The sequence below is a fragment of the Sminthopsis crassicaudata genome, chromosome 1 (assembly GCF_048593235.1).
Source record: "Sminthopsis crassicaudata isolate SCR6 chromosome 1, ASM4859323v1, whole genome shotgun sequence".
NCBI classification, from domain to species: Eukaryota; Metazoa; Chordata; class Mammalia; order Dasyuromorphia; family Dasyuridae; genus Sminthopsis; species Sminthopsis crassicaudata.
In genome coordinates this window covers 176,274,055-176,418,233 of record NC_133617.1, presented here as the reverse complement: position 1 = coordinate 176,418,233, position 144,179 = coordinate 176,274,055, and the positions used below count along the sequence as shown (strand labels likewise).

The 144,179-nt window shown below is 35.0% G+C and overlaps 1 protein-coding gene across 3 annotated transcripts; it reads right to left on the bottom strand.

Moving 5' to 3' along the window:
- Window positions 1–58,564: 58,564 nt before the first annotated feature.
- On the bottom strand, window positions 58,565–137,355 carry RNF182 (ring finger protein 182). 3 transcript variants are annotated; one of them, XM_074272084.1, is made up of 5 exons: window positions 137,236–137,355; window positions 136,750–136,878; window positions 97,463–97,540; window positions 67,816–67,948; window positions 58,565–61,834 (listed from the first exon to the last, which is right to left on the bottom strand). In XM_074272084.1, the coding sequence occupies exon 5, from the start codon at window positions 61,662–61,664 to the stop codon at window positions 60,918–60,920; it is 747 nt and encodes a 248-aa protein (XP_074128185.1). In that variant the 5' UTR covers window positions 61,665–61,834; window positions 67,816–67,948; window positions 97,463–97,540; window positions 136,750–136,878; window positions 137,236–137,355; the 3' UTR covers window positions 58,565–60,917. The 3 variants fall into 3 exon arrangements, with proteins under 3 accessions (XP_074128185.1, XP_074128193.1, XP_074128202.1); XM_074272092.1 differs by lacking the exon at window positions 137,236–137,355 and having other exon boundaries at window positions 136,750–137,038; XM_074272101.1 differs by lacking the exons at window positions 136,750–136,878; window positions 137,236–137,355 and adding an exon at window positions 136,235–136,598.
- Between the last annotated feature and the right edge of the window lie 6,824 nt (window positions 137,356–144,179).

The window sequence follows — 144,179 nt, the reverse complement described above, 5'->3', positions numbered from 1 at the left end:
TCTTATAGAATTATTGTGAATGGACCTCCTGTTGAAGCATCTTGCTGCTGGAAGAACCTGCTTCATGAAATTAAAAGGGAAGTGGGTACCTCTTAAAAGAGGCCTGCTTATTAAGAACCACTTGACAATATCAGCCCACTTCAACAGCATCCCTTAGCAAGCAACAGGTGAGTCAACTGGCCAGCCTAAAGCTTTTAATATACACAAGACTTGGCTTTTGAGGCTGAGATCACAGTGATTCAAGAAACTCTTACAGGTCATTTGGGAAAAAGTCGAGCAATAAGATGAGGGAACATTGATCAGCTAAACTGCCCCTTATAAAACACTCATGTTATTTTTGTTCTGCACTTTGAGTTTCTTTATGATCTCTAATATCTCATCTCCAGTAATAAGCCTTTATTATGAAAGCAGCTTTTCTTTGCTTGCTTTTATAGGAATAAAGACAGAAATCCTTTTTTCTCTTCCTCATCCTCAAGTCAGAAGACATGAACTATTTTTTATTTTAAATTTTTTATTAATAGTATTTCTATCCAACACAATCAATTAGAATTACTTAATTATTTCTTACATTTAAATAAATGAAATTCATCCCATTAAAACGTAAGCAGATTTTCATTCATTTCTTCTAAACCGCTATCAGATTTCTTTGCTTGTCCACTCATACCCATTTATTCTACCTCTCTTTTGGCTATAATTAGTTTGTTCTTCTGTTCTTTTGATTTTTCTCTGCATTATTTCATTAAAATATTTTTTGTATTTCCTTATATTCCTTATTCAATTAAATATTAATTGTGTCATAGTATTCTACTACATTATGTATTATAATAGATTTGATGATTCTTCTATTGATCATTTAATTTTTGTTTCAATTATGTAAGTAATGCTACTATGAACATCTTACAAAGACTTTATCAAGCCTTTCTTTTTTTAAAGATATGGTTATTTTTGTAATTTTTATTTCAATCAGCAAAAATATTCTTCAAAAAAAATTCTGTCAGTTCCTATTTCTTCCAAGTACTGACAGCCTTACATTTCAAGTTTTTAATGATTTTCATCAATTCCATGGGCAAAATGATACATTAGAGTTGTTTTAATTTATATCATTTTGTTGATAAGGTTGAGAAATTTAAAAATTATTAACAATTTGATTTTTTTTCCTTTGAAAATGCTCTATTCCACCAGCCCTGAATTCAGGAGAACCCGAGTTCAAATCTAGTCTCAGACACTTAACACTTCCTAGCTATGTGACCCTGGGCAAGTCACTTAACCCCAGCCTCAGGAAAAAAAAAAAAAAAAAAAACGCCCTATTCATTTTTGTTGTTTGGTCATGTAAAATTCTGGATGACTCCAGGGACCATAACACAACAGTGTTGTCTATGGGTTTGTTAGGGGTTTTTTTTGGCAAAGATCTGCTTCTATTTTTCTCTCTGTGTGTCTCTGATTCTATCTCTCTCTTTGTCTCTGTCTTTGAATCTATCTCTCTCTGTCTCTTTCTCTTTGTCTCTCTGTATGTGTGTGTCTCTCTATCTCTATTCTGTCTCTCTCTCTCTTTGTCTCTGTTTCTGTCTTTCTTTCCCCCCATCTCTTGGACAGATACCACCAAAGAATAATGACCTAAGCCCAGACTTTAATAGGAAGAAGAGGGTGGTATGAGCTGAATGGTGTGGGAAATTGTGAAGAGCTTTTGATGATCCTGTTTCTCCCTCAAAAAAAAGGGGGGGCTATCTTGCTTACATAAGGATTCTTCTATTGATGCTATATAGCTGTGAATATAGAAATACCACAATCTCCAAAGCTGTTGGAGTGACCTGCCATTTCCTTCATCAGCCGATTAAGGGAAACAGGTTAAGTGATCACACTTGTTGCCTGGGTTCACACAGTTAGTAAGTGTCCATTCTTCCTGACCCCATCCCCACTTACCCATATAGTTGCTTTATATCCTTTGTCAACTTATCCATTGTGGATCAGAAGAAAAATCATTGTCTTTTTGAGATTTCCTCTTGTTCCTCTTGTTTTAAGGTTTCTTTTACAAAAGACAGAAAGAAAAGGGAGAGAATTATTAATTGATATTGATGACATTTATTAAGATAGTTATTTTTCTCTTAGAGAAAGGCCAATGTTTACTCATACTTGTCCCAGGGTATACCACTAACCTCATTAGCCCATATACTGCTCATACCAAAGAAAAAACATTATAGCCTGGTACTAATTACTGATTAAGTTGCTCCTTTGTGTAATTTCAGCCAATCAAAATGAAAAATGTTGTCTGCTATGTGGAATGCACCATCCTCCATAACACTATGAAGGACACATGCATAGCTCACAGATGAAGAAATTAGATTAGCACACATGAAGTGAGTAAAGAGCATGGCATAGAGTATATAATAATAACCAAACTATTTGAATTTATGTGAGTGATGTAAGGAGTTATAAAGGTCTAACTCTTATATTATATAGCTACTTTGAAATGTGAATAGAGTTCAGAGAAGTCATTGTGAACTGGTATAATTGGATAGTATAAAAGCATGTTTTTTGCAGAATACTCCAATGATCACTGGGGAGATAGCCTCATGGAGGTTATAGAGTTTTAGTAAGAGAGGAGGACATACTATAGATGACTTATAACTTAATAGACTTATGATGTTGCCAATTTGGATATTCTCTTTAATAGCAGATCACAACTTATGTGTACTTACAAATCTTCTACAGGGGATTCTATTCAATGTGCTTTCTTCTGGATCACTTGAGTTTACATGGGTATTGGTAAAATATCAGGGCTTATCTCACTCTGGCTACATATGCTAGCTCTTTTGTCAAGGAAGAGAAAAGAATAAGCATTTATTAAGTACCACCATGTGTCAAGCACTTAGTTCTAAGTGTTTTACAAATATTAACTTATTTGACCTTCACTAAGTGTTATTATTATCTCCATTTTAAAGTTGAGGAGATTGAGGTGAACTGAAGTTAACTGCCTTGCTCAGAATCATAAAACTAATAAATGAGGCTAGATTTGAATTCATATCTTCCTGACTCTAGAACAAGCCTTCTGTCCATTGTGCCATCCAGCTGCCTTCCAGTCACATATCTTTTTGGTGAGATTTTTTACTGCTTCTTTCAAAAACATTCATTGTTAGAAATATCCTGGATCTGTCCATTCCTACCATGCATCTCTTTATCATACTTTGGGAGATTTATAATTTTGATTCCATGGTGTCATAAGAGCAGCATTAATACCATTCAAATTAGGTGCCTTTTTTTCCCCTTAAAAGGAATTGAAACTTGTAATATTCTTCTCTAAAATGTAATATTCTCTGGGAGCAGGTTTCTTGGGGGGCTTCTGGGGGCAGCCTTCCTTTCAGTTCAATAATCACCAGTGCAGCCAGGGATTAAAGTCCAAATCCTTTATTGTCTCCTTCAGCATCTTGTCTCTTTTCCTGGGCCTGGTTAGCTTTCTTAGAGACCTATCTCTCTCCTTGGTTCTGAGAGCTCCTGCCACTGGCTGTCTCTGCAAGCTTCTGCCTCTAGTTCCCTCCAAATGTCTCCGAATCCAAAGGTTTGTGCTTCAGCCCCCAGCCAGCACACAGGTAGAAGATGGAATGAATCTGCCTCAGCCTCCGAAAGCTTCTAGTGTGCTTGTCCTTTCTGGCCCTGAGAACTCCTCCTTATATGCCCCATACTGAGTATACACCAATTATTATATCATTAGGAAACCATTATTTGTTGTGGGATTAAATCAATGCTAAACTAGATTTAACCATTGTCTCCTCAATTCCACTTAGTACCTTGTTTCAAGTTGTGGCCCATAACAGAAACTCATCTCAAGACTTAATTGGTTCAATCAAGTTGTCTACTACTCCAGGTCTGCCTCCAGGTCCCGTAAATGTAAAATCCAGGATTCAAGGACTCAAAGAATCTGCCATTAGATTTGATACATGCTTTATCCCCCCAGCCACCCTGGAAAATGACAGGTCAGAAAAACTGATTCCAAATGACCAAATGCTTCATCCTTGCTAAATCTATTCTTCCTGTGAGGAATAAACTGACTGACTTTTAGATGGTTTATAAATGTCTCAATTCATTCCAGTACCAAACCTGAACAATTGAATAGTCCGAGTCAATTTTCTTGGTTTAACGCTTTAGAGATTATGGTATTTCTTTATTCATAGCTATATAGCATCAATAGAAGAGTCCTTATGTTAACAAGATAGCCTTTTTTTTTCCAGGGCGAAAAGGATCATCAAAAGCCCTTAATAATTTCCCAAAAGAAATATAGCCCACACCACCCTCTTCTTCCTATTAAAGTCTGGGTCTAGATCATTATTCTTTAGTGGTATCTGTCCAAGAGATAGGGGGAAAGAGAGAGAGATAGAGACAGAGACAGAGAGAGACAAAGACAAAGAGAGAGACAGAATAGAGACAGAGAGACACACACATACAGAGAGACAGACAAAGAGATAGATTCAGAGACACACAGAGAGAAATAAGACAAAGAGATAGAAGGAGACAGAGACAGAGAGACACAAAGAAAGGAACAGAGACAGACAAAGAGACAGAGAGAGATACTACAAAGGTCAGCATTTATGTATATGTATTGTGTATATATAATGTATATATTGTATACACCTACATATAAAGATAGATAGGCAGATTGTCATGGGAGCCACCTACTAGTGGCTGCTGGGATCTAATTCTAACCAGAGAATAGATTGTGTCATGTGAGTGGATGATAATGATACAAGGAGACTGAGAGGCAATTGTATTCTTTTACTTCTTTCCTTTTACCTCTACCTCTGATTTATTTCATTTCTACATAGAATACATATTTTCTAAGCATAGCAAGATTATTATTTTAAAGAAAAGTATACATTTTTTCGCAAGAAACATCTGTGTCCATGAAAATGACCGCCAAACAGATATTTCTGACTCTTTGGGTTATGTTTGTCTTTCCTTGAGCCTGTTAGCTCTACTCTGTAGAGTAAAATAAAGATAGTAATAACAAAACATTGCTTTAGTCTCTCCAGTGTGCTGTGATTCTCAGCTATGGCAGGGCTGGACAACTGACCCGCCCCAAAAAGGCTCTCTTATTTTTTTACAGGGTCTCTGGATTTCCATATTTAGCATCATCCTCGACAGAGATGGCTTTATGGGTTGTTCATCCAACTGCATGCCATAGCTTGGATGGTAGTCTTCATCTCCTTTCTCTTTTCTGTGTGAATAGTTAGACCAAACCCTTTTGAGTAACTTTGAATCTCATTTAAGAAGCTCCATAATTAAAGTTGATACAATAAATACAATGTCATCTAGAAATCCATGAATAAAATACACATTTACCTGGAAACTAAAGGAAGGTAAGGATAAATAACTAGCGTTTTCAATAACCAACAAACATTTATTAAGCAGTTACTGTGTACAAGACATTGGAAAAAAAATTAAAACATAGCAATCTCTACCCTCAAAGAGTTTTAATTCTACTGGGGAAAAAATGATGAAATAAAATACTAAATATCCATAGAAACTTTTACACAAAGTATCCTAGGAAAACTTGACTAGGTGGAAATACTTTCAGCACCTTCACTATGAATAAGTTTACTAATTGTAGCCTTTGAAAGCAGGATCTAATAGAGCCATGTTTTAATGGAAGGGGATGTTTAATGGAAGAGATGTTTTAATGGAATGGATGTTCAAATGAGTCATCCTTATCTATAAATGAGGGGGTTGAATTAAATGATGACTAAGGTTCCTTGCAGCTATAAATCCTATGATCCTATGAAATACTGCTTAGATAAGGTGGATTCTATTTTTGTACTATAGAGAAGGGCCTCAAACAGCCAGGAAACAACACGAAGGAGTATTTCATGCTAATGATGATATTGCTGACCCCTCATTTTTAGATATTAATTCTTAGAATCTTTAAGAAGTGAACAATAGAATATTAGACTAGCTAAACCCCACTGGATAAAGACAATTTTGTTTGAAGAGATAGAAATAGTTAATATCAATTTTTAAGTATATAAACTTTGGAGAAATTTGCCAATTCAGTACAAATGTGATTCTTTCAGGGGGAAAAAAAACTTCTTATAAATTCTTGACCACAATTCTAAAACAATACATATGAGAGCATTCTTGCAAAGAGCATGGAATGAAAGTCTTTGAGGCGGCTGTACATGCCTTCTGACAGCGAGGGGGAGAGGAAGAGGAATACAGAGAGAGAAACAGAGACAGACACAGTCATAGAAACAGAAATAGAAACAGAGACAGACAAAGACAGACATGTACAAGAAAGAAGCAAAATTGAGTCAACAAGGACTGAGCAAAAGGCCTGTGTACCCTAATCTAGTGAACTTCCTAATACACTAGAAGTATACACATCCAGCCTATTTAGTTCACATGTAATTAATTTCCTTTTTCAATTTCCAATTGAAAATTGAAAATCTCTACAGTTTGGTCCTCAACCAGGTGGCAGAGTGGATAGAGGACTAGGCTGAAGTTATGAAGACCTAAGTTCAAATTTGGCCTCAGACCGTTTAAAAGTATAACTTTGGGTAAATCACTTAATTTCTGTCTGCCTGTTTCTTCAACTGTGAAACAGGAATGATAATAATAATAGCAGCTATCCTAGGGTTATTGTGAGAATCATAAAAGATTATTTGTAAAGTGTTTATCCCAGGTCTTTGCATAGTAGGCATTTAATAAATGCTTTTTTCCTCCTTTCCCTTCTTTATTATCTCTTGAGGATCAGAGGAAAAATCATACATTTAACTTAGATTAAAAAGTCACCTTAGCATTTTTGTCCTTTTTAAAGCAATGTTTTTAAGCAAGCAGGTCCAACTTATTAACAATAGAAATATCTCCTTAATTCAGCCATACAACTCATTACTACCCTGCTTTGTTTTGGCTGGCAGTCAATGAGGAAAAGGCATATTATTATATCCCCCTATTCCAATTAACTGAAAAGTAATTAGACAACAATAGAAAATTATGATGTTGCCATGGGTAGCTAAACAGACAAAAGTGTTCACATGGGGAAAGGGAAGGGCAAAGAGTCAGAGATAATATCAAAAGAGTAAGTGAAGATGCTGATATATCTCCTTCATAATTTGAAAGCCACAGCTCTTTTCCCTAAGATTGACTTTGACCAGAGACTCCAGTAAATTGTAAATTATTTTTTCATTTAACTCAATTAAAGTAACAGATTTGTTGAGAATTTCTCCTTTTTTGAATGCATCAAATGAATTTCTATTCATGCAACTGATTATAGAAATGAATTGGGGCTAATTTTTCTTTATCCACTGTCCTGTGTATGAGTTAGAGGACTTCATTCTCTGGGACTGCCATCCAAAAGGCCACATAAAACTCATGCTTTATTATCACGAGTACACTGCTTTTCCTTTTCCTTTTCTTTTTAAAGGTGAGCTAAGAAAATCCCCTAAAGGCTAATTAAATGGTTTACTTTCTGCCCTCTAATGTATTGTGCTAAATATATTTGCTACTTTGGATGTCAACAGCAACAGATACTTCTGAAAAGCTTATGCAACATTAAAGATAAAGGAAAGATTAAGGAGAAACAATAAATACTTCAGCTGAAAAATGTGGGTTTAAACTCTTAGGAAAAATTCTAGTATTGTGTGATAAATATTATACTTCATTTTCCAAGGAAAATATAAAAAATTGCTATTTAATAAAAACTAGTTTAAATTAATTTTCATAGCTAGTTTTATAATTTTGTTTATGTAAAAATAAACTTTAATCTCAATATGATAAAAATGCAGTTCTAGTTGACTACACACTTGATATGAGTCAGCAGAGCAATGTGGGAGTCAAAAGAGCTAAGTTAATCTTGGGCTCCATTAACAGAAACTGAGCACCCAGAGAAAATGAACTCCTCTGCCATAGTCAAACTACATCTGGATGACTGTGTTTAGTTCTCACATTTCATTAGGGCCATTGGCAAATTGGAATTATGTGCAGCTTGATGAAGGATCATAGATTCAGAACTGAAAGGGACCTTCTCCTTCAGAGGATGGACCTTTAGAGACTAACTTCTGGAGTCCAACCCTCTCTTTGGCAGATGAAGAAATAGACCCAGGCATGTGAAGTGATTTGCCCAAAGTCCCACAGGTGGTAACTAACCAGAAAAGATATTTTTTTCTTTATTTCATTTTTCTTAGGTTTTTGGTCTATTTTCTTTCACAGAAAGACTTAGATGGAAATGTGTTTTGCATGACTACACATGTATAACCCTATGTCAAATTGCTTACCTTCTCATAGTGGGGGTGGGAAGAGAATTTGGAATTCAAAATTTGAAAAAATGTTAAAATTGTTTGAAATTGTTTTTACATATAATTGGGAAAAATAAAATAGGGGAAGGAAGGAAGGAAGGAAGGAAGGAAGGAAGGAAGGAAGGAAGGAAGGAAGGAAGGAAGGAAGGAAGGAAGGAAGGAAGGAAGGAAGGAAGGAAGGAAGGAAGGAAGGAAGGAAAGAAGGAAGGAAAGAAGGAAGGAAGGAAGGAAGGAAGGAAGGAAGGAAGGAAGGAAGGAAGGAAGGAAGGAAGGAAGGAAGGAAGGAAGGAAGGAAGGAAGGAGGGAGGGAGGGAGGGAAGAGAGGGAAGAGAGGGAGGGAGGAAAGGAGGGAGGAAGAAGAGAAAGAGGAAAGGAGGGGGGAAGAAAGGAAAGAAGGGAGGGATCAAGGGAGGGAAAGTGGAAGGAAGGAAAGAACAGAAGGAGGGAGGGAAGGAGGAAGAAAGGGAGGGAGAAAGGAAGGAAGGAAGGAAGAAGAGAAAGATGAAGGGAGGGATGGAGGAAGGAAAGAAGGGAAGGAGGAAGGAAGAGAGGGAGAGTGCAAGGAAGGAAAGAACAGAAGGAGGGAGGGAGGGAAGAAAAGAGAGAAGGAAGAAGAGATGGAGAGAGAAAGAAGGGAAGAAAAGAGAGGAAAGGAAAAGGAGGGAGAGAGGGAGGAAGTTTTCAGAAGTCAGATGACCTGAGCTTATCTCCTGCTTTGGATAATTACACTTTTGTGATCTTTGTCAAACTTACACCTAGTTTTCTCAGCTATAAAATGAGGGGCTTTCCTCGATGGCCTCAGAGGTTCTCCTAGTTCTATATCTATGAACCTATGACTATCTCAGGTATTGTCATGTGGAAGAGGGTTTGCCTGTTTCATTTGGTCCCAGTAGTTGAGAACTAGTACCAGTGGGTAGAAATTGACTCAACATTAGGAAAAAAAAACCTAATTAGTATAGCTATACCAAAATGTAATAGGCTGTTTTAAGAGATAATGTAATCTTTATTATTACAAGTATTTAAGTGGAGGTTAAATGGTCACTTGTCAGGGATGTTACAGATGAGCTTCATGATGGGAAGAAGTATTGACCTAATATGAGAACTGCTAAAACTACCTAAGGAACAGGGTGATTTCCCAAAATCTCAAAGGAAATGTGTTTTTCCAGGTAGCCTGACCAAGCTGATTCAGAGAAGGAAAATATTACTTCCCATTCAACTCATTCTGTTAAAGAGCATGTTAAAGAGTATTGTATGTGTTAGTAAGAGAACTTACTTAAATCACTTGCTAGAATACTGACACTCAAGTTCAAGACACATTCATTGTCAACTGTTTTGACAATGATGATAATAATTTTTTTATTCAATAGTTTCAGACTCTTTGTGACCCCATTTTCTTGGAAAAGATAGTGGTTTTTAAAAGTGGCTTGCCATTTCATTCTCCAGCTCATCTTACAGAAGAAGAAACTGAAATACCCCATGCACCTCCATCGCAGTAGAAGCCAAAGCCCAAGTTCCATCAGAGGTATCATGGAGGGAGGTCCATGTTTCAGCCCAGAGTGCTGAAATTTAAAAGGCATTAACTAGTCTTGTGTTCCTTTTGCAGGTAGAGATAATTAACCTTAAATATTTTACAATAGAAAGCCCCACCTATATAAAACTATTTATAGTAGTACATTTTATAGTAGCAAAAAACTGGAAATAAAACAGATGCCCATCAGTAGGAAATGACTAAACAAATTCTGGTTGAGTATTACTGTGCTGTTAAAAATGTATATAAAGACTAAGGAAATTTTGAGAAAGAATATTTATATTTACTGAACAGCATGAAATCAGCAGAAGGAAAATTATATAAACAATTATAATAATGCAAATGGGTAAACAATAAAAAATTTAAACTGAGCATTCTGTATTATATCATACTGACCCTGCTTGACTCCCAAGAAGAGCTATTCAAATGCCCTTCCTTTCCTTCTTAGAAATAGGACACTACTGTTATGGAATACAACATATATTGCTGGATTCAATTGTTGCTTTCCTTACATTGCTGAGTTGTGTTTTTTGTTGTTGGTTTTTGGGGGATTTTTTTTTTTGCCTATTCTTTTTTTTATATAAAATAGTTCTCTGGATAGATGGGGGAGAGATGTCTTTGTGTATGTGTGCTGTATGTATACATACATATATATACATATTATGCATACACACATACATATTTATGCATATACATATCTAAATGAAGATAACATAAAAATAAAATTTATCAACAAAATTATTTGTAAAACTTTAAATATTTTGGATTGAATTTTGTTTATACATACATGCTTTTTTCCTTGGGAACCTTGAAGAATAATGTCATTCAAGTCCATGTATGGGTGCATATATATGAAGATCTCATATGTTTCTGTTGTATAACTATTATGGCTAAAAATGTTTGACTCCAATCCTCTTGGCATTTCACACCCCATAGCCTGAGTCCTAAATACACACATACACTAATCCCTCATATTGATTTCATTAATTTTTGCAACACTGCTGCAGAAGATGCAATTAATAGAATGGGGATTTGGAAATGTCTTCCACCATCTTGAGTTTAACAAGACCTGGAATTCATATTGTACCTCTTATAACCCCAGACCAAATCTCCTTCACTGAGTTTAGGTCCTCTTATTATGTGATATATTTATTCACCAGGCAACTGTATAGTGCAGCAGATAGGATACTGGGCTTAGAGTAATGAAGACCTGAGTTCAAATCCAACCTCCAATATAGTTTGCTTTGATTTCCTCAGTAGTAAAATGTGAAAACAGAACTTGTCCTTACAAGATATCGTGAAGATCAACTGGTACAACACCTGTCACGCATTAGGTACAATTTAATATTTATTCTCTTTTCCTTCTCTTCCCCTCTCTACTCCACCAAAGAGCACACTACTAATGTTTCCTGATCCTGTTTATTAATAAAGCTATCAATACCAAGTTAATTTAGTGGATGAAGTTTTCAAAGTCCACCCAACACAAGAGATAGGTATTTGGGGTTATCACCAAGTTCTTTCTATCCATCTGTTCCCCATAGCTGGGCTTCTTTTGTGAGCAGCAAAATTTGTCTCCTAAGTCTGGCTGTTTAATGTAGTTTTGTTCAGTCAAATTCTTGACATAGTTCCTCCCAACTTAGTAAATTCTGCCCCTCATTCCATCCTCTAGGGTATTTCAAGGAATTCACAAAGGCATGTATATATAGTTCTTTCACCATTCATTCCTTTATTATAAAAGAGTAAAATGAAAACATTAAAGTTTCCAGGCTTATTATACATTATCCCTTCACAGACACACACACACACACACACACACACACACACACACACACACACACACACACACACACACATCAAACTAGCCTGCTTACTGTTCTTCAAATGCTTGTTTACCTAACTCCTACTTCCTGCCTTTGCCCTGCCTTATTCTCCAAAACAGAATGGATTCCCTCATTCCCTTTCTTTTTTAGAACCTCTAATTTCCTTCAAAACTCAGCTCAAGGGCCACCTTATCTATGAATCCTTTCCTAGTTCTATCCCTGCCCACTCTCCAGCTGCTCTGTCCTTCTCCTTCCCTTCCTTCAATGAAATTATGTTTATTTTGTACACACATTTATAAACTCATGCTCTTTCCCCTAGTAGAATGTAAGCTCTTTGAGATCAGAAATAATTTCACTTTTCTTTTTTATCCCCAGAACTTAGGAGAGTACCTGGCACATAGTAGGTGCTTAATAAACATTTGCTGATTTCTTGCTTGATTGAAAGTAAGCAGCTATGGGGGCAGCTAGGTGGTGCAGGTCTGAAGTCAGGAGGACCTGAGTTCAAATTTTATCTCAGACACTTAATACATTCTAGCTGTGTGATCCTGGACAAGTCATTTAACCCCAATTGCCTTAGCGAAAGAAAGAAAGAAAGAAAGAAAGAAAGAAAGAAAGAAAGAAAGAAAGAAAGAAAGAAAGAAAGAAAGAAAGAAAGAAAGAAAGAAAGAAAGAAAGAAAGAAAGAAAGAAAGAAAGAAAGAAAGAAAGAAAGAAAGAAAGAAAGAAAGAAAGAAAGAAAGAAAGAAAGAAAGAAAGAAAGAAAGAAAGAAAGAAAGAAAGAAGAAAGAAAGAAAGAAAGAAAGAAAGAAAGAAAGAAAGAAAGAAAGAAAGAAAGAAAGAAAGAAAGAAAGAAAGAAAGAAAGAAAGAAAGAAAGAAAGAAAGAAAGAAAGAAAGAAAGAAAGAAAGAAAGAAAGAAAGAAAGAAGGAAGGAAGAAGAAAGAAAGAAAGAAGAAGGAAGGAAGGAAGGAAGAAAGGAAGGAAGGAAGGAAGGAAGAAAGAAAGAAAGAAAGAAAGAAAGAAAGAAAGAAAGAAAGAAAGAAAGAAAGAAAGAAAGAAAGAAAGAAAGAAAGAAAGAAAGAAAGAAAGAAAGAAAGAAAGAAAGAAAGAAAGAAAGAAAGAAAGAAAGAAAGAAAGAAAGAAAGAAAGAAAGAAAGAAAGAAAGAAAGAAAGAAAGAAAGAAAGAAAGAAAGAAAGAAAGAAAGAAAGAAAGAAAGAAAGGAAGAAAGGAAGGAAGGAAGGAAGGAAGGAAGGAAGAAAAGGAAGAAAAGGAAGGAAGAAAAGGAAGAAAAGGAAGGAAGAAAGAAAGGAAGAAAAGGAAGAAAAGGAAGAAAGGAAAAGAAAAGAAAGAAGATAAGCAGCTGTGAGGAATCTTCCCAAAGAAAGCAGCATCAAACTCCCTTCGTGTTCAGAGAAGCCAAAATCTTAAGCCCCTAAGGAGCATGTTACAGGTTCTCAGATTTACATCTTTTCCCTCCCTACACTATTTTAGTGATTAAAAAGAAACTGATAGCATTTTGTGCAATCCACAGGGAGACCCTCATTGGATGTTGGTCCTGCTCTATCTCTTTGACCTCTGATCAGACATATTTTGCCCATGGCCCTGGCTGCGTGCTCTCCTCAGAGATATGGGTATTCCTCAGTCGGGCCCTGGATCTGGCTTATATCCAAGTAGCAAACAACCTCACTATAAAATCATCTCTCACCAAAGTGGCTGGAGGGTAGGACTCAGATTGACTCTGTGCCAATTTCCATTTTTTATCCCATCTCCTCTTGCCTTCATCTGACTCGTGGCTGATAACCTCATGCCTGTATCTAATCCACTCCTCAACCCCCCAAAAAGTCCTCCCTTACCTCCTTGACCAGAAAACCATCCTATTCATCTTTCACTCCCAGACTCCTGCTTGCACAGTCAAGGGCATGGCTCTGCCCTGTTTTAGGCATGGCCAGTAAGGAGTGTAAGAGGCAGCTGATGACATTGTAGGTAGAGCACTGGGCCTGGAGTCAGGAAAATTTAAGTTCCTCTGCCTCAGACACTACTAGCACTGCTGAGAAAGTCACTTAATTATTGATTGCCTCCATTACCACAACTAAAATGGGAATAACAGTAGCAACTATCTCACAGGATATTTGTGAAGGTCAAATGAGATACTATGTGTAAACAATGTCCAGCCCAGTACCTAGCACTTAGTAGATATTTAATAAAATGTATTTTTCCCTTTCTTTTTCTTTCTCCTCCTTTTCCCTTGTTATAACAGCCCTGGAACAGTCTTCATTAAGTCAAAATGAAAATCCATGTATATTCTTAAAGCAAGGTTGAATATATGTCTGATTTCTAATTTTTAAATGGCTGGCTTTTTTCCTAACCTTGCTTTCATTAGCATACAAAAAATGGTAGAATAGGGGAGGGGGCAGGGCAGAAGTACAGTAATCATGCTGGGCAGGGTTGATAGCCACTGCAGAGATATAAATGATGAGCGTATTTATAAGACTGATTAAAAAAAAAAAAAAGAAAAAGAAAAAAAAAAAAAAAAACCTCAATATCCATTTGTAGAGTTCTACTGCATTATTAAATATACCGGAATTTACAATATAGGCCAGCAGGAAAAAAAATCCCTTTTATCTAATAATCTCAGAGTAGTTTATAAGCATTCCTATTAATTCTCAGAACAGTTATCTGGGATGGAGAAGTAGATACTGTCATCACCATTTTGTGGATGGTGAAACTGAACACCACATGAGACTTTCCCAAAGTTCCATAGCTCATCGAGGGTAAAAACCAGATGGTACTCTGTCCTGTGTCCTATGCAGATGAATTGTTAATGCATCTGTTAATAATGAAAACACAAATTGTCGGCTTCCAGGTCAGGACCCCGTCTGACTCCCTGCACGGACCCTTTTTTTAATCTAACTTCTACTCAATTGTAACCACAGGGAAGAAAGAGTTATCAATGGATGAAAAATGGGCGTAAGTCAGGGAAAATGGCTATTGCCCAATCACTATTTTCCTAGAATCATAAAATAGTAAAAGACCTCAAATATCACAAAATCCAACTCTCCTGTTGTATAGAAAAGGAAACCAGTTCAGAGCCTTTAAATCATCTGTCCATGATTTAATGTTTAATTTTATTTAACTTAGTGTTTAATGTCCAATGTTTAATGCTGCAACTAGAAGTAAAAGTCCAAGCTTCTAAACAGCAGTCCTGTGGTTTTTTCCCACTAGGACATAAGGCCTCTCTATTTTGAAAGTGACAAGATTCATTTTACTTCCCAACATGCTAAGTGCTTTGGGGAAAAACATTCTTTCTTGACAGGAAACAGACAATTCAGACTAGTCTCTTTTGCTACAGTCTGTAGTAATTGAACAGACTCTGCAAGGAGATAGTCTCTTGCCATTGTGATTTTTCAAATGTCAAAACATGCAGAGATCACCAAGTTAAAATTAAATTTCAGGTAGTCTAGATAAAACTGTCAAGTTAACAACAACAACAACAAATCTTGTTTGCATAGAAACAAAGCATGTAGTTAGTAGGTGTTTAATTTCATTTTCAGTGATTCTTAATACTCTATATTCATTGGCTGAGCCCTAACCTTCCTCCTACCCCCTACCCAGGGCTGTTCACCAAGACTCTTTTCTGGGCTCTCTGCTCTGATGTCTGTCTCTATTCTCTTTCTCTTGCTGATTTTCCTCACTGGCTCAGTTCCCTTAGACTCAATAACCATCTCCAGACAGATGATTCTATAAATCTAGCCTTAATCTCTCTCCTGAAGTACAGACCTGCATCATCAACTGTCTGCTCCATCTAGAGGTCTCATCTGCATTTCAAACACAATGCATCCAAAATGGAACTCATTATCTTTTCCCCCTAAACATGCAACTCCTCCAAACTGCTCTTTTTTAATTCTAAGGGCACCACTATCCTTCCAATATTTCAGGTTTGCAGCTTCAAAGAAATCTTTCTTCTTCATTACCTTCTTGACTACTTTGCTTCTTTCCTAGTGTACTATTTCTGCTTCCCTTGTTAAAAGAATAATGGTGTGTTTGTGGGGAGGGGGGGAGAGCACGCACACGCACGTGAGCTAAGTCCTTTTCAAGGATGCTTTCCACCTTTGCTGTCCACCTGGCACTCAGTTCCTCTCAGTGTCTCCAAGAAGCTATGTGCAGCAGCCACACTCCAGTAAAATTATCTCAGCAGATGGGCTAAACTAGGTTGAGGATAACTGACAGATCTCCAACCTACAAGGGATTTAGGGGATGTCTACCCCAAGTATGTGAACACTTCCTCTGCTAGAATGGGCTGATATTGTTCCAGTGACTATGACCACAGCTGAACAGGTGCTGAGGTATGCTTAGAATTTGGTCGTACAATGGAGATGCCATCATCATCCACTGGATGTCATCACATCCTTTTCACTTTTTGTCGTACCACTGGACATTCTAAAACTCTGGAAGAAAGAGGGAGGCTAACTACTCTGTACAAGTCTGTCTCCCCCAAATCCAATTTATGCACTACTCAAGTCATCATCCCATGATATGATTGGTCCTTTTCAAAAAGAAAGGACAAACAACAATAACGACTTGTGTGTTTGTTCATCTGTTATGTATTGCCGATTCTAATCCAGCCCATCTGTATCATTCATCTTTTTTTCTCCACTCACAATGCAACTGTGAGTATAACTCTTTATTGCATCTCCCTCAGACTATTGCTATATCTTCCTAGCTATTCTCCTTGCTTCTAGTTTTTCTTCTCTTCAATCTATCTACTACACAAGACAAAAGCAAGTTTTCTTTTTTAAAAAAACATATATTACTCCCTTGTCAATCAATAAACATTTGTTAAGCACCTATTATGTGTCAAGTACTGTGTGCTAAACATTGAGGATAAAAAAAAAAAAAAAAAGGAAAAGTCAGTTCCTACCCCAAGGTACTCCCAATTTAATCAAAAAGACAACATATTTAAAGGTGGATACATATACAGTATACATATATACACATATATTTAAACATATACAACAACATATATACACATACACATGCATATCTAAACAAAGATTGTATAAAAACAAAATATATTAATTATATTAATATTAATTAAAATTATTTGCAAAACTTTAAACACATTAGATTGTGTTTTGTTTAATGTGCACATATGTTATTTCTTGGAAACCCTGAAGAACAGTGTCATCAATGCCCATGCATGAGTGCATATGCACACAGCTCTCATGCATTTCTCTTGCATAATGTTTACTAGAAATTTTTTACTCCAATCCTCCAGTCCAATCCTTACTCTGAATCTATGAACACTGATGCAGGGACACTCTGCCCACTTCCCTACTGGCTGTATTATACTCAGCTCCACAGGTATTCATTAGTCAGGACCTGATTCATATCCAAGGAACATATAACCTACATCACAAAAGTGGTTGAGAAGTAAGAGTCAGGTTGATTCCATGCCAATTTTCTTTTCTTTTCTTTTCTTTCTTTTTTTTTTGTCTCTGTGTGCTCCTGTTTTTACTGGTGCTTGTCCAATAATCTCACAACCATGTCTGATCCACCCCTTCCAAAAGAATTACAAGCTTGCCCTCTTTCAGCACATTAATGATGAGGATCTCCAGGTCTTCATGAAATTTTTCTTTGACCTCGGCAGGGTACATCACAGTGGGAGTATAGGTACTGGTGATTGTGGTGTGGCAATTCATTGTGATAAGCCTGTCACTTGCTGATCAGATTAGTTTTGATTGCAATATCTGTGCCAGCTTCACAGCACTCCTCATCACAATGGCCATTCCAGAAAAATGTGTATTCAGTTCTAGCTTCAATAACTGGTCTTCATTTGCCAGTCTTGTTTCCCTCAAGACTACTATATAGACGTGATACCTGCTTAGTACTCTTGCAACAAGAGCAATTCAGGTCTGCTGGATTTCAGATTATCCACAAGCATGCACATATTCCATCTACCCATGGTAAATGGAATCACCTTCACAAAGTGTGTGTCCTTTTTTTGTGTTTCAGCCAGGATCATTGGATTCCCTAACAGAGACTGAATGTGGATGAAAACATAGTATTTTCATCATGTGCAGGGTGTGTTTTTTTCTCGTGCTTTTTTTTCCTTTGGAACTGATTTTTTTGCATAACAAAAATATGGAAATATATTTAATAGAATTGTACATGTTTAACCTATAACAGATTGCTTACTATCTTGGGGAGGAGGGAGATAAGAGATGGAAGGGGAAAAATTTGGAATACAGAAATGAATGTTGAAAACTATCTTTACACATATTTATAAAAATAAAATATTATTGGGAAAAAAGTTGCTCAAAGGATAGTCTACCTGTCAGATTTGTGGTAAAATGAGGAATTTATGGCCAAGGAAGAACCAGAGCATTATGAAATGCAAAGTAGATAACTGATTACATTAAATTTAAAAGGTTTTGCACAAACAAAACCAATGCAGCCAAGATTAAAAGAGAAACAGAAAACTGGGGAACAATTTTACAGTTTCTCATAAAGACCTCATTTATAAAATATGTAGAGAACTGAGAACAGACAGTTTCCAGATGAAGAAATTAAAGCTATCCATAATCACATGAAAAAATGCTCTAAATCACTATTGATTAGAAAAATGAAAATTAAGACAATTTTAAGGTACCACTTTCCAACTGTCAGCTTGGCTAAGATTACAGGAAAAGATAATGATAAATGTTGGAGTTGTTGTGGAAAAACTGGAATTCTAATTCATTGTTGGTGGAATTGTGAAGTGATCCAGCCATTCTGGAACTGTGCAAAAAGGACTATAAAACTGTGCATACTCTTTGATCCAGCAGTATTACTACTGGGTCTGTATCCCGAAGAGATCATAAAAGAGGGAAAAGAACCCACATGTGCATAAGTGTTTGTAGCAGTCCTTTTTTGTAGTGGTAAGGAATTGGAAATTGAATGGATGCCCATAAGTTGGAGAATGGCTGAATAAATTATGGTATATGAATGTAATGGAATATTATTGTACTATAAGAAATTATAAGCAGGCTGATTTCAGAAAAGCTTGGAGAGACTTTCATTAACTGATGCTAAATGAAGCAAGCAAAACTAGAAGAACATTGTGCACAGTAACAGCAAGATTATATGATGATTGATTGTGATGGACTTGACTCTTCTCAGAAATGCAGTGATCATAGACAATTCCAATAGACATGATGGAAAATGCTATTCCTATCAAGAGAGAGAACTCTGGAGACTGAAGGTGAATCAAAACATAGTATATTCACTTTGTTGTTTGGTTTCTTTTTCTTTCTCATGCTTTTCATCTTTGTTCTGATTTCACTTTTGTAACATGACAAATATGGAAATAATATTTCAAATGATTGTATATGTATAACCTATATCAGATTACTTACTATCTTAGGGAGGGGGAAACTTTGGAGACTGAAGGTGGATCAAAACATGGTATATTCACTTTGTTGTTTGTTTGCTTTTTCTTGCTCATGTTTTTTCCCTTTCGTTCTGAATTTTCTTTCACAACATGACAACTATGGAAATATATTTAAAATGATTGTATATGCATAACCTATATCAGATTGCTTACTATTTTAGGAAAGGGGAAGATAAGGAGAGAAAGGAGAAAAATTTAGAATATAAAATCTTACAAAAATGAATACTGAAAACTACCTTTACATGTATTGGGGAAAATAGAATGCTACTGAGGAGAAAAAAAACACTGCTCAGACACCTAAGGGGCTATTGAATCCCACTGTTGGCTTCAGTCTAGTAAGGAGACCAACCTATGGCCTGAGCCACCTGTGTTCAGGATTATGACTTCAGCTCCCAGTGTATCCATAACTGGTGATTTGTCACTTGTAAAAATGATAAAATGGTATGGGTGATGTATTTTGATTCACACATAAATTGATTTAAGTGAGACAGAGTTGCTTAAAGTCATGTACCTCATTCTATTTTCCATAATCATCAAAGTCCAGTGACAAGGAAAAAAGTCAAGAAAAATGTCAATGGTCCAAGATGCGGTTGATGATCTTGGTGTCTTTGATATCTAGCTCCCTCTAAGCACTAAGCACTCCACAGCACCTAACCAGCTCTAAGTGTTTCACAAGCACCTGTTGTATCCATTTTCATGGTCATTGGGATACATTGTTCTCATCCACTCATTCTACCTAAGGAGGTCTTCACATGCTTGGGGTATACACCACTCTAATTCACTAACATATCTGAGATCTATCCATTATCCTCAATCTGGTTTAGCCTGGCTGCCAAAATGATTTACTGGGCTGTGACCTTTGTGCTTAATACAGCTTTTGGAGCCATAGATGAGAGTTGGGTCAATTGAGTGGATACCAAAAGTGGAAAGCAGCACTCACATCGGAAGTACTGAATTGAAGATATCTTCCCTAAACACTTCTCCCTCCAAAAAGAGAAATTTTATAGTCCCAAAAAAGTACTTTGGGGAAACATGTAAAATGCAAGTGAGGAAAGGTTCTAGAGACACTAATTTTAAAAAACAAAACAAGAAAAAAGAAACATTGTTTTTAGAAGCTACTGGAAGAGGGAGAATACTTCCAATGAAAGTAATGGTACTAAGAAAATTTTAATGAATGAGTTTCCTAATTTCCCATCCCCATCAAAAAAAAAAAAAGTCCATGGATTCTAATGAATTTTTAGTCTTTAAAAAAAAAATCTTTCTACACCTAGTAAAAATTATAGGGAAATGCCTTTAATGATATAACTGACTTTAGGCAGGGGAAAGCTATGGCATTAATTATTAGGAACATATCAGTACTCATCCTTTGATTTAAGGAAAAAACAGTTCTGATTTATGTAGCAGTGTACAAAGCTCTTCCCTCCTTTTCCTTATCTTATGAGATAACATAAAAGTATCTTTAATGTTTTAAATATATTAGATGTTTTTAATTGAATTATTTCCATTTTACAGATTAGGAAAATAAGCTTCCAAAGAAGTTAAATTGATTCATCTATAATTACATATCTGGAGAGACATGAATATTTGTAATGACCAGAATATTAAACTATAACTAGCAATTTTGTGACTGGCAGATATATAAAAAAGGAAGGAATGTACAACAAAGGCAAAGGTAAAACCCAGATGACTTCTTCCAATTTTTTGGTTCATGCTTTTAAATGTATTTGCAGGTCAGTCGAGGATTATAGAAGCTGATAAAAGTCTCATTACTCCAACCCTCACACACTTCCTGTAGGATTTTGTTTTTGAAGATATAGATGAATAATCACATTATAAGTAATTTTCTAGCCCCAAACATCATAGTTGACTGGAATCAGGAAATTTAATTTGGCACCCAAAAAAAGTGAATAATAAAAATAATCTGAATCTTTTCTATTAGCTGTCTGCTTAAGTGTTTGTGGCTTTTAGCCTTTCTAGATTTGCACTAAAACAAATTTTTGCCCTCTGTTGCCAAAGAAAGACTTCCTAACTATTATCACAGAAGATGGTTATAAAAACTAAATATCAGGAGAACAGAGTATGATAGTAGACAGCAACTTAGCGACCAGACCATCAATAAAGAAACTCAAAAGACATGACATGACAGAGAACAGAGATGACATAACTCCTGGCAGAGGACAGAAAGAAGCACAGGGACATCCCCAGAATGTTATCAGTAACTCTACAATATAAGTTGTCCCAGACACATATTTTCTTAATATATGTATGGTTCTCATACCTATCACCTGCCTACATGTATTGGATATTATATACCCTAGTATATATGATGTGATTCATGTATTTCACTATCATTCATGTTCTCTGCATATATACCATCCCCCACTGGTGGTATAGTAACCTATGGAAAAATGTGCTTCAATTTTACATGAGGAAGATTTTTTCATATCAATTTATTGCTGTTTGACCAAAAGCTTTACCTGTGAGGTAATGTGTCCTCTGGTCTTATAAAAGTGGACATATTGTTGGGAGGTCATAAGTTATAGTTCTGATTACAAGTTAACTCAGAAAGTAGCTTGAATCCAAAGTAATCTTTTGTGGTCCTATTTATGATGAGGTCCAAGTGCTACACAAATATTGGCACCAACATAGGTGCTCAGGTCCTGACATTGAGTTCAGTGTTCTTTCCTCTAGACCTCACTAAGAAATGTATCATCAATATCATTTTGATAAATTGGTAATGACATGTGAGCCTAAGCTTTTCATTTTTCACTTTGTATCAATTACATCATGTTTTTGAGAAAATCAGAGCATTACCTTGAATATCAGAAATTCTGAGTAAAAGTTGCCATTATGGCTAGTCAAATGAGTGAACAGAATAGACATTTGTTCTGAACATACCAAATGTTGAGTAGGAAGAGGAAGGAGTAAAAAAGAGGCACCAAGGACAAATTTTTCCTCTTAATGAATGTGACCGGAATTATTACTAATTAATCATTCATCATCAACTTACCTGAGAAACATACCAAAACATAGAAAAAAAAAGTCCAATGAAGAAAAATTTCCATTTAGGTGGAAAATATGTAGATTCAAGTAAAATAAAATCTTCAAATACAGCTTAAGGGATAAAGGGATAAAGACTGTTGGTCAGAAGTTTCAAATCATTGTCTCTGCCTTAGGCTATTTAATCAGTTCAAGATGTACTAACTGCAATCTGATGGATTTTTAATGTGAAGAAAAACACAATATCTTGTGACAGTCTATGTTAAAGGGATATTGAGAGACTGGCTGTTCCCATGGAGTTTTGTCTCCACAAGAGAAGCTTCATCCTATCTAAGCAAGAAAAGTAGCCCATTTTGTTTGTAATATGCCTTTCCCAATAGTCTTTCAACAATCATTCATGAAATGTTTATTGTGTGTAAAACTCTGGATTTTACCAGAAGAGATACAAATAAGATTTCACCTACTATGTAAGGTATTAGAAGCCTTTTGTCCTTCTAGAAAGGAAAGTTGAGATATTAAGCTCAGTATGGGGGCAGCTAGATGATGCAGTGGATAGAGTGCTGGCCCTGAAGTCAGGAGGACCCGAGTTCAAATCTGGCCTCAGACACTTAACACTTCCTAGCTCTGTGATCCTGAGCAAGTCACTTAACCCCAATTGCCTCAACAACAACAACAACAACAACAAAAAAAAAAAACCTCAGTGTGAGCAGAAAGCCCAGGCTTCCATTAACAGGAACATATGAGCAAGACCCTAAGCATTGCTCCAGAATTTGATTAAGGGATTGTTATAAGATATCCAACCATGGTAATTTCTGAAGCATCTTGGCAAGTCAATATGTAGCTAGTAAGACACTTAATAAGAAGAGCTCCCATTTTATGAGTACTTGGAACAAACATTTTATTTTGATTGTTTTTCTTTAGCATCGCAAAGACCAGGAGCTTTTTTGTGTAAGAAAGGTTATATCTTCCAGTTAACAGCTTTCTGAAAGCATTCAGTATCATCATCATCATTCACTGCCCAGGAGGCTCCCCTCTCTCAGGACAAATATTCTTGTTGCTATGGAGATTCACAATCAGTTGAACAAGAGTTACCATTGACTCACAGTTCAGCCCTGGAATTTGAAACAAGGAAACCCATCATGACCTGGTCCTCATTTACCTGCCATTTAGAAGTGTGTGTGTCTGGAAAGGATAAGACATTGTTTAGGAAAGATATCCAGTTTGAAGTTTGACTAGCCTCCCCCTTCTCTTCAAGTCTCTAAGATCGTCATCCAGATGTTATGGGATTGAATGGTCACAGAACTAAAGTCATTGGCTGTCTGACACCACCTCAGGAAATTTTGAAACAAAGCAATGACTGCCTTAATTGATCCCTATTAGAATCCTAAAGCCTTGGGATTCTCAAAGCAATTCAGACAGATGTAGTGGTTACAGATGTTCAGATGATTATTGCAATCTCCTCTTTTACCAGTTTTAGAGACAACAGCATCATGGTAAAGTGGAAACAGAAATGGATTTGCAAAGTCCTAGCTTCCAATCTTGGCTTTTCTGCTTATCGACTGTATGACCTAGAGAGGGTTACTTAGCCTGTCTGGAACTCTGTCTCCTTATTAGTAAACCTAAAAAGAGTGAACTCTATTGTCCCTTTTGGCTCTAAATCCCTCCTGGCACATAATTAGCATGATATAAATGTTAGCTATTATTATTGTTGTTTATTACTAATACCACCATCATTATCATCGCTATTATCATCTTTGGCCATAACCTTAAGTTCCTTTTGCAGTAGTAACTGAGAACCGGGGTATACCTAAATCTGCCATATGATGGTCATGGGTTCAGAAAGATGACATTTTTAGACTATCATATAGTAACTGTGATATGCAGAGCTCTGCTTTTGGGGGGGGGTAGGGAATAAAGCACAAATCTGTTCCTTCTTTGGAGAAAAATCATAAGTTGATATCTTTTTTTACCTATTATTTTGATCCTATCAAATTGTGGTAAAATCACCTTTTATATCTGTTTAAAAGCCTTGTAAAAAATCAGTATCAGTGTATCTTGAAAAGACATATTCTGGTATAGATGAAATTTTTATAACTCCAGATTCAATCAGATGCAAATTTGTACAAAATCGTGTGTATAACAGTTACTAAAGGGCCCTTCAAAACAAATTAAGGAACAATACAAACACTATCTTCAAAGGTCAAAGAATTAAAACTGAGAGGAAGAAATTACAGCATTCTGATTGAAAAAAAAATTATTATTTCATGCTGTCGTTATAGAAATATACTAAATAGACTGGGTATTTTTACTTTTATTTTTGCTTCTTTCTATAAGTCAAGTCAACACACATTTATTAACCTATTAATAAACAGTTATCAAGTACCTACTATGTGCCAGGTACTGTGCTAAACACTGGAATTACAAAAAAGAGGCAAAAGCAGCCTTTACCCTCGATGAACTCACAATCTAATAAGGAGAAACAACATGCAAATAAATATAATCAAAGCAAGCTATATAGGAATAAATACAGGAGATAATTAACAGCAGGAAGGCACTAGAATTAAGATAGGTGGGGAAGGCTTCCTGTAGAAGGTGAGATTTTAACTAGAACTTAAAAGAACTCAGAGAAGTTATTAGTCAGAGCAGATGAGAGGGAGTATTCCAGACATGAGGGACAGTCAGAGAAAATGCCCAGACCTAAAAGATAAATATAATGTCACATTTGTGGAACAGCCAGAAGGCCAGTATAACTGGTTTGAAAAAATATCTGTTAGGTGGGAATGTTATAAGAAGATTAGAAAGGCAGTAAGGGGCTAGGTTATGAAGGGCTTTGAATGCCAGAGTACCTTGTATTTGATGCTGAAGGGAATCGAAATTGTTCAGAAAACATTTAAGATTTCAAAATTGTCTTGCTTATCTGTGTTTCCTTCTATTCCCTTTAGTGCACTTTTAAAATGTTTCAATACCTCTTTTTTCTTTTGTCTTTTTTTTTTGCAACATTAACTCTCCCTTTTCCCTCCTTTTTCTGCCTCTCCTCCAAACATAACAAGAAAAAATTCTTGTTCAAAATATTCAGTCGAGCAAAGCAAATTCAAAATTTTCTATAGATGTCATTCTTCACTCTGAATCCTTCACCTCTCTGTCAGGTAACACCTTCAACAGCAGTCCTCTGGAAACACAACTGGTCATTGCATTCATTAGAGTTTTTCAATCTTTAAAAGCAATTTCCTCATTTTTACAAATATAGAAACTGAGGCCTAAAGATTAAAAAAAAAATTATGCCCAAGGTGAAACATAGTAAGTGGCAGAAGTAGTTTTAGAAGCCAAATCAGATTCCAAGTTCTATTTCATCACATTAGCCTCCTCTCAGACACTGCTGAGATAATTCTTGCCCTTATTTATAATTGCCTCTTGCCTCTGGCTTTTTTGGCTCCAGAAAGATTCATCTGAGTTGGTTTTGATCTTTCTTTGAACTACAATCTCGACCTCCTGCCCACACACTAAAGACTAATATATCTCATCCTCTGTATAGGCAACCCCAAACACCTTGTCCCCTGTTCATCAAATATAAGAGTACCATGGATAGTACTCTGGCAACCTCTCAGGGGGCCCAACTTTTTGCAGTAATGGGGCCGAGCAGAACAATAGAGATGCATTCGTCATTTCAGAGATCCATAGCACTTGTCATGAAATCAGAGTTCTGCCCCAAGGATGGATTGCTATACCATAGTTGGGTAATATCCATATTGTAATATGATTACAATCTTCCACTGATAACATAGATTAAATAGCATAGGAGATTTATAAAGAATTCAGTATGACTTATGGGAAGGAAATTTGGCAATAAAACAAGTCATATAGTTCCTAAGGACAGCTAATTGGCTGCATAAATAGTACACCAGACTTGGAGTTGGCAAGATCTGAGTTCAAAAATGACCTCAGACACTTACTAACTGTGTGGCCCTGGACAAGCCATGTAACCCTGTTTGCCTTAATTTACTTATCTGTAAAATGAGCTAGAGAAGTAAATGGCAAACTATTCCAAAATCTGCCCTTGAAGAGCCTACAAAAGGAGGAAGAGGAGGAAAAGGAGAAGGGTTGGAGAATATAACACACACACACACACACACACACACACACACACACACACACACACAATAACTGGAATAATGAGAACACTATAACTTAAGGGCATCAAGAATGGGATTCCACAGATTGTATTTAAGCAAAGTTTTGAAAGAAACTAGGGATTCTAAGAAATAATTGAGGAGAATTCCTCATTCCAGGTATGGGACAAAATTGGTTCAAAGGCATAAAGATAAGACTGATTTCCTTAAACTACTCTTAATCTCTGTCTTGCCTAGACATGACTACATATATATATATATATACATATATATATATGTATATATATATGTATATATATATACACACATACATATATATATATACACACATACACATATATATATATATAATATATACATATATTAGAGAGAGAGAGAGAGAAAGAGAGAGAGACCATAAGACCGTAAAGACATGTACAGATTGCTTTGCATGCATTATTCTGCCTTCCCAAACTAGGGTGTAGGCAGTATTTAAGCCTCTTTTTTCCCCCCACAGCGACAGGTACACTCTAATAAAAGAGTGTCAAAGCTGGAATAACCTTTGAGATCATCTAGAACCACACCCTCATTTGAAATTTAATAATAGTCATACATTTATAGGGTGCTTTGAAGTTGACCAAGCACTTTCTCAACAATTAATACCCCAAAAAAGAAGATCAAAGATGATGTCAATAGTGGTTGTGCCATATGCATACTTTCTCATCTTCATAAAATCTTTATGAGCATGATCTATGCATATACTATACTAAGGATGGTCTAAATGAAAATATGAGACAATGATAATCAGATTTCCCAATTACAGCAGGTTACCTCTTGACAATCACCTGAATGACTGAGATATCATAGTATCACAGATTTTGAGTGATAGTTGTTGAGTTATTGTTCAATCATTTGGTTATATCTTACCCTTTGTGACCTCCCAGACCACTGCACACCAGGTCCTTCTATGCCCCACTATCTCTCAAAGGCTGTCTAAGTTCATGTTTGTTCTTTCCATGATACTATCTATTGATTTCATCCTCTATTAGTTCCCTCTCCTTTCACCTTCAATATTTCCCAATAGAGGGTCTTTCCAATGAATTCTCACTTATTATATGGGCAAAGTACTTAAGATTTAGCTTCAATATTGTCTTTCCAATGAATAGTGAATTGATTTCTTTGAGTATTGATGGATTTGATCACCTTGCTATCCATGGGACTCTAACAGTCTTCTTCAGCACCACAGTTCTGAAGTGTTGATTCCACCATGCTCAGCTTTCCCTATAGTCCAACTCTCAGCCAAAAATTGCTACAGGAAAAAGCATAGCTCTTCTGTCCAGACCTTTGTCAGTAAGGTAACATCTCTAGTTTTTCATATGTTGTCTAGATTTACCATAGCTTTCCTTCCAAGGAACTTTTAATTTCGTGGCTGTGGTTGCCATCTGCAGTGATCTTTGAGCACAAAAATATAAAATCTGATCCTGCTTCCATTTCTTCTTCCTCTATTTCCCAGTAAGTATGATGATTCTAGTTGCCATTGAGAAGCCATCTAATTCATCTCTCCTTTTACAGATGAGGAAAGTGAGATCCAGAAACAGTAAGTGATTTGCACACAGATAGCGAAATAGTATTTATACCCAAGTCTTCTGCCTCCACATCTAATGTTCTTCCCACCATTGAAAAGTATATTCTCACTGGTATATTTAAAAGAATTGATTCCATATGGTGAAATGCAGTCCAATTGGCTCTCTTCTAATAAAGGGTTTCTCGTGTATATTTTAACTTCATATAAGACTCCATAAAAAATGCAACCACAGACATAATTGCTTAGCAGCACTATGATTATTAATGTTAAACAAGACACAATTCTAGGAGACATATTCTCACTCAGATGGACCATGTGGACCATGTTAAATGTCCCATGTAAAGTCCAAATGTCAGAAGGATTCCTTGCACATCAGGAGGATCTGAATATTCTCCTATTTGGGGATGATATGTAACGATGGCATCAAGCCCCAAAACATTACAAACTTATTCAACAAGTGTAAAGGGCCAGAAACTCTGGAGAGGCGTTAACAAGGTATGGAATTGATGAGATGATGGTTCTCTAGTTCATATATATATATATATACTTAATGCTTAGCATGGTGATGTAATGGTTCTCTAGTTCACATATATTCAGTATTCTGTAATGATGTAATTGTACTAAGGTATTTAAGGGCTGAGAGGACTGGAAATGAGACATTCCATCTCCTGCACTCCTCTGCTAAGATCAAGATTGGGTCAGACTGTGACTGACACAGATTGTAAAGGAGACAGACTGTGAAGGAGACAATAAAGACTCTAGACTCTATTCCTGACTATCCTCAAAATGACTATCCTGCTGAGACCAAGGCCCATCCGAAGGACCTCCAGAAAGCTAGCCCAGACATTACAAAGAAGATCTATGATTACTTCAAAAGAATTTATCTTACCCATACATACAGTGAAAACCTTCTCTTGTCTAGAATATGCCAAGGAGTTGGATGGCCAATTCACTGAATCAGAACATCAGAATATATATTTTGGAAAGACACTTCATTGTGTAATGAGTAGAGCCCAGAAATGAATAGGGGGAAGAGATCTAATATTTGATAGCACTTGGGAAATTAAATGAAGCATTTAATTATCCCACACTGCTCTCAGACACAAAAATCCATCTTTTTAATACAAATGTTCTCCTGGTGATTTTGTATGGTTGGAAGACTTGAAGTGTCAGTTTTGGGGACAGAAATCATGTTTGTAAGTAACCAGAAGGGCAATGAAGTGATTAATAAGCTCAAACACCACCTGCTACAGCCTTTCCTGAGTTCCCCAACAGCTGATGTCTTCCTCTCACAAGTTATCATTCATTTACTTTGTAGATATCTTGTTTAGCACTATATATGTGCATGTTGTTTCCTCCATTAAAAATAATTAGCTCAGAGTCTTATGTATGATACATATTAAATGCTTGTTAATTGACTGACTGATGATAGTCAGAAGACAAAGGAAATGTCATATCATAAGCATATTATTATCCCCAAATAGTAGCCTATCCAGGTCCTTCTGATATGCAGATAATTCTTTTGACATTTTGATCTTACATGGGATATATTTCTATTAAGAAGATATGTATAAGTGGAGTAAGAAATATAACCAATGAAATGTTCGGCCAACAATGGCAGTAGGCTAGTCACTTAGCAAAAGCAAGGGAACCTGAATGTTAAACTTGTACCCACCAAATATGAAAATATTAAAACATCTACAGGAAAGTTCATTGGACAGTTCCTCTAAGAAGATTGTGGTGGAGAACTAGAAGAGCAAGGAAGAGGATGATACAACATGAGAAAGTGTGGATGAGTTACAATTTCTACTGACAAAAGAAATACCCATGGAAATAAGCTCACAGAACACATCCAGCCATTCTGGAGAATGATTTGGAACTATGTTCAAAAAGTTATCCAACTGTGCATACCATTTGATCCAGCAGTGTTACTACTGGACTTTTGTCCCAAAGAGATTTTAAAGAAGGGAAAGGGACCTGTATGTGCAAGAATGTTTGTGGCAGCCTTTTTGTAGTGGCCAGAAATTGGAAACTGAGTGGATGCCCCTTAATTGGAGAATGGCTGAATAAATTGTGGTATATAAATGTTATGGAATATTATTGCTCTGTAAGAAATGACCAACAGGATGATTTCAGAGAGGCCTGGAGAGACTTACATGAACTGATGCTGAGTGAAATGAGCAGGACCAGGAGAGCATTTTATACTTCAACAATAGTATATGATGATCAATTCTGATGGACATGGCCCTCTTCAACAATGAGATGAACCAAATCAGTTCCAATAGAGCAGTAAAGAACTGAACCCATTACACCCAATGAAAGAACTCTGAGAAATGAGTATGAACCACTACATAGAATTCCCAATTCCTCAATTTTTGTCTGCCTGCATTTTGGATTTCCTTCACAGGCTAATTGTACATTATTTCAAAATCTTATTCTTTTTGTACAGCAAAACAACTGTTTGGACATGTATACACATATTGTGTTTAATTTATACTTTAACATATTTAACATGCATTGGTCAACCTGCCATCTGGAGGAAGGGGTGGGGGGAAGGAGAGGAAAAATTGGAACAAAAGGTTTTGCAATTGTCAATGTTGAAAAATTACCCATGCATATGTCTGGTAAATAAAAAGCTATAATAATAATTATATAAAAAAAGAAATGAGTTCACAGATATATGCTTCATAGCCATCTAATAAAATATTACTGTCAGTATCAAGTCATTCACCAGACACCTGGGTGTACATGATGTAAGAATCTCTCCTTCTGTAATATAGATGCTTTTCTTGTCCCCACTAGGAACAGAAAGCTCAGCACAAAAGAGATCAAACTCACAGTCCTTCAACTCCCTTGACCCTGAAACGGGCAGGAAATTTCTCTTGACCAGATTACCAGAGACTATATCCTCATCTCCAGTCAATTTGGTTAGTTTGTGAGCTCTGTCCTGGGGCTAGACTGTCCAGGTTAGTAGATAAGTAAGTGAACCTAACTTCTTTATCAAGCCAAACTTAGGCCATGCTTCCCCTTCTATTCAACCATCACCACAATACAGGGCTAGCCCACCCAGGGCACTTTGCCATTAGCCCTGTAACTCACAAATATTTGATCTTGGTCTTGCTCAATGAACAAATTATTCAATATTTTCATTGTTTCTGGAAGGGATTGAAAATATATTGCCTTATGGTTCTGTTTACGCTCCCTGGGACGGGCTTAATTAAAACTCATTCAGTTGATCATCACCCAGCATGTTTGTTGCACTATTATGTCTTGAAGTTCACTTTTTTTATTTATGTCCCCATTTCTTAACACCATAGCTAGCATGTTTTGTGGCTGTTGTTAAGGCATTTTTCTTTTATATTCTTTTTAATATTTATTTTTATATTCTATTATATTCATATTATATATTCTTATATTTATTATAATCATATTTTATATAATATATTTCTATATTATGTATGTTTATAATAATAATATTTATAAATATATATTTCTGTTACAGGAGCAATCTGCTAGCAGCTGCTGGGGAATCAAGTCAGACCAGCAGAATAGATCTCTTCATGTGAGAGGATGATAACATACAGGGAGACTGAGAGGCTGTTGCATTCTCTGACCTCTTTCCTCTTCCCTCTTGCTCCAATTTATTTCATCTCCAATCCACATGGAACATCTGTATCAGTAAAGGCTGATTTGCAATTCCTTCAGAGTTGTTATGATTCACAGATTTGAGGGCTTTTGGAGAACCGACCTGCCCCTTCATTGTGGTCTTTAACATATTTATCTTTTATATATAATAAATATTTATATACTATTATATTCTTTGTTACCCACTTGGAGTTTTCTTAGACAAAGATTCTGGAGTGGATTGCCATTTCCTTTTCTACCTCATTTTACAGATAAGGAAACTGAGGCAAACAGGGTCAAGTGATTTGCTCAGCATCACACAGCTAGTAAGTATCTGAAGTCAGATTTGAAGAAGAGAAAACTTCCTAATTCTAGGTCTGGCACTCTATCCACTGAGTCACCTAGCTGCCCCAGTTGGCACATAGGTGCTTTCTGATTGATTGATTCCACAGAGATGAAGTGACAATAACTGTCACGAGGTCTTCTGATATTCTTTCCACTCTGTCCCCTGTGAGTCACCAAGAATTTGCAGTTAAATATTATTGGCTAAGTCATTTTTGGTTTATGTTCAACTTTTTGTGACCCCATTTAGGGTTTTCTTAGCAAAGATACTAAAAGTGGTTTGCCATTTCCTTCTCCAGCTCATTTTATAGTTAAGGAATCTGAGGCAAACAAGATCATAAAACTAGTAAGTGTCTGAGGTCAGATTTTAACTCAGTGCACCACTTAGCTGGCCATCACAGTTAAATAGAATTTGACAGATTATTCTGCTTTTTTCATAGCAACAACCTAAGAAGTTAGGGAGGGCATGTATTATTCTCCCCATGAAACCTTCCCCTTCTCGTTGGATTTCCAATAAAAAGTTACCTAGACTTCTTTGCATTTGTCTCACTTGCCTTCATATCAGCTACTAAACTTGTCCTTCCTCTTGTTAAATTAATTATAAAATGTTTTAGGGAGAGTCTATGTCATAGTTCTGTCTTCCAAGATTAACTTGGAGCCTAGTACTTGGCACATGATAGGCCTTTAATGTTTATTGAATTTCAAAGAACTGAAGTTTTACAAATGAAGAAACTGAGGCTCTAAGACAGTAAGTGATTGCCTAAAGTCATAGAACTAGTCAATGCTAGTCAGGACTCCTATGTTGGAATGCAGGGAAGGCATTGCACAGCAGAAATCACTTTAAATTAATTAATTAGCATTAATTAATTAAGAATTAAATATAGCTTAGGGCCAGTCACAGCCTCCCTGACCTCAATTTCCTTAAATTAATTAGGAGGGGTGGATGATCACTTTCTACATTTCTGATTCTACATCAACTGTGATGGACTTGGCTCTTTTCAACAAGGAGGTGATTCAAAGCAATTCCAATAGACTTTGGATGGAAAGAGCCCTGCATCCAGAAAGAGAACTATGGAGACTATGGATCAAACCTTAGTATTTTCACTTTTGTTGTTGTTGTTTGTTTGCTTGGGGGTTTTTTCTTTCTCGTTTTTCCCCCTTTTGATATGATTTTTCTTGCACAGTATGACAACTATGTTTAGAAGAATTGCACATGTTTATCCTATATTGTATTGCCTGCTGTCTTAGGGAGTTGTGCAGAGGGAAAAAGTAGAAAAAAATTGGAACACAAGATTTTGCAAAGGTGAATGTTGAAAACTATCTTTGCATATATTTGGAAAAAATAAAATACTATTTTAAAAAAAGAAACAAATGACTAATATCATGAATGAAACTATAGAATGTCGGCCTGAATCAAGGCATTCCAATGATTCCAGCGTTCCAGCCATAGTAAATAAACAAACACCTGTATTCACCTTGCAATCTATTTTAAATCAGTCTTTCAATGATGATTACTTAGTATATAATTTAAAGCATAAAGGAAAGAGGAAAACTAGAAAAATGTAAAAGTTCAAGTCTGAGTTTGGCTATTTACTAGCTTTATGGCCCTGGACCATGGACAAATCAATTAATCTCTTTGAAATATCAACTCCTCATCAGCAAAATAGCAAAGATATTTGCATTCATAGAATTATTTTTGACAAAAGCACTTTGTAAATCTTGTAAAAATACTCTATCAAAGGGAAATATCATTTGGTGGAGTTGGACATTTCAACCTGTGATATAACTGGAGAAGGGAATTTCTTTGGGGGCAACCCCCTGCACTTGGGTAGATCAACAACTCATCTGTAATTTGCAGTCTTTTTTTCCCCTTTTTTTGCAAGGCAGTTGGGGTTAAGTTACTTGACCAGGGCTACACAGCTAAGAAGTGTTAAATGTCTGAGTTCAAATTTGAACTCAAGTCCTCCTGATTCCAGAGCCGGCACTCTATCCATTGCACCACGTAACTGACTTGCCCATAGTCATTAAGCCAATATGTGTCAGAAGCAAGATTTGAACTCACCTTCTTTACACCAAAGCTGGCTCTCTATTCACTATATTTAGATGTCTCTGTATGTAATTTGTGATTATAATCAGAACAATAAATGATAAGTGCTACTGGAATGTGGGTTATTTCTACTCAGTACTTGGGGAAAAAATCGTTCCTAATTCATTGCAAAAAGTACAAATTTTAATTTCATTTTCATATTCATTCATTCAGTTGACAAGCACTTATTAAGTACTTATATTCCTGGCACTATGCAAGGCCCCAGAATTAAAAATGAAAAACTTAGGATCAATAAAAATCTGGCTTATAACAGGCCTCCAAATTAGCTACTCCTTCTTTGACCTCCCAGATTCATCAAGCAGATTTCTTTGTTCACCAGAATGCATCATGACATCTGAGTGTTTCACATTTCTTCTCCATGGTCACAGTAGCTCTTCTGTGAAAAGGATGATAAACCAACTTGCCCTCTCAGTCTCAGAGGCTGCTGGCCCATTAGAATGAAGCCAAAACCAGGGAGAAAGAAAGCCACAATTGCCTGTTTGCTAACCTATTATCCAAAGCACAACCCCTTCTTTCAACTGTCAGCCTACTGAATCGTTGGCAATTTTCTTTAACTGGTGTCATTATCTAAAAGTATCAAACAGCACCATCAAAAAGAAAAAGAAAAAAAAAATAGAAGGTACTTTTTTTGGTTGCTTTGTTTTTACCCAAGAAAAATGGCCAACAAATAATCTAATTTTTAGAGGCAGAAAGGTCAAACTTGAGTTTGGACTTGAGTTCCAAAAGCTCTACCCTTGCCTCATTTTGTGTATTTGTTATATAATGTTATATATGTATTTATCATATAATAGAAAGTTCTTCCACTACAGTCCAAATCCATTGAGTCACCTGGCTTAGAGGTATTTCTAGGTTTTCCAAGGATTTGCAAATCAGGGGTCTGATTTCAAATCCTGACTTTAATTATATAACATATTAACTGTGTGACCTTGAAGCAGCTATTTAACTTCTCTAAAAAGTCTCTACCTTAGCTTTATAGCATCATTTTTAAAAAAGCAATTGATTTCCCCCTTCATTAATAGTTTCCTATATTCAAATCCCAGATATATAGGTAGAAATGAGGTCTTTTATCCTCCAGATTCTATAATTAATTCAAAAAGCCTTTGCTAAGGACTTATTAAAATATAATAGCTCACATTTAGCTGGCAGTTTAAGGTTTGCAATGTTCTTTATACATATATATATATATATATATCAAATCTCCTGTGATCTTCCAACCTGCCTTATGAGAAGAGTACTATTATTATTCTTGTTTTATATAGGAGGAGACTGAGGTTGAGTGAAATTAACTGATCTAATCAGTGTTATCTAGCTAGTAAGGATCTAAAGCAGTATTTAAATTGCACAATGCAAAGTGTCAGGGCAAAGAAGAACAAGAAAAAAAAAGAAGGCATAAAAGGAGAAAGAGAAGGAGGAGGAGAAGAAGGAAAAGGAAGAGAAGAAGGAAGAAGAGGAAGAAGAAGAAAGAGGAGGAGGATAAGGTCTAATTGCAAAAAGAGAGTATTATCATTATAAGGATATTAAAGGAAGAACCCTAAAAGCTCCCGAGCTTTTAGGAAATAACATTTAAGTTTAAAGTAAAACTAGAGAATGTTGTTATTAAAAGGGACTGGAGGCAGGGATGATGGATTGAGAGTCAGAGGAATTCGATTAGAATTCTGGCTCAACTACCACCTGCTATATGATTTTGGATAAGTCCCTTCATCTTTTAGGATCTTGTTTCCTCATTTATAAAATGAGAGGGTTGGATAATATAATGTTTGAGTTCTCTTCCAGTTCTAAATCTGTGATATAATCTCAGCATACTCTAGTCAAGGAGTAAAGAACCAGGAAGGGAAGATGGGACCCCAAAATATGTCATGGCTTCACCCACCCTTTTCCCATAGGCTAGTCAGATTTATCTTCATATGTGCCTGGACAAATACAACCTAGCATAGTGGAAAGAAATGTTTTAAACGTATAAGACAAGATTTTTCCATGCACGAAGCTGACAATTGACTTAGAGGAGGAGGATTGTATGTTTGTATATTTATGGGCGTTTGCATCTAGAACTATGATTTCATTAACATAGAGAACTCTCACCATCACCATCAAGCAGATGAGTGACTAGTTTTCAACTTCATTTCTTGAGGACTGAAAAGTAGCTGGTATCAGCATCATGTGAACCTGCTGTGTATGCATGTACATGTTTAAAAGACACAGAAACAGAAAGAGACAAAAACAAAGAAAAAAGGAACAAAAAGGCCAGAAAGATAGAGACAGGAACAGAGAGAGAGGGAAGAAAATAAAAGAGAGAAATTTGAATTGTTCTATAGAGACCATTCCATAGTGCATCTCACAGTTATATCAGTGTAGGAGTAAGAATGATTTGGGGCTAAAAACTTTAATCTCTCAGATGAGAGTCCCATAACAAGCTGCTGAACCAGAGGACCCGATGACTCAGAGGACATGCAAAGGGGATCAACCACCATGTGGCTTCTGAGATTTCAAATCGTGCAAGACAGATGTTTTCAAGTTGTGCTGGAAGAGTTAGATGGGAACAATGGACCTGGGGAGAAAATTTCTCCCTTCCCTCCTTAGCCAAGGAACCGAAAAAAGCCAAGGCAGAAGAGGCTCAGGGTGAGTTACCTTGTTTGCCTAGATGGACTGGCCCTTCCTGGAACTGCACCTTCTTTCTCTTTTCTGAGCACAATTACTGGGAAAGCTGGACTGTACTGGGGAGATATTATAGTCAGAGAGGCCAATAGTCAAAATATGAATTTACAGGAGCCTGAACAGAGCCTGAGATGAATTAAGATAGTAATGAGAATGTGAATGAAAAGGGAAAGATAGATATGAGTAGAAATGAAAAGGAAAATTGGTAAGCAATTATGATTGACGGTTTTATTTTATGGTTGATTTTTTCCAAACCAAAGATCTAAAATCTAGTGGTAGCCAGACAAGCTCTTTGCTGTTATTTTATGTAGCATCCTAAAGAACTGAGAAGGAAAGGATAAAGGTCACTAGGTAGATACATCTATTATTAACAAGCATTTATTAAGCACCTACTAAACTAAGTGTATTGTGCATTAAGTGAATATTATCTTCTTTGTATTTTGTCTATTAATCCAAGACTTCAAGATGATCATAGCAAAAAAAGACTCCAGAGGACATCCAACCCTTTTGTTTTACAGATGGAAAAACTGAGATCAAGAAGATTAAGATTTGATATTAGAATCTGAATCCTTTAAGAACAGAGACTATTTGCGTTTTTCTTTATATCTTTAGCACTTAGCATAGTACCTGACACATAGCTGATGCTTAATGATTGCTTGTTATTGATTTGATCATGGTCATTAAGTTAGTAAATGACAACATGGGATTTGAACCCAAGTGCTTTGATTCTAGCAAGCGTTCTTGAACTCTTTTGTCTCATAGACTTCTTTGGCAGTCTGGTAAAACTTATGGACCCCTTCTCGGAATATTGTTTAAAAATTAAGTGACATTTATATGGCACTTGTAATGTGCCAGATACTTGCTTTAAAACTTTTATCTTGTTTGATCTTCATAACAACCTTGAAAGGTAGATGCTATTATTATTCCTATTTTACAAATGAGCAAACTGAGGCAGACACAGGTTAAATGACTTGCTTCATAGTCACTCAACTAATAAGTATCAAATTTGATTTGAACTAAGCTTTTCCCAACTGGCTCTCTACTATACCACCTAGCTTAAAAATGCCAAAAAGATACAGTATTTCAAAAGAAACAAAATCTAGTGAAATCAGTTATATAATTTTCTTTCCCTTCAAGCTTTTGAACCTCCTAAAATCTATCCAGAACCTTTGCGTTCTTAGATTAAGAATTCCTGATCACCACCCAATGCCTTTTCCATTGAGGTAAATCAGGGGATAAATGGTTTCTGTGACTGCATTCTTGATGTATCCTTCTAAAACACTGCTGAACTCTATTTGCTTAATACAATTGCTAATCATATCAATTTTCTGTTAGCACCTACTATGTGCTGGCCATTGTTAGAATGATTCTTCCTCAACTTAAACACAGCTATTATCTTCAAAAGGGAAGCATCTAAATGGCTATCTTAGTGGCAAAGTGGATTGCAATGCCTTTATTGGGTGAGCAGAAACATTTTCTACTTCTTAAGAAACTAAATGGTCTAGGATTGAAATATCCACAATTTTCTTTAGTCTCATTACTCTCTTAATCATTGCAAAGCTTATAAGGGGAAAAAAACCTAAAATATGGCCACATAAAACTGGTCATATTTTAAATAAATATAGGACGTAAGCTTCTGGTCATGTTGAACAAAGACACTTTTTTATACTCAAGATAATATAATCTTTGAAGTTGATAGCTGTGGTTCAGCTGAGAAGGAATCAGTGTAGCAATACCCAGGACATAATAGGTACTAAGTAAAAATTGAGATGATATGCAAGCAGCTTAAGCAAATCGAGATTTGCAGCATTTAAGAAGGATCCATAAAGAATACAGTCACAGAAACTATTTATCCCTGATATGCTTCAAGGAAAAAGGCATTGACTGATGACCAGGGGTTCTTAATCTAAGAACCCAAGGTTCTGGATAAATTTTAGGAGGTTAAAAAACTTGGATGAAAAGAAAATTGTATCATTAATTTTACTAGACTTTGTGTCCTTTGAAATATTATGATAGGATAAACTTCTTTATACTCAAGACAGGGTGTACTCAAGATGGGTATAGGGAGGAAGAAGAAAAAAGTGACCCTTCACCTCCACCTAGATCTAAGCTAGGGGAACCTCTGAAAACCTGCCTCTCCTCCCTTTATACAGCAGCCAGTGGAATGTTGACTGAGTACTGTAAAGAAACCAGGAGGAAGCCCTCCACAATTCTGTATTTTTCATCTCCATCCCTTCCTTCCTTTTAATCTGTACATGAGACTTCTCAATCAGTACTGGAGCAGGAGAGTTTTTCATCCTGAAAAATAGAAGGGACTAAACTGGTCTTTCTGTAATTCATTGTATTTCATGAACCTTAACTAACCCGGAATATAAGGCAGTCTGTTTGCTACCAGACAGAATTGCCTGTCTTACATTTTGTCACGCTTTCAATGTACATAGTCTGGGCTTTTTCAGTGCAGTCTTCTGCACTAATTGGTTAATGGAGACATGTCAAATACCTGTGCAGCCAGCAGACTCCTTCTGTCTCAATTTTACCTGCATAATTGGAAACAAATGAAGCCTGGTAGATGTTCAATTATTTCTGAATTTTATATCAGAACCATGTTCAGTATATCATTATGAAAGCAGTTTGATAAATAACTTGGCCACAATGAACCCTTTAAAAGAAAAATACTGGCTCTGAAACTCTGAGATCTGCAGATTATAGGATCATTAATCATTCCTGTGTGTTAGTGTCATATCTCAGCTGGAAGGAGTTTTTCTCTCATGTTCATGGCATGTCCCTTAATCAGAAAAAAGATATTACATTATATATTATAATTCACATTTTTACATAATTTTAAAATATCAGAAACATTTTACATTTTTAGAAACTGAATGTTTTGTTAAAAACAGCACAAAAATCCATTGTCTCATCTATTTTTCCTCTTAAATAACATAGTATACTCTACTTTTCAGTTTCAGCTTTTGTTGCTTTGTGTTATTTTATGAAGAGCCTTTCTGATTTCTTTGCATTTCTCATACTTATTGTTCTTAACTTCATTATAGGATTCTATTATATTATTGTTGTAGAGTTGTTTTTTGTCTTGTCCAATTCTCCACAACCCCATTTGGGGTTTTCTTGGAGTGGTTTGCACTTTCTTTCTCTAGTTCATTTTGCAGATGAGTAACTGAGGCAAATAGGAGGAAATGACTTGCCTAGGCTTATGCAGCTTTTAAGTGTCTGAAATCAGATTTGAACTCATGAAAATAAATGCTCTATCCACTCTGTCAGTACTGCAATTTATTTCATCCCTCCCCTATTGATGGCATTCAAGCCTCTTTGATCTTTGCGATTATATTATAATGCTGCTATGAAAATTTCTGAACAGGTAGTTTTTTTCTTCATTTTATATTTTATATTTGTTTTATATATTCAGGGTATATTATAGGAATTATTTTTCAATTGTCCCCTTAATTATTTCAATAGATATCCTTGAGGTAAAAAGTCAACTTGGCTTCTCTACACTTTTTACTCACTTTTTATTTTCTTGGCATCAATTGACATATAGACCAACTGATTCTCCACTGAGATAACAACAGACATTGATCTTTTTGGAGTGTTTACAGTATAGGTGTACTGATTGGCCACTCAGATCAATTAAGAGCCATAGGCACTAGGAAACTCTTGTGGAAGCTCTTGCTTGCTCCTCAACTATCCAGTAGCATTTTATCTAACTCACACCCTGCAATTATCACAGCTTCCCTGTGTCATTTATATAGCAAAGTAGAATGAGTTTGAATGGGTCAACTGAAGCCATCCTAGGAAACATGTTCAGAGTTGCCATTTTTGGTTCCATTCCAAGGGCTCCATAGGTCAATTCAACATAGAAGCAGGCAAGTGGTAAAATGGATACAGCATGAGTCTTTCCTGAGCTTGACTAGAATCAAGAAGATCTGAGTTAAAATCCAACTTCACAAACTACTAGCTCTGTGACATTGGCCAAATTATTTGACTTCTATTTGTCTCAGTCTCCACAACAATAAATCGGGGATAATAAGAGGGTCACCTACCCTTCTCATTTGTTGCATTTTTAGAGAATTTAGAATATAATAGGCACTACATAAATGCCAGCTATTATCATTATTATTAACTTCACTTTACTTCTATATATATAGTTAGTTCCTCATAGTTCACAGAGATAAGATAAGATAAAAAAGCACAAAATTATCTGATAGATGTAATCTGAGGGCTAATCAGAGGATCACTAAATGAAGTTGTATCAAGTGAAGTATGTTACAAGGATGCATACATATAAAGATGTACCATAGTCAGGAAGGCTGCCCCATCAAAGATCAAATGGAAGGGAAATTTTCTCTCCAAAAAAAAATAAAATAAAATAAAAAGTGCTCAGTAGAGAATAAAAGAATAACCTGCTCTCTTCTTCAGAGATTATTGGAGACTGCATTTTTGTGTTGATTGCATCAAGCCTTAGATATTATAGAGATCCATGGCTATTCAGCAGTCCCAGAAATCCTCTAGAGACAAGCCAAAGAGATAAAGAATATCTGTTGTTCACTCTGCAACATAAAGGTGAGTAGTCTATTGAGCTGGTTCTTCAATACACCTCTCTAAGACAGGCACTAAAGATGGACAATTAAAAAAAATCCTTCTCCCTATTCATGAATCCCTCTCTTATCTTCTCTTGATTCTAATTTTTAAGGAATTTTTCCTTCAGTGATATATTGTGCCTCTTTTTCTAATTGTCCAATTTTGTTTTTTAAGGTTTTATTTTCTTCAGTATTTTAATACCTTTTTTTTACCAATTTCACCAAAATTCTAATAATTTTCTTGCATGAATGTTGGCGGGGATATGGGAAAACAGGGACACTGATGCATTGTTGGTGGAATTGTGAATACATACAGCCACTCTGGAGAGCAATTTGGCACTATGCTCAAAAAGTTATCGACCTGTGCATACCCTTTGACCCAGCAGTGGTACAACAAGGCTTATATCCTAAAGAAATACTAAAGAAGGGAAAGGGACCTGTATATGCAAGAATGTTTGTGGCAGCCCTCTTTGTAGTGGCCAGAAACTGGAAACTAAGTGAATGCCCATCAGTTGGGGAATGGCTGAATAAATTGTGGTATATGAATATTATGGAATCTTATTGTTCTGTAAGAAATGACCAACAGGATGATTTCAGAAAGGCCTGGAGAGACTTACATGAACTGATGCTGAGTGAAATGAATAGGACCAGGAGATCATTATATACTTCAACAACAATACTATATGATGATCAATTCTGATGGACGTGGCCATTTTCAACAATGAGATGAACCAAATCAGTTCCAATAGAGCATTAATGAACTGAACCAGCTACACCCACCGAAAGAACTCTGGGAGATGGTTATGAACCACTACTAGAATTCCTAATCCCTCTATTTTTGTCCGTCTGCATTTTGGATTTTCTTCACAAGCTAATTGTACACTATTTCAAAGTCTGATTATTTTTGTACAGCAAAACAACTGTTTGGACATGTATACATATATTGTATTTAATTTTTACTTTAACATATTTAACATGTATTGGTCAACCTGCCATCTGGGGGAGGGGAAGGAGGGGAAAAATTAGAACAAAAGGTTTGGCAATTGTCAGTGTTGTAAAATTACTCATTCATATATCTGGTAAATAAAAACTATTATAAAAAAAAAGAAATGAGAAAGTAAAAATAAATAAATAAAATAATTTTCTTGCATCATTGTAATTTCTTTCCCCAATTTTTTATCTACCATACTTTATCTTTTTCTTTAATTCCTCCAATAATTCTTGTTTTTCTTTAAGACTTTGGTTTTCATATTGTTGTCTTCTGAATTTTTGTCTTGATCTTCCCTTACATCTTATGATTAAGTTTTTTTTCTCATTTTTCCAGCTTATTTCTTGACATTGAACTTTTTGTTAAAGTTGGACTCTGATCACCTGAGATTGCAAGCTTCAGGAGGCTTTTTTGTGATGCTGTTTTCAGAGCTAGTTCTGCAAGTTGTTGGTGTTTCCAAAATGGTATGATCCTGGATGATAGGCGATCACTGCTTTCTAGCTCTGGGCTGGAGTCTTTACCCAGAAAGGGCTTGTGGTTCTTGTAGTTACAAGCACTAGCATTCTCTTTCCCTTGGAATTACAACCAGTTCCAAATTGTGGCCAACTCCCAGTGCTTTTCTCTGCTCTGGAATTGCAATCCATAACTCTGTATGGGCAATAGAATTGCCAAATAATGCCAGCTGATCCACTTCCAGCAAAAGGTCCCTTGTAATTTGGGAAAACTTGTAAGTTGGGAAAACTGATTGTCCAGTCCCCTGACCATCTGTAGGCTGAGAGTTCCTGAAGTTGCTGTTGCTACTGTGGCTGCTATTTCTGTTACCATGTGGTTTCCACCTTGCATTCCAAACCTCTTCTGAAGACCTCCAAAATTTCTTTAGGCCAGGAAAATATCTCACCCTGACCTTTTGTTGGTTCTACCACTCCAAAGTGTGATTTGGAGCATTATTTTAAAGTTGTTTGGAAGGAAACATTGAGAGAGTTCTGCTGAATTTCCTCTAAATCTGTAAATTTGTCACCTTCTTTCACCTTCTAAGATCTTTAAGAGATCATGGCCAAGAGTTGAACAGGATGAAAAAGCATTTATGGGTTGTAATTTTTACCAGTGAGAAGCACCCATATTAATGGGACACTCGAGCTGGAGTCAGAAAAACCTTGGTTCAAATATCATCTTAACTGCTTGCAAACTGTGGGGCACTTGGCAAGTCCCTTGGCATTTATATTCCACAGTTACCTTATCTATAAAATGAGGGAGTTGGATATGATATGTTCTAACACTAAATCTAGAATCCCATGCTCCTATTCAGTGTCAAAGGCATTTTAACTGTATTCATTTATATACTCCTTAAAAATAAATCCAGTATGCTGCATATTGTGCTTTGCAGAGTGCCTTCCACGTAGTGCCTTAATAAGAATTTATTGACTTGAATTAAGGTTTCTGGAATCTTTAAATAAATCTCTTTTTTTTTAAATTCACCCAACTTTTCAAGAAAAACTAGTGCATCAACTCATCACCTAACTGTAACTTGGCAGAGATCCTGTTATAAAAAAAATGTTTTTAGGGTTTAGAAAAAATTCTTTTGACCTGCACTACATGAAAAAGTTTTTTCATAAGCTTATCAATGTCATAATGATTACAAATCTGATATCAGCCAAAAAAAGTGCCTGAAGAATATATTTAATGTCATAAATTATGATTTAATATTTAAATAAATTTAATAAAATTTAATTTGAAATTTTTTCCCCAGAACCCTACCAACCTACAGAAAATTTTATAGGAATGAACCCTCTGGATCCATTGTCTTCATCCTTTTTGCATGGAATAGTATCCCATTAGTTTAGTAAAACCATAATTTGTGCATCCATTCCCCAACAAGTGAACACCCTCTTGTTTTGAATCCTTTGCTACAATACTGAAATAGTGGGGAAAAAAAGATTTCAGTCTTTAAAGCAACATAAGACTGAAAAATGAAAAAAAAAAAAAAAAACCAACCATGAAAATCAACAACCAAACAAGCATTATGGGCAGTTCTATAAGGACATTGATTCACAAAACTGCAGCTTCTTTGTGTTAAGAGCATAAGCTTCATGAGAAAATGAGAATAAACATGGGATAGAGAAAAGAGTTCTGAACATGGAGTCAGGAGAGTCCTAGGTCCCCATATAACTTAGTGCATTAGAATCTCTTGATGTAGATAGTGACCATATATAAGTTAGCAATTATGCCTGCTCTGTTGTTGTAGACCAGACAAGCCCACTCAACCTCCTCATGACCATGGAAGCATATTAGAGATGTTCATTCCCAGATCTGGGCAATCAGACATGCATGAAAACTAAATTAAAAGCAAATATTGGCAAAATTTTCAGCAATAATGTAAAAACAATGAAAGCTTTAAAAAGAGAGAAAGCCAAGGAAGGGAGAGAGGAAAGAAGGGAAGAAGGGAGGGAGAGAGGGAGGGAGGGAAGAGAGAAAAGAGGAAGGGAGGAAAGAGAGGGAGGGAAGAAAATAGGGAGGGAGGAAAGAGGAAAGGAAAAAATAAAGAGAGAAAGAGACCTACACTGATAAAATCATAGACATAGAATGAAAACAAAAAAAGTAAATGATAATCTGATGAATCTTATAACACAATATCTTCAAAGTGAAGTTTTGGGGTTCATGCAATAACAGATTAGAAATGACCTCCATATATTTTGCTGTAGGCTAGAAATGTTTATCTTCTTGTAAATAGCCAGGCCAATAAACAGTGTTCTTCATTATGATTGGGAAGAGCAGGACAGCACCAACCTAGAGAGAGAGCAGGACTTTCAGTCCAGAAAAACTGAGTTCCTACCCTTCTTTTCACTCTAGCTGTATAAGCCTTGTCAAAGTACAGCTTCTCAGTATCCCTGGCAACTTTTAAGGTTCTAGATGGCCCATGTATACTAGTAGAGGAATTTTTACACAGGGAGTTCTTGTCGCTGACAAAATTACAAATTTGGCCCTTAAATTTAAAAAAAAAAAAAGTAGGGAGCAAATAGTAACAATAGCTTATTTAATACTTTAACATTCCCAAAGCACTTTATCATCCCATTCCTTTCAGGTGCAATTAGCTTCATTTTATAGGTCAGGTTGTGTATGGGGTGCTCAGGAAAGACCTTCCTTGGGGGGACTTGCTGAGCCCTTTGCAGGGCTGCTTATCCATCTTTGGTGTTAATCTTCATCCAGTTCTCCCCTATGGTTCTAAGATGCTAGCATGGACATCAGCCATATCTCACTAAAACCATCTCCAGGTTGATGATGACCAATAGACATCAAACTGTTGGTGAGCAAAGGAGAAGCCTATTCCAAGCACGTAAAGACTTTCCCCAGCAGAAGAGGCAGATGAGAGCAAGTTGATCCAACGGCCCTAGAGGGGCCTAAAGCAGACAAGTGGCCGAAGACACTAAGGTCATCCACTGCATCCCAGGCCAATGCCAGTTGTCTTGCCGTCAATCCTGCTGCTAGACTTCAATCGACCCTGGAGAAAAAGTAAGGCTGACAACTTATGCACATCATGCATGATGTCAATGGTTCTTTTCAAAGATTAAGGATGAACAATCACTATGTGTCCAACACCTGTACACAGAGTGGTAAAGTGAATTAGCAATGGCCATATATTACAGTAAGTTTCAAAGTCAGTTAAAACCATATTTCCTAATGCCACATCCAACGTGCTTTCTCCTACCTGCAGTTAATCTAGATGTGAACTTCCATTTGTTCGAGCTACTAAAATGTGCTTCATTAAAGTCAACGAACCCATTTTTATGACTTGGATCAATGGGTACTCTCCTATTTGAATTCTATAGAAATTTCTATCTCAAACTCTTATTGTTGTTGTTTATTCTTTGATATCAAGAGGGTGATGTCTTGATTTGTAAGTGAATTGGATTTAAGTGAGGTAGAGAAAAATCATCAACCTCACCTTCTCCTCCAGGGTAATTGGGGTCCAGTGACAAGACATAGTGTAGGAAGACTGGCAATGGCCCAAGATGCAGTGGGAGCCCTTGACCTTTTTAAGAAAAGGTCTTTTCCAGATCTCAGTTTCTCTTAGGCTAGTAATTAAGGACTAGGTAAGAACTGAAGTAAAAGATAACCTCATTTACTTTTTAAAAAATGATTCTGGGAAGAGAAGACCCTCAGAATTTACAATTGCTATTTATTCTCCTTTTTTTTTCCCCTGAGGCTGGGGTTAAGTGACTTGACCAGGGTCACACAGCTAGGAAGTGTTAAGTGTCTGAGTCACATTTGAACTTGGGTCCTCCTGAATTCAAGGCTGGTGCTCTATCCACTTTGCCATCTAGCTGCCCCTATTCTCTTTCTTAATCATCAAAACCCAAACAGTGAGGAAGTAAGGCTTGGACTGGGTATCAGTCAATCAGTGAAGTTAGAGTGATTTGAGTTTAAAGCCATAGTCCACTAGCTCTATTTGGATCAAAATAGGCTTTAATAAAGCCTAGTTTTTCAGAGTTATTTTTCAAGAATAATAAATGAAAACTACATGAGACAAGAGTTAATTGTTCCAGTTGTTTTTTTTTTTTTTGAGAAAAACAAAGCAATGATAGAATAAACAAAGGAGAAAAAATATATAGTCCTCATGCCCCAGGATACCTTTTGAAGTATAATCAATCAAAATGTATATTCCTTTGGATAGAGCACCTACATGTAAGTGCATCCCTCCCCATATGGACAAAGGGAGAAGAGGAGGAGAGCAGGGAGGAGGAACAAGACAGTCAATAGATGAATAATATTTTTTGCATCCTTCTGCTTACAATTTGGACATTTCACTGCTTATTTGTTGCATACAATGAGTGGCTGTTTGGAGAGCTGAGACTCAAGTCAGCCCATTTCAATTTTTCTAAGTCATGGAGTGAGAAATGAATCAAAACGAGACAATAGGGCTAGAATGCAGGAAACATGACCCCAACTCTACAATTCTATATTCCTCAGGCCTCCAAAGGCCCTGTATCATGGTCCTTCACATCCACAACCAGCCCTCTCACTTCTTCACTTACCTCTGGACTATCATCACTTCCTCAATGATCTCATATCTTTATGCTCCTCTCATAACTGGCTTGCTATGTTTGTTCTCTGTAAAGATGTTCTTCCTCCTGGGACTTCTGGGGAATGGTGGGACTAACCAGTGGTTTAGGCCAGACCTTCTGTGGGGACAGGCTTTCTCCCCTCCACAACCCAGTGCAATTACACCCAAACAGGAAGGAATTACCTCTGAGCCCTGACCACAGTGAAAATTCAGAAGTCCCATTTTGAGGGTGAGTTAAAGTCCCATTCCACAAGTAAACTTCTGCCTGGTTGACCCTAACTTGATCTTTCTAGTTAGCCAAGACTCTTCAGAGATTAGCAATGACTCCAGGTGTTTTGGGTGCCCTTCTGATCCTCACATACTTTCCCTTCCTAGACTCATAACCTAGAGCTTTTTCCCCTCTAAATTCTATATACTTGCCCCAGAAACCAGAAATTTTAGGGGTGACAATAAAGAAGGTGATTGAAACTACTGACTGAATTTAGATTTTTGTATCATCGCTGAAAGTTTAATTATCCATGATTTAGGTAATGCCTATCTATAATAATTTATTTTACCAAAATGCAACTCTATTCATTCCTAATTAAAACTCAAAACTCATTTTTCATTACCTCCATACAATGAAAGGCAAAGACAATAATGAACATATAGTAAGATTCAGACTAAAGCTAGGTTTAACAACTCCACTCAGTAAACATTTATGAAGCACCTCATATACGCCAGGAGGTGCTAGATCTGGAGAACAAAGGGAAAAAAAATGAATATAGAACTTGCTCTCAAGAATCTCATACATTCTAGAGGTGGAACAAGAGAAATGCATTCAAAGCAATAAGTGGACAAAAATATATATGTAAAGTAACTTTAAAATATATCAGACCCTTGGATAAAACACTGGCCTTGAAGTCAGAAGGACCTAAGTTCAAATTTGGCCTTAGACACTTAACACTTTTGAATGTTGACTGATCCTGAGCAAGTCACTTAACCCAAACTGCCTCACCAAAATATATATGTGTGTGTGTGTGTGTGTGTGTGTGTGTGTGTGTGTGTATGTGTGTGTGTGTGTATGTATATATACATATATATCAGACTATTAAATAACCAATATGCTAACTAAATTTATTTTTAGTCTATTTTATGACATAAATGATCATTATACTATTTTCCATTATTAGGTATATACACACACACGAACATATACATCTATGTATATATGATTTATTTGCTATCAAATCATCGGTAAGCATTGCTACAATATTCCTACGAGAAAACATGATATTATAGCAATCTCCTTTACAACACAATTTTTGAGAAAGCTCTGTGGATGAAAAGCAGGAACTGTCTAGATTCCTGTTTTCCATTACCACAAATGATTGAGTTACCTGAATATGACTCATTACCAAGGTTTGGAAATTGCAGTGGCCAGGTCCCTACCAACACTGTTCTCTGGAGTATGCAATTACTGTGGAAGAATAGGGAGGATACAGTGAAAGTGTGTTCTACCTGCTAGAATTCCAAGGACAGAAAAAACTCACGACAAAAGCAAGAGTACTCCCAGTTCAGGGATTCATTAAAAAATGTTTTAAGTGTATGTACAGTACATTGTGCTATGTACTGCTAAGATGAAAAATTCTTGGCATATGTAGGGGAAGATAAGCTCACAAATGAGTATAGTATTTAAAAAGGGGGAAGGATTTGCTTTTTTTTTTTGGCTTTACCTGAAGCATAATAGGCTCTGTTTCAACCTTTTACCTTTACTCTGTATGTATCTCCCTGCTTTAAGTGTGTTTCCTGTAGGCAACATATTGTAGGGTTCTGCTTTTTGATCCAATCTACTATCCGTCTCCGTTTGATGGGATCGTTCATCCCATTGACATTTACAGTTAAAATTACTAATTCTGTATTTCCTGCCATCGTATTATCCCCAGATTATGCTTTTTTCCCCTTGACCCCCCTGATCCCCTTCCCCGATATTTAATTTACAGACCCCCCTTGTGACGCGCAACCCGGGGAAGGATTTGCTATGGACTTCTGATTTATCAATAATAATGATCCATTGATAGTAATTATAATAGTGAAAAATTGATGCTCAGAGTGAATCAGAAAAATCAGAATTAATCTGATTTTGTTGTTGAATATATAGATTCTTAATGAAGTCTCTTGTGAATCCATTTGTGTCTGTGGGTTACATCATTTATTTGTCAGTCTGTGGGATATTGTTAAAATGACCCTAGAAAAGCCTTATTGAAGAGATAACAATTCATCATCAAAGATAGACTATCTAAGCTAAAGGATCGTTCAGTCCTGAGCTAGATTATCAAGAGAAGACTGATGGAGCTGAGAAAAATAGTGACTGTTGTTGTTTGTCCTTCACTCTCAAAGGGGACTATGATGTCAGGGAAGAGCTATCATGACGTAAATTGGATTTATTAAGGGATGGCTGTGCAAAGTTGACAGCCTCTTTTCTTCCTTTAGAGCCATCCGAGTCCAGTGGCAAAATGTAGATCAAGAGAACTGGAAATAGTCACGGATTTAATGGGAGACAATGGCAATGTCCAATCAGTAATTAAGCCTAAATAGTGGTGCCAAGAAGAAAGTGACCTCAAAATAATACAAACTTACCTCATTGTATTGATATTGTAAATATTGGTTTTTTTCTTTTTGAAAATTGAAGATTTATGGCAACCCTACATCAAACAAATCTATTAGTGCCATTTTTCCAACAGCATGTGTTCATGTCATGTCTATGTTATATTTTGCTAATTCTCATCATTATTATACCTACTATCTGTGATTAATGATCTTTGAAGTTACTATTGTAATTATTGGAGTGTCACGAACCACACACACACACACACACACACACACACACACACACACACACACATATATGATAGCAAAATTAATCAATAAATCTTGGGCATTCTCACAGCTCTACTAACCCATCATTCTGTCTTAATTACTCTCTTTGGACTTCCCTGTTCCCTGAAACACAACGATGTTGAAATTAGACCAATTAATAATCCTACAATGGTCTCTAAGTGTTCAAATGAAAGGAAGATTTCATTGGTGCAGCAAATGTCATTGTCTTTTTAAAAGAAATTCCCATAGCCACCCTAACATTCAGCAATGACCAGCCTGATTAGCAGCCATCAGCACTGAAGCAAGACCCCTTGCTATCAAAAAGATTGTAACCCTCTAAAAGCTCAGAAAATGATTAGTCTTTTTTAGTAATAAAATATTTGTTAAGATATATACATTATTTTCTTAGACATAATATTATTATGCACTCTATACAGTATACTATAGCAGAAATAGTGTAGCAATATAGAGAAATAACTTTTATATATACTGGGAAACCAAAATATATGTGACTTGCTTTATTAAAATATTCACTTTATTTCATTGATTAGGAACTGAACTCACAATACCGCCAAGGCTGCCTATCTAGAAAATGTTCAACTCAAAAGGGGAGGGGGCTATTCAAATCCCCTTCGAATTTCTGTAAGGAAGCAAAGAAATAAGAAGCATTGTGTAAAAATTGCAATATCTCAATTCTTTGTGGTACCATCAGGAACTTGATTACCCCTGCATGTCTTAGCTAACCATAGGTAAATACGGATTGTGTGGGAACATACAGAAACATGTGGAGGAGTAGAGGAGGGGTGAATTGGGGACGAGGAGAGAGACAGAGTGTATGTGTGAGTTTTAGAGTAGGTTAAATTTTATGATTAATAAATCTTTGAACAGCAGAACTCTGTGTATGTTGTTTTGTCCTAAATCTGCTTTCCACTGTTCTCACACTTCATGCTTGGCAGTATTAATATGAAAGCCTGTCTATCTTTCAAGACAAATTTTTAATAGGGGGAGATGGTCCCACCCCAATCCTATTCCCACATACAGAGAATAGAGTCATTTTATGGACTCATGCTTTATTATCTATCCCTTTAAGTGGGTTGACTAAAATTGGTTCTGGAAAATAACTTTAAATTTTATTGTTGTTTTTCTTTTCACTCTTGCTTATACAAACAAAAAAAAATTCTATACTGAAAAATCAATTGGACTGTAGAATATCATAAAAAGCTGAAATAAATTAAAAATCATGCAAAATGAAAGTGATACCAGCAAATCAAATTATTAAGCAGCTTAGTTCTTTTTAGGGAATCATCTCTAATTGCTTAATGATATGGTTTACTACAAAAGTTAATAGATTCTTTAAGAAATTAGTGACTGAAGCAGTTATTTTATGAGAAAAAGAAGAATTGAGACAAAGAAGAGGAGAAGGAGGAAGAGGAAGAGAAGAACGAGGAGGAAGAAGAGAAGGAAGAGGAAGAAGGGAGCGGTAGGAGGAGGAGGGGAAGAGAGAGGAGGAGGAGGGGCGAGGGAATTGCAATATTTCTTAGATAGTGCTCTAATCAGCAATTGCCACTTTACTGAGAAATATAGGGGATCTATTTTCCAACTATGCTTTCATAAAAACATGATATTGGCTTTTTAGGGGAAATTATCAGTAAACAACATCAGAAAATTCAGAGAGAATAGGAAGAAAGGAATATTGTGTTATTTTGGCTAAGTCTTTGACAAAGCCAGCTGCTCAGCTATTGACTAATGATGTTGCTTGGCATTAACATGACATTTTCGTTGACAAACAAGTTATGTTTTTAATTCCTTTAATACCCCCTGGGGAGAAGATAAGATTTATTATCTCCAGTTTGTGAGGCAAAGGACTTAAACTAGGGAAATAGAAAGGTTAATTGACTTATGCCAAATTTCTGTGGTAGAATTTGTCAAAAACAAAAGCATATCTCAGAATTATCTACCCTGACTAAAATGTTTAAGCCCCTTTCATTCATTCTTTCACTTCTCAAACAAATATTAGTGCCCTTCTCCATGCAGTATGCCATTTTGAGGGAAGGGGATAAACTATAAGTTTTAATTAAAACAAATTTCCTATCTTATAGTAGGCAGATAAGACACAAGAATAGATAACTACAATATACAATGTTTTGTGATAAACACATTACAAAAGGCACAAAAAAGAGTCCTTACTGACAGAAATTGAGGGTGGAGGCAGAGACTACATTTGAGTTAAGTTTTACAATGTGGTAGACATTCAAGGTAAAAAAAAAGACCTTTTGAGAATTGCATGAGCCAAGGTAGAGAGACAGCTACAATGTTAGGTTTATTTGGAGCACAGAAAGTAAGTAGTTGAATTTTGCTGGATCATAGAATTTCTGGAAAGAATATAAGGCTACATTATTAGGACTGGCATCAGATTGAGTGCCAAGTAATGGAGACTGAACTTTACTCAGTAGATAGTAGATAATAAAAAGCTGCTGAAGATTCCTGGTATAAAGACAGAAGCAGATCTATTTTGCCATTGTTGTAAAAAATGAACTGGAAAAGGAAGGGATATAAAATTGTCATGAGGCAACTATAATAGTCCCTGTAGGTGATAATGAGTATGGTAGAAATAAGAATAGAAAAAGGGGACAGTGCTAAAATTCCACCTTCTACAAGAAGCCTTCCCCAATCCCTCTTAATTCTAGTGTTTTCCCAGTTATGACATATGAAGATAATGGAATATTATTGTTCTATAAGAAATGATAATCAGCTTGGCTGATTTCAGAAAGTCTGAGAAGACCTACATGCCCTGATGCTGAGTGAAGGAAGCAGAGCCAAGAAAATATTGTACATAGTAACAACAAGATTATGTGATGGTCAATTGTGATGGACTTGGCTCTTCTCAGCAATGTGGTGATTCAAGGCAATTCCAATAAACTCGGGATAGAAAATGCTATTAGTATGGAGAGAAAACTATGGAGACTTAATGTGGATCAAAGCATAATATTTTCACTTTTTTGTTTGTTTTCTTGTGTTTTCCCCCTTTCAGTCTGATTTTTCTTATACAACATGATAAATATGGAAATATGTTTAAAAGGATTGTTACATATATAATCTATATCAGATTAGCTTGCTGCCTTGGGGTGGAGGGAGGTGAGGAAGGAATGGAGAAAATTGTGGAACACAGAGGCTTACAACGATGGATGTTGAGGGCTGTCTTTACATGTGTTTTGGATAAAAGGAAGAAAAAAGAAACCAATAAAGGACACACACACACACACACACACACACATACATACACACATACAATATTCTAGAAACCTTTCCTCTGCTAATTATTATCCTAGATTTAGCTTGTTTTGTATATATTTGTTTGCATATTGTCTTCTTCCATTAAAATGCAAGTTCCTTAAGTGCAGAAATTATCTTTGACCTCTTCTTATATACCCAGTACTTAGCACAGCACCTGACAACACTTTTAAATGCTTATTGATTGATATGAGAAGGGAAAGAGAAGCCAAAAAAACAAAACAAAACAAAAACAAAAACTTGAGTACTGGAGACTGAAAGGAAGACTCTAATAGGAATAGTGAAGTCAGAAGGAAGTATTAATTCAGGGGTCAAGATAACCTTTCATCAAAGACAATGAGTTAGATTTACTGGTGAGAGATCTAAGTAGATTCCCATAGGGAACTGGAGATATGGTCCTGGAGCTCAGGACATAAGATAAAGAATTAAAAGTCATCTGCTTCACTGACATACTGAGAATAATTAAGATTGTCAGATGGAAATAAAGACAAAAAGGTAATGTGGTTGACAAACAACTAAATTAACAGGCAAGAAGACGAGTCAGAGAAGGATCTATTGAAGAACAAGAAAAAGAAGCATGAGTATAATTGTCCTCTGAAGCCAAGAAAGGGGTTAAAAGGTATTGACAGTACAGCAGCAGCATCCCACCCCCAGACACTTAGCCCTGCCTCCAGCCTCATCCCAGTGACCATTGTGTAAGGCAGGACTTGTTAAACTTTTTCTACTTGTGACCCTTTTTCACCTAGGAAATTTTTATACATCTCTGGGTATGTAGGTATATAAAATAGGTATACATGTCAAACATTTGCTGACAATATGTTATATTTCCACAATGCCCACATTCAGGTATATGGCCCCGTATGGTGTCTCAACCCACAATTTAAGAAGCTTTGGTCCAGGGAAGCAAAATCATACTGAGGTGGGACTTGACAATTGTCTCTGAAAAGGGCTGCAATCCTGCTTCCTCAGCTGTATGAAGATACAAAAATACTTCTCCTGACCAAAGTCCCTTCACATTATTAAATAGTTAAAATACCAGAAAGAGATGTGGTTTTAGTAATGGGGAAACCCTAGCACCCATTTTGCCTTATCTCTGTTCCCTAAGTACCCTGGGCCTTGCCGTCTGACTAATAGCCAGATTCTACTTATATAGTCTCCCCCCATTACAATGTGAACCTCTTGAAAGCAGAAAACTTTCTTTTCTATTTGCATTAGCCAGCATATATAGAATGATTTTTTAAATTCATGTCATTGCAAAGAAAGAAGATAGTGAATAGTGAAGAAGTGGAAGCATCAAATAAAAAAAAGTTTTCAAGAAATTAATCAGTGATGGAAAAGAAAGAGATTAGTAGCAGAGTCAGGAACAATCAAAGAAGGAAAAAATTAATTTCTGCAAAAGAGATGACTTCTAGAGTAAGTCACTAAGGTCTGCATTCCCTGGGATAATCATCCTCTTCTTCACCCCACTCATTTTCTTTTCTATTTCTTGCTCTGTAATCAAATCAATATCATCATTGCCTCTGGAAAGGGGATACCCAAAAAAATGCCATATTCTTCCTTTCGTCATTTTCAGTGAATCTCCATTATAACTCCCTTCCCTGGCAACCAATACCTATATGTATGGTCTCCCCTATCAGAATGAAGCTCTCTGAATATAGGGGATCATCATATTTTATATTTTATATTTTAATCCCCAGCATTTGGCACAGTGCTTGGTACATGGTGCTTATTTTCATTTATTTTATTTCATTTATTCACACAAAGAAATAAGATCAACAACAAAGAAAGAGGAGTTAGTAAGGAAGAGGAACATCTCTCCTGTGACCAGAAGGAAGGAAATAATGAGGTTTGAGGCTTCTCTTAACTTTGTTTTATCTGCAGATATGATAAATATGGCATTTACAATCTAGTCTAAAACAAGGACTTCTTAAACTTTTTCCATAAGTGACCCTTTTTTGCCCAAGAAATTTTTACACAATTCCAGGCATATTAAAAAAGTCATAATTTCACAACCTTCAGATCAATAATGAGGCCCTGCATAGGGTCATGAGCCATGTTTAAGAAGCTTTGGTCTAAATCACTGATAATAAAGTTGACCTGAGGAAGAACAGGACTAGACAAGATAGATCACTGCCCAGAGTGCAAACATGTAGAGAGTAAAGCAAGAATCCTTTTAATATTACATTTTATAAACACATCTTAATCTAGAAATCTTTATAGAACATAAATCATTCTTGTATGATAAATCCCATGGATTATGGAGAAAGGACTTGACCTTTCTCAGCCAGGTTGTCTAATGGTTAGTGTTGGACTTGAAGTCAAGAAGATCTGGGTTCAAATCTAGCCTTTATTCATTAGCTATGTGGCCATAGGCAAGTGACTACTTACCCTCTTTCTCAATTTCCAGTTCTATAAAATGAGGATAATAATAGCAGTTACTTCACAGGGTTGTTGAGAATAAAATGAGATACATATATATAAAGTTTCTTTTAAAATCTCAAAGTCCTATACAGTCTAGCTATTATTATTGTTATTATTAAAAGGAGAAATAAAAGAAGCCTAATTCTCAAATCTAGCCTAATATTCCTTATCATAGCTCTAGGCTTGACAGGGCTCTCTTAAAGCAGCGATTCTCAGAGAATCGTGGGAGTCGCTGAAAACCATTTCAGCATTGCTACAAATTCAGAATTAGTTTTTGTTTCTAAAATGATTAATATCTATGAATATGAATCACATAAATAAAAAACTCTTTGCACAGATTCTCAATCATTTTCTGGGAACAGAAATTTAAGAACTACTGTCCTAGAGAATTCCCCCCATTTTGTCTGCAAGAGCATCATAAGAAAATTTTGTCAAATCTCTTGCAAAAGGTGCCAGTACTGGGTATGTATCCCAAAGAAATGATAAAAGAGTGAAAAGAAACCCACATGTATATAAATGTTTATAGCAGCTCTTTTTGTGGTGGCAAAGAATTGGAAAATGGTAGATGTCCCATCAATTGAGGATTGGCCGAATAAGTTATGGTATATGAAAGCCCATGGAATATTATTGTTAGATTAAAAAAAAATCATGAACAGGCTGATTTCAGACAGGAGATTTACATGAAACTGATGCTGAACAAAACAAGCAAAACAAACAAAATCAGGAAAATATTGTACACAGCAACAGCAAGATTGCTTGATGATCAACTATGATAGACTTTCGCAGGGTTTCAGTGATTCAAGGCAATCTCAATAAACTTTGGATGGAAAACATCAAATCCATCCAGAGAGAGAACTATGGAGACTAAATGTAAATCAACACATAATATGTTCACTTTTTTCTTTTTCTTATGTTTTTTTTTTCTCTCATGGTTTTTTTTCTTTTGTTCTGATTTTTCTCTCCCAACATGATTCATATGAATATGTAAAAAATTGAATGTATAACAAAAAATGTTTTTTACATGTAACTAGGGAAAATAAAAATTAAAAATAATCTCTTACTGAAGTCCAGTCCAATGAGAAGTAAATGAGGTTAATCTACACTATCTTTTTTCTAGGTGCTTATCAAACTATTATAGAATTCATTTAGGGAGATTTGCTTGTCTGTAGTTTCCTAATTCTTCTGTTTACCATGATTTCTCAAAGATTATCAATCATGTTTCATTGGATTTTTTTTCAGCATCTCAGTTTAGTTTCATTTGGGCCAGAAGATAAAACTCTTGGAGCTAAATTCAAACAGTATTTTTCTAACACCCTTGAGGAACTTTTTATTGGGGTTACAGGGTTAAGCTAGGTGGCACAGTGGGAGAAAAGCACCTGGCTTAGAGTCAGAGGAGCTGAGCTCAAATATGGCCTCAGGCACTTACTAAATGTTTTGATCGTGTGCAAGTCACTTAACCCTGTTTGTCTCAGTTTCCTCATCTGTAAAAATGAGCTAGAGAAGGAAATGGCAAAGCATTCTAGTGTCCTCTTCCAGAAAAAAACAACAACAAACAACAAAAATGGAATCACAGAGAGTCAGTCAGGACTGAAAAACACATTGTCAACATTGGAGTTAGGAACTGTCTTGAAAACTTCTTGACTATCTTGAGGATCCATTGATCCTTAAATCATGTTTTTTCTATTCTTAGACTGAAAATCACTCTTATTGAGAGAGAGACAGAGACAAACAGACAGAGAGAAAGAGGCAGAGACAGAGAAACGGAGAGAGAGAAAGAGAGACAGACAGAGAGAGGAAGGAAGGGAGAAAGAAGGAGGGAGGAAGAGAGGAAGAAAGGGGGAGGGATGGGAAGAGGAGGAAAGAGAGAGGCAGGGACAGAGAGAGAGAGAGACAGAGACAGAGAGCAAGACAGAAAGAGAGGAGACAGAGACAGACCAACAGAGACAGAGACAGACAGGGAGAGAGAGACAGATAGAGGAAAAGAGGGAGGAGGAAGGAAAAGAGAGAGGAAGAAAAAAGACAAGAGACAGAGAAAGAATCAAAAAGAGCAAGACATACCAACAAGGACAGAGAAATGAGAGACAGAGGGAGAGGAGAGACAGAGACAGACAAGACAAAGACAGAAAGATACCGAGTGACAAGAAGGGTGGGAAGGGGAGGGGGAAAGGGAAGGGAGATATAACAGACTATTTTTTTTAGCATTCTTCTCAAACCTTACTTTAAAAATAACTGAAATTCAGACTTTTTTGTCTCCCACAAAACTATCCCTGCTTCTTAGTCTTAAAATGGAGGTTTTCTTAAGTGAGGATTTTCCACTTAGAATTAAGGGTATACCATAATTTTATCACCTCAGCACTTTAAAAAACAATTAAAAGTAAAGTAACTGACTCTTTGCCTCTTTTATGCCAAGAAAATATGATACCACTGTCAGTATTTGTAATCATTAGCTATTGATTAACATATGTTTCCTAGCCTAATTTACATAAAGGGTACACTAATTATCTACTCCCTAGCTGTCTGTTTTTCTTTGTGTGTGGTCCTATTTTTGCTGAGTGAGGGTTTTAGCTACTGACCTGCAGCTCCAACTGAAATGGATTCTATGCCTTTTGGCTTCTCAGCAAAGTTAGGCAAATTAACTAAGCAACAAAAGAAACTATTTTCTTCTGCCTCCTCTTCCTTTGTTTTCCTTCCACACACAAAAAAAAAAAGAACTAGAATTTCTAACATCATATCCAACAAGTCCCTTACTTAAAGGAAGACTTTATATTCTGAAAATGCACAAGCTTGAATCAATCTAACATTTTATGGAGTTTGAAATAAACACAGAACTTCATTTTTGAATCACACACACACACAAAAAAAAAAAACCAAAACAACCATCCAGTTTGGGAATAATAATGATTTAATGACCAAAACAAAACTGTATCACAGTGATCATAACATTGAAGCATTGTCTTTGCTTTTTCATTTAACAACATGGAAAAAAGTTATTATTGTTATCCATTTAACAGGTTTTAAAGGTATTGGTAAGATTTACTTCTGAACCAAAGTTATTTCACTGGTAACTTTAAAAAAAAAAAAGACCACCATTTTGCATAAGGATACATAAATTGAGCACTTGCAGACACATTATTTACACAAAGAAGCTAAACACATAATTCAAATTTCCAAACTTTCTAAAATCTCATCAATGTATTACGCCACCTAACTACTGGATGTTACACTTCAGACCAATAAACATTTTTTTTTAAATCCTTACAACTATGCAAACCCCAATGTAACATCTTCTAAACATAACATTCACTTCAGGAACAGAGAGTTCTGGGAAATTGCACTCACAATTGAACTCTTATCTAAACTAGATTTTATGGATTCATAAATTTATTTAGCTATATATATACCTCATGATAAATTCATTAGGCCAGATTCCACATGTTCTTTCTGGCCAAATTGAGCTTGGCATAAGTATTCTGAAAGTTAACAATTATGTAATTAAATGATACAGCTATTCTGGAAATAACCATTCATTTTTGCTGACTATAGAAATTGAAATAGGGCCCACTCTAGCTACCACCTCACAACAAATATTTCATCACAAACTAGAATAACTAGTATCTTAATAATACTCCTTCAAATTAAAAAGAAAAACATGGTTATATACTAATCAGGGGGTTTCAAAAAGGTTTCTTTTTTTTCCACTGGGTACACCTAGTTCCAGTTGACATAGTATACTTTAAAACCTAAAATCTGCTAAAGAATTCTTCTCAGAAATATAAAGTCAATTTCCCCTATCTTAAGGAAAATGGTCCCTTCAACTAAGTCATATTAACCCCTGTCTTTCACTGAAATAATGTGCATAAGAACTGGATCTCACTTTATAAATTAGCCTGCTCTAATTTTAGACCATCAGGGACAGCAGCCAATGCAGTCACAGACAACTTCCTTCACTTCCATGACCATTACTTGAGTTCCTTTGGGTGTATCACTAGCAGGGTCTTTAGCTCTGCATATTGTTTGCCCCTTCCCCCATACCTACCCACAGATGACACAGCATTCATGTATAGAAACCTAAAGCCTTCATATTTTTATTGCTACTCAGTATAGCCCCCCCCCAAAAAAAATTACATGTTTTTAACTCTTTACGATGAGATGGTCCTTTTCATCCTCCATCTCCAAAGGCTGAAAATTAAATCAATTAAGTCAGTGTCTTGTGAGATGAGAATGGTAGGGCATAGGGAAAGGAAGGCAAGAAGAGCCAAATTTTGTTTGATAAATCACCCTTTCTCCTCACCTTATAGGAATCAATAGAAAAGGAGACCTATTTTTCTCATGCTGGGGAGTAGAGGTTGAAGGAATAATGGGATAAAAGATCAAACACACTGAACCAAACAAACAAAACAGCTTCTAGTGCTTCTCACAAAAGGGTGGAGGTTCACAAAATCTGGATACTAATAGTGCCTTCAGAACAAATGGCCAATTCTCCTATGGTTCAGATTTCTCATTGTTTTCAAAGAGAATTCTGCAATAGCAGAGAGCAGCTCAGCAAAATGAAGCTGGGGGCTTTAGGAACAGGAAAAGTGTGCAGAGGAGACAGATGCCTCGAATTGCACATTAAATATTCAAGGGTGATATTAAGAGAAAAGAAATATAAGGAGAATGAATGATTCAAAGGAAGGCAGCAACAGAAATGTCAATGGGGAACGTACACCTTAAAAGCAGACTAACATACCCTGGTTCCATAAACATCACAGTGAAGATTATGCAAAGAGAAGCCAGTTCATCACTAACGTATGGCAAAAAAAAAAAATCTCTGCTGCTATTCCACTCCTGTTAGGGTGTTGATGTAACAACTTTTATAGCAAAATCTCAGCTGCTACATAATGTACTCTTAGTAGGGTGTCTGTGTAACAACTTTAACTAATATGCTCTGTTCTTTCTCTGAGTAGATACCGTTCCTTGGAGCTCTAAGAAGCACATCTGCTTCTTTCCTAAAGCCTAACCCCCAAGGTGAAGTATCAAATTGTATTATCAGTGTCAAAAAAAAAAACAAAAAAAACAAATAAAATAAAGGCTACAGACTGATGAGGAAAACAGACCATTAAAAATGGAATTAACATGCCAATGAATATTAGAAACATCATAAATAAGAACACCAAAAATAAAATAAAATAAAATTTAAATGATCTAAGCTACAAACATGGCAAAGCATATCAAATTTCTCATTTTTGTAGCATCTCTTAGGAAGATGATGACATACAGTCTAAAAATTCATGGCATACACACTGGCAAAAACCATACACCATAAGAATAACAAGGCTGGAAGGGACGAGGCTGACAAAGACAACTCCAAGGGTGACTTTTTTTGAGACCAGTAAGTAGATCCCTAAGGGCAAGGAACTGAAATATAGCAATCCTAGCAACCAAACTAAGACTCGGATTGATGTCTGGAAGAGCAGAGAGGTACAGTTCCACACTGTCCAGTTGTGGGACACGGTAGCCACAGAGTCAAAGCTGGTGGGTCTGTAAAACTCCACCACGGGGGTCGAGCTCAGAGACTGGGGGCTCTCTCTCTGGACCTCCATGATGGTGATCACCAGGCAGTTGGAGGAAGTGTGGGAGGGACTGACCAGGGAGGCCAGCCTTTTGGGGGTCAGCAAGAGCTCCGTGGGATTGTCTGGCAGGCATTTCTTCCCCTTTGCTCCACAAGTCAAGTTCACCAGGATGTTGTTGTCGTCAGGGAGGCTGTTAACCTCGTCGTCAGGCAGGCAGGTCTCAAACCTGCAGAAAGGACACACGATGACGCCCTGGGGGGAATCTCCGAAGTCGATGATCTTGTAAAGGCATTTGGCACAAACGCGGTGACAACATTCCAGGACTTTGGGTTTCCTCTGCCTCAGGTTGTAGCGATTGTAGCAGATCTTGCACTCGAGCTCGTCAGAGACGGGGGACTCGGCAACATCCTCTGGAGGCTGGCTGGTCATCATTGGGCTATCTTCAGCGGCCTTCTCTACCAGCAGGGCTTTTCTAAGGGATGCTTAGGGTATCCCTGAGAGCATCACACCATTCAAATCGAGCTGGATTTGCACGTTCATTCTCAGCTTCTGCATATGTCTTTGTTGCCCAGACTTAGGTGGAAAAAGGCAATGTGAAGATTCTGTGAAGAAAAGAAAGATTCTGTCAGTGAAAGGAATTTTAACAAATAAGTTTGGACAGTTTTTCCCCCCAAGTTGATATATAAAGCAGGTGCTTCAATTTTTAAAATTTATTTACTTAAAGGGGAAACTAGATGGGCACAATAGTGGAGTAAAAAAATCATCTCCCTTAAATTCAGATCTGGCCTCAGACATTAGCAGGGTAACCCTGGTCAAGTCACTTATTGCTTTCAGTTTCCTCATATGTAAAATGAATTAAAGAAGCAAATGGCAAACCACTCCTGTATTTTTGCCAAGGAAACCTCAAATGAAGTTGGACATGAATGAAAAGTAATTAAACAATAACAACAAAGTGCTTAAAAAGGATGCTTTCCAGCTCTTTTTGTGGTAACAAGGAATTGGAAAATGAATAGGTGCCCATCAATTGGGGAATGGCTGAACAAGCTTGTGGTACATGAAGGTAATGGAACATTATTTTCTATAAAAAATGATGAACAAGCTGATTATAGAAAGGCCTGGAAAAATTTGCATGAATTGATGCTGAGTGAAATAAACAGAACCAGGAATACATTGTACACAACAGCAAGAATGTGCGATGATCAATTATGAAAAACTTAGCTCTTCTCAGTGGTTCAGTGATACAAAACAATCCCATCAGGATTCTAACTTTGGACAGAAAATGCCATCTGCATCCAGAAAAAGAACTCTAAAGAGACTGAATTACAATCAACACATGCTATATTAACTTCTTTTTTTCTGTTTTTTTTTTCCTCTCTCCCATCTTTTTTTCCCTTTTGCTCTGATTTTTTTCTCTCCCAACATGATTCATAAAGCAATGTGTATTAAAAATAAGTACACTTACTAGGGAAACAATAAATAAAAAATAAAAAGATGCTTTCTACTCTTTGATATAAGAGCAATTTTCTTCAAAACTACTCCAGTCTCTTTACCAGAAAAACTCCAAATGGGATTGTGAAAAGCTAACTAAACACAACTAAAAATGATTATACAATACATCCCCGGCCCCAGGAAAGCAAAAATGCTACATTTGAAAAGCCCTCTTCAGAACAAGCTCAAATGTCTTCCAATCTGTGATGACATGCTGGGTGTATAACAGATACTCTAGACCATGCCCTATAAGTATGAAAGAAGAAAGAAAGAAAGAAGAAAGAAAGAAAGAAAGAAAGAAAGAAAGAAAGAAGAAAGAAAGAAAGAAAGAAAGAAAGAAAGAAAGAAAGAAAGAAAGAAAGAAAGAAAGAAAGAAAGAAGGAAGGAAGGAAGGAAGGAAGGAAGGAAGGAAGGAAGGAAGGAAGGAAGGAAGGAAGGAAGGAAGGAAGGAAGGAAGGAAGGAAGGAAGGAAGGAAGAAGGAAGGAAGGAAGGAAGGAAGGAAGGAAGGAAGGAAGGAAGAAGGAAGGAAGGAAGGAAGGAAGAAGAAAGAAAGAAAGAAAGAAAGAAAGAAAGAAAGAAAGAAAGAAAGAAAGAAAGAAAGAAGAAAGAAAGAAAGAAAGAAAGAAAGAAAGAAAGAAAGAAGAAAGAAAGAAAGAAAGAAAGAAAGAAGGAAAGAAGAAAGAAGGAAAGAAGGAAAGAAGGAAAGAAAGAAAGAAAGAAAGAAAGAAAGAAAGAAAGAAAGAAGAAAGAAAGAAAGAAAGAAAGAAAGAAAGAAAGAAAGAAAGAAAGAAAGAAAGAAAGAAAGAAAGAAAGAAAGAAAGAAAGAAAGAAAGAAGGAAAGAAGGAAAGAAGGAAAGAAGGAAAGAAAGAAAGAAAGAAAGAAAGAAAGAAAGAAAGAAAGAAAGAAAGAAAGAAAGAAAGAAAGAAAGAAAGAAAGAAAGAAAGAAAGAAAGAAAGAAAGAAAGAAAGAAAGAAAGAAAGAAAAGAAAAGAAAAAAAAAGAAAAGAAAAAAAAAGAAAAGAGACAAGAAAGGAAATTGTTCCAAGAAGTAAAACAACAACTCTGGCTTTATTAAAAGTCAAGGGACTTGAATCAGACATAGTTTACTTAGTATGATATGGCATTATACTAATTATTCAAGAGCCAGGGGTACACATAATAGAAGCTTAAATTCAATATTTATTAATTGATTGATTGATTGATTGTGGTCCAAATAGCCTTTTACAGGGCTTGACAATCCATAAAAGAAATGGCTCTTTCAGATAAATAAAAAATTTTAAAGAGTTTTAGAATGAAAAGGAGGGACAGTTAAGTAAAGCAGTGACTGAAGTATCTGGCTTGGAGTCAGGAGAAAATGAGTTCAAATTTGACCTGACACTTACTAAATGCGTATGTATAAAGGTGGAGTGATGGCTACAGAGTTGGTGTCAGAATGGGGAAGAACTGGATTCAAATGTTGCCTCGACACATACAAGCTATGACCAATCCCAAATTACTTAACCTCTGTGTCTCAGCAACGTTCCATGATTATAAATTACAGAGAAAGTGCTGATCTAAATTGACAGAGGATTTTACCTCCTAGTAAAAAACCTATTGTTGCTGTTGTTCCGCCATGTCCCTCTCTTCATGACCCCATGAAACAACTGTCTATAAGTTTTCTTGGCAAAGATACTGGAGTAGTTTGCCATTTCCTTCTCTAGTTTTATGCAGAGGGGGTTAGTTAAGTGACTTGGCCAGAGTCACAAAGCTAATAAGTATGTAAGGTCACATTTGAACACTGGTCTTTAGAATTCAGGCTCTATGCTCTACCCATTGCACCACCTAGATGTCCCAATGTGGAATAATAAATATTCATTTGTGGTTAATATTTATTTACAATAATTAAAAAATGAGGAAATCAAATTTCCTAGTGACATCACAGACCTATTTTCATCCTCTCCTAAGTATTTGTTACTTAGGCACACAGCATTGTTGAAAAACACGGACCTTCATGTGACCCTTGGTTCTGCCAGTTACTAACTATGAAACACTGGGAAAATTATTGAACTTTTCTGGTTCTTAGTTTTATTTTTTGTAAAATGAGGAATCTAAATTACATGATATCTAGATATCTATGGTTTCTTCCTGTTCTAAATCCCAGATCTTCTCCTAGTTAGGCAGATATATATATATATATATATATATATTTATATTTATATATATATATATATTTATATATACACACATATACATACATACACACACATTTATATATACATATATATAAATGAATAAAATAAAAATGTTCCCTATTGGTCCTCCACTATCCTTACTGACCTTGGATATATGGTTACGTGCATAAGTTCAAATAAATATTCAACTCCCAATTATCTTTGATAATAGATGGGTACAAAGATGTGAGATGGGGAGAGGAGGTGGGAACAAAGTAATTTATATCTGACCTTGGAATATTCTATTTATTTTGGCAGCAGATTTAGCCTTTTAATTATGTGTTGCTTAGGCAAATATAACAATTCATTTGTATTTCCGAGGTTACACCACGCGATAATTGTGAAGGGCTGCCAGAACCCTGCTGGATGGCATTGGGCTATCGGTGTGGAATTAAAAGCTTTCCATGGATCATTAAGGAGGTTGAGAAGGCCAGTAGAAAGAGTTCTGGCTCTGGAAGTCAGTGTTCCTGGTGTCAAATCCTTTCTCTAATACCTTAGTGACCAGGAGCAACTCATTCAAGGCCCCTGTGGGCCTTTGTTTCCTGGTCTGTAAAATGACAAGGTTGGACTCAATGGTTCTTTGAGCTTCATGTCAACAATCGCCATGATGGGCTATTACTGGAAAGGAGCTAATTTAAAACAAACTGTATGATCCCAAAGGTCATGTATGTTTGGCTCTGTAATAAAAGACATTATTTTTATAAAACCTTCTTAGTTACTTTTGTCTCAGGCTGATATTAAAATAGAGATTGTATTCACTAAGCTTGTAACAGATGGCTGGCTGGAAATGTGCTCAGGAGAATTAAGTCACTCCAGAATTTTTTAAATTTTCTGCTCATTAAAAGAAAAAGGATACACGCAAACAAAGAAAATTGAGGAATGACAGTGTATTGTGTATGTATACATATACATGTGTAAATTGTATATGTATGTACATACACATGTATATATATATATATATATATATACTAATTTATTGCTATGTAAATAGTAGCCATTCATGAATTAAATGAATCCCTGATCATATGTTGACCCTCTCTCTTGACCTAGGAGACCACCATCAATTTCCCATCCTACAAGACATCAGCACCTGGCAGATGGAATGCCAAATACTAGTATCCATTCTCCATTGCATTCGTAGTGGAGTCGGTTTCCCAGTGTTCAGGATACCACAGAATTAGCTGTTAGTACAGACAACCAAGCACCTCCTATCTCCCTTTCCCTCTGACACTGTCGCCATCTTGCCATAGCCTTGATTCTTGCCATAGCCTGCTTGTGGGTGTGCCTGCCCCAAGTCTTACCCCACTCCAATAAACTACCCTAGTACCTCAGGATCAAATACAAAATCCTCCATTTCAAGTTCAAAGTCCTTCAAAGCACAGTCCCCCTTCTACCTTTAAAATCTTCTTATATCTTATTTCCTGTCACATACTGTTCTAAAATTGACACTGGCTTCTTACTTTTCTACAAACAGGATACTCCATCTGTCTCAGATTCCAGCTGTCCACATGCCTGGAATGCTCTCCCTCATTTCCTTTAAATCCCAAATTAAATTACTTTCTCAAGAAGGTTTACCCAACTCTTCTCAAGTTTGGTGTCTTCCCTCTGTTTATTATTCCCTATTTATCCTGTACAAAGCATATTTGCATAATGATTTCTCTTTTATTGTCTCCCTCATTAGATTCTGAGCTCATTGTGGGGTGGGGACTGCCCTTTGCCTCTTTTTGTATATATCCCATGCTTGGAACATAGTCTACTATGCTTAATAAACGGTTACTGGCTGCTGGTTATACTTCTCCAAAGAGAGTGAACACTGATTTTAATCTACCACATAATCCTGATGCTTCTGACCTGAGTTTTCCTCCAAAAGCTTAAATTCTCCCCTAAATCAGACCTGGCACTGCAGAATATACAAGAGCAACAGTTCCCAGTGTTATCAAGACTGACTCAAGACTGAGTCAGAGGAAAAGTAGAGCTTTCTGGGAGAAAGAATGATAAAAATGTGTGGACACGTAGGTCTAAAGGCATGAGAGAATGTCTCAATGTGTATTCAACTGATTGTGTATGTGTGTGTGTGTAAGAGAAAGAAACAGAGACACAGAGACAGACAGACAGAGACAGACAGAGACAGAGAGTCAAAGAGAGAGAGAGACAGAGAAAAAATGGCAGAGACAGAGACTGGTAAATATATAAGGAGTGCCTAAAAGTCTTATTTCAATTACAAGATGCAACAACTAGAAGACCTTTAAAACTGTATAGACATACATACACATATACTACATATTTGTATATGAACTAAGGTGATCCCAGAATAGTCACAATTATGTTAATAGTATTACTAATCTTCTAGAGTGCTCTAAGGTTTGCTTAATGATGTACAAATATTCTATCATTCTTTCCTCACAATAACCCTGAGAAGTAGGCACTATTTTTATGACCATTTTACAGATGAGGAAAACAAGACAGAAAGCAATTAAATGAATTGTCCTCAGTCATCTGAATCTGAACTCAAGTTGTCCTTTACTCTAGGCCCAGAGTTCTACCCACTGTGCGACTACCTAGATCCTGGTGGTAACGTTACTCCTTTTGCATTAAACTTTCTACCATCAAAAAGGGTTGGCTTACTGGCACTGGTAATAGCTTGAATTAGATTACCCTAATCCATTAGTGATTAGCTTTGTTTCAAGTAAGTGTATCTTTTTTTTTTTTACTGAACTAGAGATATTGCTATGGTGTAGCATAATAATACTTGTTATAGTTTTATGTATTCAAAATATTCCAGAAAGGGACTGCTAATAAGTTGGAAAGATGTTTTACAATATTCAAATATCCAATATAAATGATCTAATTTAGTTAGCAGATCACTGTCTACTGGAATACTCACTCTGATATTTTGAAACACTCCATGGAGAAGAGTCTCTGAAACTGCTACTTCCAGCAGTGAATGACCAAGGGCCTTGTTTGACCAGTGCTTCAATGGCATGCCCGAAAATGTAGCCTTTTACAAGCCACCCCTCCTGGAACGACACAAAAAACTTAAAATCAGAAAAGTTCTGGGTTGGGAGGAACTTAAGTGAGCAATGAGGCTAACTCGTGAGTAACCCATAATCCCCTCTCCCCAATAAATCATAATCGTGCCCTTTTTTAACAATGTCTAGGGAAGGGGAGAAGAGATATCACTCCCATTCCACTTTTTAAAAGCTTTAAATCAAGTTAAATCTGCCTCTGAATAACTTCCAAGCTCTGAAAAGCCACATGGAAGAACAGCTTCATTGGAGGATATGAGGTCAAATACTTCCTCTAATCCTTTTTGTAAGACCATTAATAAACCACTTAACTTATTTGTGGCTCAGTTTCTTCATTTGTAAAATGAAGATAATGCTGTCTGTTGCACCAACCACCCAGGTTTGTTGTGAGGCTGACAGGAGATACAATCACAGAGAGTTCTATCAATGTCAGTTATTATTACAACTGCTCTGAATTCTGCCTTCTTGGGCAAACAGAACATTCTTCCACATAAAAGCCCTCCAAATCCTGAAGACAGCTCCCATTTTCCCACTTAAATCTCTCCTTATCCAGTATAAACATTCTCATTTTCTTCAACTGATGCTCACTCAGTGATCTCAATATCCTTCACAACCCTGATTGTCTTCCTCCTTAAAATCTGGCATCCACAACTGAGCAAAACATGCCAGATGTGCCCTAACCAGCACAGAGGGAAACAGGACGTTTCTTTTGTGAAGGTTGGCCACGCAGATGGGGTTTTTTTAAAAAATAGATTGTTCCAAAGAATTAGAGGGGGTGTGCCCAAAAATTGAGAAACGATTGTGGTACATAATTGTGCTATAAGATACAATGAAAGGAATGGTTTCAGAAATGTGGAGACACCTGTATGAACTGATCGAGTTAAGTGAGCAAATAAATCCAGAACAGTTAATATTACAATTAACATCAGCATTATAAAGACAAACAGCTCTGAAAGATTGAAGAACTAATCAATGCAATGACTTACTAAAAGTCTAAAGGACAGAATATTAAGCATGATACTCCTGACAGAAAAGTGATAGAAGGCAAGTTTCAAAAGGATGTATATATATATATATATATATATATATATATATATGTATGTATGTGTGTATATGCATTATATATGTAATGCATATATGTATGTATGTGTGTATCTACATTATATATAAAATACATAAACATATATGCTTGTATGTACATAAAAGAGAAAGAAAAAATAGAAACAGGAGAAAGAGAGAGAGAGACACACACACACACAGGAGAGGGAGAGAGTAGAGAAAGAGAGAGAAATGGCCAATGTAGGAATTTTGCTTAACTATTCAAATTTGTCAAAACGATTTTGTGGTCCCCTCCCCTTTTTTGTAATTGAGAAGAGGATGAGGAAGTAAAATTTTGCTAATTAAAAAATAATAAAATAAATTTTTCATGGTCTCACACTTGTTTCATCAGGGACAGGTATAGTCAGAATGTTAATTTATGCCTACAAAATATAATTTTTTAGTTACATGGGCAGAGCCAAGATAATGGAGTAGAAGCAGCTGAGCTCTCCCAACATTCTCCTCCAAACAAGTTCAAAATTAAATCCCTTAAATCAAACTGTGTAATGGCAGAGTCAAGAAGGTCAGAGTCAGACATCATTCAAGTCTAAGACAACTTAAGAGGTTGGAAGGAACAATCTATAACACAAGGAGTAGAGGCTGGCCCAACACCTACATAGATGAACACCAATGGTGGGATCAGGTGGTAGCAATATAAGCAGCAACAGCTGCAAGAGCTCTCAAACCAGAGATAGTAAGGGAACTTGATAACTGGTCAGAAAGAGATTACAAAGGACCCCTGAGCGAGCACTGGGCCCAGGCCCAGCAAACAAGAAAGGAACTTGACCATAAAAAGCTACTATGGTGACATGAAAGATCAAGACATAATTTCAGAAAAAGACAATGAAGTCAAAACAGCTAAGCCTAAAAGAAAAATGTGTATTAGACACAAGCAGAACAAAAACTTCTGAAAAAGTGAAAAAAAAAAGTTAAATAAAAGCGATAGAAAAGAAATGAGAGTGAAGTAAATAAATTCAGAAAAAAAAAACCAATTAACTACTTAATAAAAGAAGAACAAAAAAAAATAATAATACCGGTGATATAATACCCTAAAAAACTAACCAAATGGAAAAAGAGATACAAAAGTAAGTTCATTGGAAAAAAAAGAATTCCTTAAAAATTAAATTTGGGATAGTGCAAGCTAATGATCCCATAAAACATCAAGAAGCAATAAAACAAAGTCAAACCAATGAAAAAATATAAGAAAATGTTAAATATTCCTTTGAAAAAATTGACTTGGAAATAATTCAAGGGGATTAAGAATTACTGGACTATCTAAAAGCCATGATCAAAGAAAGAATACAGATATCATATTTCAAGAAATTATAAAGGAAAACTACCTCTCTATTCTAGAACCAGATGATAAAATAGAAATTAAAAGAATCTACTCCTCACTTTCTGAATAGATCCTAAAATGAAAACTCTCAGGAACATTATAACCCAATTCTAGAGCTTCTAAGTAAAAGAAAAAAATTCAAGCAGCCAGAGAGAAACAATTCAAATATTGTGGAGCCACACTCGGGATCACACATGATTTAACAGCTTTTACTTTAAAGAAGTAGAGGGCTTGGACTATGATATTCAATTAGCAAATGATTTAGGATAACAACCAAAAATAACATACCCAGCAAAACTAGATGCAATTGTGCATGATAAATGTTGAAATATGTTTAGAAGAATTATAGATATTTAACCTATGTTGCATAACTTGTTGTCTAGGAGATAGGAACAAGAAGGGAGGGAGGGAGGGAGAAAAATCTGGAAAACAAGATTTTGCAAGGGTGAATGTTGAAAACTATTTTTGCATGTATTTTGAAAAATAAAAGGCTATTATTATGTTTAAAAAACTAAATGTGATCCTTCAAGGGAAAAAAAAAAAAGAATATTTAGTGGATTTCCTGATGAAAAGACCAGAGCTGAAAAGAAACTTTAACTTTCAAATACAAGACTCAGTAAAAGCATTAAGAAGATAAGCATGAAAAAGAAATCATAAGGGGACTCAATAAGATGAAATTGTTTACATTTCTATTTGGAAAGATGATATATGTTATCTCTTTGTCATTATTAGGGCAGTCAGAAGCACTTACAGGAACAGAAGGCATGGGAGTGAGTTGATTATATTGAAATAATATAAAAAATGGACTGGTGAAAAAGAAAAAAGGGAAAGGAAAAATGGTGGAAATTATCTCACATATAAAAGGAAGAACTTTTACAGTTGCTGGGTGAAAGGAGAGAGGGGAATATTAAACTTCACTCTCATCAAAATTGGTTCACAGATAAAATATATACACATTCAATTAGGTATAAAAATCTATCTTACTCAACAGGAAAGAAGGGGGAAGAGAATAAAAGAAGGTGATTGGAAGAGTACAAGAAAAAGAAGATAAAGGAAGAAAGTGGTCAAGATTTGAAATGAGAGAGGATAAAAAAGAGAGAAAAAGAGAAGAAAACAGGATGGAGGAGTCATAACTGTTAATGTGAATGGGATGAACTCACCCATAAAAACAGAAGTAGATAGCAGAATGTCTTAGAAACTATATTCCAACAATAGGTTGTTTACAAGAAATGTACTTAAAACATATACAGAGAATTAAATTAGGGATCTGGAATAGAATCCATTATGCTTCCACTGAAGTATAAAAGACAGAAGAAAAGCCATTCTCCAATTGATAAATGGTCAAAGGATATGAACAATTTTCAGATGATAAAATTGAAACTATTTTCACTCATATGAAAGTGTTCCAAATCACTTTTGATCAGAGAAATGCAAATTAAGACAACTCTGAGATACTACTACACACCTGTCAGATTGGCTAAGATGACAGGAACAAATAATGATGAATGTTGGAGGGGATGTGGAAAAACTGGGACACTGATGCATTGTTGGTGGAGTTGTGAAAGAATCCAACCATTCTGGAGAGCAATCTGGAATTATGGCCAAAAAGTTATCAAACTGTGCGTACCCTTTGACCTAGCAGTGCTGCTATTGGGCTTATATCCCAAAGAAATACTGAGGAGGGGAAAGGGACCTGTATGTGCCAAAATGTTTATGGCAGCCTTTTTTGTAGTGGCTAGAAACTGGAAAATGAACAGATGCCCATCAATTGGAGAATGGTTGGGTAAATTATGGTATATGAATGTTATGGAATATTATTGTTCTGTAAGAAGTGACCAACAGGAGGAATACAGAGAGGCTTGGAGAGACTTACATGAACTGATGCTGAGTGAAATGAGCAGAACTAGGAGATCATTATACACTTCAACAATGATACTGTATGAGGATATATTCTGATGGAAGTGGATATCTTCAACATAGAGAAGAGCTAATCCAATTCCAATTGATCAATGATGGATAGAATCAGCTACACTCAGAAAAGGAACACTGGGAAATGAATGTAAACTGTTAGCATTTTTTGTTTTTCTCCCTAGATTATTTTTACCTTTCGAATCCAATTCTTCTTTGCAACATAACAACAACAAAATTTGGTTCTGCACATATATATTGTACCTAGGATATACTATAATATATTTAATATATATGGGAATGCCTGCCATCTAAGGGAGGGGGTAGAGGGAAGGAGGGGAAAAATTTGGAACAGAAGGGAGTACAAGGGATAATGTTGTAAAAAATTACCTGTGCATATGTACTGTCAAAAAATGTTATAATTATAAAATTAATTTTTAAAATTTTAAAAAAGACAGAAGAAGTAGACAAGATCTCAAAACAATAGTACTAATTAAAAGATATAAGCAGATATAAACTACATTTCCACCTAATGGAGGATCTGAACTTTCCTTCTCAAGAGCTTGGTAATACAACCATAAAATAAATAAGAAAGAAATCAAGAAAATGAATAGAATCTTGGAAAAGATAGAAAGGATTATACTTTTGTCTCAGCTGTACATGGTACCTTCACAAAAACTGACTACATATTAGGGTGTAAAAACCTCACAATCAAATATAGAAAAGCAGAAGTGTTAAATGTGCCCTTTGGAAACCATAATACAATTAAAAATTACATTTAATAAAGGGCTATGGAATCATAGATTAAATATTAATTAGGAATTATATAAACTAATCTAAAGAATGAATAGGTCAAAGAACAAATCAAAGAAACAATAATTTCATTAAAGAATATGACGATAATGTGACAACAGGCCAAAATTTATGATACATTACCAAAACAGTACTTAGGGAGAAAATTATATCTCTGGACACTTATGTTAATAAAAGAGAGAAAGAGCAAGTCAATGAATTGGGTATACAATTGTTGTGGGGAGAATCACAGGAAAAATAATGTAAATACCCATTGAAAACCAAAATGGAAATCCTGAAAAAATCAAAGGAGAGGTTAATAAAGTTGAAACTAAAAAACAAACAAACAAAAATATTGAATTAAAAAATAAAAGTCGAAGCTGGTTTTATGGGGGGAAGAAGATATACAAATCATTAGTTAATTTGATTTTTAAAAAGAAGAAAAATCAAATTACCAGTATTAAAATAAAAAGGTAAATGGATCATCAATGTAAATAAAATTAAAGCAATTATTAATAGTTATTTTGCCTAATTATATGTCGATTAAAATTGGCAATCTAAGAGAAAGGGGTGAATATTTACAAAAATGCAAATGGCATATATTAGAAGGCCCATATTAGAATAAGAAATAGAAGAATTAAAAATCTTACCTTAGAGGGAAAAAAATGCACAATTAATTAATGAATTCCCTGGGAAAAAATTCCCAGTACCAAATAGATTTACAAGTGAAATGCTGCCAAGCATTTAAGGAACAATTAATCACAATTTTGTACAAACTATTTGAAGAAATAGGTAAAGGATCCTTACCAAATTTTTTTATGAAACAAATGTGTTTTGAGATCTAAACCAAGGAGAGCAAAAACAAATGAAGAAAACTATAGATCAATTTCTTTAATGAATATTGATGCAAAAATGTTAAATAAAATACTAGAAAGAAAATTATAGCAATGCATTACAAAAGTCATACACTAAAACTAGGTAGGATTGATATGGTTCAGTATTTGGAAAATTATAAGCAAAATTGATCATATTAATATCAAAATCAACAAAAATCATACAATTATATCAATAGATGCATAAAAAGCTTTTAATCAAAATAAAACAATCATTCCTATTAAACCACTAGAAAGTATAAAAATCAATGGAGTTTTTCTTTTAAAATAAGTAGTGTCGATTTAAAACCAAAAATATGCATTATCTATAATTGGAATTAACTTGAAGCCTGTCCAATAAAATCTAGGATGAAACAAGCCTGTCCATTATCATGACTGTTATTCAACATTGCATTAGAAATGCTAGTCTATAGGAGAACATTGTACACAGTAATAGCAATATTGTACAATGATCAACTGTAAATGACTCAGTTATTCTCTGTAATAGAAGGATGCAAAACAATTCCAAAAGACATATTATGAAAAATGCTTTCCATAAAAAGAAATGATGGAATCTATATGCAGATTATTTTTTACTCTCTTTTTTTCAAAAAAATTTTGGGGTCTATGCTTTTTTTTCACAACATAACTAACATGGAAATATTTTTTTCATAACTGCCTATGTACAACCTATATCAAATTACTTTCCATCTCACAGAAGGGGAAAAGAAAAGAAGAAAGGAAATTTGGAACTCAACTTTTGCAAAATGTTAAAAATTGCTTTCACATGTAATTGAAAAATAAAATATTTTAAAATGTGTAATTTTTCAAATAATAAAAAAGAAATGCTAGTTATAACCATATGGATGGTTTGTGTTTCAACCATTCTGGAGAAAAATTTGGAACTATGCCCAAAGGATTACAAATCCATGCATACCCTTTGATCCAGCAATCCTACCAATAGTTCTGTATCCCCCCCAAAAAAAAATGTTTAAGGCAGGGGAGAGGGCCTATATGTACATAAATATTTATGGTGGCTCTTTTTGTGATAGCAAAGAATTGGAAATTGAGGGAATATCTATCAATTAGGAAATGGCTGAATAAGTTATGGTATATTGAATGTTATTGTTCTATTTAAAAAAATGAACAAGCTAATTTTAGAAAGACCTGGAAGAATTTACATGAACTGATACTGAGCAAAACAAGCAGAACTAGGAATACATTGTACAAAGTAACAGCAAGATTGTGCTATGAAAAACTGTTCTTCTCAGTAGTTCAGTGATCCAAAGCAATCCCATTATACTTTGGATAGAAAATGCCATCTGCATCCAGAGAGAGAAATGTGGAGATTGAATGTAAATCAGCACATGCTATATTCACTTTTTTTTTCTTTTTATTCTGTTTTATTTTCTCTCATGATTTTTCCCTTTTGTTCTGATATTTCTTTCCCTACATGATTCATAAGGAAATTTGTTTTTTTTTTAAGTGAAGATACATGTATAACTAGAAAAAATTAAAATAAAAAAGAAACAATAAGCAAGATGTTTTTAGAAAAACATGGAAAGACTTATATGAAGAAATGTTAAATAAGTGAACAGCATTAGGAGAATATTGTACACAGTCACAGCAATAATGTATAATGATCAATTGTGAATGATTTAGCTATTCTGATCAAGACAATAATCTGAGACAATTCTGAAGATTAATAATGAAAAGTGGGCAATTCATCAATGCAGTGGGTAGAGGATGCCATGAGTTCAAATCTAGCTTCAGATACTTATTAGTTCAATGATTTGGATCAGTCATTTAATCCTATTTGCCTCAGTTTCCTCATTTATAAAATGAGCTAGGGTTGGAAATAGCTAGTATCTCTGCCAAGAAAACCCCAAACAGACAAGACTGAAAAATGGCTCAACCACAACTACTAATAATGAAGAAAATTACATATCTTTAGAGAAAGAACTGATAGAGTCTGAGTGCAGATTGAAGTACATCATTTACTTATTTTCTTTTTCTTGTAGGTTTTTTTTTGGGGGGGTGGGGGTTCGGATGTGGGGGTTTTTTGGAATGTGCTAATTTGGAAAAATATGTTTTGTATGATTTCACATGTCTAATCTATATCAATTTGCTTTCTCAAGAAAGGGCAAAGGGCAGGAAGGAAGATTCAATTTGAAACTCCTTTCTTAATAAAAAGAACATTTAAATTTTTACATATAATTAGAAATAGAATAAAATAAGAGAAAAAACAGAATATTAACTATTAGCTAGAAAAAGAATAGGATGAATAAAAATAGTCAATGAGATGATATTATAGTATACTTATAGAGCCCTAGAAAAACTAAAAAACTATTTGAAACAATTAACAGCTTTAGCAAAGTTGTGGTTGATATAAAATAAATCCTTGTAAAACATCTAAACATTACACACACAAGCCAATAGGAAGAGATAGAAAGAGAAATTTCATTTAAAATAACTACAGATATTAGAAAATACTTGGGTGTCTACCTGCCAAGATAAAGCCAGTAATTATATGAACACAATTACAAAACACTCTTCACACAAATAAAGGCAGATCTAAACAATTGGAGAAATGTTAATTGCTCATGGTTAAGCTGAGCCAAAGTAATAAAAATGACAATTCTTCCTAACTTACTTATTCAGTGACATATAAAAGTACCAAGATTGATTTTATAGAGCTAGAAGAAATAGTAATAAAATTTCTTTAGAAGAACAAAAGGTTAATAATATCAAAGGAGTGGTCTTCTGACCAAGATGGAGGAGAAGACACTTGCATCTATCTAAGCTCTTTCTTGCCCTCACACTACTTTTTTCATGATACAGCCTCAGAATTGGTGTTTGACTGAAAAAAACCATGAATACATTGCCAACAGAAGATATCCTCGAAATTCTCCAAAAAAAGGTCTGATTTTGCTCTGGTGGGGATGGTTAGACCAGGCACAGACTGCAGGCAGGCAGGGAGAGCACAGCAGGCAGCTTACACTGAGCAAATTGGAGGCGCTCCGGATGTAATCACAGCCCTCGGAAAATGTGCAGGGAGAACTTTACCTAGTGTGAGCTTCTTTGCCCTGGCAGCAAGCCAGTAGATCAGCAGAGAAGCTACAAACACAGGAGGTAAAAACTATATCCCCAAAACCCTAGGGACTTTAGGGACCTGACCACACCCACCCAGCACCCAGAGTAACTTAGCATGTTCTTAGAGTCTCAGAGAGCAACAGCTGTGCAGGCAGCACAGCCATTACTGTTCCACTGTTGCTGTATTGCCATCTGCTGTAGTCTGTAGAGGAAGCTTGGTAAAACTACACTGCCCAAAAAATAGACCATATTTGCTTTTTTTGTTTGTTTGTTCATTTTCTTTTATTGTTTTTTTGTCAAAATAAGCAAAAAAATTAAAGCACGCTCTAACTATAGATAGCTTCTATATGGATAGAGAGCAGACTTCAAACCCTGAGGAGACTAAAAACAGATTGTCTCCAAATGAATCCCCAAACGGGGATATGATCTGGTCCCCACCACACAAGATTTACAAAAGAAATTAAAAAGGTTCTTAAAAGAGAGCTAGAAGAAAAATGGGAAAAGGAAAGGAAAGCTTGGCAAGAGGGTCTGGATAAGTCATCCTACTCATTAAAAGATACAGTGGATAAATAAATCAATCCCTGAAAAATAGAACTAGTGAATTGGGAAAGGTAAGTGTGGGATTACCAAAACGGTAATAAGAGGAAATTTTATATCTCTAGAGGCCTACTTGCATAAGATAGAGAAAGAAAAGGTCAATGAATGGGCTTGCAACTAAAAATGCTAGAAAAGGAGCAAATTAAAAATCCCCAAACATTAAACTTGAAATTCTAAAAATAAAAGGAGAGATTATTAAAATTGAAAGTAAAAAAACTATTGAATTAATTTAAAACTAAGAGTTGGTTTTATAAAAAAAAAAAAAAAAAAAAAAAAAAGATAAACCCTTAGTAAATCTGATTGAAAAAAGGAAAGAAGAAAACCAAATTGTTAGTCTTAAAAGGAAACCGTAGAACTTGCCACTAATGAAGAGGAAATTAGAGCAATAATTAGGAATTACTTCACCCAACTTTATGCCAACTTAAATGAAATGGAAGAATACCTTCAAAAATATAGCTTGTCCAGAGTAACAGAGGAAGAAGTAAATTGGTTAAACAGACTCATTTTAGAAAAAGAAACAGAACAAGCTATTAATCAACTCCCTAAGAAAAAATCCCCAGGACCAGATGGATTTACATGTGAATTCTACCAAACATTTAAAGAACAATTAACTCCAATGCTATATAAACTATTTTTAAAAATAGGGATTGAAAGAATCCTACCAAATTGCTTTTATGATACAGACATGGTACTGATACTAAACCAGGTAGGTTGAAAACAAAGAAAAGTTATAGACAAATCTCCCTAATGAATATTGATGCAAAAATCTTAAATAAAATATTAGCAAAAAGATCACCTCAATAGATGCAAAAAAAAAGCATTTGATAAAATCCAACACCCATTCCTAATAAAAACACTTGAGAGTATAGGAATAAATGGACTTCTCCTTAAAATAGTCAGGAGCATCTATTTAAATCCATCAGTAAGCATCATATGTAATGGGGATAAATTGGAACCATTCCCAGTAAGATCAAGAGTGAAACAGTTGTTGCCCACTATCACCATTACTATTCAATATTGTATTAGAAACGCTTGCTTCAGTAATAAGAATTGAGAAAGAGATTAAAGGAATTAGAGTAGGTAATGAGGAAATAAAATTGTCACTCTTTCATATGATATGATGGTATACTTAGAGAACTCCAGAGATTCTACTAAAAAGGTATTAGAAATAATCCACAACTTTAACAAAGTTGCATAAATGCTCAGCATTTTTATACATCACCAACAAAATCCAACAGCAAGAGATACAAAGAGAAATTCCATTCAAAATAACTGTCGATAGTATAAAATATTTGGGAATCTATCTGCCAAAGGAAAGTCAGGAATTATATGAGCAAAACTACAAAATGCCTTCCACAAAAATAAAATCAGATTTAAACAACTGAAAAAATATTAAGTGCTCTTGGATAGGCCAAGTGAATATAATAAAGATGACAATACTACCTAAACTAATCTATTTATTTAGCGCTATACCTATCAGACTTCCAAGAAACTATTTTAATGACCTAAAAAAAAAAAAATAGCAACAAAATTCATATGGAAGAACAAAAGGTCAAGAATTTCAAGGGAACTAATGAAAAAAAAAATCAAATGAAGGTGGCCTAACTGTACCTGATCTAAAACTATATTATAAAGCAGCGGTCACCAAAACTATTTGGTACTAAGAAATAAGACTAGTTGATCAGTGGAATGGGTTAGGCTCACAGGACAAAATAGTCAATAACTATAGCAATTTAGCATTTGACAAACACAAAGATCTCAACTTTTGGGTTAAGAATTCACTATTTGACAAAAACTGCTGGGAAAACTAGAAATTAGTATGGCAGAAACTAGGCATGGACCCACACTTAATACCATATACCAAGATAAGATCAAAATGGGTTCATGATTTAGGCATAAAGAACAATATTATAAATAAATTAGAGGAACATAGGATAGTTTACCTCTCAGACTTGTAGTGAAGGAAGGAATTTGTGACCAAAGAAGAACTAGAGATCATTATTGATCACAAAATAGAAAAATTTAATTACATCAAATTAAAAAGCTTTTGTACAAACAAAATTAATGCAAACAAGATTAGAAGGGAAGCAATAAACTGGGAAAACATTTTTACAGTTAAAGGTTCTGATAATGGCCTCATTTCCAAAATATATAGAGATTTTACTCTAATTTATAAGAAATCAAGCCATTCTCCAATTGATAAATGGTCAAAGATTATGAACAGACAATTTTCAGATGAATAAATTGTAAAACTATTTCTACTCATATGAAAGGGTGTTCCAAATCACTATTGATCAGAAAAATGCAAATTAAGACAATTCTGAAATACCATTACACACCTGCCAGATTGGCTAAGATGACAGGAAAAGATAGTGACAAATGTTGGAAGGGATATGGGAAAACTGAAACACTGATGCATTGTTGGTGGAATTGTGAACAGATCCAGGCATTCTGGAGAGCAATTTGGAATTATTCTCAAAAAGTTATCAAACTGTGCATACCCTTTGATCCAGCAGTGCTACTACTGGGCTTATATCCCAAAGAGATATTAAAGAAGGGAAAGGGACTCACATGTGCAAAATGTTTGTGGCAGCCCTTTTTATAGTGGCTATAAACTGGAAAATGAATGGATGCCCATCAATGGAGAATGGTTGAGTAAATTGTGGTATATTAATGTTATAGAATATTATTGTTCTGTAAGAAATGACCAGCAGGATGAATACAAAGAGACCTGGAGAGACTTACATGAACTGATGCTAAGTAAAATGAGCAGAACCAGAAGATCATTATATGCTTCAACAACAATACTATATGAGGATATATTCTAATGGAATTGGATATCTTTGATAAAGAAAAGATCTATTTCAGTTCCAATTAATCTATGATGGGCAGAATCAGCTACACCCAGAGAAGGAACACTGGGAAATGAATGTGCATTACCTGCATTTTTGTTTTTCTTCCCAAGTTATTTTTACCTTTTGAATCCAATTTTTCTTGTGCAACAAGTGAACTGTATGGATGTGCACACATATATTGTATCTAAGATATACTTTAACATGTTTTAACATGTATGAGACTGCCTGCCATCTAGGGGAGGGAGTAGAGGGAGGGAAGAGAAAAGTTGGAACAGAAGTGAGCACAAAGGACAATGTTGTAAAAATTACTCATGCATATATTCTGTCAATAAAAAGCTACAATAAAAAAGAAGATACACACACACACACACACACAAATAATAACATCAAAGCAATCAGTGAAAAAATTGTGACAGAAGGCAGTCTAGCAACACTTGGTTTCAAATGATACTACAAGTACTAATCATAGAAACAATCTTGTATTCACTAAAAAACAGAGTAGTGGATCAGTTAAATAAAGTAGGTATCCAAAACACAGGAGTCCAACTTTAGAGATAAGAACTCAACATTTGACAAAAAAATTTAAGAAAACTAGAAAGTTTAGAAGAAAGTAGGAATAAACCAGTATCTCATACTATATATCAAAATAAGTTCTAAATAAATAAATGATTTAGACCTAAAGATTTAAGGAAATTGGAGGAACATAGAAAAATGTCATATCTATGGATAAGGGAGGAATTTATGGCCAAAAAGAGGAGAGAATAATGGGAAGTAATAATGGAATTACGGATAATTCTGATTATAGGAAATTAAAAAAACACAAACCAAGCAAAATGCAGCCAAAATTAGAAGGAAAATAAGAAATTAGGGAAAACTTTTACAGCAAGTTTCTCTGATAAAAACCTCATTTCTCAAATATATAGTGAACTGAACCAAATTTATAAAAATGCAAGCCATTCCCCATTGATAAATGGTCAAGGAATATGAACAGTTTTCAGAATAAGAAATCAGAGCTATCATAGTCACACAAGAAAATGCTTTGTGTCACTGTTGATTAGAGAAATGGAAATTAAATGACTCTGGGGTACCACGTCACCCTATCAGATTGACTAAAATGACAGACAAAAAAGGAAAATAACATGCTGGAGGGAATGTGGAAAAATTCAGGATACTAATGAATTGTTGGTGGAATTATTAACTGGTCCAACTGTTTTTGGAAAACAATTTGAAACTCTGCCCAAAGGGCTATCACTACTGAGCCTATATCCCAAAAAAGATCAAAGAAAAAAGGAAAAGCTTATTCAAAAATATTTATAGCAGGTAGTTCTTTATGTAGTAGCAAACAATTGGAAATTGAGGGGATGGCTCAACATGGGAATCAAGTGGGCAGTAGCTGAACATGGATGGTTTCAGAAAAAACTGAGAAGACTTATTAATTGAAGCAAAGTGAAGTGAGCAGAACCAGACTGCTGTACATAGCTTGTAATGATCAACTGAAAAAGACTTAGCCACTGTGATCAAGGCAATGATACAAGAGGAACTGTGCTGGAAAATACTATCCATCTCCAGAAGACAATCTTATAAATTCTAAATGCAAAATGAATCACACAACTTGTTTTTCTTGTTTTGTGTGTGTTGTTTTTGCAACATGGTTAAATATAAAAACATGTTTTACATGACTTCACATGTATAATATCATTGCTTTTTTAATGGTTAAAGGAGGAACAGGAAAGAGAATTTGGAACTCAAATTTTTAAAAAATAAACATGAAAAAATTATATGTAATTGGGAAATATTTAACAAAATAAATAAAAATATTCATATAGATATATATGTGTGTGTATGTGTATTTCCTTCTCCCTCTCTAAGTGCCATAATCAAGTATCTCTATTATTGTCATAAACCTCCCCCAAATCATCAGTTAACATTCTGAAGCAATTTCATCATTTTATTTTCTTCCTAACCTAAGTTGTTTTTCAAGATTCTAATGCAACTCTTTTATTTGTCCCTTACTCTTTAACCTTCCATATTGCTCATTAATAATGCATTATTGCAAATCAATATTTAAGTTGAATGGAATACCTCCAAATCTCTTATCTAGTAACTTTTGTTAAGTACAAGGAATGCTGAAAATATTCCTAACATGATAGAGAAAGAATTCACTATTTTTTGAAAAGCACCAAATAATATTAAGGTCATGCCACAACCAAACACAAAAAGTTAACCATCTTACAAAAAAGATTTTCACTTTCAAAGGATAGAAAAACATCTATGTAAGGTATATCACTTGTAAAGTTATTCCCCTGGATAATTGACAAAATGGTCATTCCTTTTGCCATAAATTATTCTGACATTTATTTTTTGATTGCAAATATATCAAGTAATCTTAAAATGTCATCTTAAACATTTAAACTATTTTAAATAACTCAAATCTGCTTAAATTACTGTTTTCTTTTCTAATGCCTCTGTTTCACTACCCACATGATCAAATTTTCTGGGTTGCATTTATTGAAAACTATGATTCCTTATTTCTATAATGCTGTCATATCCAATAATTCTCTGAGTTTCTTAATGTTTATCCAGAAAGAAAAGGTAGTAATTTTGTAACAATTTTAAAATATGGAGGCGGCTAGTGGGGTGGAGGCAATTAATGGTACCAATTATGTTCAGTAGCTAGTATGTAGTCATCCATCAATCCATCTAAGTTCATAGGATTTCTTCAAAAAAGTTCAGCCTAATTGACTTTTCCCCTATTCTTCCATTTGCTTCTACAGTAAAGAATGTAAGGATATAATGAGATAATATTTGCAAAGTACTTAACATCAACTAGGCGCTTAATAATTTGCTTATAGTCTTCCTTTCCCCAATCTGGAAATCAATATACATTTCAGATACAAGGACCAAATCTTTTTTTTTTCCTGGTTATTTTCCCCAGTTAAAGAAAAAAATCTTTCCTTTCTTCAAATGGGAAGAATTACTTCCAAATCAATAATCAATCAACCAACATATGTCATTTATTTCAAATCTGTCATCAACTAAGATTATCCAGTAACTTTTTTGATGAGCAACGAGTACATAAAAGGAAAAAAAACCTAGATTAACCAAAGAATTCACTGTTTACCTATTTCTTTATTTTTATCTCAAAGAATCAATCTATGTCTGACACAATTTTTATAATCTTTTAATGTTTTGGGGGGGAGAGGTGGCACTCCTGCATTAATAATTTTATTTCCAGCTCATTGAACTTCCAGCTCCTAAAATGCAAATGTTTTATTTTCTGCTATTGCTTAGAAAGAAAGTCTCTCAATTGAAAGCAAAGCACATAAGAAGACATTTCATAATCTCCAAAAAAGTGAAGTAAAGGGAGTTGTTACTCCAATTCACTAATGAAAAAACACAGAAACAAAGTGGCCCACTGGAGATTATACAGTGAGCTGCTGAGAGCCAAATTAAGGATATTGGTAAAATTATAAAATATCTATTGTCATCATGAACCAGATATCCAGTTCAGTATTCCATTCTCCCAAGTAGAGTGCTCATTTCCTTTATGATTTCATATTTAAATGTCTTCTGAGATTTTACTTGAGAAATTCTTCAGAACAGCTTCTGTGTAGACTTCAATTAGCCCAAGTCACCATTATAAAGTCCATCAGCTGTTTTAATGTTATTAATATGAGAAGTAATATTTCTTATTAATGTGACTTTCTTAGTAACAGTGACTGTCAAATTCAAATTTATCCTCTTATTTCATAGATTCATCCTTAATTTTCACTCTGGAAAATGGCCATTATATAATCTGTCCTCTAGTACATTTATCGGTGGTTCCTGTTTTTAGAAAGATTACCTAAGATTCACTTCTCTCTTTAAACTTCTTTTTGTGCAAACCTGGATTTCCAGTCTTTAAACATTTTCATTTCTTAGTCATCAGTTCTACGTGACATTCTAAATTCCTTGACTAATAATTCTGTCTCCAAAAAGAAATTTATGAGAAGAGTTGCCATTCGTAACATCATCCTTCTTTGTGAACATCAAGGCAGAACAATCTCTCCTTTCTAGCCATTCACTCTTTCTACATAAATTACATACCATTTGCCAACTTTCAGATACCCTATCAACCCCTCATGGATCTTGTGCTGTTCCTGCACTCGGCATTTTAAAAAATTATTTACAGAACTTGGGTCTTAAACAAAGGTATGAAGAAAGACACAGCATTTTCTTACAAAGGAGGTCCTATTTTCCCAATATGAGATTCACAAATGAGATATGAAAGTCTAAAGAGGGTTTGAAAGATCACTAAGTCATCATTAATATGCTGATCATCATGCACATCACATAATCAGATGCAAAATCTGTTAGGCATTATTAGCAATAATTGAACTTCAGCATATTGTGATACATGGTCCCAGGACCAAGGTTTCTGCTGTGACTTCTCATTAAAGCAGATGCTTAGTATTACAGCAGCAGGTCCTTGCTTAGTAACAAAGATGAGAATAAGCTCAACGGGATGTCAAACATTTGTCCTTAAGAGATCGACAGCAGACTCTAAAGGAATTCATCCTGCATCACCAATCAAATCGACTGGTTGCCTGGCAGCAGAAGGACCAATTCCAGGACTGCTTCCCTCAGAGAGACACATTCTTATAAACAGCCCTTCACTTGGCCAATCAATCCAATTTGGTGGAAAATCATAATCTATTCATTAGGCTATAGCCAAAGAAATGCCCTAGAGGTTTAGCTTGTTAAATCTGGATATAAAGCCAGGAACAATTACTGTTAGATTGTATTCGTCAAAAGTCTCATACTGATTATCTTAAGATTTAAAGCTACAATCTAGTAGCAGAGAAACACTGAGGGGTCAACTAAATGTAGTCCTAGAGTTGGTTGCTGGAATTGTACAATCTACATACCAATATCCCACACTTCTTCCTTCCAATAAAGAATATGCCATAGTTTAGGACCAAAACAGGTAGAGATTATCAAAATAAGTATCTTAGCATTCTATGACATGAATGTAAAATAGCTAAATACAAGAAGATTTTGAGTTACATTAGATCAGACTAAATAAAGCATTTATATTAACTTACGCTCTTTTATCATGTAAAGTAAAATCTAAAAATATTGCTTTATTCCTGACACTAGGAACTAATTTTTTGAACACTGAAGGGAAAACTATAGCTTTCCTCTATGGTTAATAACCATTCGTTAATGGTTATTAACAATGGTTAATAAACCTTTGTCTCATGAATCCCACTGAAAGTCTGTATTGCCAAATTATTCTCAAAATAATGTTTCTAGATGCATAAAATTAAATACTTAAGATTAAAAATAAAATTGATTATATTGAAGCAGTTATCAAATTGTTTTGAAAAAAACAAATTCATAGATTCATTAGGCACCTTATTTTTAATTCATCCCAGTTAGATGAGAAATAATGCACAACATACAAAAGGTTCTTGGGCTGTTTGTTCTTTACTTTCACCATAAGACAAAAATAAAATGCAGGTTATATAAAAGTAGAAGATAGACAGTAATGGCTTTATTTCCTATAATTGATCAATTTTCTTTTGACTCATCACACATCCATACCTAAATACAAAATCAGCATGCTACCAGGATTATTTTTTTCTTTTAATTTTTTATAATTTTTATTTTAATTTTTTTATAATTTCTAGATGGCATAGTGAATAAAGTATAAGGTCTAGAGTCACGAGGATGTGAGTTCAAATCAGGCCTCAGACACTTATTAGTTGTATGACCTGGGCAAATCATTTAATTGTTTCTTCATCTGTAAAATGATCTAGAAAAGAAAATAAAAAACCACTCTAGTATCTTTGTCCTGAAAACCCCAAATAGTGTTATGAAAAATTGGATATATATATGTGTGTGTGTGTGTGTGTGTGTGTGTGTGTGTGTGTATGATTCTAGATATATATGCAGGATTCTAGATATATATGCATATGTATGTATGTATTAGTGCATATCAAAACAATAGTGGCCTTCTTTGGGGACAGGGAAGAGGAAGAGTTAAAAAAAAAAGAATAAAGTAGAAAATGCACAGCAAAGAACAGGAGAAAACTTATAAGGAAGCACAGAAAAGATGGACAGTTCTGAACACAATGTGTGGTATTTATAATATAAGCTTCTTGAAATGGAAATTTATTGATTTATATTTTGAATTCTCTCGTGTTCTCCATGTTCTCCTATGTACATAGCAATTTTTCTTTTTTTATGTTTTGTATTTACATTTAAAATAAATAAATAAAGGAAAAAAGAAAAGAAGGACATGAAAAACAATTAACAATCACATATATGCACACATATATACATGCATAAAAATAAACATACATATAGATAGACCATTTCTACGGGCTTTCTCTTTGCATATTACAGTTCATACAAGATAAATTCTGTTGGTTTTTCCAATTTGGGTGGTTAAGCCAAGTTCTTTTGAATGATTATAGAGTTTATTTAAAAAGCTCTGCAATGTTCTAGGGCTTGTTGGCAAAAGATCTGGACTTTGTGAGTTGCTGTGAAAGTACAACCTGTCATGAATGTGAAATATCTATTCAGCAATCCAATAAAGTTGTCTTTACCTGCCAGCAGAGTATAATAGTTGCTATAAGTTATTTTTAATGTATTATGCCTTTGTTAATACATACTTATGAATCTTTGTATTTTGCATTTCTTTTGTGGTAGAGGAAATAAATCACTGTCCTGAGCTGGTATTTGCTTTATGTATTGGCTACTTCTTCTACAAAAATCCTGTTAATCACTTTAAGAAGAAACTCTTAACATTAATGATTCTAAAGCTTTATTATTTTGTCCAGCATTCTGGGACGAAGAATGTGGAGAGAAAATCCTTTTTTGGGGTTAAACAATTGTGCCCAAAGTTGGAGCTCCTAGTAGGAAAAAGACTATCTCCTGCAAGGGTAACACATGCATATGCTCATTTTTACAGACTTAAATGGACAAAAGTTTTTGTTTTTTGTTTTTTTTTTCCCTATAGACACAAATCTTCATGAGAGCCAGGATTACTTTAAAATTATTTTCTCTTAGAATCCCTACAGCTAGTGCTGATACTTAATAAGTACTTATGGATTGATATAATCAATACAATACCATATACAAAAAGAATGCAGGGCATTCCTATCCATTTGGACTCAGTACCAGTCACAATCCATGGTCCATGATAATGACAGATATAGATAGATAGATAGATAGATAGATAGATAGACAGACCGACAGATAGAGAGATCGATTTCATGTTTTGCTTGATATTAATAATCAGAAGGTCATTAAATAAAGTTACCTCTGTTTTATTACATCTTTCACATAATCTTGGATGCCTCTGTTGTGGATAGGAGACACTTTTGAAGAAAAGTCTATATGGCAGTATTTTACTCTACCAAATCAAATCTTGTATAGTCAACAAACTTTAAGTACAATGGAACCTTATATTCTTTACCTTTTTAGTAAATTTTCTATTACTAAGATATGGTCTGCTCTAGAATATCATTTGAGAAAACTTATCTGTTCTTTTCTCACATTTTCATTCAAGAAATCCCTGGGGGCAGCTAGGTGGCGCAGTGGATAGAGCACCAGCCTTGAATTCAGGAGGACCCGAGTTCAAATGTGGTCTCAGACACTTAACACTTCCTAGCTGTGTGACCCTGGGCAAGTCACTTAACCCCAGCCTCAGGGAAATAAATAAATAAAATAAAATAAAAAAAGAAATCCCTCAATGACTTGTAGGCAAATCTCATAAAAATTCTATGGAAACAGAAAAGTGGGTGTGGTGAGCGGTGCCTGATCAAGACAATTTTTATTGTTATTATTATCATCATCATCACCATCACTATTTCTACACTGTAGGTGTTGAAGAAAAGATTACTGATTGAGATGTCTTACCTAATTTTAACATATGCACTGGAGACACCTTGCTGAAGGAAGCTATTTCGGTATTATTTTTTCTACTGAATCAAATATTTTAACAAATGATAAGCCTAGTGAGACTTTGTATTCTCTATGTCTTTCAGGCAATTGTGAGATGTTTTTTAAAAAAGAGTCTATTTGAGCTGAAACAAATAATGATAATTTTAGCTTGTTTTACCATTGTTCATTCATTTAATTTCTTATTCTTGACTTATTGCTATACTACTGGGGGGGTTTTGGATTGTGCTAAATAAGAATGGTAACAGAAGGTGTCTATTTCATTCCTGATCTTATTACAAAAACTTTCACCATTTCTTAATTATTAATAATTCTAGGTCTTGGTTTTATGTAGGGTCATTTGATCACACTAATGGTCCTTCCATCACAAAATCTTTCAGTGTTTACTTTAGATTACATAAGTAATATATTCTAGTAAAAGCTTTCTTATATCTATTAATATAATTGTAAAGCCTTTCTTGTTTTTTTTTTATTAGCATAAGCAATTATCCCAATTCTTTTCTTAATGGTGAATGATTTCTAATACAAATCTAACTTTGTCAAAATGAATAATTTTAAGATAATACCTTTCCCAATAATTTATGTAATATTATTGGGTATAATGTTCATTAAGTGATGATGGTCTATGATTTTCTTAACTTTATCTCCATCTGATTTCAGAATTAGGATCATATTTGACTCAAATTAAGAGTTGCAAAATTGAATTTGCTGAAGTCTTGTTCTTTCTTTCTAGAGATTTCACTTTGTTTTTTTTCTTAATCAAACAATGCTAATTTATCAAATTGAAACCTCTTTTTGTTTATTATTTTCTTCAGTCCTTTTATTAATTTTCTTGCAAGGAATTACTATGAAAGTTTTTTTCCCATTGTTTTTGTTGGTTTTTTTGTTTTGTTTTGTTTTGTTTTGTTTTGGGGGGGGGTTATTTGACAATGTTCTAAGGTGGCAGTGGGGCACTTAGTATAGTCACAATCTCTCATTCAATTATCTACCCCAAACGCCAGTAACTTCACTATTGAAAATTACCATCCAACTACTCTCACTTCAATTTAACTCTTTCCTGTAATATCTATTTTTCTTTCTATACTGTTCTCTTGGATTTCCATTTAACAAAATTCTCCAACTATACAAATAAAGTTTCCAAGTTAATCAATACAATCTCTAAGAATGATTTCTAAATTTTAGATGTAACCATGAAAATGATTAATGAGTAAAAACAACTAACAATGCATGCTTTCCTCAAAAGCAACATGAGAGTTTCTAGCAAAAAGAGTGACTTTCTAGTCACAAATGGAAACTGTTACACTCTAGACTAGAAGTAACATTCCATCACAGTTTTAGTGCCATGTTCCACCAAACTAATTTAAAATTATAGCAATTGGCATCTTGCTTTTATGTTAATAATAACTCATCTCTCATTTACCACTATTTTATCAATAAGCAGAATTTACATGACCACTTTTCTCGAATGTTGCAGAGGGGGTTTTCACATAGGATAGAAGAAGCACTGTATATTAAGAGTACATACTAATGTGAAAAAATTTCATAAATCAGATAAAGTAAACATAGTAAAAATCATCCAAATTAGGATTGGGATGGGGGGCAGGGAGATGGGCAGAGAGAGGAATAAGGAAAAAGAGGAGAAAGCACTGTGCTAAGCAAAGTTCTAGGAATACAAACACAAGGAGCTGATGTTGTAAAGGGGGGAGGCAACCCACAAAAGGTGAAAGGGGTCTTAAATTTTAAGAGTTTAAGTCTGTTAGGGCAGAATAATCTTATAAAGTAAAAAGGCTGCTGAATCATGGTGAAGAATGAAATTCAGCATCAGGAGTGGAACTCTGAGTGGAACAAAGTGAATATGCATATCCTTTAAAATGTAATTTCTAGAAGAAACGGATCAGTCTGAAGAAGGGTCTCATGCAAAGAGTGCTAGATCATGGAGGAGAAAAAAGTCTGAAGAATTTGAATATGAGCCTGGAGAATAATGAAGGAGCATGATGATTACAATGTAAAAGAGGATTTCAAGGGGTTAAAAAAAGAATAGGTATGGCCTTCAATTCTATAAGGGATTCCACCGAAAAAGAAGAAAGAGCTCTCAAGAGTGAAATTTTGAAGATACAAATGACTCCAATAAGGAAGAAGAGAGAGAATGGTCCAAAGAGACCAATGCGGATACACAGAAAACTCATTAACCAACTTGGATTTTTAAAGCCATATATAGGTGAAAGAAGCAAATGAAGGTGGCAGAGGATGAACAGAAAGAAGTGAAAACAATTGAAATTTTACTTTGCTTGATTTCTCTACCAAGAAGCATGATCTTCAGAATGGGAAAAATAGAATTGAAAAGAACTAGAGCAAAGTATTGCAAACCAAAATAAATGAGGAAATGGAACCTAGCTAGCTATCCTCCAATGGTCCATGACATCAAACACAGCCAAATGACATCCTATGAAATTGATAGAATTGATAGGTGTAATTACTTAACCACTGTAAATAACCTTTGAAAAGGGGGGGAGAGAGGAAGAATTGCTATAGAATTAGAGTGGGGCAAAAATCTTTATTTTCAAGTAAATAAAGAAAGTGAAAGCCACAAATATAAGCATGTGAAGTAGCAAAGTGAAGTTTGGAATTGGGAGTTGGGAAGAACTAAATTCAAGGCTTTCCTTGAATATTTGTGAGCCATGTATCCCTAAATAAGACCCTTAGCTTTTCTGGGGCTCAGTTTCCTCATTTGAAAATGAAAAGGTTGAACTAGATAGCCTCTAAGATTCCTTTCAGCTACAAATCTATGATTCATCTATTAATAATCCAATGAATTTTACATGGATTCTTGACAAAAATACAGAATGTTGTAGACAATATTCCCATATAGGTGTAGGTTAGTTTTTAAAAGTCCTGAGGTTCCTTCTAATCCCGTGGCTCTTGAAATAAAACTAAAGGAATTTATTTGTAAGTACTTAAAAACAAAACACAAGATCATTAAAAAGCAAACATAGATGAATCAAAAACAGGTCATTTAAAAGAAAATGTGAAAAATTTGTCTCATGAACAAAAATTTATCCAAAAAAATCAACAATAAAAGTCAGAGATCCAAGATTTATACAAAATTAATACAAAATTTCATACAAAGAACCATTACTCAATATATTATAAAAGAGAATAAAGTATTCAAAAGATTTGCATGATATAAATGACCCATTTGCAAACAAGCTACAAATCACAATAAGAAAACGACAATTAAAGCAATTCTGAGATTTCGCTGCATATTAGGCAAATGGGCAAACAAACATGACAACAAATAGTAAGAGTTGATAAAGGTTGGGCTGAAGAAAGGCATTCAAAACAAAAAAATTCTTGGTAGAGCTGTGACCTTTTCCCCATGTTTTAGATACCATTTTAAAATTATACAAGTAACTAAGCTTTCCACATTTGTTGACCTGGAAAATGAACCTTCCCAATCTGTCTTTCAACCTCAGCACTCAGAACTGGTAGATATATATCAATATGAGATCAGACAGAAGCAAAGGCCCAATATATACCAAAGTAGTCAGAACCGCATTCACTCTTTGTACTTATAAGGAATGGGAAACATTTCCTCATGTTCCTTAAGTCCAGTGATCCTTCTTTCACTAATTATTCCTTTTCCTTTCCTTTGCCACCACTTTCATTTTCCCTTCAATTCTTCATAGTCCTCTCCTCTTAAATCCTTTGGTTCCTTATCATATTGCCACTCTTTTCTTGCCAAACTTCAGATCTAGATTAGTCTTCACTCTGATTCATGAGGCTGGAAGAGCTCCCACAACTTTGTTGACTAGGTATATTAGAAATTCATGTTAGATAATTTCAATTAGGTCCTTATTACAGCAAGGCAGTCCTTTGATTTGCCCCTAATTGATAATCCAGAGGAGGTATTCCAAACTTTCTCTTCCATTCTCAATACCCCTCATCTCTTCCCTAACCTCAGTTAAGGACCATGATTCTGACATTATTGAACAAACTGAGGCCCTTTGACCAGAGCTCCCTCTCCATCCATTTTCTTAATCTTTAACCTTATTAACATCATCTCTTACTCTCTCCTCCTTAAATCCTGTCTTTGACAAAGTGGTGGCCTTTCTTTTTGCTAAAGCTGACCATACTCTTAAGCTGTCATCCAGAGTCTCTTCTCCCTTACTCAGGCAAATTCCTTTACAGAGTATCTTCACAATTCCAAAGAATTCACAATGAAAAATGCTATGCATATCCAGAGGAAAAAAACTGACTGAGTTTGAATGCAGAATGAAGCATATTATTTTTTACTTATCTTTATCTTTTTCATGATTTTTTCCTTTTGATTTGTTTCTTCTTTTACAACACAACTAATATGGAAATGTGTTTTACATCATTGCACACATATATTATAAAAACTATTTAAAATTCTTACCTTTTGGGGAGGTGGAGAGGAGAGAATGAGGGAGAAAATTTGAAATCCCCCCAAAATTTTAATTAATATTAAAAATTCCCTTTCCATAAAATTGGAAAAATAAAATGCTATTTTTTAAAAAGATGTTTACATTCACTGCTTCTATTCCCTGTTCTCTCACTCCTTCTTTCACCTTTCACAATCTGACATTCAACCTCACCAATTAAATGTCAATTAAAACTGCTCTCTCTTAATTGCCCAACTATTTTTTTTTCAATCTTATTCCTTTTGAATTAATTGCTGCATTTGACATCATTGATTATGCCTGAAACCTCTTTCCTCTCTAGGTTTCACTAACAATACTGTCTCCTGGTTCTCCTCCTAAATGTGAGAATGTTCTTCCTATATGTGTATGTGTGTATATACACACATATATATGTATATATATATATATATATATATATATATATATATATATATATACACACACACACATATATATATGTGCGTGTGTGTGTATATGTGTATATATATACACACACATATTTCCAGCCCATCTCTACTTTGAGTTTTAGTCTACATCATTAATTACCTATCTGATATTTCAGATCAGATGACCTTAAAATCAACATGTTCAAAACTTAACTAATTCTCTTTCCCTAAAACATGTCCCTCTTCCAAACGTTTCTATCTCTGTCAATAGTATCACCATCCTTTCATGTCCCACAAGTCTGTAATCTTGGAATCATCTTGGACTTTTCATTGTCTCTCACCCCAACACACCCAACTGGTTGCCGAATCTCTCCATTCCTACCTTCATGATTATATCTTGCATCAGATCCTTTCTCTCCACTCACATAGCTTATTTCAGGCCCTCATCACTTCTTGCCTAGATGATTGCAACAGCTTCCTCCTACTTAGCCTCTCAAGTCTCTCCCCTTTTCATTCTTTCCTATATACTTCTGCCAAAGTAATTTTCCATAAGTGCAGACCTTACCATGTGACTTCTCTACTTCCAGTAGATACTTATTGCCTCTAGGATAAAATATAAACTTTACTTCTTAGCTTTTAAAGCCCTATACAGCCTAGCCCTAATGTATTTCTTCAGATTCATTGTATCTTACTCCCCCTCCTATACTCTGGGATTTAGCCAAAGTTGCAGTCTCTCTAATCCTCATATGCAATTTTGTATCTCCCTTCTCTGTCCCTTTGCATTGGCCATTCCCTTACTTCTACCTCACAGTCTCTCCTCCTTCACACTGCAGTTCAGATACCATCCTCTTCATGAAAGTTTGCCTGATTTGCCCTAAATGCTAGTGCCCTCCCTCCCAAACTACCTTATGTTTAGTGATTTTCTATACATTGATATTATATTATAATCTTCATAATTACACACACACACATACACACACACACACACACACACACACACACACACACACACACACACACAGAACTTGATATCTCTATCATTAGAATATTAACTTAAGTCTAATAGGAATTATCTCCTTTGTATCCTCAGCACCTATACAGTGCCAGGAACATATTAGGCACTTAATAAATATATCTTGATTGGCTGATTGAATATAGAGAGTGCCCACCAATAAGAGAATAGCTGAGAAAGCTGTAATATATAGAAGTGTAACAGAGGGCTGATGAACAGGTATCAGCATTCTAGGGTAATTCAATACTCCAGGTAGAGAGACATGATGATGTCTAATGGAGGTATCTTGCTGAACAAGTTCAATTAGATATTCTGTATCTGATTTGGGTATGCTAACCAATAATGAAGAGATAGATAACTAAATGGTTTCTGGACAAAACTGAGGAACATTCCACAAGGGCTCATCAGCAAGGGCCAGTCATTTGGCCTAATATAAAATTTGCCTCTAGTTTTTTTTTTTCCTGTTTTGGGCGAAGGAGAAATAGAGATAGCTAAGACCTATTAAGCTTTGAAAAATCATGAGGGAGAACTATCATGAGGTGAGGAAATAGAGTGAATTTTGAGTTTAATAATCAGACAGTTTGGTTCCAAGACCCGCAGAAATAATCATCAGGATCCAGCAGTAGTAGATACATGGATTTATCCTGCTACTACAGTGTATATGAACATGAGCTTGGTAGGATCATGTTATGTAGATACTGCATTAAACCTGAGCCTTACCTCCCCAGAGGCCAAGGTAGTAGCTTATAAGAGTGTGCCCAAAGGTATTGAAAGGAAATGATTGTACATCTATTCTTGCAAAGTGGTGAATACCCTTTTGTAAAAACTAATCGATATGAATTAGCTAAATGGAATTGGGAAATTAAACAATGGCAGTTAATGCCCAAAGGGCTATCAAACTGTGCATACCCTTTGATCCAGCAGTGAAGCTACTGAAAATGTATCCCAAAGAGATCATAAAAAGGGGGAAAGGACCCACATGTGCACAAATATTTGTAGAAGCTCTTTTTGTAATAGCAAAGAACTGAAAAATGTGTGGATGCCTATCAGTTGGAGAATGGCTGAATAAGTTATGATATATATCATATATAAGAAAAAAATCAACAGGATGATTTCAGAGAGGCCTGGAGAGACTTACATGAACTGATGCTGAGTGAAATGAGCAGAACCAATAGATTATTATATTTAACAACAACAAGATTATGTGATGATCAATTGGGATGGATTTGGCTCTTTTCAAGATAATTCAGGCCAATTGCAATAGATTTGTGATGGAGAGGGCCATCCAGAAAGAGGACCATGGGGACTGAATGTGGATCACAACATAATATTTTCACCTTTTTTGTTGTTTGCTTGCTTTTTTTCTCATTTTTTTCCTTTTTGATCTGATTTTTCTTGTGCAACATGATAAATGTGGAAATGTGTTTAGATTTTTTCATGTACATGTTTAACCTATACTGGATTGCTTACTGTCTGAGGGAGGAGAGGAGCAAGGGAGAGAAAGGTTTGAAACATGGGGTTTTACTAGAGTGAATGAAGACTATCTTTGCATGTATTTTGAAATGAAAAAATTATTATTAATGTTTTTAAATGGCAGTTAACAGTGAGTATTGGGGGGCATACCAGAATGGGAACTGATATTGTTATGGACAAGCTGGAGAGCTATTTACCATATACCATATTATGTACATAGGTAGTTTTGGACCTGAATTTGTAACCTAATTCAAAAAGTAGTCATCATATATTAATAATCTAACCTTGACCCAATTTAAGTCAAGAGCTTTGGCAATGAATTAAACGAAGTCATAGATGACAGGCTTTTCAAATAGCACAAAATAAGGAAGGTTTCCTAATAAATGATCCAATTCAGATACAAAAAGATACTTTAGGGTTAAAAAAATTGGATTAATCAACAAAAGTGAAACAATAGCAAGTCCTTTATTTTGGTTTAAAAATTAACTGTCTAAAACTAGAATGGAAAGCAATGGTTAAAAAAGAATTCATCAAGAAAACATGTGGGATTTTTTAAAGGACTGCAACATCACTACATTAACAACATGACTTGGCAGCCAAAAGAGCATGTTTTTAGGTTAAATTAAGAAAAGATACCCATAATGACAGAGTTTCATGGTACTCCACCCTAGTCACATTCCATCAGCATTTTGTTCAGAACTGAACAGCACATTTCAAAAGGGTATTGACAATGTAGCACACTTTAAAGTACACGTATTGAAGGGTAAACAGAACAAGACTAAAAAACATACTGGATAAACCCTGGTTAAAGGATTAGGGAATATATAATCTGAATAACAGACTCTTTAGACTTAGATATGGCAATTGTTTTCAAGTTTCCAAAGAGCAATTATGAAGAAAAGGGATTCAACATTTCTGCTCATCCCCAAAAAGCAGAACCAGAAACATCTACTTCAATGAGAAAGATTGTAGTTCATTATAGAGGAAAATTTCCTATCAATCAAATCTATCAACAAATGCCTGAGGTATCAGTAAGTTTTCTATCATTGGATATCTTCAAATGGAAACTGAATGGCTACTTGTAAAAAGAATATACCTGTTATTCTATGGTAACTACAGAGTCCCTGAAGTGCCCTCCAATTTAAGTGATTTTATGAAATCTGGATTAAATGAGCTATAAAAACACTTCCAAATCTAATTCAAATTCCATTATTTTCCTCTATGCATTCCATAGTCTTTCACATGTAAGGAAAAAAAAAAAAGCCCTGTTTTGATTTTCTTGGATGTCAGTATCATAAATCTGTGTTTTAAAAATCACTATTCAAAGTTTTAAAAACAAATGTAAAAAGAAATGTTTCAAATGTAACTGGAGGAAAATCACCATCCATACTATCTAAAACAAAAACATATACAGATATACTTTGCAAAATTCTTTAGTAAAGAAAAGACACATCAATGCACTAAAACAAAATAAAAAACAAATCAAAATATTCTTATCTCAAACGCTTAGAAAAATATTTTGGTCAAGTTTCACTTTATATATGCATATATGTGTATACACACATATGTGTATATATTATGTATAATATGTCCATCTATACACATAGATGTGTTATTGTATGCATATGTACATATGCAAATCATTGGTGTTCATCAACATAGCTCCCAAACAATGGTAGATTTATACTTACCAAAATCCAACTGTGCTCTGATTTGTCAAGTAATGAGTAATCCTGCTAATGAATTATTTCAGCTAGTAGCATATAGATCTGGGGAAGGAGAGAAAATAGAATAAATAATAAATTTGTTATGCTAATAAGTCTTTCAAATTTATATACAAATGTCCCAACTTCAGGGAAAAAGTCTACCATATTTATGGGCTATGGGAACTTTTCTTAATGGACATATTGATGTCAAGTTTTAATCCCTTTTTTACTTTGTAACAAAGCTATAGGATGTGATATAGTAATTGGCATATATTCAATTGTGTGGGCTAGAACTGAAATAAAAATTCTCAATATATTCTTAATGTAACTTTAAAAAAAGGTTACTTGTTAGGAAGAAAGGATATTAAATGCTAGGGAAGATAGATGCAAGTTACTCTTCAAGGCTTTCTGTGGTTATCTAATAAGCACTGTACATAAAAGAAAATAGTATACACTGCTTCTAATATGCAAGGGCTAATTTTTTATTCTTAACTGAAGTGAAAAAAAGAATTAATTGAAGAACATTTTTAGAAGTCACTGATTAAAAGTTATATCACCTAGATTCCAAATCTAGAAAGCAAAAAGTTCTTTTTGCCTAAAGCAACTACAAGCATAATAAACAAACAAACAATGAATGAATAGGTAAATAAATAAATAAATGGATGGGTGAATAAATAGGTAAATAAATAAATGAGTAGGTAAGTAAATAAATAAATAAAGTAAGTAAGAGAAGATAAATACTTGGAAATCGGTTGGTAGGATGTTAAGGTGCATTTCACTCTATTTTTAGCAAGTTTTATTTTAGGGAACAACAACATCACAAGGAAAAAGTTTTCTTCTAGTTGATAAGAAATATGGAACTGAAGAAGAGATGCAGTTCTAATAGTCTTCTGCCCATAGTCAATAATTAAAGCCATGAAAATAAAATAGGAAAGCTTCCCAAGACAAGAATGTAGGGAGGAATACCAGATATCTAGAAATAAGATTTGAGGGGCAGGACACAAAGAATGAAATACCCACGTGAAAAATAATTTAAGTGATTCAAAGAAAGAGGGGAATAAAAGAAGTCAATAAGAGGAGAGTAATTTAAGAAATGGGAAGAGAATAAGGAGAGTAAACTGACTTATCTCTGAAAACAAGATCAGAAAAAAAAAAAAATCTCCAAGGAAAAAAAAAGGAGATAGTCAACACTTTACAAAACAGTAGGCATGTCAAGAAGGATAAACATGATGGAGAGTTTCTAGATTTGGCCCAAAGGAACTCCCTGGTAAACATAATTGAAGCTATCATGAGGATATAAATCAAACTGTAACCGACAGAATAGAAATGGTGGCAATGAATAGAAAGAGAGCACAATGGTTTGAATTTAAAAAGAAGGAAAAAGAAAGAGAAACAAGAATGGTCAGTAAGGTCAAGTAACCACAATGATAAAGCAGAGGGACCTTTCAGTTTTGAATGCTCACTTCAAATTGCAGGCTCCTCAAATATTATTAATCATTTGTTTTAAGCAAACAAGACTGGAGCTGGACCTGTGACTTCATTAGTACTGGGAACTCCAGGATAAGGTAACACCCTCTTATTAATGCAGATCAGCACTCTCTCTGCAGGTTCGTAGAGATTCCTAAGCACTAGATTTCAGAGTTATGTGTGCATAAGCAAAGGCTGTTGAGTACATCTTCCTGAATCTGAAGCTAGATTCCCATATACTCTGCCTCCCATTTTAACAAGCAATGACACCCTCCCCCAATTTAATAGTATGAGGAAGTGGTAATTCAACCTGTCAATCTTGCCTAACAAAATAAATCTGTACCAAAGGCACTGAGCTAAGAGAAATGTTTTGTTTAACAATAAAAATTCATAAAGGCTTTCAAGAGAGAGAAAAAAATTTCCACATTTAATGATTCAGATTTTTCTTTTCAAAAATATAATGTAACTAAACTTGTTGGAATCATATAATCAAATATACTTTGGGAAATGAAACAAAATTGTTTTGACAAAAAAAGGAAAATATAAATCACAGAACTGCTCTAATATATTTTTGATAAACAAACATAGATACCCTCAACCTCTATTAACAGAACCTGAGTCAGTATGGAAAAATCCCCTGTCTTCTCCCACCCCCAAAATGAATGTGAGGGAAGAGAAATCCCAAACTGTCTCGGAACTCTTGTTAAAACTGCTAGAACAATATTGAAAAGTTAACAGCAAAGGACATCCTTAAAGAACCCCTTTAAAATAAGAGCACTAGATTAAAAGTCAGAAAAACTTTATTTTTAGTTCATCATTACCATGCTATAAACAAGCTATGTGATCTTCAGCAAGTCATTTCTTTGATTCACATACTTACTACATAGCTACTATATGTAAGGCACTTTGGAGGATTGAGAGATCAATAAATTAGAGTCATTATTCTTAACTAGCTTATCATCTAGGTGGTGAAGTGGATAGATGAACCTGAGTCAGGAGGACCTGAATGCAAATCTGTTATCTGTCTGAACCTAAACAAGTCACTCAACCCTATTTGCCTCAGTTTTTCTCATCTGTAAAATAAGCTGGTGAAGGAAATGGCAAGCCACTCCAATATCTCTGCCAAAAAAAACCAAACAAACCTAAATGGTGTCACAAAAAGTCAGATAAGGCTGAAAGAATTGAACAACATGTGAGAGTTCTTCAAATACTTGCTCAGCAATCATGCCCTCTTAAAGTGACCCTTATATAACACAGAATCACAAGTCCATCACCAATTTGGCTTGTCTTTCTCTGGTCACTCAAGGTTACTGATGTCTTTCCTTACATGTAATGGCCAGGATTATTTTTAATCCAAGTGTAAGAATTTATTTATCTCTTGTGAAGTTCCTCTTATTAGATTAGGCTCAATGATATATCTTCTCAAAAAAAAAAAATTTTAATCTTAACTCTGGCATCCATTATACTATTTTCTCCCAGTTTTGTGTCAACTTCAGATTTAATGAGTGTTCCACCTGTGCCTTTTTACAACTCATTCATTAAAAAATATTAAACAGCACACGGCAAAGTATAGGACTCTAGGGCATTCTTCTAGAGCCCTCTTCCAAATAAAATCATTAATGAACACTCTTGAATCCACCTAAGTGGTGGGACCAATATCTCTTCATCTCGACCACAAGAAATGCTTTGTTAAAATCTACCAGAAAAAAAAAAAAGATTAACATAGTATGATCAGTTCTTGATGAAGCCATATTTTGTCCTCATAATTTCTTTAATAATATGCTCTATAATTTTGCAAGGACTCAAAAGTTCTCTGGTCCATAATCTAGTCTCCATTCTCTCTCCATTTTGAAAATTGATAAAATATTTCCTAGTTTTCATTTCTCTGATACTTCCTCCATTCTTCACTATAATTCAAAGAACATTGATAAGTGGGACTTGAACTCAGTCTTCCTGCCTCAAAGGCTACCTCTTCAGTCACTATTCCATAGTGTCTCTCAAAATATATATAAAATGGGATTTTTAAAAAATATTTTTACTTTTTATTTTGTATTTCTATATTCCTTCTACTTGAATCAAAAATCAAATCATTGACAGGTATAGCAGCCAACTGCATCAGTTCTACCTAAGGTTGCAAGTTCATGGGGGCCAAATTACTTGATTTTATCCTCTAAGTGAGCAGTCTAACTTTCCCTTTAGATATTTTTAGCATACTTCTTCAAATATTTTTGTTCTGTCTCTTCTAGACCAAAGACCAAGAGAAAACAGAGGTGAAATAAGAGTTGAGCAGTTCTGGATTACCTATATCAATAAGCCAATCAATGAGCATTTATCAAATAATCATCATGTTCTAGGGATTATAGTTACAAAAGAAAAAATAAATGTCTCTGAGATCAGAGAGCTACTTATGGAATCAATACACAAATATAAACATAATATTTATATAATATAATATTTAGGAAACAAATAAGGCCAAGGAAGGGCTTGTTAAAGAAGAGGGAACTTGACCTGAGTTTTGAAGGAAAATACATATTATTTAAAGCAAAGGACCTTTAAGGAGAGAATGTTTCAAGGGTAGGAAATTATACAAAGATAAGAAATATTGTCTGTAAACAGGGAAAGTGACCTAGTCAGGCCTGTGCTTTAGAAAAATGGAGGATGGAATGGAACATGAAGAGATTTAAGACAAGGAGGTCAATTCAGAGGCTATAGAAATAGTACAGACCACTGGTCATGAAGGTTTAAGCTAGGGTTTTGAGTATTTCAGCAGAGAGAAGGGCACAGATGTATGGGGAGCAGAGATGGCATTGAATAAAGTGGCACTGGAGAGCAAGGAGAAAAGTAAACTACTCCTCCTGCCCTGACAACTGAGGGGCACAACAGAAGGCACAGCCAGCCTCGGAACCAGATGGTACAGACATAGAATTGGTAATACTTGACAATTGACTGTGTACAATAGGTTACTGGGATTGAGATGGCTCCAAGTAACTTGTGAATCTAAGTGAGTGAAATGATGATGGCGTCCTGGAGAGAAACCTGCCCTATCCCTTTTATTCTTCTCCTCTTTTCCCAATAAAGGTGTTTTTTTTTTAAATGAAAAAAAAAAAAACATCTTTTGTTTTGTTTTCCTGACCAGCTTCAGTCAATTCTGATAGTTAGCTCTTCTGATATTACTCTTATGGGACTATTTGTCACATTTTTTTATTCACTCAATATTGCCAGCCCTTGGCACCAGTACACACACACACACACACACACACACACACACAGAGAGAGAGAGAGAGAGAGAGAGAGAGAGAGAGAGAGAGAGAGAGAGAGAGAGAGAGAGAGAGAATATTATACACAAAAAAAGCTAAAAAAATAAACATTTGGTGAAAAAATAATCATGTCTAGGCAATGAGAAGAGAAATCAAAAGTAGAATTAATAAAGGAGCTGAATGTTAATGGAAAAGTAGTATTTTAGTAGGAAGAGTTGGAAAGAGGAGAAACAATGTATGCTCACTTAGCATAGACAAAAAAGTGAAATGTAAGGGCAGCTAAGTGACACAATGGAGTCAAGAGAACTGAGTTCAAAATTGGCCTTGGATGCTAACTAGCTATGTGACAAGCCACTTAACCTTGATTGCTTCCCCTACCTCCCCCAAAAAAGTAGGATGTATCTGAAAAACAGTAAATGGTTGGGAGTATGGTATATACATTAGAAAACTACAGGAGATAAGTTAAAATTTCTTATACTGATAGACAAATCCCTCCAAACTCTGGCCAGAACATACCATTCCATTCAGTGTTAGGTCAGGAAGCAATGCTCAACAATGCATAGTTGTTATAAGAATTTTGTTTTTGTTTTTTTAAATAGCAGGAGGACTATGGTAAAGAGAAATCATTAAAATAAATTTAACTTTAAGATAAAGCTTATTACAAATTGAAAAAAAAATCAGTAGGCCATGGAGAATCATTAAGGGTTTTATTAGCACAAAAAATCTGAACAGAGTCGTGACTTAAAAGATTCATTTATTGGTATTGTACAGAAGGAATTGGAGAAAAAAAGAGTCTGGGCATAAATGCCAGGTAAAAAGCTATTACAATGACTTGAAATAAGAGGTAATAGCCTCCTGATTAGTCTGTTGTTATTGTTGTTTTTGTTCTAGAAGCACAAGCATGCAAAAAGTATGAGCCAGATATGAATGAAATAAGCCTAGGGCCGCAAAGAATTTACATTTTACTGGAAGGATATATGTATACTCTTGAAAACCACTCAATGCATGCCTAAGCTTGGATATTCTGTACTCTTTTCCAAGGATAAGAAGTAAAGCATTTATTACATTTTTTTTAATTCAGTAGACAAAAATTCCAATAAATAAAACATTAAATCAAGGGACAATATTTTATATTAATAACTGACTTTACATAGCTTGCTTTCCTTGTGTGTTTAAAATATGGCTTGGCTAACAATTTGCTCATATGCATCTTGTACCAAATCACTCTTTTTAAAGAGACTGGTACATAGAGAGAGACACTTATATTCTGATAAAGCAGAATATATGGTTTCTTCTCCTGCTTTCTCATCTTATTCATTTTATCACAAGAGATTTTATGCAACTATAGTACAAAATCAGTGTTAGCCTTAGTCATATCAGAAGAGAAGGAAAGGCCATAAAAAAGACAGCATAAAAAATGAAAAATAAAGTAAGGAACAACAAGAATATTTGATGAAATAAAGAGACTGGGTATATTTGAAACTATATATCTCCCAAGTAAGAAAACATTGTGTACCATTATTTATTGATCAGGAAATTGCAACAGAGATAGTTACTACAAAAGAGAACCTAGAAAAACAACATCCTAAATTATAGCAGAGTTCTGGTGTGAAGTCAATGACTCCTTCCATCTGGGGATCAATGATTAGATTGTTCTCACGTCAAAATAGCAAGCAAATTCATTGCTTAATAGTTTAATTCACCTTGAGAACTGGTGCCAATAGACTTGCATAGAGAATACACAGTCTCTCTGGGGAGAGAAATAGGGAAAAGAATAACATATCAAAGAATTTTACAGCTTGACAGAGCTTTAAAGAGAGAATTCCAAGATCTGGGACAATTGAGCTCACTTAAATGAGATTAACTCTAAAGTATGAGCAGTCTAAGGAATAGCTAAGGAAGAAGGGAGATAATAATCATAAGAATAAGGGCAGCTGGGAAAATGGGAGACCAGGAACAAGAAATTAAACTTGTGAGCCATATAGTGAATTTAGAAAAAATGTAAAGTGACCTGCTGGACTATAGAGAACAATATGAAATATCTAAAGTATGTGAATAGAATGTAATGAAATTTAAAAGACAGGCATTTGCTGAGTGACAGAGGCAAAAGGAGGATTTGAAAATTCCTTCTCTGGAACTCTATTAGGGGATACTGAACAAGATGAGACAAGATCTCTCAAGACAGTTGTGAAAATCGAGTAAGGTTTCATCTACTTCAGAGTTTTGAGTAGGTCTGAAGATCCTTGAGCATTGACTCAAGAGTATACCTAAGTCCCCTTCCTGCTATCCTCCCATGATATCATCTTCTCCCTACTTCAATCAAATATGAGCAACTATGTACTTAGTGGTCAAGTTCAATTTCTTGGGTAGTTCCTGCATTTAGAATGAAAGACCCTCAGCCAATGAGGATGATGGTCAGTGGTGGAGGGGTATTTGCATTAGGGACTATTTAAAGTGTAAAACCTGAACCAAAAGGTGCCTCCCCCTTTCAATTGCTTGCTTGATGGGAGGGTCACCCGCTTCTCATGAGAATGTGCAATAAATTTTTGCTTTGCTCCTAAAGATCTCTCCAGCTTTTTATTAAATGGTGACCACTCATCATTCTGAGCCACACAATACAATAGCAGGAGTCATCAGCCTTGAAGAAGATGTCAAGAGATATGATGTAGAATGAAGTCAGGATTCAGTGAACATCAGAAATGTAAGGAAAAGCTCAAGGAAGAAAGAAATTTAATTATAGAGGAAAGGTTCCATAGTCACTGTGGAAAGGGAAATTAAAGGAGGAATTAATGGAGTTTACTCTCGGGAGATAGGGTATGGCAGCTGGAGAGGACAATGGTAGCCAGATTCAATGCCATCATCACTGATATTTCCTGGGGATCCAGCGTGGTTGGAGTCCCCAGGTTAGATGGCACTAGTGGGCAGTCCCCCTTAGTGGGTAGGCAAGACCCAAGGAAGGGATGAAAAATCTTGGGACAGGAATATAACCTGGAAGGTGTAGGTGAATTCCATGCTGATTGGGTCATCAGCATTTAACAGAAGGAAAGGAAACACTCTCACTATAACATCACATGAGATTAAAGTGTCTCTCCTCTATTCTAGTTCCCCTCTGCCTTTACAATCCACCTAATCCAATATTTTCATATGAGAAATGAGGAAATGACCCAGAAAAGTTGTTACCTATCCATGACCACAGAGTTAACTAGCAGTAACGCCAAAACCTGAACTGAAATATTGTGCCTCCATCGTGGTTCTTTGTTACTTTGTTTTAGAGGGTCTCCTTCCTTGCCAATCAGTTACATGTCGTGAAAGCTGTTCCCCACATATGGCATGAGGGTGTCGTTGTATGGCTCAAAGAAGATAGAAAAGACATCTCTTTAGCCTCTTTTTCTCCCACCCCTCTTCAAGGGAAACTTCATTTCTTGCCAAGAAGGGAAAAAGGAGTTAGGAGCCAGAAGTTTGACAGCTCTATTTTCCTCAAAAAGAAGGTACTGGCCTAGAATTATATCTATCTATTCCCTAAAATATGACTAGTCTAAGGGATGTTGTTTTCATGGTTGCTATCCAGTAATAGCAACTACATCCAAACTTTACATCCAAGGCTTAACTCCAATTCTACCAAATACCAATTCCACAATGAGCACATGCAGGAAGTAGCAAAGAAATCCATTTATTCAAGTCAATAGCAAAACAAATTAGAGAAAGTATCTATAGGAGAATAGATAGATAGATAGATAGATAGATAGATAGATAGATAGATAGATAGATAGATAGATACATGTGTGTATATATATGTATATATATATGTATATATATGTATATATATATATGTATATATATATATATGATCATACAGAATGAAGTAGCTTTTCCTTTGGGAACAAGGTAACTCAGCTCAAGCAAGAGAGTGCCATATTATACCCGAGGGAAAATTCCCTGAAAGGGAAGGGAAAGAGAAAAGAGAAGAGATAAGGAAAGAGAAAGGAAGAATGTGACAATGTGAAGATAGGGATAAGATGGAGATTACCAGTTCTTCTTATGTCAACTTCTTCCCAGAGCCTTATTCTCCCTTCAGCAACCTGAAATGCCTTTGTCCATTCCTCTCAAGCAGGAAGCCAAAATCTCTAAAAGCAACTGCAAAGTACAAAAAGACTCAAGAGCCCACAAAAATGGAAGAGACCAAAGCTCTCCTCTCTTGCTCTTGCCAACTCTACCATGCCTTTCATGAAGGCTCATGACATCAATATCCACCAATGGGGATAAAGTCCCATACCAATAGGCTTTAGGACTTGTTATATGCAAAAGTGAGCAATCAGAGCAAAAAATTTGGTACACAGTTGGGTACATAATGACTAGGCATTTTGTTAAATGTTTTATTAGACTGAATCATCTGCTCTGCAAGGGAATTAAATAGACACTTAATTTGTGTGTGGATGTGTAGAACATGCCACTGGGAGAATTTTTGCTATCTGAAATCAAAACTTTACATTTTAATTTGTCATTTTTTGGCACAGAATTACATATTGCTAACAGTCTTCATTTCCATTGATGTTACTTTAATGTAGGTTTCAGACACAATAAAACAGAATGTCTGGATCCCAGAAATATATCTGGCAACTATAAATTCCCTACCTCTTGACTCTTTCCCAAGTTCTTGGGAAGAAAAGAACACTACACAGTTGGAAAAGAAGAAAGGGACTCTCAAAATACAGAGAAATAAAAGAAGTGAAAGTATTTTTTTAATGGAAAGGTGACTGATGAAAGGGAGATTGAGGAAAATAGGTTAAGTGACTTCTCCAAGGTCACACAGCTAGTAAATGTCTGAAATAGGATTTGAACTCAGGTATTCTCAACTCCATGCCTACTGGAGTCAAGTATATGAAACAATTTGGGATGAATGGCATTAGCAGTTGAAGAAATCAGAAAAGTTTTCACATACTAGATGGTCCTTGAGCTGCAACTTTAAGTAAATCAGTAGTGTTCTAAGACTTTGTCGGGTTATATTCAGCAGTTAATTAGTAGGATGAAAGGAAATGCATAGTGGGAATAATCCAGAGTTGTGGTATAGTCAGATTGGCTAAAATGACAGGAGAAGAAAATGGCGAATGTTGGACAGGATTGGGAAAACTGGGACGCTGATACATTATTGGTAGAGTTCTGAACAAATCCGACCATTCTGGAGAGCAATTTCTTTATTCAATGATGCATACTTGTTGAGAATCTAGTAAATGATTGACTGAATGAAAGACAAAATGCCAGTCACACATTTCCACAACAAAGATATAGGAAAATGGCCAGATTTAAAGAAAGATTACTGTATCAACAACAAAGGTCTCCTATACATTTGTGCCTACCAGCAATGGGACACAGGGATCTGGTACAGTGTCATACACATTTAGAGAGTGCTTTAAAACATGCTTTTTGATAATGATTATGATATATATCATAGATGTACCTAGAGGGCACAGTGATTGTGAATTGTTACTAGTCTTCTCCTTTCCCTCCAGGGAAGTTAAACAGCTGCTCTGGGATGTACTATCACACTAGGCACACCATATCAGTATGTCTGAAATGATTATACTTCTTATTTCTCTCTGGGAGTTTAATACTTCAGGCTAACCTTGTTTTGTTCAATCACTTTAGTCATATCCGACTCTTCATGACCCCTTCTGGGGTTTTCTTGGCAAAGGTACAGGAATGGTTTGCCATTTTCTTCTTCAATTCATTTACAGATGAGGAAACTGAGGCAAATTGGGCTAAGTGCCCAGGGTCATATAACAAGTGTCAGAGCCTAAATTTGAACTCAGGATTTCTTTCTGACTCTAAGCCCAGGTACACTGTGCAACTGAGTTGTCCTTGCCTTGTTTTATACATGTAGAACTCAGAAATAGCCTGACCTGATGACCTGATACAGAGATTACTATTAAATATTATTTTTATCTAAAAATTCTTATCTTTTAAGTAAAATTCTGATAGAAATAGGTGGAATGACTCACTAATATCCATTTTCTTTTTTACTTCTCTGCCGATTACTGTATAGACAGATAAAATAACTGGTGTCTTATTAAATAAAAATATTAAGCTCTAAATTCATCTTTGGTAGGTTCACTGAAATCCTCAGAACAACTATAGCAACAGAAAGGACAACAGAACTGATATGAACCTTGCCTGTTGCTTCATGATTTTGATTTTTTTCTGCTGGAACTCTTTTTTTTCAAAGTTTTTCATCATGTAAATTGGAGATTAAGAATATCTAATAAGGAGATGTCAGTTTCAAAATATTGTTCTTGAACTTTTTATGTAGATATGTTATATTTGGGTAACTGTGAACAAAATTTTGAAAGATAATGCTTTGGTTTACTGGTTGAATTCTCAAGGATATTTCGAGGTCTGTATAATTATTGCTGTTACTGATGATGATACAGATAAATAGTATTGATGATGATAAAGTTTGAAGGTGAGTCTCAAAATTAGCACACAAAATTTTCTGCTAAATTATGTTTTCCATATTTATTATCATAACAATAATTCCTATGAATATTGCTAATAACCTGAAGATGTAAAAACAAAAGTTATGCCCTCAATTCTATCCAATCCTACCTTCTACTCTAGAATCTTGCTCCATCAATCATTCTGTCTTTGTCCCTGTGTTCGTTCTCTCTCTCTCTCTCTCTCTCTCTCTCTCTCTCTCTCTCTCTCTCTCTCTTTCCTTCTATCTATCTCTTTTTCTGAGTCACTTTTATTTAAGGTACTGCCTTCTATGCTAAAGTGTATTCTAGGATCTTTTCTTCTTCTCTCTCTTTGCACTCTCTTTTGTTCATTTTATCAATCTCTATTCAGCCTTCGCCTTCACCTTCCCTTCTTAACCCAAGCCCTATATCGTAAACTTCCAGCAAGACATCTTCATCTAAATGTTCAAAAACCATATCAATCTCAGCATGTCCAAAACAGCTCTTTCAACCCATCCTCTTTCAAACTTTCCAATTTCTGCAGAGGGAACTACCATCATCATTACAGTCATCCAGCTTCACAACTTCCACATTATCTTAAACACTTCCCTCTCTCAAACCTCATAGCCAATAAATTATTTATTAAGTCTTCTTGTTTCTACCTGAACATTTCTCCCATCTATCCACTTCTCTCCACCTTCATTCAGACTCTCATAATCTCTTGCCAGCCTCTCCAGATAGTTATGAAATTAATATTCCTAAAGCACAAGCTTTACTATTTCATTACCCTACTTCAGAAATTTCAGAAATTTCTTATAGCTTCCAGAATCAAATACCAATTCTGCTTGACATTTAAGCCCTTCACAGGTTGGCTCCAACCTATCTTTCCATATTGATTACCCACATCAGCATTCTACATTCTAATCAAATCAGTCTAATTGTTTTACCTGCACTAGATACTCCATCTTCTATATTCCATATTTGGAAAATGTGTCTTCCTTATCTCCACCTCTTGGACTCATTCTCTTCAATATGTAATTCAACACCACTTCCTATCCAGTGTCTTATTTTCCAGTACCTCCAGTACCTGGCAGTTATCTGCCTCACTAAAAATGGTTGATAAATGCTTTTTGATTAACTGACTTACTAAGTCATTGACAATTTGAATCTGCAAAAATAAAAGAATTTTCCAGTTTAAAAATTCCCTAGGCTGAGGAAATCATTGAACATTAAAGTATTCAACTGATTAATCAGTTAATAGTAAATAATTATGGACAGGGCTAGGATTTAAATTCAGGCTTTTTCCATATAAACTGCTATGATGCATAGACGGATTCACATAATTCTCTGTTATTAACAAGCATCCACTTCATGTTTTGATCTGGGCAAAAGATATTCTTCATCCATTTGTTTTTCCACCTGCGACTCCAAGAAGCTATAGCATGCATAGCAGCCACATCCGGTAAACCATGTTGGCAGACAAGTTAAAACTTGGTTAAGGGTAACTGACAGACATCAATTCTGTCAGTGAATTAGGGGTATGTTTATTGTCCCCAGTGGAATAGCTGGATGATGAGACTAATTTGTTCTAATGGCCATGGAGGGGGCTAAAGTAGATTATCAAGCCTTAAGGATCCTCAGTTCCTGAGGACTCCCAATATTGTTGCCAAATAATTAAGGATCAGCTTTAGCCCTCTTGCAGCTCAGAATTCTTAAATTCAAATAACATGTCAGTGGCAGCACCTCAAAAAGCAGTAATTACAGGCATGCACCATCATGAACTACATTAAATGCTTTTTTTGTACTCAACAAACATAGTAGGATCTTGTATTTTCTGCATCTTTCTATCAACTATGGTAAATAGACAAATGGCCACTGAGTATCATTTATGACAGCCTGCATCTTGCCTTATATAAGCATCAAGTAAGCTCCCAATATGCATAGGTTATTCTCATAAAGATTCTACAGAATTTGAAAATAACACATACTTAGTTCAGTTCAAATTTAGCCAAGATTAACTTGACAATTAGCTTTCCATTCCTATATATGAAATGGGTTTGTAGTTCTCTCTTAAACAGTATCTTTCTATAAAAACAAACAAAAAACGTTAAATAGTTGCCACAATAAAGAGACAGAAAGTAGTTAATGACTATATCAATAAGCAAATCTGTCAAGCATAGAGACCTGGCAGGCAAAATCAGCTTTAGTTCAGAATATAAACTTATTTGGAAAATCTTATGGATGGAGGGGAAAAAAAAGATAATGAATAATACTTCTCATTCATGGAATTTATCTAACTTGCTACTGAAACCTTCTAGTTAGGTTGCCTCCTCCATTTGAATGTGACTTTCTCATGTCAAAAATGCTTTCCACCTCTAGAAAGAGAAGTAACAAACTCAGAAAATATACTGAATTATAGTTTTTCATTTTCTTTTATTTTCCTTGCTTTTTTGCAACATGGCTAAGATGGAAACATGTTTGCATGATTTCACATGTATAGTTAGTATCATATTGCTTGTCTTCTTAATGGATAGGGAGGGGAAGGAGGAAAAGAGAATATAGAACATTTTTTAAATTTTTTGAAATCAATGTTAAAAACAAATAAATAATGATTTGATAGCGAAAAAATAAAAAGAATGTGAGCTATGTTAAAGCAGGGATAGTTTTATTTTTCTTATTGCATCCTTAGCACTTAACCTAGTATTTTGGGTATATTAAGTACTTGGCAAATACTTCACTGATTCATTCATTTATTTAAAGCAAATCCCAGTTCCCTATTATCTGATTTAAGAATTAAATAGATATTAAATACCTCAAACTTAGATAGAACAATTTAGAAAACCGTACTGATGATTTTCTTCTTATATATGAACTAACTATTCTCTCTGTTATCTACCTTATTTCTCAATTGATCACTCTTCCCACATCGGAGTACATTTACTCTTCACTTTTATGTGATATCAATCACTTTTTCTCCAATTCTTATCTTGGCACATTTTTTTTCTTTGCTCTGACTTTTGCGTTTATGCCTACATCAATGATTCTGTCTTAAACCTTAAAGATGCATCACCTTTATGGGCATTGTCCAGAATACTACAACATACATTTAGGCACTCACTAACAAATGCTTCTTCATAATAATAGTAATTTTATTACATTTTATAAAGCCCATAGAAATCATGTAAATGTAACTGTGTATCAGGATCACATATTAATTTCATTAAATATTTAAATATCTTAGACAGTTTATTTGTATTAGCTAGTAAATATGCAAAATCCTGCAAAAACAAATTACCAGACAAGTTTTCATTCATGTATTCCAAGAAGTGGCTATTCAGTTTCCTTTTGCTTTCTTACCCACTAGCAGACTATAAATTAAATCTCTCCAGTATTATAATTCCTTCCTTACAACTGTCATTAGATCAGCTTGTTTCATAATGGCAATGCAAATTATACAAACTAATATTTGTTGAAGATTCACTTTTAAGTTACAGAATATGGGTTCATAGAAGTATAAATCTTAATAGGAGACCCTCTGATTACACAGATAAGGAACCTGAAATACTAGGTAATTGACTTGCCCAAGGTCACAGAAGTAGTTAATTATTAGAGACAGGATAAAAATAATTATTAGAGACAGAATTAAAAAATCAAAAAACAAGGAGTTTACCTTCTTCGTGATATCTATAAATTTAATATATCCTAAGGATGTTAACTAAGGACTTTGATTTTGTTTTTCCAAGAAATTTTTTTTTCAGCAGCAATGAGTAATGAGAATGAATCAACAAAATTTTCAGTATGTTTAATAATTTTTAAAAATAATCTGTAAGGACACATTATATTTTCTTTTTTCCTACTTAAAATCATTAGCTTAGTTTTTAATTTATTTATTAGTTTTTGACATTTACTTTTATAAGATTTTGATTTTCATTTTTTCCCTCCCTTCCAAGATGATAATCAATCTGATATCGGTTACACATGTACAATTATATTAAGCACATTTTCACATTATTTATGTGACACTATATTTTCAAGATTAAACAAGAATACTAGAACATATTACCTATTAGACTTATTGATATGTTTACTAATTTGAATATTATTGATAATAAACAAAAGACAATTACTGAGGTATAAAATGGATAATTTCAATTACATTAAGTTAAAAAGATTTTATACAGGGACAAAAGCTTAATTATTCCATGATACTTTAATATAAATTTAAGAAAATGGAAAAAAAAAAGAAAATGACTATATATTTACTGATTTTTAAAGTGTTGCTTCTTTTATAAAAGACATTAATAAAGCCACAAATTTTAAAATATTCTAAGAATAAACAATGAAGAAATGCAACAAAAATACAAGGAGATTATTTTAAAAGACTTCTAATGTAAGAAATGAACAAAGCCTACTGGGAAAACTCAAAAGATCAATATTTTGTATAAACGATTTCTCTAATACTAATAATTGCAATGAAAACTTGAATGCAAGCTATTATTCTAATCATATTAGATAATCTACCCTCCCCCCAAAAAAATTTGTAAGCCTTATAGCTCTATATAAATATGTGCTAAGTTCATAATTATGAACTATGTAAAGTTTAAATATTCAACTGTCTTAATATTAGCGCAAGCCAATCATACTTTTAAAGATATTTTTGACTGAAAAATATTTCAGTCAGGACCATTTTAAGAGTTCATAATTAAGTCACCCTGCTTGCACAAAGCATCCACACACACATTTAGAGGAATTTTAAAAATATAATCACACATACTGATCATCTTTTTAATTATGAGTATATAGTCATCCTAATTACAAAGATCTTTTGGTTTATATCAAGAAGAGAGTGCATTTTAGAAAAGAATATTTTATGCTATCTATAAGGCTTGTCTTGTCTATTGCAGTTAGGCAAGATAAAGTTAGAAACACTAAAGAAGGCTACTGCTAACAAAATTTATGATTCAAATTTTATGCCATAAATTTTGCATGATAAATATGACACAGCAATCAGGTAAAGAGGTTATTTACTTTTGGAAATGGTATGATATTAATTCAGTAGAAACTTTAAATATCATTAGTTTAAAGCATTTCTCCTCTTTCACACAAAAATACTTTTATATTAGCTTTCTCTGTATGTGAGCACACAATTGTTAACTTTTAAAGATCATATGTTGCGGCTGACAGAACTTTCAAAAAATCATGATCTGAAGTTAATAATTAAGTATTTTAATTAACTTTAGCCCCAAAAATAGCAAAACTGTAGGAAACAAGCTATTTCTTTCTGTTAATAGTCTAGCTGTTATCAAGCCAATCTTCTGGAAGCAGACACCATCTCTTCTCAATGCCCAGCCTCCACTGACACTACTCTGTAGGGGAAATGTTTTAATACTGAACTGAGTACAATCTATGTGATGGAAATGGTTGAGATTGTCCAAAGCCAGAGGGACAGATAATTTTTCTAGGGTTAAATTCTCACAAAAGCATAAGGAATACTGAGTTGATGATTTAATGGTAGAGAAAATAGGAAGGAGAAGGATCTGGGAAAGAAATAAAAATAAATGGGATTGAAAGCAGTTATCTCTATAACTGATTAGCATGGGAACCTGGGTTTTACCAGCATGGACAGAGAACTGTTCCAGCAAACACTTTATCTTACTTTGTTTAAGTATAATCCCAAGCTTTAGCACTAATCTAGGTGAACCATGCTATTTTTCCTCCTACAAAAACATTTTCTTGTACAAGCATTCTTTTTTCTGAAATCTTTTAACCTTTTTTTCAAATTACATGTTTCATCTCTGAAAGAAAAAAATTGTGAAGGTTTTAAACTTTTCTTTGATGTATTAATGGGGTGACAGGAAAAATATCTGTTTATAAAATTTTCAGATCTTTGCCAAAAAAAAAATTTATAAACATAAGGGGCAAGGTGACTCGTTTTAATAAATGACGCATGTCTTAAATGGGTTACAAGAACTCTACTATTTAAAAACTTAAATTTTAAACCATATTTTGTACATAATAAACAGTTATACTGAGTAACCTTCTACCCACATCACCATCATCATTAACAGACTAAAAAGTTTTCAACAGTTTCACTGATATCATATGGCTGCAAGGCCCCCACACCTAATGTGTTACCCCTGTTAGAATAGCATGGGATACCTAAATGTTCCAACAAATATTCTGTGGAAACATCTTCTATTTATGAATGTGTGACTTGTTGTAGTTGTGCTGGCAGTGCATCAAGTGCAAAGGGACTTCCAAATCAAATGCCAAGTATGTGAATTGAGGCTTTGATTCTTGGGCTTTGAAATTTTCCTACTGATAACTAGAACAGCTTCTTTGACTATTAAATAATGTCAAATTAATGTACAAATCAAGTGAATAACTCCTCGAAATCTCATTGCTTTGGTAAGGCTAAGAAAAATCATGAGCCTAATGGAAAATCAACAATAAAACCCTAAGAACATTTCATTTTCATAAATTCATAGTGGGGGACTGTCATATGACAACACCAATAAGATAAGAAATATTCTAATCTTAAAGATTCTTGAGGTCCTTCTATAACCATTTTAAATGATCCATATAAATGTATGCTGTGAGAAAATTAAATTTTTCCTTCCTGATATCTAGCTTAAATACCACTTTTCATCTTGTTGAGTTTCCATAGTAATAAATACTACTATCTTGTTATCTCCTTCACATTGAGAAAACTCACTAGGCAAAAATTCAAATCTGCAAAAGATATAATTCAGTGAGTGACTATTTGCATTGCAAAATAAACCTCAAGGATCTTTCTTTTAACTAGTAAACATCCCTAGTGATTCTGAAATATGATTCAATTTATGAACTTTAATTGATATATAACTTTTCAGGAAAACATCTATTCCATAAAGTTAAGTAGACTTCTACCAAAAAAAAAAAAAAAAAAAAACCTACTATCATTCCTTATCCTATTTTGCCTCTGGCTAAATTATCCCAGTCTTTTAACCTTTAAACATGTATCCTATTTCTTTTTTTTTGGGGGGGGGGATGAGGGGAGAAGGGAAGAGTGGAAGGGGAACAAATTTTACTTTTTAATTTAATGAACACTAAAAAAAAATATATTTACATACACAAAATAGGACAGAAAATGAGGATTAAATGTGATGAATTTTTTGGTAAATTTCATTATTTATTTTTAACAAATACAAAGTGAGAAAGAAAAATCATCATGTACACTAAAACATAATAGAGGATTCAATATAATACATTTCCATTTTTAAAAAACTTATATAATAAATACTACACATTGTTTAAAAACTGCCCAGCTTTTCTTTGCTTCTATGTATGTTTTCTTTTCTGCTGTGTAGTTTTTACTTTATTTTTCCCCTCCCTCTGCCTTACTTCTCCAACCCTATCCTGAAGACTACTCTCTATAAACATATAAACATATACTCATGCACACATATATAAGACTATATTGTGTTTATTTCCTCTAATTGTCTGTTTCTCTGAAGGTTAATAGCATCTTCCTTTATAAGTCCATGTTTTTCAGAATCAACTAGTTTATCATGCCCTACACCACAGCAATATCTCAATGCAATCACATCTTATCTGAGATACTACCTATGAAAGTTTTTCCTCAATTTTTTTTGTTTCTTCTTGCATACATTTTATTTATGCAAGAACATTTTAATTTAAAGTAATTGAAATTATCCATTTTTATACTTCAGCAGTGCTCTCACAAGATCAGATACTGCTGAATCTGCTTCCTTTATATCTTTTCCCCTGGTTTCTTTGAAGTCCATGATCTTTTATTCTTCCATATGAATTCTGATATTCTTTTCTAACTCTGTAAGATAATTTTTAGTAATCTAATTGGGATGACATTAAGTAAATAGATGAGTTAGGCAAAATCAACATTTTAAAAAATTATCTTGAACAATAAATATGACTTCAAATATGTAATGTTTTATTTGTATAAAAAATTATGTTTATGTTTTATATTAAGAAATGAGAAAGAAAACAAAATTCAACATAATTTTTTAAAAAAATGTTTATGGCTGGTTGCCATTCATATAATTCCTGTGTCTGTTTTGGCAGGTATATGAACTGCCTAGTTATTTTAATTGATTTAAAGCAATATTAAATAATATTTGACATATTTCTGAAACAGTGTTGTTTCCCTATTTTTTTTATTAAATCTATTTTAGCTTTATTTTTGTCTGAGATCATGATTACTATCACTACTTTTTTTATATAGTAAATTCTACTCTGACCTCTATTTTATCTTTGTGTATATATTTTATTTTTATAGTGTTTTCTGAAAGCAACATACTACTGAATTCAAATGTCTAATCTGTTCTCTTTCTATTTTATGGGTAAATTCATCCCATTCACATTCTAAGCCATAATTACTTGTGATTTTCTTCCTTCCTAATTTTCTTCACTATCCCTCTTATCCTATCCCTATTCCTCCCCTCCTCATTTCTCTATTTTACTTCTACTCACTACCTTGTCCTCCTTTTCCTTAACTTCCCCACCTCACCAAAGTTAAGGAAAAAACATTAGACCCAACTTAAAAAAAAGACTTAAATATTATGGAGTCCCAATAAGGATTACATAAGACCTACCAGCTACTACATTCTCCTCTATTTTTTCATTCTTTTGATTTTGTTTTAATATTTCTTTGTGGCCCAGACTGTCATTAGCTTCCTTTTACCCATTTCTAATTACTTTTTAAGAAATTACTTAATTCCTTAAGTTTTTGATTCTCTATTTCAAGTTGACTGGTTTTCTTTTTCAAAATTTTCTTGAGTTGCTCTTATTTTTTTCCTAATTTTCCTTCTATCTCTCTTACTTGATTATTAAAATTTTTTTTGTCAAGTTCTTCTAAGAACTCTTTTTACGCCTGGAACCATTTAACATTTCTCACTGAAAAAAAGGTAGCTTTTTTTTTTTTTTTTTTTTGCTCCATCATCATCCTTTGAATATGAATCCTGATCTTCTCTAACCTCATAGTAACTATCTATAGTTGTTTCTTTCTCCTTTCTTATCCTTTTTTTGTTTTTAGCAGCTATTAGTGCAATCAAGTTATTGTCTCAAAGTATGGGGAATGATATCCCAAATCTCAGGTCCTTCTTGTTATTATTTTCTGAGGTGTCTCTCAGAGATCAACCTTGGGCTCTCCTCTTCACTCGTAAGCCACAGCTAGGGCCCCTGACCACAATGTCCCTCAGAGGACTATAACTGTCCTCTTTGCCCCAGAACTGAAACCAAGGATCCTGCTACAAGTGCTGGTTACCAGCAGCTACTACTACTGCATTCATCAGGTCTGGCTAGTTCCTTCTCCCCCACAGAAGCATCCTGGGATGCATCTGGTCAGCACAGCTGTGCTTGGCATCCCTCAGCAATTAAAGGTCCTTCTTATTCTCCTATTCAGCTGCCAGACCCCACACACACTGTCCATAAGATGTTAGTTTCTAAGGCAGAGGCTTTCTCAGAATCCAGCTGCACTAAGGACTTATTTGTTAATTCTGCAGAATCAGCCTGGAGATGTTCACACTTTACTCAGTCTGAACCAGCCCCTGGAGGTCGCATTTTTCTTGAGCTTTCTCCATAACTTTTGTTTCTTTCAGCTGCTCTACATTCCCTTTGAGTTGATGCTCTGTCTTTTTTTATTGAGGAAATTTGGAGAGCCAAAAGTTTTCTGACCTCACTCTGTCATTCTCCCAGAATTTGCTATAATAGTTCCTATTTCTTGTGAATAATTGAGAAGAATATTCAGAGGAAAATTATAAAATTCTCTAAGACACTTTAGCTATGGAAGTCAGATGTACATAATAACGACCCAAGTATAATAATAAGGAAGACATTGTGGTTTTTATATATGAGATACAAATTTATATACATATATATATCTTTTTATTTTCAAATTGCAAAGTCTTCAACATTCACCCTTGCAAAACCTTGTGCTCCCAATTTTGTTTTCTCCCTCCCTTCCCCCACCCCCTCCAATATGTGTTAAACATGTGTTAATTTTCCTATACTTAGTTCCACAATATGAGAATTTTCTGCACACAAAAAAATCAGATCAAAAAGGAAAGAAATGAGAAAGAAAACAAAATTTAAACAAACAACAACAAAAAAAGTGAAAATCCACAATCAATCCCCACATCCCTCTCTCTGGGTGTACCTGGCTCTCTCTTTCATAAGACCATTGAAACTAGCCTGAATTACCTCACTGTTTAAAAGAACCATATTCACCACAATTGACCATCACATAATCTTCTTGTTGCTGTGTATAATGTTCTCTTGGTTCTACTCACTTCACTTCAGTTCATGTAAGTCTCTCCAGGCCTTTCTGAAATCATCCTGCTGATCGTTTATTATAGAATAATCATATTTGATTATTCAGCTTATTCAGCCATTCTCCAACTGATGGCCATCCACTCAGTTTCCAGTTTCCTTGCCTCTGCAAAAAAGGCTGCTACAAAGAGTTTTGCATATGTGGGTCCTTTTCCTTTTTTTATATTCTCTTTGGGATAAAGACCTAGTAGAGATACTGATGGATCAAAGGGTATGCATAGTTTAATAGCTCTTTGGGCATAGTTCCATATTGCTCTTGAGAATGGTACAACAAAATTTCAACAAATGGCTCTTCTACACACAAAGTGTTAACTCTTTAAAGAAAGAGTGAACAGTATAAAGCAGAGTACAGGATGAAGCTACAGAGAAATAAAGTTCTGGTAAGGATTGAAAGGTGAGAATACAGGAATGGGGCCAGGGATGTAACAGATATGTACTGATAAAAAGAAGAGAAAAGATAGACCTCTAAATATTTTCCCAGATTTCAGATTCAATATTCAGAGATAATGTTAATACTTCTAATATTTGTAGACTTAATGGGCCTCTCTCTCAAAGGGTGTGTCTAGGTTTAGCTGTGCTTTCTAGCAATGTTTCCTGAAGTCACAATCAGAACAAGAACCAAATCCTCTGATGCCCTATGTAGCAATGTCACCTACTTCCAACTTCCTCTCTGGATTTTTGTAGTACTTCTATCATCTGATATTCTAAAGTACAGGTCAATGAGTAGTTGGGCTCTTATCCAAACTCTGTAAAGCCTATAGTGTTATTCCCACTAGCATTAGAAGCACTTAGCACTTTAGAAGCAGATCCACTTAGGTTTTTGTTCTTGTTGCAGCATCAGAACCACAGAATTTCAAAGTTCAGAATTGGACCATCCTTAGCACATTAAATAGGGCCCAATTACAATGCTCTGGCTATGGATCTTCTTAGGAAAGGAAAGGCAACATTCTAGACTTCATAATTCCTATTAGGCCAAAAACCTCCTTAAATAACTTTTCAAGATCTCAATCCTGTTAAAAATGAATACTAAAAAGGGAAGCTATATGCCAAGGAATATTTTGCCTAAAATACCATGGTCACCAAATAAACAGTGAACAGACCTACCCATTCTGGGTCACAACTAGTCAATCAGCAGTAAGCTTTTGACTAATCTTCCAAATTCTCTCCAACTTGAAGCAGAAAAAAGGTATATGCACACCAGGGCTTTGCTAGTGCTTGTAATTTTTTTTAAATAACCAATTCAAAATGGCAATGTGGTCCTGACACATATCACACTTCTTCATATATTGGCTGCCATTCAGGGTCAACCAAATCTTGTTCCACATAAAATCCATAAATTTCTCTTGATTTAAATGTCCAAAATAACCGTGGAAGCCTTTTACTGGTAAGGATTGGTTAGCTTTGGGTAAGCGGCTCACATGGGATCTTGTACTGTACAATACTATTCTCCTAACAATGGTATGACTAGCCCTGTTTGGTGATCAAACGCCTTTTTCTTGGTCAGCATCACAACCTGTATGCCTTCATCCTGTATCTGGGCTCAGTGCCTGTCATCTTCTTTCAAAAAGTCTAACGAAGGGTTATAAAGTTTGCCTCCATCTTTTGACACATTCTCTAGAGGAAGACTCAAAAATCCTCCAATACCTTTTGCTGACTCCCTTTGAGCTTCAGATCCCCTTTTCTGTTTCTCCTCTCCTGATGTGCCCACCTTGACAAAGAAATCACCTTGGTCTCTGTTTGGCAATACTTTCTTCACTTTCTCATCCTAATGTCTTCAAAGGATACCAAAGGATGAAGTCCAGGCTAATCCTTCTTTCTGTTTTATTGTCTCTGAATTTCCTTTTTGCCCTTTGGTTTATAATTCTTCCTAAGTGAGATCATTGTAGGGTTTTGCTACTACAAATAATGCAAATAATGCCATAATGGAATGTTGTGGGTTTTTTTTTTCAACAGATCTATAATTTATAATCACCTAATCCCAGAAATATCTTCATTTTATAATTTTTATATATGAATGCTTCTGTCCTCTATGTGTCAGTATTCTCTCTCTCTGTCTCTCTCTCTCTCTCTCTCTCTCTCTCTCACACACACACACACACACACACACACACACACACTTCACCTAAAATAATTGTGTGACCAAAATGTTTGACAAATACTTCCCCAAAACTAACCTTAATAGAACAACTTCAGCTGTAGGCCAATAGTCTCCAACTGATTTTACACCTTCCATAGCTTCTCCACAGATTCCTTCAGTGACTTTCCAAATGCAATGAGATCCTTCAGATAAACCAGTATCTCCATCTAGTTCATTATCACCCACCACTTACCTGGAACTATTGTAACATTTGAAGTGCATGGGAATACCCTGAGGCATGTGCTCAATTTGGTAAAATGAAGAAGGCTTCTTTATATCACCCTCTGTTTTGAAGATCTGTTAGTATCCACTGAACTGCCCTGCAGATAATCCAAGGAATCCTGATTTTATATCAAGGGTTTCTAATCTAAGGTCCAATAACTATTTTTTCTAATATTTTGATCATTGAATTTTCAAGATAATAGGTTGTGATCCTATGCATTTTATTTCATGAAATTAAAAAATTCTGAGAAGAGGTTGACAAATTTTATAAATTCTTCAAAAGGGTCCATAACACAAAAAGGTTGAGTCTTTATTTTATAATTTAGGATTTAAGCCTTTTGAGGTCAAAGACTTTTTTATATCTATATCCCCAGCATTCAACGTAGTGCCTGACAAATAGTAAATACTTAATAATTGCTTTTTAATTCATTACTTCATTCATATATCCTAAAATAATGGCTTTCCATACTGATGTATTTTAGTTCTTTATTCAAGGTTCAAGAATCCACACATATCCTAATTTTCCCAGTCTTTTTTTCTTACCACTGCTATGGATAATGAGATCCAATAAAACTGCTATAGACAAAAAAAATGCTCTTTTTAGTGATTCCTTAGGTTCTCTATCTTTGGTAGAATGATTTTCCAGAAGAACTCTTAAAAGGGTCAGAAGTAATGGACATAAAAACATCCCAGCCTTAGTATTGAGTTTCTTCCTCACATGAACCTTATACTCCTCAAGCATCAGGTAATCTCTAACCTCTAAATCTCTCAGACACACTCCTGAAATTGAGGGTCTAAGAAACAATCTGGTAGGGCTGGGATACAGCAAATCTCTGTGCTCCTCTGCCAGCACCATCTTCATCCTCCTATGAGATTTTGGACAGGAGACAAGGCTGGTCAGAGGTTTTCCACTGCTTGCAACTTATAAGACTTGGTGAGTGTTTTAATTACACTGGAATTGTTCCCAATCAAAGCAAAGGTTCAAGAAATTGAAGAATTGGTTTGAAGAATAAATCCAAAGAGTCATTAATGGTTCAATGTCAATCTGAAAGGAAATCTTCAGTAGCCTGATCAATCATGATTCCAGAACCATGATAATACATGGCTATCTTCTGACAAAGAGGTCATGGACTAAATAGGAAGAATGAAACAAAAATTTTTGAACATGATCAATATGGAAATGTGTTTTGTCTGACTATGCATATTTGCTACAAGCTTTTATTTTTCTTTTTTTTCCTGATAGTATGGCAGTGGGGAGGAGGAAGAGGAAGGGAATGAGGGGAAGGGAGAAAAAACAAAACTTTGTTAATTTTTTAAATTAATTTAAAAATAAATGTAGGTCAAATTAAAAAAAGATAACAATAAACATTTATTTTTCAAAAGAATACTTAAACAATAGAGTACACGAGACACTTTAAGGTCATAGATATTCCAGAAGCACATGAAACATCAAAAGATATAAAACACCAAAAGGCAATAAATAATACAAGAAAATAGCCCAATAAATTCTGCAAATGGCTTGTAGAAAGATCTTTAATTACAAGGAAAGAAAATTCAAGTAATATAAGATTATTCCATGCTCAGTGATAAATGCAGAAGGAAATGGAATAATATATCAAAAGAGCAAAATATTCAAGTTAAAATCCAAAATGACAAACCATATAAATCTGAATTTAATTGGAGAGATGGGAAAAGTGACCTAGGGTAGAGAAGGGGTGGGATAGCTGGTAAAATAGGAAAACTACCTTCTCTGAGAGAATGTTGTGCTTCCCTGGATAACATTCTGTCCCAAAAGGATAAATATGCAAGCTCCTACAGCCAGCTGGCATCCAGATGGATAGGTGGAGACATGAAGGAAATGGCATAGCCAATGCAACAGAGAATAGTCATGGGTAGAACAGAGTAAAGGAATTAGACCATTGCTTTAAGACAGGTAATTTCTGCAATGCAACTTCCAACCACATTCCTTTCTTCATGAATTGATACTTTTAACAACAGAAGAACTACAGAAAAGAGATACAAAGAGAAAAATTTATATAGGAAATAACCAAGGAAATGATGAAAAGAGAAACCTTAAATATAGTACTTCAAAATCTTTAATCCCATGAGGAACAAAAAAGATTAAAGCAGGAATAAATAAGAATATAAAACATGAGTAAAGAAATAAGCTTTCAGTAAAGACAAGGAAAGGAAATTAATGAAGAAAATAGTCAATAAAATCTTTTTATAAAATGGCATAAAAAAAAGAAAACTAATAAATATAAAAAGCTGAAAAGGCCAGGTGAATTTAAACTAACAATAGAAATGAGAGAGGAAAAATAAGCAGGAAATAGGTAATTAAACAAGTGAAAGAAAAATTTATAAAACTAGGGGAAAAGATGACAAATGGGAGTGGAGAGTGAGGGAGAACCCATGAAATTTTCGTGACAGCAGAGTAATGTAAAATAAAAAAGTCAATTATTGGAACAAAGTATTGATTTAAAAGAAACAAAATTAAATGTTAAATGCCAGAAACAAAAATAGAGGAAAACACATCAAAAAAGTGACAGACTCATTAATAAAACTCCACAATTTATTGCTCATAAGAAACATAACATAACTAAAAACGAAGGCATATATGAAATCAAAAAGAGAGGCCAGAACAAAATTGGGATAATCACAAAAGAAAGAGGAATTGAATTCATGTTATCAGACAAATTAAAAATAAAAACGTATAATGTCAATAGAAATAAACAAAGAAATTACATTATACTTAAAGGAACTGTCCACAATAAGCCCAGATGTCAATATAAAATGTATATATCGTTATGTAGTATAACATCTACATTCACTGGGGGAAAAAAAACAATTAAATTACAAAAAAACACACAAAGTAACACAATAAGAATAGGAGACTTGTAATGTTCCTGCCTTTGAGCTGAACAAATCTAACAAAGTTTTTTTTTTCTTTTTAACTGACAAACTGTTGAATTTAGAGCTAAAAGATTTATGGTACCTTAGGAAGAAATAAATATATAGACATGTATATAGACATATAGACATAAAAATATAGATATGTATCTTAGCCCCACAAAACATTTTTACAAAACTAGAGCATTATTAGGAAGCATAATCAAAAGAGGCAGACCTAAATGAAGATTTAATAATGAACTCCTAAACAATGAGTATGTTAAAGAACAAATCACAGCAGCAATTAATAATATGCCAAAATGTCTGGAACACAGTTAAATCAATTCTCAGATGGAAAAATAAAGCCTTAAAAATATACATTAACAAGATTTAAAGCTAGAAAAGGCTTAATCCAACTCTTATTTTATAGATCAGAAAAATGAAATAACTGGGTCTAAGAGCACACAGTGGCTTCAAATTCAGCCCCTCTACCTCCAAAACTAGTACCCTTTCCACTGCACCAAAGGAGACACATAAGAGTATCCTCTGCAGATAAATAGCAAATCCATTTACTATAGTCAACTGGGTTTATAGTTTATCCAAGAAAAATATTGCTTTCAGCTTCACAAACAAGACTTTAGTTATTTGATTTATTAGCATCTGTCCCTTTCCTACTTGTTCTTATTTTTCTATGTAGCTTGCTTGAGGGAAGCTATGAAAAAAGTTCAAATACTAAATTTCTCAGTTCTAAAAAATTTAAATGTGCAGGAGAAAAAAATCACATTCCAAAAATAAAAAAAATATTTAAACTGTTTTTGGTCATCCTGTTGGGAAATTAAGAGCAGTGTTACTATATATCTCACATAACTAACTAGTAAGAAATTTGGCCAATCGCCATTTAGTCCAAAAACTCAGAAAAAAGACTTACAAACATTTCAGCTTTTTAAATGTTATAATTATAAGGGCATGAGCCTTTCAGGGATCTATTTGCATATGAAAGGGTCAGAAGAGAGCTGATTAGTAGAAATGATGGATTTGCCCCTGGGTTTGGATAACCTTTGAGAGAGTTAAAGTGGGTAGGGAAGTAGAAGTGAGAACAAGGAGGGTGGTATAACTAGGAACTAAGCCTGAGAATACTTAAAGAGGAAGAACTTGGCACCAGATGAGTATCTCAATGCTCCAAAGATGGCAAGCCCCAAAGCTAAGATACTGAGGGAACAGATGTGAAGACTTCCGATTCATCCTCTGGCAAGGGCTCTGTTGCTCTCCAAAAGAGACTAGCAATGTCTTTGTAGGGAATTTCAGTTTAGTCAGCTGGAAGCTGCAGAAACCAAAACCAATCAGCTGAACAATATGCCCTGCAAAAAGCAGGCTCAGTGAGCACAGCAAAAAACAAAAAAGCAAAAAAAAAAAAAAAAAAAAAAAACCACAAACCTATCCAAGATACCTCAGCCACTGAGAAGCAGTGCAGAGAAATCCTAAGAGGACATCTCTGGTGTAAGCTGCCTATCTCCATTGCCTCCTAAATCTCTATGCACTTAGTTACTCTCCCCATTGAGTGCAGTAGAGTCTACTATAAGTTGATGGGTGAAAATGTTCATTTGTAAATCTGCTGACTGAACTCTAAAGTAAGTGTCTTTGTTTTGAGCTAATTGTGTCTGGCTAACAACTGAAAGGTAAACAATCCAGACATTCTGTCTCTAGTCAGACACTTTCTTAACTCCCAGTTTGTTAGAATTTATAGTCCTACCCCCCAACCTGTCAGAGCCGACTTAATGGTTCCTGCCTGGAGATTCCCACTCACCAGAGTTTGGACTCCACCCCACTTGCCTTTGTTTAGCTACTGTGTATAAATATGGCATTGAGAACTGGAATTGGCTGCTGGATGCTGACTGTAAGCTGGATTCTTGGAGAAGATAGTCTCATTCAGCCCTGGGACCAAACCATGGATCCATTTGGTCCCAGTAAATCTCTCCCTTTCAAATAAAATATTAAAAACTCTCTAATCTCTACCTTGCTTCAGTTTCTCCAGCATTACATTACTTTACTTACTTTGCATTTTGACTTTTTAATTTACTTCTATTTAATTTATTTTTACTTAATTTGTGATTTTATTGATAGAGAATTTTCAGTGAAGAAATTCCACCAATGCAGATCAACATTTCTCTTGCTACTTAGAGTCTTAGAAAGTTAAAGTCTTAGAACACTGGGTCTGGAGTGAGGAAGATGAGTTCAAACCCAGTCTCAGACATTTATTGTGTGAATGTGTTTGTGTCATATTCTTTGTTTGCCACAGTGTTTTTATTCCTAAAATGAAGATAATAATAGCACCTATTTCTAAGAGTGGTTGTAAAGATCAAATAAGATATTTGTAAAGTGCTTAACTCAGTATCTATCACATAAGCTATTGTTGTCATTATCATCATTCTCATAGTTGCCAAGGATGTCTAAAAAATAAGTAATTTGCCTAGAACCACATAGTCAATATGGTTCAGGGGTGAATCTTAAACTTAATTCATCCTGGATGAGTCTCCATCCACTACTCCATAATGCTTCTTACATTCATCCACAACAGGGCAAATATTTCTATTTTTCTCCTTGAACCAATTTTTCCAATCTTGGGTAAAGTTTAGATATGTGTGTGTCTTAAATAGGAAGAAGAAAATAAAAGGATAAAAGAGGAATCACAATTTTAAAAGTTTTATTATTGCTAATACTGGTTATAACAATAAAAAATAAGTTTTTTATACGTAATAAAATGTATTTGTATGTAATGTATTTGGATCCGAATCTGTCCATTCCTTTAATGTATTATTTGAGGTGCTTTAATTTTTATCATCTTTTGTTTTATATCACCTTCATTTTTAAATATATCCTTTTTCCTTCCCTTATTTAGAGAAAACAAAGAATTAAATCAAAAGGACAAAAAAGTATTTCAGCAAAAGTAATCTATACATCAATCAAATTTAAACTATATATATAATGTTCTACACCTAAAGTATCCATCTGTTTAAAAAATAAATAAAGATGGGAAGTCAGATACGTCCATTTTCAAAAGCCAAACTAAGCTCTAGATAACTTTGGTCCATTTGTTTCCATGAATCCTAAACAAGAGGTCCACCCAACATGCAGGGGTCTTCCTACAGATTTCCTGATAAGTATACATCATTTTTATTTCTTATTCTGGTCCCACATTTCTTCAGTATCTTTTACACCACTTTCCCTGAGGAATATTCCATTGGTAATATATTCCAAACTGTTCACACCCACCCATAAATCTCTATCTTCACTGCCCTGGGAGTGACTTGAATTTTTCAGAAACTGTAGTGTTCCATTTTTCACAGTCACACAGCATCACCAGAATAATATCAATATTTAAAGAACTTTTAAACACTTTTGTTTCAAGAGGAAGTTTGAAGTCATTAAAAGTACTGCATAATTTTCCAAATGCAAATTAGCCAAGTTTCTTTTCCTATTAAATTCTGGACAATATTCATTGTTCTTATATAGTTGGCTAGCCAAGGTATAAATACTAATGGACTTGTTTTATGTGTCATCTATTCAAACTGAATATCAAAATCTGGATAACACAATGATGGCTTTGATATATATAATACATATAAATGTAAAGTCCATCATTTGCATCCAAAAAAATCAACAGTACAAATCCAGGAGGGAAAAAGTGTGATTAGACAATAGTTTTTAATGAAATCTAAGACTCTTAAGTCTACTACATTCTCAATTTAAGGCCACAGTGAATGATATAGTGGACATAAAAATTAATGCAATCTTATTGCCTTGAGAAGCCTTACAAAGAAACAATATCCACAATAAGAGAGAAGACAGCCCCATTATATTCTGCCCTGATAAAACAAAGCAGATATATTATATTCTATTCTGGTCATAACATTTTGGGAAAGATTAATGAAATAGAAAATATCCAGCGGCAGGTAACCCAGATATTAATCAAAACTAGAAAACATGGGATAGCTAGGTGTTTTAGTGGATAGGTTCTGGAATCAAGAAAATTCATCTTCCTGAATTCAAATCTGGTCTCAGACATATCTCAGCTGTGTGATCTGGGCAAATCACTTAATCCTGTTTGCCTCAGTTTCCTCAATTATGAAATGAGCTAAAGAAGAAAACAGATAGCTATTCCAGTATATTTGCAAGGAAAATCCAAATTGGGGTCAACACGAGTCAAACAAGACAAAGCAACAAACAATAGAAAATATGATACAAAGTTACATAAAGGAATTGAGTGATGGGTAAAAAAGACAAATTATACATTAATTGTATGTGAATTAAAATTAATTATAAGAAATAAATAATAGAATTTTAAAGTATTTAGATAGTTGTGAAAGAGGAGATCAGGCTTGCTCTATTTGACCCTAGAGAGTAGAACTAACTACACATAATGGGTGAGCCTTTCAGAGAGGTAGATATGGACTTAATCTTAAGAGAAACTGAGCAATATCATACAAATAATACTTTTTTTGGGCAGTAAGGGTTCCCCCCTCGACTCAAATCTTCAAGCACTGGGTAGATCAATTAATTCATCAAGAAGCTTATTTACATGTGCCAAGTACTACAATAAGCAGTGGATGGGGATACAAAGAAAAGCTGATAATAAAAATAATACCATTCCTCAGGGAACTTATATTACAAGGGAGAGAATATATGACCACATTTCAGGGATATTACAGCCCAGATTCTTGTGTAAGCCCAGCTTTAACCAATTAATCATTCAACAAGTATTTATTAAGTGATCTAGTATATGCTAGCCTTTGCTAAGTGCTAGGGATAAGATTGGATTAATGGTCTCAAAGGTCCCTTCAAACTGAGATTCTACAATTCTGTCAGATTCTATAATCTTAAAACAAGCCAAACAGAAAAAAAAAAACATTAGAAAGAGGGACATTACAAAAAAGAAAAGGGGAGGAAAGGAAATCTCCATTGACTAAATGAGTAAAAATCTAGGTCATGGAAAGAAAATATACAACAGGACAAAGTAGATGATGCCCATACAGAATAATGGCTTTTATTTTAAATTTACTATTTAAAAATTTGAAAAGACATTTATACTTCAACATGGCTGTACCCAATTATATACACCACATTAGTGATTAAATTGTGTGAAATTACATGTTTCCTTTGAAAAATTGTGGCTATATTGGCAGGAAGAAGAAGCAAAAAGGATAAAATACAACTCCAAATTAAATTTTTACTTCAAATATGTCTGACAACTAAGTATTTGATTTAAAAATCTATTACAGATTAGTTTGTTTAACATTTCTATTAATCTAATTTAGAATATTTAACATACTTATGCCAAGTGGTTTGAAAGATTTCAAACATGAAGACACTGATGGAGTGTATGTCTGTCTCCTAAGAACCAGATTACCTGATAAACTTCCTGTAATAAAACTTTTCACCCACAGAAATGTGAAGGTTAGAAGGGGATGGCAGAGTTGTGGTCTGCATTGACCCCACCAATGGAGGCACAGATACTTGACATATTAAAATTAAGCATATTACTCACTGAAGAATTCCTCTAATTGAGAATGATTTGTGGCTTCAAATATTAGCTGTACATGTTAAAATCATCATGATTCAAATGGCTCAAACATTTTTGTGTAGGTAGAAAGGAAATTGTGTAGATTGTGCCAGTTTTTGAAAGGACCAATCTATATAAGGTAATAAAATGTCTTTTACGGTAAATTGTTTCAAGGATCTGAGCTCCACATGGTGTTTAAAAGTTAGATTAACTTAGGGGCAGCTAGGTGGCGCAGTGGATAGAGCATCAGCCCTGAATTCAGGAGGACCTGAGTTCAAATTTGATCTCAGATACTTTCTAGCTGTGTGACTCTGGGCAAGTCACTTAACCCCAGCCTCAGAGAAAGAAAAAAGAAAAAAAAAAAAGTTAGATTAACTTTACTTAACAAAAGAAAATATGTCTATAAGCATAATTAACCTAGTCTCTGCCTCCTATCCTCCTATTCTCTCGCCCATTGGATGTCTTATGCCTGTCAATCATAAAAGAAAGAAATGATTCAAGAGATATTAGAAAAAAACCTTCATTTCAATGAGAAGAAAATCCTCAGATACATTTATAGTAGTACTCTTTGTGAGAGCAAAACCTCAAAAAAAAAAAAAAGTAAAACTTTCAGTGATTGGGGAGTAGCTAAAAAAAATTGTGATAACATGAACATAATGGAATAGTTACTATGTTATAAGAATAAAGTTCACAGAGCTAAGAAAACAATATACATAATAACTATAACAAATATAAATGGAAAAAACAACTACACACCAAAAAATCAAAAGTGAATGTAACAAAATTATAAACATCAAGGACTTGAATGAAATTATATGAGAAGACATCCCAACCCCACTACTTTATGGAAGCAGAAGGCCCACAAGTGTTACATATTTCATATGTTTTCAAACATTGTTTAATGTGTCAATCAGTGGCTGAATTTTTTTCAAAAATATTTTAAAATACTATTTGTTATGTGAAATGGCCCTCTTGGAAGAAGTAAGATACTTGGGATAATTATACTAATATAAGAAACAGAAGACATCAACAAAATAACTTTAAAATTATATTACAAAAAAATTATATTACATGTGGTATCTTAATCAAGGATGGGGATAAAAGGAAGAATCCAGAACTCAAAAAATTTTTAAAAATGTAAAAAATGACTAACTATAACTAGGACAAACACTAAAATTTTTTTTTACAAAAATATATTACAATTATAACAAGTTTGGAGTATTCTCAGTTTGGTATATTCAGAAAATATCTAGAATAAATCTTGAATGAGATTTGCTCTATATTTTGAACTCTAATGGTCAATAGCACAGTTTAACCCATTGTGCTAGACACTACTTTTTTACATTTTGAAAAAAATCAAATGCTAAAACTAATCTGTTAAGCATGGAATAATAGCATCATTCTAGATATTCGTTGTAAAGTAACCAAATATACACATATAAAGAAGATAAAGGGGGAAAAAAACCTTTTTATTCATTTAAGTTCAATAATCTACTCGTCATCTATTCCCTACATGACAACTAGGCTCTTGAAGTCTCTGATGAATAGGGTTTTGGACCCTTTTGCTATTTTACTGTTTTCAGTACAAGTAGGTCCCGATCAGTGTGAATAATGAATAATGAAGGGAGTTACATTATTCGAATTAGCACTGCATGTTTCCTTTGGTATGGAACCAAGTACTGTATTTTACATGATTATAACTTTAAATAGGACAAATTTTAACACATGCAATCACTCAGAAGATTGTTTGCATGGTATAATCTTGGCTCAAGCACCACTAGTATACTATAGTTATTATCTGACCATGCAAAAAACACAAAAATCATATAGTAAAAATATACTATATATAATGTAAAAAAAAAAAAACACACAAGTAAAGTCATTCTCTTTTTAATACATAAATATGCTTGATCTCCCAAGTTTAGAAAAATAGGATAAGAAAGCTACTAGGAAAAACTAATCAAGGGAATATGGAAATTGGGGCTTATCACATAAGCAAAGTAAGTGAGAAAGCTATAAATCAGGTCCCTATCTCCTTTCAACAAGTTTCTCAAGAAGACAATCTGCAACACATTTCAGCTGAGTCCAATAAGCATCAGAATTCTGCCAGAACTCCCAAGTACAGGGGACAGAAGAGTAGCCATAATCCATGAATTCCCATGTGACCCCCACTCTAATCACAGTTTGCTTCTCCAATGACTATCTGTCTCTAAGGCTTTTCCATCTCTTCTTTTTTTCCCCTTATTCATGCTACCTGATATCACTTTTCATCCTGGCACCAACCTGCAAGGATTATGATATCCTAGACTTTCTCCAGTGAAAAGCAACGCCCTTGTCCCATAACTATGGGTCTGAAACTGGCACTGGAGATCTTCCATTAAAGGTAGTCTACTATTACACTGAGAAAATGGGCTGACTGAATATTGATGAATAAAAAGCATATTTAAGTCTCATATATAAGTAGACTGTATATAAAATATTAGAAATAGTAATCTCCTGAGAATACTGAAAATTCATTGCAGAGATTCATGTACACCAGTGTTATAAAACTGGCTCATTCTCAACCACAGAGCACAAAGGCTTTACATAAAAAAAAAAAAAAAAAAAAAAAAAAGATTTATCTTCCATAGGACTTAACACAGTGTTGAACACACAAGTAAGAACTTAATACTTGTGTGTTAAATATAGCCAAGCCACTTCATTTAAGTCATGTTAAAAAGAAATTGAAAATAATATTGGACAAATCATAAAATAGGGTATATTTTCTCAAAGAAACCCAAGTAAAAATACATACACACACATACACACACACACACACACACACACACACACACACACACACACACACACAATGTCTTTAAGTCACTGCAGTGGATCACCATAGCACCAACCACCTTTTGCCTATCATAACAATCCATGTGTCTTATGGGCCTTTTTCTAGACAGGGTAGTTATCAATATCCACTGTGCACAGCAGGTCAATTAACAATACCTTGTATTTAGAGCATTTTTCCTCAAGGAATCAAAGTATTTTATGTCACCGGTATGTTATATTTCCAGACCACAAATAGATATTAATCCAAATCAATCTGATAATAAAGATTTATTTAAAGACTATCACTTTTTTAAACAGTGCTTTTATAAATATTACAGCACATACCAGGCTACATGCTATATTACTAACCAGACAGCCATCATTTCAACACTGTGCATTTAGAAATTACAAAAAAAAAAAAAAGTGATCCATAAACAGCTGATCAAGACAACAGTGGCCTACTGCAGATCAAGCTTACCCATATGGTCACAAACAACTGACAGTGAACCACAGGACTGTATTATAAATCATTACTTAAGAAGATTTTATGGACAGTTTTGTATCTTTTGGTGTTCAGTTAACAAAAAATTAAATTATAAAATCGCCTGCTGAAAACATGATGATCAGAGTATCATATTGTCTGTATAGCTGATTCCATAAAGATCATGAAGAGAGGAGCTTTACTCCACAATGGGAAGTTTTATATATTTTGATAGCTGTGGAAGGACTAAACTCCTATGAAGCAATGCCAATGACAACTGGTATTTCACACCTAAGATTGAACAATATTATTGGCTACCATTACTTCCCTTAATCAAGAGCCAGGATGCTCATTTCTACTTGCATATTCTAACAAGGATAATATAAATATAAAAGTAATTTTTCTTCACTTTGGGTATGCACATATTCTTGTTTTTGAGCTCTACTTACACAAACAAATTTACACAGATTGCTTTTCATTTCACAGCCACAAGCTACATTTCATGCTTCAGTAGATGTATAAATAAAACATTAAAACACAGACTTAAAATAGGCAGCTCACTATATTACTGACTGATTTCTAATGTTTATTGACACAGTTTTCCCCTCTAGTATATAGGGAAACAGCACTGATACTCCCCTCCCAAGTAGATTAGATCTTATTTATGATCTAGAGGTTAAGACAAAAACATGAGATCTTGTTGTGCCAAGTTAATATCATATCTCTCTATTTCAAGGATATAAACCACAACCCCAGACATAGTTTTAAGGCAATAGATGTCATCATCAGAATTAATGGGCTTGAGCTGCCTGAAAACTTTAATATCAGGTCTAGACGATATGCAGTTGAATTTTATGTAACACTAAGAAATGTTTCAACAGGGAAATATTCTCAGATCCCTTGAGAGATAAAACACAAATATTTTTATATACAAAATATGATTATATTTTCAGTATCTGCAAATTATTTCACTAAGATTATAGCCTCAATATTCTAACACTTTTCATTGCCTGTCAAGCTTAAATGAGAAAATATTTATTTTTCACCCTATTATTACCTTCCTAAAAATATATCTCCCTAATTTTTATCAACAGCATTTCACTGCTATCACTGAAAAGAATCTCTTAGAACACCACCTGTGGGTATGCATATTGCTGTTCTAGCTACAAATGAAGTTGGTTTTTCATAAGCCTAATTACAATTCTGAATTGTTTTAACTTGGCTTGTGACTTAATTTCTTTATTCTCCAATATTCTCTTCTGAAAGAGTGATGTCCCTTAAATTGTGCAACAGTATGAGTCATCTCACAGGTCTGTAAAACCTATTGCCAGTAAGTAGCTAACAGGTATTAAAATCCCAGAAGAGAGAAAAAAGTATCAGGCAATTGCTTCATACCTGAAATTGTCTAGCATTGCAATACCTATAATTCTGATAAATTTAACTGTCAATCAGGATTATTATGACAGAGGCTTCTTTTCACCGAGTATTACTAAGTGGAAAAAATATAACTTCTCATATTTCTATTTAATTTTGCTTTCAGTAGCTCTGCTCTGACTTTCAAATTTTTTTCCTAGATTACAGTTACGTGCCTGATTTTGCTAGTCACATAATCTATCCCAATATAGCTTCTCTTAATCAAATAAAATTTATATTAATTAGCCTATCATGCCCCTGTGACTGGAAAAATTATCTATTGTGTCTGAAGCCAGACACAATTTTTCTTTTTCATACATTGCATGATATATATTATTAGTTCTAAATGACTGTTAATATAAATCTTTGATGATACCGTAAAACCAATTCCAATTGCAATATTCCTGTTAATTAAACAAAAAAGTCATCACATTATACTTTAGTTTCAATTTTTTAAATTAATAATATCTAATACCGAATAATGAAAAAAGAGGGCCACCCATCCTATTCCCCTATTCAGTACCATTTAGCAATCTTATCCCTCATAAGTATTTAAATACGTAGAACACAGCTCTCTGCCTCAAAGAGATGACTTGAATTAGGTCTTTTTAAAAAAAATCCATTAAAACATTTAGTTGAATAAAGAAAAGGTACTTTATGCAATACTGATGATGATCACAGCAATAATTACCAAGTTTTACAACTGTCTTACCACACTTGCCTTTACATCACCTCTTTCTGGTAATGAAAAGTGATAAAGGCAATTTGCTCACTTCTTAGAAAAATCCTAGCTATCTCTCTAATATTCCCATGGATCAAGTCTTGCAGCTAATAATTCTATTTAACTGAACTTCTAAAATTGAAAGAACTAAATTCAAATTTCATATTGATTTCATAAGCAATATCAAGATAAGTTAAGATTGAAAATTACAGGTTGGTTGTTTATCCAATACAATTTTAGAAATACGTTTTCCCATATTCCCTCATGTTATTTTAGCTCCCTGGGCCTCACTTGTCTCAACTGAAAAATGAAGAAGCGATGGACTAAATGGTCTCTAAGGCCTTTTCCAGTTTTAGATCCTATAATCCTTCCTCTTTCCAATCCTTTTCCTTTCAATCTACTAAGAGAATAAAGTACAAAAGTAAATCCATCCATGCCGGGTCTCTAATAACAAGGCTGAATGTCACAATGAAATACAATATTCACCATCTCACTGGAAAGAAAAACAAAATGAGCCTGGCATTGACTGATCAGGGAGGTGCAACTGAGGCTAATTTGCCTTACAACAATATCATCTAAGTTGATGCCAGAATAGTGAACAACCTGTCAGTCTGGAGGAGCCACCGGCTGAGCCCGGAAGCAGCTGGAGATGCCAGTGTGGAAGGGAATTAATTCCATTCAATAGATGGAACCTAAACCCTGCAGTCCCTTCTTACAAACCTGACGAATCCATGCAAACTTTGCGTGTCCCTTTAAATGATACTCATGGACGTGCACTTACTAGCTTTGACTTTCACCAAAATACCAGATTTGTTTCATGCTAAAACTAGCTCAGTGTCTCTCTCTCTCTCTCTCTCTCTCTCTCTCTCTCTCTCTCTCTCTCTCTCTCTCTCTCTCTCTCTCTCTCTCTCTCTCTCTCTCTCTCTCTCTCTCTCTCTCTCCTTCCTCCCATGCATTCTTTCTTTCTCTCTTTTCTTTCTCTTCTTCCTCCTCCCTTCCCCACCTTGAGTGTTTCTCTGTCAGTCGCTGAGTCCCCGTCTCTCTCTCACGCACACTCTTCCTTTCTTCCTTTCTTTCGGGGAATACCGCGGGATACACGGGAGGACAGCAGAGCATCCCTTCCAGCCGCCCGCACTCAGCCCCTCATCCCATGGAGTGTGTGCGCGCGCGCGCGTGTGCATGCGTGCGTGTGTAACTTGGGTGTGTGATTTGAGTGTCTTGAGTCTGAGGAGCTTGTTTGCTCGTTGGTTGTTGGGGCCAAGGAAGGAGAAGGAGGAACCAGGGCAGGAGGAAGCAGCCGGCGCCCCGGCGCTGCCAGCCGGGGATGCTCCTTTTGGGGTACACTTTGGTGCAATCATAAAGCCCGAGAAGCCGTGAGCAGCGGCGATGCATACAGACACACACGTCCCCACGCGAGCCCGCGAACGCGCACACACACACACTCCCCCCGTGGCCCCGCAACAAGCCTCTGCCCTTGCCCCGGTGCCCAGCTTCAGTGCGGGGCGCGCTTAGCCTTACCTGGCTCGGACGGCCGTGGCCGTGGCCGTGGCGTGGGGACGCCGCGGCTGCAGCCCTACGAGCCCGGTGCCTGCTCCAGCCGCGGCAATCCGGGGTTGGGGGGTGGAGGTGGAGGCAGGAGGCGGAGCCCTGGAGAGGAGGAGAAGCAGGCGGCTTTGTTACTCCGGCGAGCAGCCGCCGATCCAGCCGTCACCATGACAACCGGCGGCTGGCTGAAGCTGCCGCGGGGACTTCGGGGGCCCGGGACGCGGCGGCCCGCTGTGCGCCCGTCACCCGCGCTCCGGCCGTCCTCCCTCACGCCCCCCAGCGCGCTTCCGTTCTCCCACCCGCGTGTCCTCGGGCCCCACGGCCGCCCTACACTTCTTCCGCCTCCTTTGGAATGGACTGTGTCTGTAGCAAAGTCAGGGCCGTGGAGACCCCCACCCGGGACCCAGGAGTCATTTTTCCCACTCCAAAATTAAGGACTGGAAATTCAATCGCATGTACTTATTAAGTGCCTGCAGTGTGCAAGAAGACATCACGCCAGATGCCGTGAAAAAAGAGCCTTCCCCCAAAGCTCTGCACTTTCTCTGTGTCCCTGGAAATCCATCCCTTGCTATCCCAAACTAGATAAAGCCCCACGGCCAGCGGCGCTTCTCAGAAGATCTCGGGGGCCAGCGGGCTCCGCCCTCCGCCCCAGCTGCAACAAATGGCAATCCACTCCATTTCTGCGGAGAGCCAGTCCTTGGGGTGAGGGAGAAGCGCTGGGAAGCTGGCTTAGCGCTCCTATTCCCACCGCCACAAGTCCGGATGCTGCCAAAAAGCACCTCCTCCCTCTTCGCCTGCACTTTGTTTGGGGACTGATAGTTCCCTCCTTGACTATGTTCTCACTCTCATCCAAGTCTTATCTTCGCCCTAGTAATAGATGACCTTGATGGACACCCCCTCCCCCTACCTTTTGGTAGCTTTATTTCTAATTTTGCACAGGGAACACATGTCACCGCATTCACTGCGATGCAACTTTGAGACTAGATTGTATATTTCAGCGATGTTGCTGGTTGTGACTACTAAGTAACGGCCTTGAGCATCGCCCGGGTCTCCTGCCAAGAACTGACCGTGTACTGCAACAAGCTACAGTGCTCAAAGGAGAAGAGAAGGACGAGCTAGCCTCTCCGCACTCGCCAGACATCCTCCGTCCGTACCAAAACAAAACAAGACAAAAATCCTTAGTAAGTGAAAACAACGATCAGATCCTCAATAAAATAATCCTAAAAGGGCAGCTTTTGAGGACAGCAGCTCTAGGGTGAATGAGTCATCCATCCTCTATGCTAACTATATTTTCTTGAAAGAGATCAGTTCCTGAATCCAAATCTACAATGTGTCATCAATTCACTCCAATTTAGACCCTGGGTGGCATGGAATTTCTTTTCTAACATCAATGAATCACCCTAAGGTGGCAGTAAGGAATATTAATAACATGCAAAAAGCCCTCAGAGGAGATGATTTTTTTTAATATTTGCTGCCCATCTGAGAATCTGTGAAATGATATCATTTTCATAATAGTTTGCCTTGCTAACTAAAGCCATTCGGGTTTGAATATATTAGTATATTATATCACATCTGTCTTGATAACTTACACTTATATTACCTTCACATTTTTTGTTTTTTTAATAATAGCTTTTTATTTTCAAAATATATATGCAAAGATAGTTTTCAACATTCATGTTTCCAAAACCCTTTGTTCCAAATTTTTCTCCCTCCCTTCTCCCTAATCCCCTCTCCTAGACAGCAAGTAATCCAATATAGGTTAAACATTGACATTTTTTTTAAAAAAATACTTCATCGCAGTAGATTTTTAGATGAAGTAGCTGAGACTTAGAAGTTCTGTCCCTTACTCAGAGTTGTTCAGTAGCTCCAAATGCAGATCTTTTGATGCTAAAACCAATTTTTTCCCCACTGCAATGCAGTTTAAATGATATATGTGTGCATCTTTATCTTTTACCCTAGATTTTAGCTTAAGGCTAGAAGTGTGTGAGATTTGAAAAACAGTAAGTTTGTAGAAATCTTCAAAAGGAAGCCCCTAATACAAAGAAAAGGAACAGCTAGATGACAGAGTGGGTAGAGCACTGGGCTTGGGATCAGGAAAAGTTACTTTCCTGAGTTCAAAACCGATCTCAGATACTGACTAGCTGTGTCATTTAACTCTGTTTCCCTCAGTTTTCTCATCTGTACAATCAGCAGAAGAAGGAAATGAAAAACCACTCCAGTATATTCACCAAGAAAAACCTCAAATACAGTCATAAAGAGTCAGATATGACTGAAAAACATGAACAAATCATTGTGGTAAATACTGTAGACACAAACACATGGAAAAATAGTAATTGCTTTAATACAGATTCCATTCTATTAGGAAGATTTATACAGCTAAATAAAAGAGTATTTGAAGAGGAAGAGATTTTTTACCATATGCATAAATTAGAGTGAATCCAGAGAAGATCTAGGAAAGATTCATATCATCAACTTATAATTTGGCACTTTAATAATCTCTAATTAATAAAGACTCAAATGTTCTATTTTCAAATGAAACAATCATCCATCTGCAAACTTTAACTTCCTGGTAAGGAAAATATTATGTAAAGGTCCAAATAAACAAAATTAATCATTTATCTAAAGATGGATCAGATTTTGGTTAGTGGCATCAGTCACTATATATGAATAATCCCTCTCTCCTTATCCTTGCCTAAAGCTCCCTACATACACTAATAATGATATTTTCATTCTGAAACATGTCAGGGTGAAGAAAGAATTATGTAATTTTCTACATTTTCATCAGAAACCATGCTCATCCAACACTTCATTAATCTTTGATATTTACCCCCATTTACTAAAAAACTGTTACTAATAATAATAGCTAACATTTATATAGCATTTCTATGTGCCAGGTCCCATGCTGAGTGCTTTATAATTATTGTCTCATTTGAACTTCAAAACAATCCTTGGAGGTAGAGACTATAATTATCTCCATTTTTACAAAGAAATTGAGGTAGACAGAGGATAAATGACTTGCCTAAACACATAGCTAATATGTGACTGAGGTGGATTTGAACTCAGACCTTTTTACCTCCAGGTTTAGCAATCTATTTAATGTGCCACCTAGCTGCCCCAAATGATATAATAATCAGTTGCACTTATTAAAAAGGACAGCTAGAGTGGTGCAATGGATAGAGTGCCTGGCCTGAAGTCAAAGAAGACTTATCTTCCTGAGGCCAACTATGGCCTCAGACACTTAGTAGTTGTGTGACCTTGAATAAGTCATTTAACCATTTTTCTCATCTGTAAAATGAGCTGAGAAGGAAAGCATTCCAGTATCTTTGCCAGGAAAACTCCAAATGGGGTCATGAAGAGTGAAACAGGACTGAACAACAACAAAGTAATTATTTAAAATTTAAATCTAACATTTTTTCATTTTTTGTCTCAGAGTTTTGAGATGAAAAAGCCTTTAGCAAGTAATTAAAATCAAAACTTGAAACAAGAGGATGTCCAAAAGTGAAAGGAACTCCCTCAAGAAGCATTTTCCTATTGCTGGAGATTAGCATTTGAAGGCTGGATAGTTTCTGCTTAAGAATGTCATAGAATCGATTCTTACTTAGGAATTGGTCAGATTACTTGGCTTCTAAATTCACTTCCAATTCTGGGATTTTGGGATTCTGGGAACCTTAACTCTTAAAACAACTTCCAAAGTTTACATACAATTATCTCCTTTGATCTTCATAGCAACCCTATAGGGATGAAGTAGAATAAGAAATTTCCTATTCTACCAAAAATCTTCTTTCTGAGAAATTAAGTGATTTACAGCTTGTAAGAGTAAGAGACATGAACTGAGGTTTTTTGATTTCAAATTCAGTACTATTTCTATAGAACCATTCTACCTCTCTGTTATAAGCTAATTGAAGTGATGTCTTCTAGCTGATTTAAGTTTTCATATAGAGTGCAATTGTGGATTGACCCTGATTAATTTGAGCTTGATGAGATTACTTTGACCTTTATCTGAAGGCTGTCTTCCAAAAAGGTAGATAGGTGTCCCAGCCTCATACTGGGTCGGCAAAGGAAACTCCTTTGATTGGTCTCCAGGGTTTGTAGCTACCTTATGACAGCTAGAGGGTTGATATTCAGAAGAGCCTCTGGTGAGAGAAGCCCTCCCCTTTAAAGTCTACATTAATGAGCTGTTAAACTGCCCACACTTTTTCACATTTTCTTTTGCATATTTTATATTACTTAGACCTCCAGACTGAGGTACCCAGCAAGGAGGGAGAAAGATATAAGGAAAGGGGGAAGTATTTCTGTTAAAGTAGAATAAGGAAAGCCAAAATAGAACTATTTTTATTGTAACAAAAGAACCTACCTATCTCATTTGGTGTTTTATCAATTAACAATATATAAAGCATATTTTCATTGTCTCATATAAATATACAAAGTTCTTCCATATTTTATAAAGTTTCTGGATATTGTGCCAGGCTAGTTTCAATTGCAATTTGAGTCATTAAATTTATTGAGTTAATCCATAATCCTGCTGGTAATCTTTATGCAATAAGGCAAATTGATAATGAAATGGATAGAGCACCAGGCTTGGAATCAGAAAGGCTTGATTTCAAATCTAACCTCAGACTCAGCAATGTGTGACCCTGGACAAAACCTCTGAGGGACAAACCCTCAATATCTTCATCTATAAAAATGGAAAAATAATAGTACCTATTTCCCAAGATTGTTATGAAGATCAAATGAGATAATAATTGGAAAGTACTTGTTATTATTAAGGGAATCGGGATTGGACTTGTGATGTGATCTGGATTTATAATGCAGTCTTCAAAACTGATTGCCCTTGTGATCTCACTGCTACATGATAAATTTGGTTTTAATCTTCAAGACTAATTGCAACATCAATCCAGATCTTAAAGGTACCCTCAGAGGTCACACAGTGCAGTGCCCTCCTTTTACATATGAGAAACTGAGATTCAGAAAGCACTTAATAGAAATTATACAATTAAGGAAATTTCAGATACTGGATTTGAACCCAGGACTTTTTATTCTAGAGTCAATGATATTCCCATTGTTTGATATTATCCTCTTCAGTTAAAATTTACAACTATTCAGTTAAATATAAAATTATTATTAATTTTTTTAAATTCCACCTTATTCAATGAATAAATAATAATTGATATTTATGTAGCATGTTAAAAATTTGCAAAGCACTTTACATTTCTTATCTGTTTTGAACTCTTTAACAACTCTGTGAGATGGGTTTACAAATGAGTAAATTGTTGCTCTGTGGTTAATTGGCTTACCTATAGTTAACACAACTACCAAGCATCAGAGACAGGACTTAAACCACGGTCTTCCCCTCACTCACATCCAGCAAGCTATCCACCATACCATGCAGTTCCTCAAAAAGTCAAAAGATTCCTGTGGCTATTGTCTTCAATATCGAAACATCTTGATAAAATGTTTTCTCTGTGCATCCTTAGGCAGTTCACATTCCCTTCAGTGAGCTATAGTGATAGTACACCCAGGGGTGTGCTAGTAAATGCTTAAGAACTTGCTGAGGCAGGGAAATGTATGCATAGCACACTTTTAAGTTTAATCTGCATTATTAAGTCTAGACAATCAACAAAACAAAATCCAGCCCCATCTGTGGCCTTTGCCAATTAGAGGTATAAATGTGCAAAAAATTTCACAATAGTTCTAGAAAGCCAGTTGTATCTGGCTTCATCATACCTCTGTCTGACGTTCTTTATTGGAGATATTTCTGGTTATCAGAAGGTGGAAGTTTTTTTATCTCAAGAGCAAACTGAAGAAATTAATAAAAACTCTTCAGTCATTTGTTCTTCAGTCAGAAAAAGGAAGAGACAACTCTGTAAGCAATGAAAAATAAAAAGAAACAGTCCCAAGAAATCTATTGAAATCTATTTGAAAACATCCGCCTTCTGAAGTGCATTTTATCCTACTAAGCAAAGTGTACTGGATTAGACAGTATTGCAGTTTGCAACATTCTTTCATTATAACCTCATTAAACCACAATTCCATCCACCGATGCCTCTTAGCCATGTTCTGACACTATTTAATGAGGTGATAACAAGAAACCCAAAACAAATTAGAAGATACTTCTGTTTCCTATCTCTTTTAACCCTTTTTCGCTGGATTTTAAAAAAAAGATGGTTGCAAAATCCAGCTGAGAGAGTACGACTGCCCTAGAACATGAGAGCCAATAAACCAAATGAATTTATGCAGACTGGGGATTCATGAGTCACAAATTCTATTTCCTATTCTACCAATAATCCACTAAGGGATACCAGGAAAGTAGGTTCTAAGAAAGGAAGCCAGAGGTACATCCACAAATACACTAAGGATCAATGTTCCAAACTGGGGAAACACTGAACAGATTGCAGCTTGTCTATGATTTGGTTGTTGGGTCCTGGGGAGCTGCCTTGGATATATAAATGCTAAGTAACTTGCCCAGGATTTAACAACTATTGTTAGTTGCAAGATTTGTACATATATCTTCCAGACTCCAAGCCTAGCATACTTACTGTTCCAGCACACTACCTCTATTTATTTTATGAATATGTACTAAATATTATGTTCTGTTCCATCAGGATTGTTACTGGAGAAGAACAAATACTTTTATACTGCTTCCAAGATAGTTGCTAGGATGCCTGCCTACAGCTAATGGGTTCATTTACATTATTTACATGTATGTAGCAAGTAGTAGTCTTTTTTACTTTTTTACTTGTAAAAGAGGATTCTAAATCTTGTTCCTAACAGTCTCCAGAAGGTCCTTTCTTGATTACCTTAGTTTCCATATCAAGAAATGTTAATATTTATTAATGTATAGCAGAGGATTCAATCCTCAAAAATAATAATAATAATAATAATAATAATCTTAGCTAACTTTCAACCCAACTATAAAACATTTAGTTACTTGTAAATATCTAGAAAAAGAAATTGTGATCAATTCAAACATTGTGGGAAGTATGGTGATCAGAATCATGTTTATTAGATCTTGTGATTCCAAGGTTAACCAGTTTTCTCCTTTGCCATACAAATATGAATGCACTGGAGTGTTTAGCGGGGGGAAAGGAAGATTTAAGGGAAGCATAATAGCAATCTTTAAATATCTGAAAAGACTCTTGTGTGGAAGGAGATTTGATTTGTTCTGTCTAATGTCAAAGGCAAAAGAAAGCACAATGATTAGAAATAGAGCTATTCAAAAAGGAATCTGAACAAGTCCCAGCTTGTCAGAGTCTCAGTTTCCATATCTAAGCCAATTATTTGGCCTCACAGACAGGTATCATTTATGACAATCAGGTGAGATAATCTATGCAGAGTGTTTTGTTCCAAATGCTATTGATAAATGTCAGCTATTACTAAGAACAAGTTATGCCAGACTAACTTCA

Excerpts from the sequence above, each read along its gene's own strand:
- RNF182 (XM_074272084.1), bottom strand. The coding sequence starts at position 61,664 with ATGATGACCAGCCAGCCTCCAGAGGATGTTGCCGAGTCCCCCGTCTCT.